We start from the raw sequence: 144,179 nt of genomic DNA on the forward strand, positions 1-144,179 counted from the left end.
GCAGAACTTTCACTTTTCGGAAAATTATGAAATTCAGTTAAACTCCCTAATTCAGAAAAATTCCGGAACTCGGGAAAAATCCGGAATTTAGAAAATTCCGGAATTAAGATAAACTCCGGATTTCGAAAAAATCCGGATTGCTCCGAATTCCGGAATGTTAACGAAATCAGAAATTTCTAAATTCCGGATTTTTCCGAATTCCGGAATTATTCCAAAATGGGAATTTTCTGAATTCCGGAATTTGTCAGGTTTTACCTTCGGGATTCCGGAATTGGCTATCCCTAGTTTATACACAACCTTTCAGAACACTAAGCTAGTAGCTGTCTACAAACAAACAAATAATGCAAAGCATTTTGTATCCTGCAATACGTCATGTATTAAAATCCGACAGCAGTTTCAGTATCTAATCAGAAATTGCATGTATCTAGTTACTGGAACCTGAGGTATGAAGAATTGTATTGTGTCTTATACAACCCTGCAAACCACTGAATATCTGAACGGCTTTCGTTAAATCCAAGTTGTTGTACTCAGTTACATCCATTTGTGTCTATATGATCGTGTTACTAAAGCTTATTATATGACAGCGTTAGTAAGTCTTTTTCTGCTCTCCTGTAAAGTTGGGATACGATCTACTATAGAATAAAGAACCAATTATCAACTTAACCAAGTTGTTGTATTACTACACATCTGCTTCGCTCTGTCAACTCTGGTCGATCTCGTTGACGTGACATATTTGCTTTTTTATACCCCTTTCCTCGTTTACTGAACTAAAGAGTAAGTATTCTGAAATATACCATTCCGCATGCCTCGTAGATAAATATTTCTGATGCCAATAGTTTCCGTTTTGTCCAAGGAATGTTCTTTTTCTTATTCCCAGCATGACCCTTTTATTACATTATATGAAGAGCATGTAGGTCTAAATACCTCATGTATTACATAGAATGTAGGTTTAACTCTTCCAGCAAAGAAGAAACATGTGATCATAGTATACAACCCACAGAAGTGATAGCTGGCAATACAGTGGTCGAAATCCCTAACGACACAGCGTAAGCAGTGCCCTCCCCTCTGGTCTAGTGGCTAGCACGTGCGACTTTGGTGTCTGGTGTCCCGTGTTCGATTCCCGGCGGGAGAGCATCTATGATTTTTAACTGTTCCTTATGTTTCTGTGTTCGTGTCTCTGTCGTTATAAGTTATTACAAAAAGCAAGTTAAACGAGTGAAGCAAGTAAAATTAGCAATAAGTAAGTTACTGAAACACGTTCGGTGAGTCAGTTAAAAGAAAAGTGGACAAAGCACTGACTTTTCACGCCGTCCATGCGAGTTCGAATCTATCTCGGCTTGGTTTTTTATCCATTTGAGAGAAAGTATTGTTTCTTTTCGCTACAGCTAATCACTCTTTTCGTATTTTTCGCTGTCGTTTACAGCTAAAGTAACTGACTATTCTTATTCTTTCTACGAATGATGGATCTTCTCTTTGGCTTCATGTCAAACATGCACACGTAATGAAAAGACGCTGTCGATAATAATAATAATTTACTTACCACTAATGTTGCTTACCTTTATTTGCAATGCAATGTGTTACTAAAAAGCAAATCAAATAACACTCCTCGCCATTCACGCTCCCGAACTCGAAATACATGATTTACAGTTCTCTGTGTTAGGGGAAAGCACATTTATTATATTATTCTTTCAAATAACACGTTTCACAAGTTACTTCATATCAAGATGTAATTTCATATCATCACTAACAATCATCTTGTTCCGATACGAAAATAACTCCCTCCTGCAAAAAAAAGCCTGACCGTATCGAAAGGGCGTGAACCTTCTTTATGCGATTAATCGGGTCCAATATTTCAATAAGTCCCTGCACACAAATATCTCAGTAAAAGAGGAAAAGTTATTCAAACTTTCTGAATACCTATTTATGGGCGAAATTTGGTTCCCTTGGAAGTTTTTAAGAGTTTGAAGGGCCGCCATGTTGAACATTTTCATCTGATTATTCTGGTTAACGAACTCATCAAGATATTTCAACAATTAATGTTTGTGCCAAGTTTCGTCTCAATCCGCTGAAAATTAGGGTGGTTATGTCATTCACAAATAGCGTTATATATATATATATATATATATATATATATATATATATATATATATATATATATATATATACAGATAGATAGATAAATAGACACACAGAGGGAGAGAGAATAGGTGTTTTGCTCCCTGCTCGCACCTGTGGTGCGTCAAAGCTAAACCGGGCCCCTTTGCAAAACGTATTGACCAGCCTAACCTAAACACAAACCTCTTAATTGCTAACGTAGAAACGTGGTCGGGAGGTGTAAAGCATGTAGAAATTGTATTTTTAATAACCATGAGTATGGATTCGAACACTCCACTTCCATGTTTTTCTTTTTACTTTTTGCAGCTACATCGGAACGTTCAATTTTTATTCTTTACTAATTGCAAATGGCGTTTACATTCAAAATATGAGGAATGTTGGTGGCATTTGTTCGGATATTCTCTTTCAAAATTAAGAAGAGAATAAAAGCAATACGCAAAGACAAAAAGTATTATCAGTACTAAACATTACCAATAATAATTGCTACGAAAGACTAAATACGACCTCTTTTACCATCTCTCATGAGCTGTATGTATTATTAACAATTTTTTTTAAAACGTTCTTGACGTGGATTCGAACTCGCGTCCTTTTCATTTGTAAGCGAGCACCTTAACCACTACACCAGGATCATGGCGTGGTGAACGTTTAGTTGTCGGCGTATTTGTTGTATTTGTATTTTATGTTCCCACTTCGACAATTTTTACTCTTTTTTCTAAGTTTAACAGCTGTTTCTGGCTTTCTCTTTCGGTGTCGCCCTTTATTTACACTATGCACTATTCGTATTCACAGCTTGTGCTCTTCTGCAATGTGTTATTCAGGTTAAACTTTTTTTTTTCCCCTCAGTAAACATATGATTGATTTAATTCTCATACTCTCCACGGATGGAGCGCAGGAATGCCAGACTCGAATAATAGGTGTACATTTACTTTCCTGACAGATAATACTTTTCTTCTCAATTTATGCTTTTCCCACTTCTTGGTTCCAATTAAGCACAACTACTATGTACTAATATCCAAAGTTGTATCCCACCTTCCATAAATTCGCCTTAAGTTATTTTCTTTTAGGCTGAAATCTTGAATCCTGCGAACTACGCGTTCGCGGAAAGCACCATTTGAAGAAGGCGTCGAACTCTAAAACGAATTTTGTGCCATCTATTGTTTGTGTGGCACCGGTGGAAATGCTACTGTTACAAGTGATGCTACTTTGGGGAAAATTTTTCGCGGCGCAGGGAGGTTTAGGAAATACTTCTTAGAAAGGGAAAATTAGAAATATAACAGACTCTTTATTCCTCACTAAACAACCTTTCCCGGCCTGCTACAGAATATCATTGCCAAATATGCCTTTCAAATGGGAACGGATCAACAAACAAAAGGAAGTCAACTGAACGTGTTGCTTATGAATTAAGTGGCATTATCACAGTAGAGGGAAATATTTTCCAGGGTGCTCCGCCTTGTCATAAACAGTATCCCCGCGGAGTCTAAGGGTCAATGACCACATGTAAGAGTTGAGTAAGGTCATTGTAAATGAAATGCACATTCTCGGAATTGAAGCGAATAGCTTTTGTTGTCCATTGAGGGGGTAAATACTAACAAAAGATGGTCGGTAAAAATGTTTATTATTATCTCTGAGCGAAATTCTAACTTAAGTTCCTAATACCAGTTACTCACTATCACTGCCACTACCTAATGACCACTCTGTTGATGTCTGTTAGTCCATTAATTATTCTTTAACATTTTCGTTTCTCAGTCGTTTTGTTTTAGTTTCCTGTTTTTTTTTCTGTGTGTTTTTTCTCGTTTTCTATTTATAATGATACATGCTTTTACTTTCCAATAATAGTCTTCCACGAAATAATAATAATTAACGATAAAAAATTAAGCAAGTATTTTATCTGAAAAGAAATCTACAAAACTCGAAAGAAAATGAGACGAGCGAAGGCTCTAAGAAAGTTTCTTTCGACTTCTGGGCAAAATTTCGAAAGTAATAATTATAGAAATGTCAAGCTTGGGGTGTTGTCAATACCAGTTATCGTTGTCGAAGCATTTGCAAGGTGGCAAATTTTTAAAACTAAGCTTATTTTACTTGATTGGAGCAATTTGATTGCTAAATTAAAATGGAATGAATACGTTCTCTTCGCTTCTGTGCCTGAGTTAAATTTAATGAATAGAAAAATTTCTTTCAACAAATTAGTTTTCAGGCAGTATATGCGCATGTTAAGTCAAAAGGGTAACTGTAATCGAAAGATCATTAGGATGTACAAAACACAATTTTTACTCAAAACTCTCTCTGTCAATTACAGCAGCGCTACTATAATAGTATAGCAATAATCAATCCATTCTTTCGTATTAAATTTAGATAGAGCGATATTTCTACACATTTGGTAATAGTTTTTATGGGATGATCTGATTTTCAAGTTCCACCACTGGGTCGATGACAAATTAAATATCGACTAAGGCACACGCTTTTGTGATTTGTTCTGTATTAAACAAGTTCATCTAAAATGAATAAAGAATAATTAGAAATGAACTATATCTCAAGAATGATTAAATGGGCTATCTTCGATGACCATTGAAAACTACATACTCAATGAAATGGATAGGAATGCAATAAGAGATCTTGTTAAATTGAAAGCCAGAAAAGTGTATTTATTACCTGAAATTTTCAGTAACAAAGAAAACGAAAAAAATTAAGCTAACTAGCATAATCGTATCACTAAAAAATACCATGTAAACATGGTCTTAATGAGGCATGAGGCTCTTTGTGGACATCAAACCTGTTTTAATGTTAGAGTTGAAGCTCATAAGCTTTGTTCTATTTCGAATTTTGTTTCAATTATACTTGTCAAAATACAAATAGGTACTATATATATCTTGGTTGTGTCTTGTGTTTGTCTAATAAAAAATGCTGTTAAAACAGGAACTTGGATCAAATTATTTTTAAACCTTACGTCCTACCTTGTGCCGGCTTGGCTAAAGGAGAATGATGAGAACTGAATGAAATGGTGGACTGAAGAAGGTGGGAGGAAACGGAACAACCCCGAGAAACACACGCACAAGGTGTTTGTGCAGCACAAAGCTCAGTGGACTTGAGCAGGGATCGAACCAGTGGAACTTAGTTCAATATTTATCCACAGCCAAACTAGATAAAATTTCACCATTTGTCGTTAATACTCACAGGGAGGCTACAGATGTTGGATAAATTTTGCTAATGTAACAATTATTTGAAGATTTCTTTTTTCATTAAAACTTTCTACTCTTTTATCATTTAGGTGGAAGCGTCTAAATATTGTTTGCTTACACTTAAAAAATGTCAAGGCCAGCCCTGTTTTCAGTAACCCATGTACTGAGTAACTGTAGGCTGTTACTATAAATACCTTCAAGCATTGAAATTAATCATACATTGTCTGGTCTTCATGAATAGTTGTGTGAGGTTACAAATTACATTTCCGAGTGAAAGGAAATCTTGCAAAATTACAGGAAATATTTCATCTGTCCTATGTGAATAACCATATATTTTTTTATACTATTTCTGACTAAACGCTTTGCTTTTTTTAAATCACTGAGTAGATCTCTCATATACATGAATAACCACATGCTTTTTCAAATGATCTGAACGAGCAAACGCTTTCCCACACTGACGGCAAGTATACGGTTTTTCACCTGTATGAGTACGCATATGCCTTACCAAATTTTCCTTTCTACCATACGATTTGCTACACTGAGAACAAGCATGAGGTCGCTCACCTGTATGAGTAAGTACGTGCCTATTCAAAAGAAATCCATTCGCAAACGTTTTGTCACAGTGCAAGCAAGCATGTGATCTGCTACCACTATGAGTAAGCGCGTGTCTCTGTAAACGAACATAACTATTAGATTCTTTGACACACTGCAAGCAAGTATGTGTTGTGTCACCTTCATGAGCAACCCCTGTAATATCATTGCAGGAAAAGGCACTGCCACTGTGTGGAATGTCATTTGTACGAGTGAGAATGTGTTTATCCAAGCTAGGTTTCCGAGTAACTTCCTTGCCATAATTGGCGAACAAATGTGACGAATTATTTGTATCCTTTGATATCTCTATTAAGGAGAGTGATTTTTCACTACGAGTGCTCAGACACGTATTATGATTTACATCAATATTTGTTGCAGTTAGTCTCTTTAAGCCGAAATTTCCACACAGTGTACTTCCACATCCATAAGGAGATAATGCATATGACCTGCAAAATTTCAGGTGTTGATTTGTATAAAACGGAAAATATGTGTTAGTCAAGTTAACAATAAACGTATTTTTACATAATGCTTCTCTTCCACTGCAATTGGTCTTATTTGTATGAATGACTAATATCTACAGGAGTTTATATACGCTGTATATAAGAAAAGGAATTAAATCATTTGCTCTTTCATGTAATTAAAAATTAGGGAAATTTTGCCATATTTGATTGGTAAGGATCAAAGAAGACATAAATATATAAAAATACAATATATGCTATTTGGTCTAGGAATTATTTCGTGCGGGTGGACAAGAGATGGCGCAACGAACGGAGCGTCCCACAGTTCCGTGTATCCACACATGTGTTGCAAACCCCTGTTATCGCGTATCGTTCGTAGTATAAGGCAGTGGATTAAAGCGTCAACAACACCAGTTTGTAGTTAAGTGAACATGGCGCAATTTGTGCCTGATAAAGTGTTTTTGCGGGGTGTCCTGCTGCATTACTTTAACATGCAGAAAAGTGCGACTGAAAGCCATCGTATTTTGGTGGAAGTGTATGGTGACCATGCTCTAGCTGAGCGAACGTGTCAGAAGTGGTTTGCACGGTTTAGAAGTGGTGATTTCGGCTTGGCAGACCAAGAGCGAGCTGGACAGCCAAAAAAATTTCAAGACGAAGAATTGACAGCATTGCTCGAGCAGGATTCGTGTCAAACGCAGGAACAACTTGCAGCAGCATTAGGCGTTGATCAAACAACAGTCTCCAAACGCTTGAAAGCCATGGGAATGATTCAAAAGATGTCACATTGGGTTCCACATGAATTGAAAGACAGAGACGTTGAAAGACGAAAAACCATTTGCGAATTGCTGCTTCAACGACACAGCAGGAAGGGGTTTCTGCATCGAATTATTACGGGTGATGAGAAGTTTCCATTACGAGAACCCTAAACGAAAAAAGGCCTGGGTGAAACCAGGTGAACCAGGTCCATCACAACCAAAACGAGATATTCACTGTGCAAAGGTTATGCTGTGCATATGGTGGGATATGAAAGGTGTGGTGCACTATGAGCTGCTGCAACCGGGTGAAACTATGAATGGAGAACGTTATCGACGACAATTAATGCGTTTGAAGCAAGCTCTGGCCAGAACACGACCAGAATGGGAGAACAGACATGATAAACTTATTGTTCAACATGATAACGCTCGCCCACATGTCGCAAAACCGGTCAAAACCTATTTAGAAAATGTCGGATGGGAAGTTTTACCCCACCCGCCGTATTCACCAGACGTTGCTCCTTCGGACTACTACTTGTTCGATTGCATGAACAACGATTTGATTGGACAGCGGTTTACTTCTTCAGAAGATATCGAAACATGGGTCTCTGACTGGATCGCTTCCAAGGATGAGGACTTCTTTCGCCACGGAATCCGTACATTGCCTGACAGATGGGCGAAAGTGGTGGCTAGCGATGGACAATATTTTTCTTAAGGTATTTATGTATTTTGTGTTTGTACTACAGCTTCAATGTGTGCGTACCAACCGCACGAATTAATTCATAGACCAAATAGAAAGACACAAACTTGATCCTCTTCGTCTCTAACTGTTTAGATTTTTACTAAATGTTCAAAGTTGATTAGGGATGAGAACAGCGAGGCTACTTATCCCTCATGATATGATAATTGCCGAAACAAGCTACACATAAAAAGTCACAAATTGAAAGAACAAAAAGCAATTAATAAATACACAAATAAAAGTTAAAACACAGATTGCGAAATCGACGAAAATATAGTAAATAAAAAATCGTAACAAGAAAAGAATAAATTGAGTACTCCTTAGTAAATTTTAACCCTTCCAAACAAACGTATAACGGTGCAAATACGGTCAATAAAGAGCTCTAGTGCTACAGATAAGTACATATATGATTAAAAAGATAGAAGCAGAGCATTACCTTTGAATTTCAGAACAATCTATTCCATGACCTTTCCTGTTACTTAATATTGAGTCAGATGATTCTGCAGATGTTATAGTCCTTTCAAATTTCATTTTTTTGTTGCTTTCACTTAAGCTTATTACATTATCCTCGACTTCAGGCTTACTTTTCATTACGCAAAGTACTTTTGAAGTCAAAGATGGAATGTTTTGATACATTATTTGATTTCCTTCTCCTATCATTGGCAATTTGAATTCTTTGTTATCCGTGAATCCAACACAATTTTCTTCAACTGGACTTTTCTCAACGGGTTTACTTTTTTCCGCTTGGTTGACAATTTCAGATAACAGAAATTAATTCGCATGTAAGTTTATATTCGTCTCCCATTATGATAATCGTAACTGCTATTTTTAACAACTCCTTAAATTGAATTCAACTCTCCAATTGGTACCTAGGCATGAAGGAAATGGTATTTGTCAATATGAAAGAGGTATTTCTCACAACAATCTAAGTAAAATTAATAATAGTAGATAAACATATCTTCAGGAAATATAAACTAAATAGAAAGTTTTATAGATACCATAAACGCTATTATGAAATTAATAATCAGAAGCCAGTATTAATTACTGCCTAATATTAATACAGTCTGATTCACACAAGACACACTGATTTAAGGTATATTTATTCGATCATTAATGACGTGCCATCAAATAATACCTATAAAAGAGTGTGGGATATTGTAATAACTACAGGAAATATTTAATTTCCTGGTTGCTATACACAAGAATGAGTTATCAGTCCTTTCATCCGTGCACAACATTGGGTTTCATGTTCGACGATGATTGTGTATTAGGCATTGTGTACGGTGATAACAGATGCAGGTTTCCTTTACCCATTGAACAAAGACCAACTTACGATGCAGGCCAAGGTTCCATACTTCACCACTGCAATTCATATAAACTACATAAATATTCACTGCCTTTAAAACTTAGGACTCCCTACCTCCTCATTCTGAACAGGTCCTGTGCACTCGTTCTACCTCGCAACGAGGTTAGAATACAAACTAAATACCGTCCCATCGGAGATTTAACCTAAGCCGGAGGGTTAAGCAGATGACGCTACTTCGACTCTTTAATGAAGTAAAACCAAACGAACCTGAACATACTCATGAGGATTTCTGAAGAACGTCGCTCTGTAACACTAGGAAATCATGCGTAATGGGACATCTGAAATGATAGCTAAATATAATTCCACAATCAAAACAATGTAAAATACAGAAAGAACAATGAACACCGGTGAATTATGGATAAGTTTAAACTGCTAAATTATTTACTAATATTTTTTGGAAAATTATCAGAAAAGTCACCTGTGGAAATATTCAACGATATTTCCGTAAAATATGGTTTTATGAGCGCATCACTCAGGATGAAGCAGAAATAGAATGGATTAACACTAAGAAAGGATGGGGGCTAAAACTCATAATACAAACTAAGGTTTCTTAAAGGCATCTTCCATAAAGGTTATGTTTTCCCTTGGTTAACAGTGGAACCTTTTGATTAAATAAACCTTTTCAAAGGGCATGTTCTTTACCACATAATGTTAGTGCAACTAAGTCACATTCTGATTAAACCTGTGGACAATATTTTCTGGAAGAAGGAAGTACAAATATATACACACACACACACAATATACAGGGTGTTAATGAACTATACTGACAAACTGTAAGAGGTGATTCCTTGCATCAAGTAAGAGAAAAAGTTCCTATGGAGCTATGGTGAAAAGTGCATTGTTTCAGAGCTAGAGCTGTCCAAATTCGCGAAAGACCCAACTTCAACAGGCGCTATTTCGAATTCCAGAAACAGTGGATGGTAGTCCTTATCAGCGTATAGGAAGTCTTAGATACGCAACTCAAAAATGCGTATTTCATTAATGTTCAATGGGTATACAGAGTATTCTATACAGGGCAAAATTCCCAGTAATGCCATCAAACGAATTTTGAGATATGCTCACTTTCTGATTGGTCCAAAGTAGGCAAATGATTAGCTTTCATAGCAGAGAACACAAAATCCTTCGGCGCGATGTCGGAAAAGTTAAGGATCGTCAGCAGCACGGTTTCTCGTACTCGGGCAAACACATGCTTCAATGTTTTCTTTCACGCTTATAAGTGAGGAAAATGTGAATACCGTGAAGAAACACATAGCATACTCATTATTCCGAACACAAAAAAGCACGAAGCTGCCCGTTCCTAACACTTTCAAATTCTCTCCGAAGTATATGGATGTCCATTGTTGTCAAAACTTACCTTCTGCCTAATTTGGACCCTCCTTGAAATCAGAGCATATCTGAAAACTCTATTGAGAACATATCTGATTTTTCACTTGGAGGGAATACCTTGTATACCTAATGAAAATTAATGAATTATGCACTTTTGGATTATGTATGCGCGCCTTCCTTTACGCTAATAAGAACCACCATCCACAATTGATGGAACTCCAAATAGGGCCTGTTGAAATTTGGCTTTTTCGCGATTTTGGACAGCCCTAGCTCTGAAGCTATGTACTTTTCGCCATAAGTCCGTATGAACTATTTCTCTTATTTTGATGCTAGGAACTACCTCTTACAGTTTGTCTGTATAGTTTATTAACACCCTGTATATATATATATATATATATATATATATATATGTGGGGGGGTGCTTGTTTAGTGTGTGTATGAAAACAATTCATTTAACTTTCAAAAAAATCATTTATAGTAACGTCAGAAACACTAGCCAGCAAATTTATTGACAGACAGAATAACTCCTTGCAAATTGCAATTATCCTGCAAACTGTTTTTGAAGATAGTATTTCTTGGTTTAAACCTACGGTTCATACTTCCTACCAAGAACTTACTGAATTCTGCCTGCAAATAAATATCTTAGACAATCTACGAAACTATAGCTGCCGGAAAAAGGTGTTAACTAGATAAGATTCGAAGTCTGGAAGATCATCCCTAATTGGTCGATGTAAGACGCAGCAGTGATCTTTCCGCAACTAAGACAAAGCAAGCAAGTTGCAAAAAGGAAGGAAAGGAAACAGATGCCATTATTTTAAAACTGTTACATAGCAAGTATGTATCTGTAAAGCATTCACATGCAACGTGGTGCACATTTATAGGCAACTTGCATTGTTAGTGTTGAATTATATTAGGCAATACTAATTAGTGACAATCGTTTTTAACAAATTTAATATTTTATGATTTTAGTGAACAGATTGTGCTAAAATTCTAAGAAAGAAGAAACTTAACACTATCTACTTACTACACTAATTTATAATTATTATACAGCTTGTGGCATTAAAGTTGTGTACTCTTTAACCAACCCTCGTATTTACAAGATGAATTCTTGGAATTAGCGCTTAACCAGTCGAAATTTGCAGAAGAGCGAAACCATGGAATTTTTTCACCCAGAAGGTGCCTCTCTTCTCAAGACATTTCAGCACCTCTCGCCGAATCGTATTTGGGAAAGTATTTGCTCGTCCCCTTACTCACATCTACGCAGTCTGCTGTCCAAAGTATTAATATGTTCAATTATCAGTTATTGATTAATATTTAATGAACTATTTAGTGTCTACGTATTAATCACTCAATTAACACACATTCAATTTCCTAATAGTGTTTAGTTGGCTAATATTTAATAATAAGGTGTAGTTTTATGGGAACTATATCCCAGTAACGTTTGAATCAATTTTCTCTCTTTGTACAAAACGTGAATATGAGAGAGGCGGGCAGTGCGTCGGTAGCACTAAAAGAGACCAGGAACATATGTAATGTTCTGTTAAGAAATATGTATCAGTGCTCAACGCAAACGACAATGTTTTTGTCTGTATTACAAAATGATAACGAAAAATAAGTTATTATATAAAATTATCGGCAAACATGTAAAATCCATAATTATTCATCATAATTTCTTCTACACTTTTTTAACTCGTCTAGTGTGAGAAAAAACTAAAGGCGACAACATTGATTGGAATAACACGTTGAAATGTGACAATTATACTAATTGTCTGGAAGTTAGAAAGCAGAAGTAAGTAGTAGAAATTCGGGATTTTTCACCATGGAACGATAGATGGATTATTTCTGCATTTTCGCATCATCGGTTTTATTTCGTTTTACTTACACGACGCAAATAGCGTAACGCGACCGTACTTCGTTTGGACATGGGACAGCGAGGGAAATACCCACATAATATATGATTATTGTGTAAAATTTAAGTGTTGTCTGTGAATGTGAAATAATAAATCGATATCTTTCATATCATCTTAATTTTTTTTTTATCAAGAGCAATGTAATATTAATTATCTAATTTAAATGCGTAGTGCCATGAATAAGTGTCGTAAGTGTTCCTTTGTTTGTTATTATAATGTGTTTGTACCGCGCCATGAGCAAAAACAATACAGGTAATGACTCGAAATGTTTGTGACGATTGCATGTTGATTCGTAGGCTGTGACGATAATGGAATACGGTACAACACCGCGCTTATGTCTTAGACAACCACTGCGTGTTTAGGATATTTTTATTATTGTAATTTTCCCCTTTTGGCTGCACGAGACATGTGTAGTACCCGAACTAATGCTATTTGGGATTTTTTGTTATTGAAACTTGAAATCCAGTCGCAATCGTACCGGGTGATCTCGTCAGCGACGGTGGGTACTTGGAGAAATACCCGAGTCTATTTAAATAATTTGACACCAAACCCGAACCAGTAGACTCATAGAATGGGGCCTGAACCAGGGACATATGGGAATTGAACACATCACACTCTTGGAATGGCCTATCCCGAACAGGGACAGACGGTAATCGAACTCCAATATTGTAATAAGCTGAATATAAATTCACTATTTGAAATATTTATCATTTATAAATGTTTATGTTTATAGACAGAATGTTAAACATATTTTGAATTGGTTCAGCAAGTGCCTAGTTTATATGTCGAAATTTGATATTATGACGCCTAAGTGAAAGTCAAACAAACCCAACATGGAATGAATACTCTATATTTCTAGCTATTACCGCATTAATCATACAAAACATGTCATAGTAAGAAGTTCAAATCATCATATCCGCTCAGTTTAAGAACTAATGTAAGACAAGGCAATATCAAACAATATCGTTTCTTGTTCCAAATAGTATGTTATTGCTTATTTTCTTAATGGCAACATACCAAGTTGATGCAAATTTACAGAGTTATATATGATATGCAGTAAAACAAGCATACGCTTTTTACCTATATTAGGCATGTTTGAACTAAAAGTTATGTATCGAGATCCGGCGAGGAGAATCAGAGCTATTCAATGAGACATCGAGTGAGGAATGTGAATAACACTGAGCATTACGCCTATTCGCAATCTGTGTGTGGATAAAAGACTATACACTGCACTAGTTTCATAATTTTAAAATTCATTATATAAAGTAAAAAAAAATATCAAGTGTCTTGCAACTGTTAGGCCAATAGATACGATAAGACATTGAAAAGTTTTGCAATGCAAATACAGATAAAGAAAACTAGTTTGAAATACTCTGCACTACATCAGATGATTTGTATGGTCACTCGAAAATCGATTTTTTAAAATGAAAGTTGCTATATAATTTAAATGTGTGTATTAAATGAGAACTTACGAACGCCTGCTCCCTACGGAGTATCCTACCTGACGACGGAGAAGCCCATGGTTGTATTCCTACTCGAAATCGGTTGGATAGCTTTCGTGATTTTCCGGTGGCCTTCTGGCACAAATTTGGATGTAGTTCACACAATAAACATATTAGCTTTCCAGAAGTTGATCTGAACCTAATAAAATGAAAGAAAAGTAACTACAAGCAATGTATACTAACGAAATCATATGTAATTAGGTAAATGTGTAAAACAACGGTGCCGGGCGTGTTAAAAGAAAAACACACCATACATTGCCAAATTTACAGGTAAAATTCCATATCTGCACAGAAATTTGTTTGGTGGAAGCTGCTGTACGTAGGGACATTTTGATATATTATGGAAGTAGAATTTATGTATCCTAATATTTGAATAAATGATTTTTAAGAGCAAGGGTTTATTCATCACTTGCACTGACCAGTAATTCGATAGTGCATTTAACGTAAAAATAATAACCTCATTTTCGATGGTCCAGTTTTGTCATAAGATACATTTTCTTGATGTACCAGGGGACAATGAAGATGTACCTAGGGACAGGCAAATACCTGGGTTTTTGTGACATACAAAATGTTTTTGAGGGAGTGATAATACTACTAAAATGCTAATGAATATGAATGTTTGGCAATATTTTTATTTTCATGTGATTTTTTAAATGTAAACAGAAGATAGTATCAGTTTCAAAATGCATTTTCTAATAACCTGAAAATTGTTAAATGGTTTTATAGAGCATGAATATTTCTTTATAAATGAATTTAAAAGTAACCAAACAATCTAACAATTTTTCCTTAAAACAACCAATACCTTACGTATCTCTAGACTTACAAGATCATCTCTTTTGTTTGAAATTGCGAAATATTTAAGGAAACAAAAAATTACGTTTCTCATGAATCCTCAACTTGCCTTTAACGTAAGTCGTAGCCATTCAAAGCAACAGGAGAAATGTACTTTTGAAGATGCCTTGAGGACGAACCGCTTAAAAATGTTGGAGGTGGCAATTTTAGGATGATGTCTTCCAATCTTAGGGAACAGACATTCGATTCTTCAAGAAATGTGAAATATTCTTGACCAATTGACTTTGCTTTGTTCAGATATTGCACGCAGAATTCTTCGGAATATTGCTTGTTGACTACCTTTCCTACATGGTATTTACTTGATTTCTTACTAGCCAGTTTGATTAAATGAAATCACCAACATTGATCTTTTGCATTTTGGCAGTCTTCAAGTTCTTTAGCTGTAATCACTTCTTCAACCATTGTCATATCATAATCATTTGAATCATCGTTGTGCATATTCATGATTGTCTCTTCTTCCTCCTCTTTCTGCTTATAGTGTATTCTATTTCGTGACTTGCTCAGTTTCTTCGAATCCTTATTTTCTGAGTTTCCTTTGGTTCTGCGCATCTTCCTTTGTTCTATTTCCAGTTTTTCTGTTGTATCTGTCAAAACTCGTGCTTTTCCAGTGAGACCTTTTCGACGTCTTCGTGACTTCCAGGTGCTCTGGTAGGAAGTGGTCGAATAGCACTTGGCGGAGTTGAAGACTGAGCCGGTGAAGAAGATTGATTAGCAGTAGCCCACACCGACGCTTGAGCTGATGTAGGAGTTTGCGCTGATGTGGAGGCTTGCATGGATGATAAAATGCTCCAGAAACTTCTTAAACATGTCTTGTTTGGACTATCCTGAAATATGTGCAGTACCAGTAGATCCAGAAAGTGCATTTCTTAGCATTGGTTGACTCGCAAAAATTGACACGCGGAAATACAAAAAGTGCTGAAATTGTATTGCCCGTAGCATTGATACAACAAATCATTGTTATGTTAGGGCATCTTTCTCCTGCAGTTGCAGCTCCTAGTTGTTTTTGTCCCAGTTTAGCACGAACACGTGGTGGGTTGTGAACAGTGGAAATCCTTGTCTCATCAAAATTGTCAATTTTAGATGGTGGAAATTTGTAACGCAATAGTACGTCTGAGTAAACAGAAAAGAACGAAGCAACATTTTCTTTCGTAAAAGATACAGACTGTGGAATGCTGGAGCATTCAGGCTTTTGCAAAGATATTTCATGCTCATACTTTTTCTAAATGCACGCAACCATCCGTCACCTGCAGATTTATTCTTTTCCCGTTCTTCAGGTTTCTTTTCTGTTCTGCTTAGCCCATAAGCGCACAACTTCTTTCAACCCCCTGTGTAGTTAATCCATATTGTAGACGTGCACTAAGTACAATGTATTCCACAAGCTACTTCTCTTCTGTTTCAGTGAAAACTAAACGGTAATCATAATTAGGCTTTTATTTATACTAATCCACGCCAGAATGCGGGTAGTTTTTCTTCAAGCCAGCGATGATACCTGCCAGCGCTGATTTTGAAACGTTATTCTTCCCGGCTTTTTTCGTATCGATAATTTGTTCTTTAGGACATCCTTCATAGCGTTCTCGACATCTGGTTGAGGATTGGAGCGCTTTCTGCCCCCTTACTTCGTGGCATATCTCTGAAAAGAGAAACAAAATAAATCACACTCGTATGTACCTAGGGACACTGTCCACAGGTACGTCGTCCCAACGTACATCTTCGCGCCTATTTTCTTTGTTAAGATAGTGCACCTCAAGCATTTACCAACTTTAATAAATAGTATAGACGCACACAAACCCTACTTTTATCATGCGTCTATAAAATTCTGAGGCAAACTGTAAGCAAAACAATAAAAAAAAATACTTCAAACTTACTGGATTTGCACTTTTGTAGGGAAAAAAACTGAGCATCTACACTGTACCACTACTTCCCAGTAACAGACTCGGCCACTCACTGTCACTTGTGGAACTTTGCTGGGAGGCAGTGTCGATAACCGCAAGCTACAGATTTTCACTGCAGAACAACAGAAAAAAACAGTATTGTCCCTAGGTACAGCAGCTTCCCCTATATGGAAGAAATTTCTGAAGGAGGAAGAACTAAGTACTAATAGATACGAATGTATTTCAGATTTACTGTCTAAATTTGTTAAAAATTCTATACGAAGATTAAAATAAGCGAGTGCATATGGAAGAAGATAATATTATGATACTATTTTCCAGCGGCGGTATATCCCTGCATTGTATAAAGAAGCTGAATACTATGTTCACAACGGAGCATTACTAGTGTGAAACCATGACAAGTGCAATTGAAGGGTAAGGGGAAAAAACAAGAAATATCCATGAATGTGTTTTATCGAGTTCTTTGTCCTATCTGTTTGTGACCCTTGGTACTATTTGACCGTATATGCCATGTATGCGTAAATGTAGAAATGTTCATTAAAAAGGGACAAAAGACTAGACTAACACAATTGTTTCTTACACGTTTTTCAATATTAAAACGCCGTTTTCTCGAATATGCAGTTTTGTGACATTCCTTGTTTTTTCCCCTTACCCTTCAATTGTAACTCGCATCATTTTCAAAATCCAATTGTTCCCAAGAGCTTACGCGTACCTACACAGTCGCTGACGCTCCGGCTGCCTTCGAACGCTTTTCTATCCTATTCCGTGAGATTGCATTTCTATTTGCATGAAGGATATCTTTAGTTACTGGGGGCTTGGCGCAGATTAGAATCGATTAGACACCATTCGTACTTTTTAGTGCCCACCTAGCAAAGGTTTGTGTTTTCTGCTCTGTAGTCTTGTTACACATTGGGAAGCCGTATATATAGGCAATTCGTCAAAGAAATTAGTGAAAGAATTACATTCTTTTTTTTTTTTAAAGGGTTAAATTCCAAAGTTGGGCGTCCGTTTCCCGCGAAATTTTTAAAATTTACAGGAAGGATATGGATAATTTTATCGTTTGTGTGCTTGATAATATATAAGAGTCTCGAAAAATCTGTTTATTTGTTACATATAAGCGGTTATATACATGGGACTATACGGCGAGCGGAGGGAACTACTTGGCGCAAGGTAACCGAACAGTTGCATTGTGGGAAAGAAAAGAGCATTTATGTTATCAACATGGCGAATGTGCAAGGGCAATGAACTAGCAGTTTTAACATTTGTGAAGCAATACGTTGATAGTGAACAAAATCTTTTAAAAGTTTGTGAAGAGCACGGATTAATGAACCTAATAACAAATTGCAGAAAGTGTGGAAAGGAGATAACAGCGACAAAAAAACGTGACGAAAGGGGACGTTCAACTTCGGAATAAGTGCCAAAAAAATTATTGAGTGGTGGGCATAAACTTGACCTGTACCAAGAACTTTTCGAAGAATAGGAAGACCTTCATGTTCCTGTAAGCACGGTGTCCATCAGCAGAATCGTAACATTTTATTTATATGGAACACAATTGATACGCACATCCTATAGGAGGCGGTAAAATTAATACCCACCTGCAAAACTTTGCCGTATTTCATTCTAATATTACATAACTAGAAATTAATTTTGACACATGAAATATAGCAATAATTTGCAGCTAGTTATCTACACAGAAATTATACAAAACACACACATTCCTTTCCTTTTTCGGGCAGGGAACACATATGTTCTTGTTTATCTCACACAATGAGAGGGTAATAGGTGTGAGAATGATCCATTTCACTTGCTTAAATAAATGGGAGTATGTTTAGTACAAGGGGTCCAGAAGCACGTAAAAAACACAAAATTTACAGGAGAAATGAATGATGCAAGTACTTAGACGTAACATAACGTAACCAAATCTAACCTAACCTAAACTTACCTATTATTATAGAAATAAGCGAAATTCTAACCTTTTTTGGGAAAATTATGCGGGACTGGCAAATCTTTAGTTTAGGCAAGGCAGTGACAGGAACTGATTGCATTAAGTACAAGGGCAATATTGTAGTAAATTAAAGTCCCCTTATTACTGCCTTTTTAAGGTCGTACATAGTCTATGAATAATCCCTAGCAACAGAAAGGAACCAACGACACCTGTGAATAATACTAACAGTGACGGGATATCACTGCCTTGCCCAAACTAAAGAGTTACCGACTCCTACACTAATTTAACTCAAACTAAACTAAACTAAGCTAACCTAACCTAAACTTACATAACCTATCCTAAACTTACCGAATGTGAACAATGTGTCTTTTTGCACTAAAATTCACACATGTGCCCCTCCCTAGAAAAAAAAAATCTTTCTTATTCACTTCACAGAAGACTCACGAAGAGTCAAAAAACTCTTAGGCCTCAACCATAGGGTCAAGTAGGCCAAATCACTAAAATTGTTTTGTGTAAAAGTTGATTCCGAATAGAAATTGATTAATTATGTGCAGTAAACTGCGAAAATTTGGCACGGACGACCCGAATTGCCTGATTCCGAATGAATAAATGTAATAATCAAATTGTCTGGTGTACACCCCACAAAGGAGGATTTGTGTAAAAAACGGGCAAAAGAAAAAGTCAAAACCAGGAAAAGGAATGTCAAAGTCGGGAGAGATGTTCAAACAGTGTGAGGCAGAAGGCCCAGGTGGACAGGGCAAAAGTAAGAGAAAAGTGGGAAGTGTAAAATGTTGGAAAAGAAAGTATAAGAGAAAGGGAATGTATGTACACTCATGTCCAAAATGATTGTCGCATATCTATAACTGTCTTTTTGTAAGAATATAATTTGATAATGATTTAGCATGGTACTTTTAATCAGGGACGGCGCCAGGAACGCTTGATGGGGTGGGCGGAAAGAGGCGGACCTACTTGCTGGGTGGGCGGACAACGAAAATGAGAACTGGGCAATGTAGACATTTTTTGACAATAATTAAATTTCAATTTTTATACTCTTTAGTTAACTAAGGCTCAGACCGAAATAGGGGAGAAACAAGGATGTGGAACATCTGTGTTGGCCTTATAGAAGGTGCCATTCCAGCATTCACCTGGTAAGACTGAAGAAATGCAGGACATAGGATAGGCTGCGGGAGTTCGTGGCAATATGCTCGACCTACCGAATTCCGCGTGGCACACACACTACCTCTACTTTCAGCTTTTTAAATAATAATAACGGTGTGTTCTGTGTAGTCGAAGAAGTTCAAGACTGCTTTAACTCCTCTCCCTCCAAGAATGCACATGAATGCATAGAAATAAAAGAAGGTTCAAACAACGCAGACTAACAGATAATACTCTACTTTTCGTTAATAACATAAAATACACAATAAGTAGGTAAAGTAAAACAAGGATAAAATAGGCTGCTGCAAACATTTTTATCTTTGAAGTATTTATTACAAGAAAGCAAGAGGCAAAAAATATAAATGAGTAACTTCAGAAGCAATGCTGTCGTCTTCGCTCTCTCCAACATCTAGTTCATTTTCACTTTCCTCGAAATCGAACACTTCAAATTGCGAATCCTGGTTGTCACATGTATTTGTATTTTTTGTCTTTTTCCCCATTGAAGAAGAAGGATTATCACTAACATCAACGGATTGAAAATCGCGCTTCTTTAAACACGAGAAAGACACTGAGCCTGAGAAGAAATCGCTAAATTTTTTCGATATGTTAGCTGAACAAGCACCGACCGCCAAGACTTCTGAACGCAACAGAGATCAACTCAACAATGCTATAATAAGGGTTTTTACAAATCTGTTTAATGCCACACGGGTAAGACATGTGGTACATTGCTGTAAACAATTGCAAGTTGGAACCCTCTTATAAGAAGCTATCGCGCCAACACAAAGCAAGGGCGCCGATTTCTCTGTAAATTTGGGGGGGGGGGGCATTCAGATGCAGAAGGCATGCATGAGGATTTTAAGATAAATTGAATTCAAATTATGTCAAATATTGTATATTCATAAATAAAATGCGGGGGCGCACATGGGCTTTGGGGGAGCCCGGGCCCCCTTGGGCCCCCAGGATCGGCGCCCTTGACACAAAGCACTACTGTCCTCCCTCTCTTACTCAAAATGAGACAATAGATAATACTGGCCAGCTCTGTCCATTATTTAGTTGGCTTTTTAGAAAGCACTTTTTTTTCCAGTGCAGCACATACAAACACTGGCGTTTCAATAGCACGATTGTGCGTGTGTGTTAAACTTCAATTCATTAATCACGACTTTTGGCATCCATTATATTACTACAAGTATCTGTCTTAAAATCATTGTCCATTGCAGAGTTAAACAGAGTCATAAAACCTACTACATTACAATCGAAAGTAATACCTATTGCTTGTGAAGTACAGGATGTCACCTTCAGTGCCGGATTTGCGTATAAGCTAAACAAGCTATAGCTCTATTGGGGGCCCCAAAAATTTTAAAGAAAAAGTGTCTGTAATGTCATTTCCAAATAATAAGAAAAAGCAAATAAGATAAAACGCACATACAACAACGGTGTTCTGTACTGTTATGTATTAAGCTCTCATGAAGCAAGTAATAGGGTCCTGTTTTCCAACGCGCCTGCAATGGGATTTCTGTTGCCCAGTCCCGCTTATAATGGAATCCTCGTTTCCCAGCTCCGCTTGTAATGGGGATTTTGTTTCAGAGCCCCATTTGTAATCGGGACCCTGTTTTCCAGCCATTACACTTAGCTACTTTAATAAGACTTCACAGCATAAGTGATACAGTATCTTGTATGCGGATAGAACTCTAGTGCTACCCTTTCTTGTACTATTTGGAATTCGACAAGAAATTGAGTCTGGTAACAATGGATGCTTAAGAAGAAGGCATAAAACGACAAGCTCGCGAAATAATAGTAAAATATAAAGGAATTACAGCCCTAAGCGGCAATAATCTTTACATCGCGAAATTATAGCTATTTTATTTCGCTGTACGTAAGTATGAAAAGTAGTTTGCAGAAGTATTTTCATAACTTTCAGAACTTGGCACTGATTTTCATAGTGATCTATAGAGTTGAGTTGATTTTGAGTTTAACGTCCCTTTCAGCAGCGAGGCTACATGAGACGGGACCTACTGATTAACGTGGAATCCAAACCACATGAGCTCCCACCGGGAATCGAACCCGGGTCTCCCACGCCAAAGGTGCGTACGCTAACCGCTTAGCCACGGAGGAGCTCATATAGTGATCTATAGAGTGCGATAATGGATCACTAAAGGCAGGGGCGGATCCAGGTGCGGAGAGGTCTACGATCCCAGTTCTTTGAGTGACAAAAATAATTGAAGCCGTTACTTACATATTTTTGAAAGTTTAGAGTAAACTCACGATATATCTATCATAATCTGGGTTTTAGTTGCCCCTTCTCCAGTTTAAACCTTCTAAGTTCGCCTCTGGTTCCAGCGAATTTGTGTCGTATTACACCTTGTGTAATCTTCGAGGGTTGCATTCCATTTTGAGTTACCCCAGTAACCTGACCTGGAAAAAGCTCACACGATTAGAGGCAGTAATGATATTTAGACCCTGGAGGCACCCTGGATGATATTTAGACTGTATTTACTTACACGGATCCCTGGAAACGTTTCAAACTTTACCAAACTGAATAGAAACAACTTGAAATGAGAAATAATGCGGTCTCCACATATTGTAGAAGCATGGCGTGGAGCGCGGATCATAGTTGGTACAAAAAGATCGGCAAGGGACTTTATTGGTACCAAATTAAACTACCGCTAATTTTACAAATTTTACAGTTTTTCTGCAATGTATTCAAAACAGTAAGTTAAGTTAACGAAATATACACGAAAACGTATTTACTTAATAGATATGTATTAGGTCCATAAATTACCATATAGCATATATTCAAACAGAAAAGGCGAAATTTTGTCGCTGAAAAAGAATGCTAGAAATAAATTGGCCCCATTATCTTCAATAGCTTAGGGCCCCATCAAACCGAAATCCGGCACTGGTCACCTTTATTCTTCTTCTGTTGCTGGGGTGTCATTTCAGACTTCGCTTGAGGGGGCAAGAACACCAACAACATAAGACTTTCACAGTTTGCACTAGTATATTAGTAGACAATCGATAAAGTATATGTATTCCTCAAAATCTTGCGGGGGCAATTGCACCCTCCTGTCCCCCTTTAATGACACCCCTGTTCTGTTGGGGTGGGCGGATGGGTGGGCGAGGCCATCCATCGGGTGGGCGGTTGCCCACCCCCGCCCACCCTTAGCGCCGTCCCTGCTTTTAATACTGATATTTTGTGTATAACCCAGAAATGTATATTTGTGGTAAATTTCATACAAAAATAATTATAAATACGAAAATTAAAACGAATAAAAGAAAATGTTGCTAAATGGACATAAAGTTTTATTTTCGTTTTATCGTTCTTATTTATTGCCCTTTTGACATGAAATTTTCTACACACATGTCTTTGACGATTATACACATGCAATTATTATAAGAAATACCGGGTGAATTCGTTATCAAATTATATTCTTACAACATATTTATAGACATGCGACAATAATTTTGGACATGAGTGTACGTGTAAAGGTAAAAGGAGTGTCAGTGTAGCGTAGGTATATAGAAAGGCCCACTAAACTCTCTTCTTCATAGAGCACCATTAAAGACGAGGCATTCTCCGCAACAGCCACTGTTGAACTCCCTTCTTTCTTATTCTTTAAACGTATGACTAATTTATGATATAATTACTACTAGGGCCGCGACTGTACTGTCAAGTCGGCCAAGTCACTAAAATTGTCTGTGTAAGTTTTGATTACGAATAGAAATTGATTCCAAATAATAACATTAAACTGCTCAAGGTTGGTACGGATGAACCGAATTGCCTGATTCCTAATAAATAGGCACTATAATCAGATACCGCCTTATGCAGAGTCGTTTTGACAAATGATTAGCGTCATGCTAAACTCCCGACTTCTGCAGGAAGCAAATGTAAGTCGAACGCTTTAGTATGGCACTAATCACACGTCAGAAGTACTCTGCATATGCCCCAGAGTCTTGTGTAGACTTGACACGGAGGGGTTTTGTATTAAGTGCATGCATTCAGTTATCGAAGTAAAAAAAAAGAAGAAGAAAGCAGAGGTGTATTTTTTATTACCATTTGAATACTCGACATACCGGCTATATAAATGTTAATATGCAGTGAGAGTATGTTCCTGGAAGATTGCATTTCTATTTGCATAAAGCATCTCTGTAGTTACAGGAGGCATGGAGAGACTTTGATCCCCCGCCATCTACTTTCTGAAAAATAAAAAAAAAATATCCTCTTGTCTTGTATTACAGTGAAGTATGAATGAAAATGCTGAAAAACCGAGTTTTTATTTTAACAATTTCCTTCGGAAAGACTCCCGAACCCCCCCACTCGACTGAGGGGTAACTGTGTGGAAGATTCGTCCAGGCACAGCAGAAAACCCCTAAATACGCCAATGCAAAAAGCACGAAATTTATATGTACTAAGGAAGAAGAAACACAGTCACACTTAAAAAGGAAAGAATTGAATATGTCACATCAAAATATAAAGAAGATATACTTCTTTGAAGACACCTCATTTTAAAAACAAAAGGTAATAAAAAGATAATTATAATGTCAATGTTGTCAACTTACAAATTATTTCTACATAAGAAATTACAGCCTTTTACCTGCAGAGCTATTTGTCAATTACTTTGTATAAAAATGGATTTATTAAAGGTATTTAGCATCTACTCTCCAGTGATGGTAAGTTTTGATTACTGAAAAACCAGAGTCGGTATGCCTTCATCACTGAAAAATCACAGGCGTTATGGCATACCACAGCATATCGCCTCACTTCGACCACTGCATGAAGGTAAAAGTTAGTCAGGAAAAGAAAATGTCAAAATCGGGAAAGAAGTTCAGACAGTGAATGAATGCGAAAGGCACATATGGACGGGACGAAAAGTTAAGTGTTGCATGAAAAAAGGAAAGAGAAATAAAAGAAGGAAATGTATATACGTGTAAATGTAAAAGGAAAATGTAAGTGTACAGGTAGTTCCACTCAACTCTCTTCCTCTTCTTCACCTATAGCATAAAAAGCATAAAACACTAAAACCGTTTAAAACTGTCTCCGCATCTGTCAAAATGAAGAACTACCTGGTGGAGACATCAGCTGACGTCACATACGTAATTAGCTCTGCTACTCAACTTAAGCTGCTCAGCTAATATAAATAAATCTTTTTCTCTATTATGGAGAATCAATCAAAAGTTTACAAAAACTGATTTTTCATTGGACATATTTATCCAAATTAATTTATAACTAAATTAATGCTATTCTTATGTGCAAAAATTTCATTCTCAAATTACATTTTAATATCATGCTTCCTATTGTTCCACTTCTTTTTGACAACAAATGATGATGAATATTGGAAAATCTTTTACTTACACGCCTCAATGTACAATTTATCAAAAAACACAGAAAACTGAACCATTCAAAGCAGTATGCATCTGTCAAAATGGAGAACTACCTGAAATGGAAACATCAGCTAACGTCACATAATTTGTTCTAGCACTCAAGTTATGCTGCTCAGTGCGCTGTTGGTAGAGATAGAAACAAGTAAAATTGAAGAATTGTGACGCTGAGGATTAAAAGTATTTAAATCCACTTGGTTATTTTTTTCTGGAGGAAGTAACAATACCTTTTAAAATTACGATTTGAATGAGGGTTTTTCGTGCTTTCGTTAACTAAATTTTTTACCCCTCACATATCAAAAGTAGTTGACGTTCGTAACGGTTTGGTGTTAACTACGATTAGGACGCAGGTCGATAAAACCTCCCTAGTTATGTAGGCATACTCTCATTGAAGAATACATGTTTTTCCCTGCGAGAAAAGAAGAAAATAAAGACAAAGAATTCCCATGTTCATTAAAAAATACCGAAAATTTCATTTCGAGGAGGGCCAAGTTTGAAAAGCTTTTGGGATTGCACACTCGAACCGCTTTCTTAAGCCTGGAAAGTATTCCATACCTACAGATCGCCATTTTGTGAATTTGAATTAATGCACACCTATTTCTCTTCAACATCTGGTGATTCAGATTTTATTATAGCAAACGATTATTCATCTAACAATTACCTTATCTTGTTGGACAGTAACAGATACTAGTAAGGTTGCATATAAATCTTATTTTAAAGATTGTCGTAAGGTTGATACCTCGGAAAGTGTATTTGCTATTTTTGAAAAAAAAAAAAAAAAAAACTCTTTTGCCTCATATCTTGTCAAGTAAACTTTCCTTTCGCGTCGTTTTATTGATAACTCAAGAGAGGAGCAAAATCTTTGGTCACGTTTGAGAAGGTACACTCGATCGTTGTCAAGTGATTTTAAATCCAAATAGTGAGAAAGATTGTACGTCAAGAAGTCAATCTCAAGAAGTGTACGTCATATTCCATAAAAAAATAATATTTTTGCGAAATATATCTTGGATCATATCTTTATATCCGGAGTAGTGATCCACACTACATCACAGTGCTAAATTCATTCCATATTCTTTACTGTCTTAAATCCTAAGCAAAGAAGCCAGGGAGAATATGAAAAACAGTATAGAAACCGCATGAGTTTTATATAAGTTCTCTGGAACTGACATAGGCGGCTGGCCCCCTCCCCAGAACAAAAGCTGGCTCTCCCCGATTTTTTTTTACTGGACGAAGATAATGTTATTAATTTACCTCAATTTACGCATAACAATTTCAGTGGTGCTAGCATTCGACATAGTTAATAGTGTCTATACTCATCCACCCATCGACTCTTTTTAAAATATGGACTGGTGCCTGTATGTAATAAAATCCCATGACCAAAATGATGGTGGGCAGTATAGCGACCTCTCGACTTGCTCTGTATGTGATTTTTTTATTTGATAGTTTCATTAATGCGAATTATTTTTGTATTGTTTCAAGCAATTATGACGTAATAATTTTTATTATTATTATTATATTTATAGTATAGTAATGTTTGAATACTTAAGATTCTCAGAGCAAATTAAGGTACACTAAAAAATAACAAAAACGAAAGAGAAAAAGCCGAATTCTGCAACTGCTAAACTCAAGTGATTGTTACCCACTCAAAAGTCTCTATTCAATATAGTTTGCTGGTTTTCCTTATTATTATTATTATTATTATTATTATTATTATTATTATTATTATTATTATTATTATTATTATTATTATTATTATACCTAACCCTAATATGAGTCTTTAAAGACAATATTATAGGTTCCCTTAGCTTTTCTACTTTCTGTTACATTCAGGCCCGGTGGCCCAGGTAGCTAGGTGGTGATCGCCGCCCAGACAGGAGCCAAATGAAAATTTTAATAAAGAGATATCAGGGGAAAGAGAAAAAATATGCATGTTTTATCCAGGCCCATGCTGGGATACTAATGAGGGCGGTGAACAAGTATACCAAAAGGGCGCCAATACAAACGAATATATATATTATGGGTGCCATTTTATATCAAAATCACCACCAAATTTGTTTAAGTGGTTAAATAGCTAATTTGTGGAAACCTCGAATCGAAATCCTCTTTAATAGAGAAAAACTTTTTTAGTTCCTATAACATATCTTTCAAATAAAAAGAAGCTAAATATATCAACAAACTAATATAGCTCTGTGGTCTATGGATACAGGAGGTTCAGTGCCACGGTTATAAAAGCTCTCCATTGATTTATATCTTTAGCCAACTGGACCCAGTTTCTACCTCTGCGAGAACCATTTTAATATTGTCCTCCTATCTTCGCCTCGGTATTCCTAATGGTGGTTTTCCTATTTGGATTTTCAGTTAGAACTTTGAAAGCGTTTCTAATTTCTTCCATTCTGGCTACATAATCTGCCCATCTGAGCCTCCTAGACTTGATGACCCTAAACATGTTTGGTAAATGTATAAATTATGCACTTCCTCGTTATGAAGTTTCCGCCACTTCCCATTCCCGTTCCTCTTGGACTCCGAATATTGGTCTAAGAATCTAGTTTTCAAATACTTTGTCTGCGATTTTCCCTCAGAGTCAGTGACCATGTTCGCAACCATACAGCACAACCGGCATGATTATCGTTTTATCTTTTAAGCTCCAAATTCCTCAATAGAATTCGCGACAACGAAAGATTTTTAACTGAATAACAACACGAAATCCCTGCTTTCAGTTGACATCAAATTTCTTAGTGATTGTGGCTTTGGTCTGTTAATAATTATCCTAACCCTAGATATTTGAAAGTATTCACTTGATCAAAAGTATTATTCGATATTTTAACCATCCATAAAATTCAGTATTACGATCCCGACAAACTTCCATGTATTTAGTTTTTTCTGCATTTACTTCTAAACCCATATCCCTGCAAGCTTAATTAAGATTTCTGCATTCCTTTCTATTGTTCTATCATCCCCCATTAAATTTACCTAATCAGCGTACGCCATAACCTGGTAAACACAATTCAGCTCTGGGACCTGATTGCTGTCTTTGATTTTCCGTAGTGTTCTCTAGAACAAAGTTAAATAATAATGGCAACAACGTATCTCCTTGTTTCAGGCCACTCTCAACGTGAAAGCTCGTGAACAAGAATTTCTCTCCTCGAACCTTACTTTGGGATTCATTTAAACATATCTTAATTAATCTACCTTTTTTGGTATTCCAAATTCTGTAAGCACGTTGTACAATGTTTCCCTCTCATCCGAGTATAAAGTCAATAATTGATTTGCCAGGATATTGTATTCCCATTTCTTTTGAAGTACTAGTCGAATAGTAAATATCTAGTCAATAGTTGATCGGTTTTACCTAAATCCGCTCTGATTATCTCCAATAATTTCATCTGCGTATGGAATCAATCTTGCTAATAGAATGTTTAAGAGGATTTATTGGATGTTGACAGAAGAGAAATGCCTCAATAATTATTACAGTCAATTTTTGTTACTTTTCTTCTGAACTGGAACAACGATTGATTGTTTTCACTCTTATTGTAATTCCTCCTTGTTCCAGATAAGGAGAATGATTTTTTGTATCTTGTTCTACAATATTTACCCTCCAGTTAAAATTAAGTCAACCAGAATTTCGTGTACACCCGGAGATGTGTGTTTCTTTAATTTTTAAATAGCGATTTCTGTTTCTGTCTGGTTAGGTTCTGGAATATACGGTTATGCTGTATACATTTCACTTTCTCCACGAACATTAGTTTTTGGCTATGTGTTAAGCAAATTTTCAAAGAAATCTTTGTATTCATTTAAGATACTATCCTGATCAGTGAGAACTGTTCCGTTGGCTTTCTTTAATATATAAGCACGAGGTTGATAGCCTTTCTTAAGTTCGTTGAGTCATTTATACATGTCCCGAATATTTTTGTTTTTACTGTTATCTTCAAGTTAATTAATTTTAGCTTTCAAAAGTCGCTTTTCTTTGTTCTAAAAGTTTTGGAAGTTTTCCGCCAAATGACAGTGACATTTTATGTAGTTATTTTGTTCGGATTTTGTAGCCAACGTTGTTTCTCCTGTTTTCTGTTGTCTGCTACTTTAGTGCATTCCTGGTTGAACCATGCTTTGTTCCTATCAGCGTGCCCCGATATTTCTTTTCCTGAAATTTTAATGTTATCTCTAATTTCAACCAAGTATAGAGCATATAGTACACTAATTTCAACCAATAAGAGCACTAGTGCACTCCGAATCTTCTAAAACAAGAATCTATTCGACACTTCAATCTAGCTCCCTACTCCTCTATTTTTTTTAAATTTAATCTCCCCGTTTTCAGATATTAAATATTTCCGTTATTCAACGATAGTCTCTCTCTTATTATCGCTGCTACCAGGTGTTAATCAGTATCACAATTAGCTCGTTTGAACGACCGAACATCAGTTGTGCTAGACTGTTTTCTTCTGTCTACTAAAACGTGATCAGTTTGTTTATGTATTTATTCATCTGATGAAGTCTAAGTATATTTATAAATGTCGCGATGTGGTAATTTTGTAATCTTCACGATAAGCTTTCTGGATTGTGCAATGTTCACGAGTCTAACACCATTGTCACAATTTATTCCCTATAATCGGTTTGAAAATACTCTCTCGTCCTACCTTCGCATTGAAACCACCTAACATAATTTTCATATGGTATTTCGGGAGATGATCAAATGTCCGTTCTATTCTTTCGTAAAAACTTCGTGTATCTTTTTTATCGTCATCCTTATTTTCTGTTGAGGTATGTGCATTTAAAAGAACAATGTTACACCACTGATCCTTAAGTGAAGTAAAAGGAAATCAATCATTAACAAATTTAACTCATGCCATTGCTTATATTATTCGTTTGTGAACGAAAAGTCCTGTACCTAGTTGGTAATTTTTAATTCGTTTCATGTAAAAGAATGTAAAATTTCCGACTTGACTCCTCCATTTCCTTCTCATCTAACTTCTTGATATCCCACTAGGTCCATCCTCTATTTCTAAACTCATTCGTTACAAATTTTAACTCGCCTGTCCTGAAGAGACTTCTTATATTCCATGTTCCAATTCTCATGTCGATTTTACTTTGCTGTGTTCGTGCCAAGTTATCAGTTCTGATCAGAGGATTCTGCGAATATACCTAAACAAGTCTTTTTAATATGATGAGTTTGTTAGCCCCGCACCAAAACCCCAAGCTGGAGGATCTCCCCTTGCCGTCTGTCCGCGACTGCTTCTTCAGTATATTCGCAGCTAAGCTCTGTATCTAGAGGTCTTCTCCTCGATCCACAACCTGAGGACGCGCCATGCCGTGGTGATAGGAATACCACATTTTACGGAAATTAATATAGCTATATTTTAGTAATATTATAGGTACTCATTAACCGAACACTACTTCAAAACACACAGGAACAATCAATATATCGATGCATATTAAGACTGCGAAAGCTTCGATGCCGTAAAAATCGTAAATTAGAGACTAGTGTCACTGTAATATTTCATGAATTCATCGTACGTTTGACTATCCGCACTATTCTTGATGTATCATATTTCTATTGTTTCGTTTTTTAGCTACATAACTTTATAACGTTTTTGTAAGTGATTATACTCTTTGTTCTCTGCCAATGGCAACTGTATGAATTTATAATACACAACTGAAATACAGAAGAATACATTTTGTGATATTTCGCAGGGTATCTTATGTAAAGGGCGCCTTGTATCCTCCACAGGTTCTTTATTAACAGTCACTATTTTAATTGATTATACAAAGCTGGCATACAGGATAACTTAAACCACTTATCTATAATGTGATGTTTCGTAGGGCGCTTTATGTAAAAGGCGGATTGTACTTTTCACGGGTTCTTTACCAATAGTAACTGTGTGTTTTATTGTACAAAACTGTGGTATACAGAAGAGTGAATAAAGTCGTTCATCTTTGATGTTTTGCAAGGGCGCCTAATGTAAAGGGCGCACTGCACTTTCCACGGGTTCTTTACCAATAAAATTGTAAGAATTTATTACTAAAAACTTGTATGATCTGTCAGAAAAGTAAATGTACACCTATTTTTCGAGTCTGGCATTCCTGCGCTCCATCCGTGGAGAGTATGAGAATTAAATCAATCAAATGTTTAGTGAGGGGCAAAAAGAAAAGCTTAATCTGAATAAGACATTGCAGAGGGGCACAAGCTGTGAATATGAATAGTGCATTGTGTAAATAAAGGACGACACCGAAAGAGAAAGCCAGAAACAGCTGTTAAACTTACAAAAAAAGAGTAAAAATTGTCGAAGTGGGAACATAAAACACAAACACAACAAATACGCCGACAACTAAACGATCACCATGCCATGTTCTTGGTGTAGTGGTTAAGGTGCTGGCTTACAAATGCAAAGGATGCAAGTTCGAATCCTCGGCAAGGACATTTTTAAAAATTTTTGTTAATAATACCTACAACTTATGAGAGATGGTAAAAGAGGTCGTATTTAGTTTTTCGTAGCAATTATTATTGGTAATGTTTAGTACTGATAACACTTTTTGTCTTTGCGTATTGCTTTTGTTCTTGTCTTCATTTCGAAAGAGAAGAATATCCGAACAAATGCCACCAAAATTCCTCATATTTTGAATGTAAACGCCATTTGCAATTAGTAGAGAATAAAAATTGAACGTTCCGAAGTAGCTGCAAAAAGTAAAAGGAAAAACATGGAAGTCGACCATACTCATGGTTATTAAAAAATACAATTTCTACATGCCTTACACCTCCCGACCACGTTTCTACGTTAGCAAGTAAGAGGCTTGTGTTTAGGTTAGGCTCGTCAATACGTTTTGCAAAGGGACCCGGTTTAGCTCTGACGCACCACAGGTGCGAGAAGGGAGAAAAACACTTTTTCTCTCTCCCTCTGTGTGTCTATTTATCTATCTATTTGTGTATATATATAACGCTATTTGTGAATGCCATAACCACCCTAATTTTCAGCGGATTGAGACGAAACTTGGCACAAACATTAATTGTTGAAATATCTTGATGAGTTCGTTAACCAGAATAATCAGATGAAAATGTTCAAAATGGTGGCCCTTCAAACTCTTAAAAAGTTCCAAGGGAACCAAATTTCGCCCATAAATAGGTATTCAGAAAGTTTGAATAAATTTTCCTCTTTTACTGAAATATTTGTGTGCAGAAACTTATTGAAATATTGGACCCGATTAATAGCCTAAAGAAGGTTCACGCCCTTTCGCTACGGTCAGGTTTTTTTTTTTTTTTTTTTGAGGAGGGGGTTATCTTCCTATTGGAACAAGATGATTGTTAGTGATGATATGAAATTACACATTGAAAGTGAAGTAACTTGTGTAACGTGTTATTTGAAAGAATAATATAATAAATGTGCATTCCTCTAACACAGAGAACTCGTGTATTTCGAGTTCGGGAGCCTGAATGGCGAGGAGTGTTATTTGATTTGCTTTTTAGTAACACATTGCATTGCAAATAAAGGTAGGCAACATTAGTGGTAAGTAAAACAATAATAATAATAATAATAATAATAATAATAATAATAATAATAATAATAATAATAATAATAATAATAATAATAATAATAATAATAATAATAGGTGTTGTTTGTGGCAAGGCAATATCTTCCTCAGTTCTTCAAACGTAATGATTGTAACGCCATATCTCCCTTACAAACAAAATATTAGCAATTTATATCGAGAGAACGGGAAACTGTAGAGCGATGGGACCAACGTTGGACAGTATGCACCCATAGTACTCAGAAAAATAAGCAATTTCAATGCAAAATGAACGAAGAGTCATTGTCATGGGTACTCATGGGGCCACGGCAGAGCCCTCTTTGGGCAAAATGTCGATAGCTTATATCGAGAAAACAGGAGGTGATACTGGGATGGGACCAACGTTGGACACCGTGGACCCGTAAGGCGCATCGAAAAAATTAGGGAGGCGGGCGCCAGCCAGCCTTACTTATTTCCACATAATAATATAAAATTATGTTGTCGAAACACACACACGAGTTAGCTACTAATATTTCATATTATTATTATTATTATTATTATTATTATTATTATTATCTACAGCGTCTTTTCATTACGTGAGCATGTTTGACATGAAACCAAAGAGAAAATCCATCCTGTAGCGAAAAGAAACAATACTTTCTCTCAAATGGATAAAATATCAAGCCGAGATTGATTCGAACTCGCATGAACGGCGCGAAAAGCCAGTGCTTTATCCACTATTTTTTAACTGACTCACCAAACGCGTTTCAGTAACTTACTTATTGTTAATTTTACTTGCTTCACTCGTTTAACTTGCTTTTTCTAATAACTTATAACGACAGGGACACGAACACAGAAACATCGAGAACAGTTAAAAATGATAGATGCTCTCCCGCCGAGAATCGAACCCAAGACTCCATACACCCAAGGCTCACGTGCTAGCCTCTAGACCAGCGGCGATGGTAACGCTCACTTCCTGTGTCGTTAGGGATTACGACCACTGTATTGCCAGCTATCACTTCTGTGGGTTGTATACTATGATCACATGTTTCTTCTTTGCTGGAAGAGTAAAACCTACATTATATGTAATACATGAGGTATTTAGACCTACATGCTCTTCATATAATGTAATAAAAGGGTCATGGTGTCGGATTTTAATACATGACGTATTGCAGAATACAACATGCTTTGCATTACATGTTTGTTTGTAGACAGCTACTAGCTTAGTGTTCTGAAAGGTTGTATATAAACTAGGGATAGCCCGTTCCGGAATTATTAGTTTTCGGACTCCCGAAAGTAAAGCCGGACAAATTCCGGAATTCGGAAAATTCCAATTTTGTAATAATTTCGGAATTCGGAAAAATCCGGAATTTAGAAATTTCTGATTTCGTTAACATTCCGGAATTCGGAAAATCCGGATTTTTTCGAAAGTCGGAGTTTTTCTCAATTCCGGAATTTTCTAAATTCCGGATTCTTTCCGAGTTCCGAAATTCTCCTGAATTCCGGAGTATAACTGAATTCCATAATTTTGCGAAATCCGGAAAGTGAAAGTTCCGCTTCCGAAAAATGAATTTATTTTGGTTAATATGAATCGTGGCGGAAATAAGTCTTTGACCAGGTAATGGCGACTGCTTTGAAAGAAATGGGGAGTATGAGAATTCAGTCTGTCATATTTGTAGTTTCGTGTGGAGAAAGAACGAACTTATGAACCAGTGGTTTAAGAAAACTCAAGTTATTAATGTAAACTTTGCCGACCTTCATAAAAGAAATACGAAAGACATTTTGAATCGAAAAATATAACATACAAGTTTGCAAGCGGAGACAAAGAAACCTAACGTAACCAGACTAAAGACGGATAGTTTACCGCGTAGCGATCGCGGTTCAGTGGTCAAGGTGCTTCTGCGAATGCACGTTGCAATTTTTTTTTCTTACTTTAGAATTTTTGATGGCGATTGATCAGCGATAACATACGTTTTATTATATTCAGATATTTGAATACTCGGATGTTTCAATACTTGAACTATCAAATCTTCAGGAATAATAATAGTAATAATAATAATTATTATTATCTCGTAGAAGATTAAAAGCTAGAAGCTAAATTATCGCTCAGGTCATACCATTACAAGTAGAAACGTGACATTTGGAAAGAATATTTCGGTTTGGTTTAATGTTGCTCACGAGAAGAGGAGTTTCTCATCTCGTTTCTAAAACAAATAAAATAACATGAGAATTAACATTTTACATTCGAGACGGGTCAGGGCTAAATCAAAATTTTCGTCTCTCTTTGGAGATGAGAATCGAGACGAGACGAAAAGTATCGTAAACATTTCCCGTCTTGTCTCGATTCTCGAAATAGTGTATGTCCATTCTTTAAGTAACAATTGCTCTGTAGACTGAATCTCATAGGCTATTTCGTTACATTGTATTTCAGAGCTCATTGAATTATGCTCTGTGTAGGTATTTTTGTAGCAAAGCTTTTATATTTACCTCTGCATATTCTAAAAATTAGTTTATTATATGCCTTACTGTCGCGTGATATTCAGTTATATTTATTACAGTTATTTTCCTCAAAACATACTTTCTACATGAAACTTCAATGAAAGGTTCTAGTTTAAAATGTTGGTAGTTGCAGAGGTGTGTCTTGAAGGTACGGAACCCTTTCCCCGAAATCTCTACTTTTAAGTAAGTTTTGCCAAATTTCAGGGCAAGTTTAAAACTATTATTATTATTATTATTATTATTATTATTATTATTATTATTATTATTATTATTATTATTATTATATCAACTCCATGTATAATCTTTAAAAGATATACGGTTTGTATCTGAATAGTAAAAGCTAATTGACTGTCGATCTCAGTCGTCTGGAAGTCTTCAGGAGGCAAGGATCGGTCACGTTCTGGGTTTGAGTTCCGAAGGGGCAAGTATTCGGGCTCGAGCAAAAAATTGTTAAAAGCTATAGGCTTCATCCAAACATATTCAAAACAGCTGGGACCGGGTTTGGGCTTCTCAACGGCTCGAGCGGCTCGGCTTACAGCTCATTCAATATCGAACCGAATCGAGAAGTGAGCCGAGCCAACAGCTCACCACACCGAGCCGATTTGAGCCATTGGCTTAGTTGAGCTGAGTCGAAACGTGCTGATGAACTAGTTTCAACTTAGCTGGCTCGAACCGGTTCACATGAGCCGAGTAGGTGACCCATCCCAACCGAGAAAGCTCAAGCCAGCGGCTCAATTAAGCTGAGTCGATGGCTTGTTCCAACTAAGCCGGCTCGGGTCATCGGCTCATCCCAACCGAGCCGACTCGAGCTGTTAGCTTAGTTGATACGAGCCGAACCGGTTGATATCACTACCCTAGTTGGTCTTCTGCTTGGGCTCAAGAATTCGACCGTGTAGATCTCAGCCTTGATTTTAAGAACTACAGTATATACTTATATTGGTGATTACGACATTTGAGGCTGTCTCGTAATAATACTAATAATAATAAACTCTTGTCTTCTCGTTATCTAGACGAGACGAGATACACTAAAATTGCCCCACGAGATGCACTAAAATTACGAGATGAGACGCACCTCTGTCGTGAGCAACACTAAAAGTATTCCACATTACTGCTTACATTTCTCATGGCTTTTGCTTTCCAGTCTGATCAGGCCAATATTTCAAAACGAGTTAAAACGAGCTGAACGAGCGAGAGAGCCATTATCAAACTCAACTCAACTCGAAACTCGACCTCGAAAACAGCGACTTGGCTCGGAACTCAATTCAAGAAAATTACCTTTGACTCGACTCAAATTGTACTCGAGTTGAATTGAATTTTGGCTCGACTTGTGCTCATTCCTATTCGTGTTTGTATTTTATGTTTCCACTTCAACAATGTCTACTCTTTTTTCTCCTTTTACCTGCTGTTTCTGGATTTCTCTTTCGGTGTCGTCCTTTATTTACACCGTGCACTATTCTTATTCCCAGCTTGTGACCCGCTTCAATGTCTTATTCAGTTTAGGCTTTTCTCCTTACATTGACTTCACATGTGATTGATTTAATTCTCACTTTCCGCGCACGACCGATGAAAATGTTATTATTATTATTATTATTATTATTATTATTATTATTATTATTATTATTATTATTATTATTATTATTATACTATTGAACTTGCACGGCGAAATTACTGTATAATACGATATCATTTCTGTAATTTTACTCCATTGTATGTTATTTAGTTTATTAATGGGCACTAAATTCTCTCCAGATCAACGAATAAATTAACTACGGCATGCACTTCGGTGGAAATATCATTACAATAAGATTATTGGTTCGTTCCAAACATGTTCATGTAATGATATTTCCACCAAAGTGCATGCCGTAGTTAATTTATTCGTTGATCTGGAGACAATTTAGTGCCCATTAATAAATTAAATAACATACAATGGAATAAAATTACTGAAATGATATCGTATTATACAGTAATTTCGCCGTGCAAGTTCAATAGTATAATAATAATAATAATAATAATAATAATAATAATAATAATAATAATAATAATAATAATAATAATAATAATAATAATAATAATAATAATAAAACATTTTCATCGGTCGTGCGCGGAAAGTGAGAATTAAATCAATCACATGTCAAGTCAATGTAAGGAGAAAAGCCTAAACTGAATAAGACATTGAAGCGGGTCACAAGCTGGGAATAACAATAGTGCATGGTGTTAATAAAGGACGACACCGACAGAGAAATCCAGAAACAATAGGTAAACGAAGAAAAAAAAGAGTAGAAATTGTTGAAGTGGAAACAAAATACAAATACGAATAGGCATAAGCAGGAGTCGAGCCAAAATTCGACTCGACTCGACTTCAATCCGAGTCGAGTCAAAGGTATTTTTGTTGAGTTGAGTTCCAAGCCAAGGCGCTGTTTTCGAGGTCGAGTTTCGAGTTGAGTCGAGTTTTATAATGGCTCTCTCGCTCGTTCAGCTCGTTTTGAAATATTGGCCTGATCAGACTGGAAAGCAAAAGCCATGAGAAATGTAGGCAGTAATGTGGGATACTTTTAGTGTTGCTCACGGCAAGGGTGCGTCTCCTCTCGTAATTTTGGTGCATTTCGTGGGGCAATTTTAGTGTATCTCGTCTCGTCTAGATAACGAGAAGACAAGAGTTTTTTTATTATTATTACGAGACAGCCTCAAATGTCGTAATCACTAATATAAGTATTTACTGTAGTTCTTAAAATTAAGGCTGAGACCTGCACGGTCGAATTCTTGAGCCCAAGCAGAAGACCAACTCGGGTAGTGATATCAACCGGCTCGGCTCGTATCAAATGAGCGAAGTTGTTGTATTACTATACATCTGCTTCCGCCCCTGTCAAATCTGGTCGATCTCGTTGACGCGACATATTTGCTTTTTTATACCCCTTTCTTCGTTTACTGAACAAAACAGTAACTATTCTGAAATTTACTACTGCGCATGCCTCGTAGATAAATATTACTGATGCTAATAGTTTCCGTTTTGTCCAAGCAATGTTCTTTTTCTTATTCCCAGCATGACCCTTTTATTACATTATATGAAGAGCATGTAGGTCTAAATACCTCATGTATTACATATAATGTAGGTTTTACTCTTCCAGCAGAGAAGAAACATGTGATCATAGAATACAACCCACAGAAGTGATAGCTGGCAAGTCAGTGGTCGTAATCCCTAACGACACAGGGAGAGAGGGGTGCCTTTCCCGCTGGTCTAGTCGCTAGCACGTGCGCCTTTGGTGTATGGAGTTCCGGGTTCGATTCCCGGCGGGAGAGCATCTATGATTTTTAGCTGTTCTCGATGTTTCTGTGTTCGTGTCCCTGTCGTTATAAGTTATTCGAAAAAGCAAGTTAAACGAGTGAAGCAAGTAAAATTAGCAATAAGTAAGTTACTGAAACACGTTCAGTGAGTCAGTTAAAAAAAAGTGGACAAAGCACTGGCTTTTCGCGCCGTCCATGCGAGTTCGAATCAATCTCGGCTTGATTTTTTATCCATTTGAGAGAAAATATTGCTTCTTTACGCTACAGGTAGTCCACTCTTTCCGTATTTTTCGCTGTCGTTCACAGTTAAAGTAACTGACTATTATTCTTTCTACGAATGATGGATCTTCTCTTTGGCTTCATGTCAAACACGCACACGTAATGAAAAGACGCTGTCGATAATAATAATAGTAATAATATGAAATATTAGTAGCTAACTCGTGTGTGTATTTCGACAACATAATTTTATATTATTATGTGGAAATAAGTAAGGCTGGCTGGCGCCCCCCCCTATTTTTTTCGATGCGCTTTATGGGTCCACGGTGTCCAAAGTTGGTCCCATCCCAGTATCCCCTCTCAATATAAGTTATTGACACTTTGGCTATAGAGGGCTCTGCCGTGGCTCCATGAGTACCCATGACAATGACTCTTCGTTCCTTTTGCATTGAAATCGCTTACTTTTCTGAGTACTATGAGTGCATACTGTCCAACGTTGCTCCCATCGCTCTACAGTTTCTCGTTCTCTCGATATAAATTGGTAATATTTTGTTTGTAAGGGAGATATGGCGTTACAATCATTACGTTTGAAGAAGAATTGATTAAGATATTACCTTGCCACAAACAACACCTATTATTATTATTATTATTATTATTATTATTATTATTATTATTATTATTATTATTATTATTATTATTATTATTATTATTATTTTACTTACCACTAATGTTGCCTACCTTTATTTGCAACGCAATGTGTTACTAAAAAGCAAATCAAATAACACGTTTCACAAGTTACTTCACTTTCAATGTCATCACTAACAATCATCTTGTTCCGATAGGAAAATAACCCCCTCCTGCAAAAAAAAAAAAAAAAAAAAAAAAAACTGACCGTAGCGAAAGGGCGTGAACCTTCTTTAGGCGATTAATCGAGTACAATATTTCAATAAGTTTCTGCATACAAATATTTCAGTAAAAGAGGAAATAACTTTCTGAATACCTATTTATGGGCGAAATTTGGTTCCCTTGGAACTTTTTAAGAGTTTAAAGGGCCACCATTTTGAACATTTTCATCTGATTATTCTGGTTAACGAACTCATCAAGATATTTCAACAATTAATGTTTGTGCCAAGTTTCGTCTCAATCCGCTGAAAATTAGGGTGGTTATGGAATTCACAAATAGCGTTATATATATATACAAATAGATAGATAAATAGACACACAGAGGGAGAGAGAAAAAGTGTTTTTCTCCCTTCTCGCACCTGTGGTGCGTCAGAGCTAAACCGGGCCCCTTTGCAAAACGTATTGACCAACCTAACCTAAACACAAACCTCTTACTTGCTAACGTAGAAACGTGGTCGGGAGGTGTAAGGCATGTAGAAATTGTATTTTTAATAACCATGAGTATGGTCCACTTCCATATTTTTCTTTTTACTTTTTGCAGCTACATCGGAACGTTCAATTTTTATTCTTCACTAATTGCAAATGGCGTTTACATTCAAAATATGAGGAATTTTGGTGGAATCTGTTCGGATATTCTTCTCTTTCGAAATGAAGAAAAGAATAAAAGCAATACGCAAAGACAAAAAGTATTATCAGTACTAAACATTACCAATAATAATTGCTACGAAAAACTAAATACGACCTCTTTTACCATCTCTCATGAGTTGTATGTATTATTAACAAAAATTTTTAAAATGTCCTCGCTTAAGATTCGAACTGGCGACCTTTGCATTTGTAAGCCAGCACCTTAACCACTACACCAAGATCATGGCATGGTGATCATTTAGTTGTCGGAGTATTTGTTGTATTTGTGTTTTATGTTCCCACTTCGACAATTTTTACTCTTTTTTTGTAAGTTTAACAGCTGTTTCTGGCTTTCTCTTTCGGTGTCGTCCTTTATTTACATTATGCACTATTCGTATTCACAGCTTGTGCCCCTCTGCAATGTCTTATTCAGATTAAGCTTTTCTTTTTGCCCCTCAGTAAACATTTGATTGATTTAATTCTCATACTCTCCACGGATGGAGCGCAGGAATGCCAGACTCGAAAAATAGGTGTACATTTACTTTCCTGACAGATCATACCTTTATTTATACTGTGATGCTTCGGAGGGCGCACCGGGACACGTCCCGATGTCCCGGTGGGCCAGCACGGGCCTGGTTTGTCATACCCTTCACCATCATACCCGTTGAGTGTCTGAGACGGCACTATATTACACTGACCATTTTGCTAACTTATGAGCTCACCTGCGGATTATCTAATCCTAATTGTTATATCCATTGTGTTCGGTCATTACTCGATGTCCCCCTAAAAGTTTCCAAATAGAGGTGCTAGATTAGGCTCTAAGGACGTTTCCGCAACAATGTCTGTATTGTCATGCGTTTTTAAAACATGACAGTGGGCCAAAGTTGACCGCAGTAACTATCCTCAATTCTCATTGTAATAGCAGAATCGGTGATTCTTCAGATATTCAACACATGCCACTATGAAACAATAAAGAAATAAAAGCCTATTATGTTTTGGAGAACGACCATATACCCTCCTCTCCTTCTCACTTTCTCTTATGTGGTAAACACATTAACAAGAGTACGTTACCTAGATCTTTATCATTAACGTTGTTTGGTTGGCACACTTGTTATGGATAAACAAATCCACTAGAAAAATATATTAGCATTGTTTACAGTTCACAATTGTAGGCATGGAAGTGAAGTTAATTGACTCCAATTCCTTGATGTGTGTTCAGCTTGAACGACCTATTTGTTCCAGGAATCCACTTAAGTCTCCATTTTTACCAAACTTCAAACAATGAAACAGTGCTTACGTCATGATAATTTTGTTGTATCTAGATCTTACCTGTATAAATCAGCATAATATATCCATAATCTAATTGAGTACGTAACATGAAATAATTGCAAAAATTAACAGATTATTCTGCACTGATCAAAGATAATGTCAAGTATAACTTCCTTTCTTATGATAGTTTAAACTACCTAACTTTTATCCCATTGTTGTACCTCAGTGCTGAGAACTAATTGTCATATTAAAACATCAAAATAACGATAGTAATCACTAGTTATTGGTTACGTAGTATATTGAAGTAAAATTGTAAATTCACTCAAATCGTTTGTTAACAAAAAATTATTATAAAAATGATACATATTTCATAGACAATGTTAAACTCGAGTACCGGGTGTATTTATTCTCCAATATTACGATAAAATTCTACATGGATCGGGGTACCCTAGATACACTAAAATACCTTTTGGAGGGAAGATACTACAAAACAGTTCTATCTTCTTTCTCATCCGTAGAGACGAGACGCAAAATTTATTTATCAGTGTTAGTTCTTCCGACAGTCTTCTCGTATGGGTTAACGTACAGGTTTAAGATAAAATGTTATATGTCTCTGTGGTGCAGGTTGCATTCCATGACAATTTCATTATTAATTGTTTAGACTCTTAAAGAGTGACCAACTTATGCCCCTATTCTTAATTGATCAACCGACGTCACGGGCTATCTAAACCAGAGACCTCCGCTATATTAAAATGTTCCCAAGCTAAAACACACTTTTCTGCATTTGATTCAGTCATTATGTTATGGAAACCACGTGAATGCAGTAAATAGGGCAAAATGTCTATCAAGAGGCCGAGTGTCCTACGAGCAAATGGTTGCTGTCCAATGACAGAATCTCATCCTCTACGTGCAAGTGCCATCTAATCAGACAAACTACCACAGAATCAAGAAAGTTCGTGCGGTTTTTACAACTGCCGCTATTTTTCATGGGCTAGTATTCATTTCTGGGGCCTGGGGTACCTGTAGGTGACAGTTTCTGAAAGCAGCGTCATTGGCACGTCAGCTAACTTAGATAAGAGGTCGCATTCGACAGTTCGAGATCAGTATTCCCAGTGAACCATGTCTGTGTCGGACGCAGTAATCAAACCTTGTTTACTGTATGAATTCAAGTTGGGCACAAATGGTGCGGAAGTAGCAAGAAAAATATGTGCAGCGTTTGAAGAAAATAAAATTAGTGAACGGACAGTTCAAAAGTGGTTTCAGACCTTTCCGACCGGTGATGAGACACTTGAAGACAAACCTCGATCGGGCAGACCAAAATCTCACGCTGTGGATCAACTCAAGGCAGCAATTGAAGAGAATTCAAGCCAAACATGTCAAGAACTTGCTCAAAGATTTGGGGTAAGCAATGAAACCATTCGTGTCCACTTGCATGAGCTTGGAAAATCGCGGAAAATGAGTTCCGCTAACGCTGGTCGAACTGGGTTCCTCACGTGCTGACTGCTGCGACCCGTCTCCAACGAGTGAACATTTGCTCTTCCTTGTTGACTAGGAACAACAACTGTCCAATTTTGGACCGCATTTTGACGTGTGATGTAAAGTCGGTAATGTACGATAACAAAAAACGCTCGTATCATTGTCTATCGTCAAATGGCTCCATGACTTCAAGTGCAAAACTTGCTCTTCATCAGCGGAAGGTGATGCTGTGTGTACGCAATACACAAATAGACAAATAAAATTAAATAGAGACAAACTGTAACTTTGTAACAGTCACTTGAACTAATGTTCTTCTGTAATGTGATCCTCCTTCGTATAATTATATTAATTTTACTCAGTGTAATGAAGAATTGTATACGTAGTTACATACAAAATTTCTAGTTAGGTATTAATCATTAGAGAGTGAATAACTTAATTTGACATTGGTTGTTTATATGACTATGTTGATGTAACTTAGTATAATATAGTAATTTACATTCCCTCTTTCTGTTTACGACTATACTGATCACGATCATTATTCAACAATATGTGAACATAACTGTTATGTACGCTCTTTCGCTTATTTGTGTTCTTCCAAAAGAAAGAAAAATCCTTGTAAACACCCAAGGAAATATATACTGTACTAGTTACTCAATATTGGTTTCTGGAAACGAGAAAAAAAACAGTTTGTTTAAGAATCACTCTTCACCTTTTTCGACAAAAGGACTGATAAAAGCTCTAACCTGCTGTAAAGTCTCTCTTCAGACAATACGTTTAGTCTAATATTTAAGAATTATTTATTTGAAGACCTATATAGTCTGAAAGTAATTGTCTTCAGCTGTGGAAGCTCTTAAAGCACAACATTGTATGCCTGCTGCTATGGTAGAAAACAATATTGTACTGAAACAAGCAAAGGGTTAACGTAAATCAGCGTTGGAGGCATGTAATCTGTCGTTAATAGCAGAAAAGATCTTACCATCCCATCATAACTTTCGTAAAACATATCTTTAACCCTTTCAAGTCACAATACTAACGAAGCAACCATTCCATTCCTAGCATAATAATGATTTAAGCTATTTAGACGGCAACTTTAGATACTTTCGCTTTTTAATTAATTAAAAAGGAGAATATGTTACGATGTCTGGTCTGCTAACCTTGGGAGCCATTTCTGATGCTTACCATCCCCAAGATGTTTCTTCATTTAGGGTACACACTATTCCAGAACCATTTCAAACCAGCTAGGTAATGAAGTTGTTCTTACTTGAAGGTCCTAAGAATTTTTATTTGGACCTGTCAGCTGGAAGGAATACACAAAGAAGATCCCTCCATACAGAAACATCCAATAAAAGTATCAAAATCATATAGGAAGGAACTCCTAACCCGAAAATCTTTGTAACCATGTCGTGTGGGGTTCCTAATAATGACTTCATATTATGTCGTAACATGATACGTAATAGTTTGATATTTAGTAGGGTGTATCGAAAAAAAATCGTTGTTTTCGAAATCGTGTTACCCTTAGTGGCCATATTTGACCTAATGTGTTTAATATAACATAAAAAATTTCGATATATCAGTTTTTTGAGATGCCGCCATTTGCTTGAAATTCGAAAAGAAAATGATGAAATCCTAGATTTTTGAAACAATTAGTGCAATATTTATTGCATTATAGAGTATTACACTTAGAAGAAATTGTTTTCCAAATAGTTCAAATATAATGAGAAAAGAAATTAAAAATCGTTAGCCATTGTTTATGAGGTGCCCACACCGCTTTGACATTGGGGGAAAATCGATAAATTTATAATGTTTGTTTGTGGCATTTGCCTTCCCTGCAACTCAATTGGCGAAAGAAATTGATTTGTCAGGCTCAAATCTAACAATCAGGTTGAGGTGAATTATCACATTTGAGTGTTGTGCTTTTGCAAGTTTGGTAACGTTGAATCGTGATACTCTTTTCTTACTTTATCCTTTTGTCTCTAATCCTCTTGGCTTTCTCCACGTATGTTTGTGAGTGAGCAATTCTTTTGCTTGTATCAACATGGAATTGAAGAATAAGACTCCATTACGGTCAGAGGACACAAAAAACATTATTCACGATCTTATTGGGTTTCCAGAGGAGTTTAGTTGTGTTCAACTGCCTACAATAGAACTGCTGAAACAACCCCTGTGGGAAAAGGGAAACAAAGAACAATTCCGGTTCTAGAAAAGATCCGCCAGCCTAGGACATTACTTACATAGTCGCTTCTTAAAAAAATGAAGTTCAGAAGAAGTCATCGATATGTGGAAAAGCTACTTTAAGTCGACAACGCATTTTTGCCTTAATTCTTCAATATCAACAGAAAGTTCGGCAGCTCCTAAAATCAGTGAAAAATCCAACCCTACCTGTGATGCTAAAATAGTACAATTTCACGAATTTGCCAGAGGAACCTTATTTGATATTGCTTGGTGTAAATGTGCTGATCCACTGATTCACTGTAAATGTGAAAAGGAAAGACGAATTCCAAAGTTAGAAGTGTCATTTCTTCTTGACCAAAGAACAAAAGGGAAAGTGACTATAGGAGGAATAGACAAAAGTAAATCAAAACGGCTTATGGAGCGGTATAAAAGAATCAAAGAACGTGGAAATGAACATTTAAAACAAGGTGGACAAACTTTAAAGGAGGACCAAGGAAATCTACATCAGGCGAGCTGGGTGAGAACTGCTAGTGGAATTTTGCGCATTTACATCCGAACGGAAAATCCGTCAAAAGAGTTCAAACGAGAATATCAGGGTTCTATTATCGTATGTCCCTGTTCGGGATAAGCCAATTTATGAGGGTATTTGGATTCGTTCCCTGTGGGTTACTGTTTGTGTAAACAGTTTTAATGGTATTGGGTTTGATCCCTGAACGTCCTTGTATTGATTCATGAAAGAAAACAGACTCTTGGACTAAATGATACCTACCCCAAGTAAACCTTAATCAACTGAGAACAAAACTGGAGAAATTCGGAATTCGAACCATGGACTTTTGGTATATACTGTGTTCGTGATTATTCCCTGTTTCCTCAGCTGAATCAGTGTGAGGTTACACAGTTCACGGTCAGAAGTTCGGGGAATCTTGATTGCGATATACATATTCTTACTCCATACATTCTGTGAAAGATAATACCACCCTGTTGCACTGCTGAAACTGTAAACATAACGAAACAAATAAATGAACAATACTTATCCTCTAACACAAAATATCATTGTGCAGCATGTACACCTTTACGTCACTTGCGTATCAATTCACACACACGAAATATATATTAAATACGTATATTTCAAGTTTTTCTTTTAGCACTTCAGATTATACAAACACTAAAATACTTTTCAAATATAGTAATGTGGCCCTGTATTACGCTGATGACCGAACACCGATATATCCGCGCACATATTTACAGTAACGGAAGTCGAATCATCGAAGACGTAGGCATAAACACTGTTCACTAGAAACGAGAAATTTAAGCACTGTTTGTTAAGGTATTTTGACTCTTAGCTGACACAGGTTACTTCATTACGTCATTGTTTAGAATTGATAGATAATTAAAACTTTGAAGCACTTTAACATTAAAAACTTCTTCTTAAACTGTTATCTTAGTTGCAGGATTAGTAACGAAGAGTTGCATTCAGATTCATTTTAGAAGATTTATTAAATGAATAAAACTGGAGTGGAGAGTAATGTACTCTATTCTCTCTCGTGGTTGATGTTCTACTCTCCGCGCCCAGTCCTTGCTATTCTCCTCTTGAACAATGCACGCTCATGAGTACATTATTGGAATGAAAGATAGTTCCCACATAACATTTAGTTTTTAGGTAACTGCTTCACTAATAAGAGATGATTGAGTACTTATTAGATTATTGAAAGCATATTAACCACATTTAAACAAATGATAATATTAATAATCCGTAATTAGTACAAAATATGCACATTGTTGCATACAGTCAGCTTCTGCCTTTTAGCCTCGCAATTCAGCTTTCGAAGGTGGGGAGAAGGATATTAAGCTGAATTGAATTCTTCATCCATGTTATGCCATATAAAGAGAGAAATGGGCGAGCAACCACACACACACATAGAAAGACTTATGAGCGAGAAGCTTCGCAGCTCCAATTCCAAAAATTTTGTCTCGGTGCGCACTGATTATAAGAACTCCTGTTCCGTATACGAGGGTTGATTAAAAGATATATAAGGATAACGTTATAGATTATGGTTTCTTACATAATATTTATTATCCTGAATGTTTATGCTTCTGTATGGTTCTATATTAAATGTGAAGCATCATGCAGACGAGGAGCTAAACATTTAAGGAAACTTATGTTATTTTCTAGATCTATGTATTCAAATACTAAATCAATAATAGATCTAGTGATAATATGAAATGCATGGCTTAGTGTTCCTTAGAATTTACTTCGGGCAATTACATTGGACATAGATGCGAACATAAGAAGGCTCGGTTGGATAAGAATTTTGAAAAGAAGAACATTATCATTATCTGTAAGTGTGAGAGTTTCAAAGTTCCTGAGGTCAAAACCTACGTTGATATGATAGACTGGTCTGAGCGTGTCTTCACGGGGCCACTACTACCACAACACCTAAGCGAAGATAAGCTGCAACATAACATAAAAGTTGCCACAGTTGAGAGTGAATAAGCAACGTGTTTTCCTTGCCACTCAATCAATATAGCGCATGAAAAAATTAGTGAGAGAAGAGACTAGTTCTGTGTGGGGTGCAGTTGTTCACCCTGGGGTTATTTTGGAAACTTCAAGAGTTCTGGAGTGGATACCACAGTTCACTAAAAAATCAGAATGCAAATTAAAAATTAGCAACTGAACGTACATATTAGACCAAATTTGAGAACTAATAATATAATCTGCAACAACAAAATTAAAGATAAGTCCAGGAGTGGTAGTGGGCGAAACTCGAACTACAGCCACCTCATAGTGCTGAGTTCTATGTATTTCCAATGTAATAAATTTATGTGGAAATGAGCTAAGTGCTGTAGGAACTACGATGTTGTATCTCAGCGAGTTTTCTGCAACTTTTAAAATATTATACGTTTTCCAAATGTATGAAAACTTGAATGCATTTCATTTTATTGATTTTGGAATCCATTGTGTCTGATACTTGACAGAAAAAGCACTAACATGTTTAAATATTTTTTCTAATATTTGTACAGAAATACGTCAATACACAAGATCACTGACTTTTCCCGCCACATTTCAGAAGAATACTGGGAACTCAGAAAATTGAAGCAGAGTCTTGAATTTTTTAACATTATATTGGGAGTATCTGGAGAACAATTATTACTACGAAAGTGGAACATAGTGTAAAGTTATATTTCATTTAGTGTCTTAAAAATTCTATGATTTGCTCATTTTTTAAAAATTTCAAGCCGATGGCGGCACCTCAAAAAATTTACGTATCAATTTGAATTTTTCTGTGTTTTATAAACCACACTTGGCCAACTAAGGGTAACACGATTTTGAAAAAAAGAAAAAACGTTTTCCGATACACCCTAATATTTAGGCGCTGATAAACAACGGCGCTACGCGCAAAGAATGCACATAACAGTTTGGTGGAATTGCCCTGTGTAAAAGCGGTACAAATCGAGCCACCCACATATATACAATATATATATACTCTAATCGTTCTAACCGTAAACACGTATATATTGTATGTTTGTTAAGGTGTTACTAGTTTTTTTCAATTTCTCAGTTTTTTAACCTCGTCCTCGAGGATGGTTCCATATCAGACCAGAACAGCACATAAAAAATGAAATTATTTGAGTGACATTGAGTAATGCCCGAAACGACTTGAAGTTCTGAATGCATTTACAGTGTGAGGTAAAGGAACCTTGAAACTTTTGAAAGACTAGAGGTATAGTAGATGGAGGACTCGAATGAAGGACTTCCCACACCAAAGGCTAAAGCATTAGAGAGTAAAGCACGCTGGGCTAAATATAAATGCAAGATGTTATAAAAATGGTACATCTAATTATGCAAAAATTTTATTTTGAAGATTAGTAGGGAAATTGTATTTTTAGACAATATGAGAAGCCACAAATTTCTCACCTTGGGTTAGATCCTAGACTTGTGTATTGTATGAATCGCACAAACAAAGAAAACAAGCAATGGAAGTTGAACTTCCATTGAATTTATATAAACTGTATAAACTTTCTTATGGAAGTGAAGGGAGAGGTAATTGAATCTCAAGGTAGACAGATATGCACATGGTATATTGAACTTTTGCATATTGTTCCTTCAGTTTAAATCAAGAAAATGCTTTATTTCTAAAAATCGTTTTGCTTTTGCCCCCTTTGGTTGAACATCTGCATATATTTTTTTATTGTCAAAAACATACGTTTGCACATACATTTTTTACAACGTATATAGTCAAAACTCTTCTTTGATATATATGTTGTCAGAAATGCGCGTGGATTACAAACGTGTTTTTGTAGAGAAATAACAACCTAATAGTAATTTCATCTAAATCACCTTTCAAAATGAATCTTTCGAAAAAGCGTAATAACATGTTCAGCTTCACAACGCTAAGATTGATTATGCGCGCATGGCATACATCAATTTATATTTTTGCTCAACAACTAACAGTTCTAGACATGAAATAGATTTGCGTGTCAAAATAATAAGCAACTAGTTGTAACACGTAATACGTAGGGAATTTTTAATATCAATGATGAAATCACTTTAAACGTGACACATATATAATTGTTTTGCTAGTCGTAAACAGTTGCATTCCTCTTTGTCCAATATTGTTAAAGTTATTTGGAATATATAGCAAGAAATAAGGTACTTCTGTGTGACAGTTAGTTGGGACTATGCAGTTTGAAATCCACTTTACATTTATATAGCAAATAAGAAACAAGTGTTCTGATACAAATTAAGAATATCTAGCTGGTTTTACCGTCAAAAAGTGGTGTATAGTTTGTATTTAAGTATGGCCTACCGCTCACTGGTAACACTTTTTCGGGCAACTATATTGTTGCTCTGGTTATATTGGTGAGTGTTATGGGAATCTGCTCACTGAGGCGGCGGCGACAGAGAAGTTGCCGAGGTGTCTCCAAGCAGGGCGACAGCAGGGCAACAGCTCGGCGACGGAACAGTTGAGTAACATCTAAAAATGCATTGAGTCTTTTGGGGGCGCGCTCACTGCGGCTACAGAAAAGTTGCCCAGATACCTCCAAACAGAGAGATAAAAAATAAATATTTTCTAAAAGGTTTTTCACATAACAGTTCGTTCCGTGTGTAGCATATGAAAAGAAGTATTCAGAATGGAAGCTAATACATTATGTCTTTAATTAGTGATGAACACAATGCAATATTAAGGAAACAGAAAAACACCCAGTGTTATTTAAACAACGTTTGGAAGAATATTAAGATATTAATTGAAAGAAAAAATGTTGGAGGAAATGTGTTTCACTATTGTAAGAAATTGGAATGATCTTTCCAGCCAAGAAAAATAACACAGATATTTAAACAAGACTCTATTGCATTTTAAAATGAAAATGAAATGAAACCTTGGAGTTTTATGTTCCACTTAGACCGGAAAGGCTAAAGGAGACGGTGATGATGAGAATGAATGAAATGGTAGGATAAAGATAGTGGGAGGAAATTGGGAAAACCCAACCACACGGTGCTTGTCCAGCACAAACCCCTCATAGCGCGATCTGTAATCGAACCAGATACCCTATGCATCAGAGATGGAGGCTTTGCCACCGAACCCTATTAGATTTTGAATCCGATATCGCAGTACAACTGAACGGGCCAATGTCATTAGGCGGTCTGATTATTATCAACGATAATTTTCCATGTAAATCAATCTAATACACACATAGTACATGTACACCTTAATGTCACTATTAGCCGTTCTTCAGGTATTACTGCTAGCATGGAGTTTGTGTTTACCTTTGTTATAGCTGGTGCTACTAGATACAACATTCATTCTGCAACGAACTTCGAGGGATAATTGCGTGTAAACGTTTTCCTTCGGGAATCTCTCACTGTATGTATAGGATGTACCCAGTATTTATATTTCTTCTTTTCTTCCTTCTTAAAGTCAGCGCACAAACAATAACACAAGTCCAACGTACTGTGTCAAATCCCGCCAAATTGTGATACCAATTGCCCATCGACTTTTCTGTTGTTGTCACAAGTGAGCGAGATTGTGGCAACAAAGATGTTTTATCGCCGTGAAGTTGCTGACTGTAGGCGACAGCGAAAAGATAGTTGTGCAACTATTTTGTTCGCCAGTAAGCAATAGACCTATGTCGAACAGCACGCGACTAGCAATAAATAAAATCTCTAGGACGATTCTCGGTTAATTACTTTCATCTCTTTAACTTTGTCACTAAGACTTGTTATTGTATCAAGTATCATCATTACAATTAAGAATCGTTGAAAGTGAATTCTAATATTACAAAAATAATTCGTTTACACTTCTTATAGTGGCAAAAGCAGAAAAGCAAAGGTTTGCAACTACTAACATCATGATAATTGCTTCTTCAGGAAACCTAATTCGCACCGAGACATGCATGAAGATTTCATAATTCGAAAGACAAAGACATAATTTATACGTAAAAGTGATGTCATGGGATTTTTGTTCCAATGAGACACATTGAAAATATAAACAACTTGCTAATCTTTTACTTGAAAGCTCCTAACCATTAGTCGTAATAGAATCACAATAAATCGATCGATTAAGTTAAAGATAATTTATTTTTAAAATTTAGCTATTCAAAATATAACTCTAATATAACAGTGTTAATGTGGGATTTTGGTAAAATATTTTCGGGTAGCTGGATAATATTTTTGCAAACTAAACTAGTTTATCATTCCTTGTGACCAAGGCTAGAATGTTCAATAATTCGTATTCCTATTTATATTGGTACATTCTTCTATGTGTGTCTCAAAATTATATTTTATCTCTTCAACAGCTGTTTCAGTTTCATTCACACTAGTCTTTGTGCTATTTTCATTCCTATTCGTTTGATGGGGAGAGTTAAACAGAAGACTGTCCTCAGAAAGAAATAAAAGCAGACATCTGATTTCACTTTTTTTGAAGCAGGTAATAAAAAAAATGATACCAAATCGTGTTAATCGTCTGGCGATTAATAGTTGTTTTCTTACGTACTGTAAAAGTGCCTTAAGAGAAACATATTTTTTTTTTTGTAAATTTTACTATCTTTTATTGCCTTCATCACATAAATTTCAACATCAAATTTTGTAGGTTACTAATCATATTGATTTTTAAGCGATATATCTTATAGCTATAAATTTTAGTTTTACCACTCCAATCTTGGGTCAACACAGTCACTTGTTGCAACGTTCATCAAAATCACAAGATGAAACTCTAAATTCGAAACTTGTACAGGAACTGCAAATTAAATAAATGTTTCTTTTTAAATGTTTCTCGACCTCGAAATCCTCCCGAAATTATTTTAAAGACAAACAATCTAATATCCAGTAATTTTCACAAGGGTAGCTCTTGCCACAGAACGGCATTGTCAATGACTTGTGACATATTACTTTCTCATAAAGCCACGTATTTATTTTTACAAATATTGTAAATTCTAGCATGCAGCACAAAATTTAAATCTACTGGAAAAGAAATCGAATAAATAATACTATAATCTAAGTAAAATGATACTGAAATGAAACATTTTATAACATTAAATATTAGTGCTACATAGTTACTGGAAACTAATATATTACGTGCATTGCGTTTAATGAGATTTCCAAATGCATTTTCTGTTCAATGGACTTTAACCAAGAAGCAAATTCCGTGTACAGACAACCAAGGCATATTTAAAATTTGAAAAAGTAATACGAGTAAGTAATATATTATAATAACTATAGTAGACAATTTATTCTGATGTAATAGAAACAATATTAAATTTTTATCAATATTAAACAAAATGTATTGATATTTTCTGAGGGATCTAATAATATACTAATCATTCCCTTGTTGAATGATCTCTGAATAAAAAAATGTTATTCATAACAATTTAGGAAATTAATAAAACAAACCAAGTTAAGGATTTTATTTATGAATTGTAAATCGCATAGTAGAGTGTTTGTATTCAATTATATAAAGTGGATTTGCAATATAACAAACTGAAAATATTAATTACATATTTATGTAACTTTCGTAACAAATTCACTGTTTTTAGTAGTAGTTCAAAAGACTTTAAATCTGGCTTTTAAAACAAAAATAAGTTTATGAATATAAGTATTAATTGGTTGCCACTAATTATTGCACGGAAATGTGCGTATAAAACGGAAAGCAATGAGTTTCAAATTTTATTAACACGAACAGAGAAATCATTTCCTTGTTGATAGGTATGTTCTGATAGCATCGTATATGCAAAAGGGGAATGCTTACCTGTTTCCGAGGAAAGCAACTGAAGTTGCAGCGAAGCTGAATTCCATAAATATCTCACGCAACTCAATGATTAACGACAACATATTCCCATAATGGGCAGCGCGCATTGATTTCGCTCCACCGTAATATCGTGTTTGTGACTTTGTTTAAAAGAAACGTATATTTCTGAGTGTGTCTAAGTTTTAAGTATAGAAAGTTGATGCTTTATATGGACTCCATATTGAAAGGGAAAATCAGGTTTCTTACGACCTATTCATGTATATATTATAAATTAGGTATTTTTCGGTTCTTTGCTAACTTAGATTAAATTGATTCTTAATTTTATCTCTTACAGATTACTTTGTCATCGAAATATAAGGAGTAATAAAAGTAAAATGATATTGCATTTATGGGAATACTTTAAACAAACATCATTCCACGGTGTTAAGTATTTAATTGCAAAGGGTGAAATAATATTTTGGAGGATCTTATTACTGATTTTGTTGATATTAGTATTGATTTTTGCTACCTGTGTGGTTATGGGCAGTTGGAACAGATTCCAGGAGCATCCAACTTTCACCTACAGCAAAATGATGGATCGCACGACTTTTAGCTACTTCCGTTCGCTAGCTGTGTTTATGTGCCCGATAGATGCTGCAGCTGATGAGGATTTTATAAAGTATTTTAGAAGGTAAGTAAAACACATTTTTGAAATTCTAGTTATTTGAAACCATAAGGAATATATCGTAGTGATTAAACAAAAACTACCAATACGAAATTGAATAGTATCAGCGAAACAACATCAAGCTAAGTTGCTTCACTGGACCGAGAGCAAAGAAAATGTACCAAAATTTAGATTTCCAAGTGCACGATATTGGCCTTATATAAAACTAAATCCATACGTAATAAACAAGGAAGAGCTTTCGAATAAGGATATAGGTTATAATATAATATACTTATTCATATGATGTAGGTTTCGATTAACTTTCGCAACATATAATAATTTGATACGAAAATATGCAAGACGTTAACATTCCATAACTGCACTTGACAAAAATGTATGAATATAACCATATATATAAATATATTTCGAAAACGTTTTACAAATATTTTCACATACATATAGATTTATTGTTACTATGCATTGTTATTGTTATTTTTTGCAGAAAATTTGCGAGAGAACCAAAGACAATGAGGAAGCATTATTTCCGAATTTTAAAGAACGTTGCAAATCTTAACGGAAGCAATATCTATAACTTAACAAAGTTTGAGAATTACAAAGATTTTCCATTTCCTCTTAGTGAATTGTATAATCAGGTATGATTATATTTATAACTACATTATAATATATCGTTTATGCCAAGTATAAATATAGTTGATGAAAACTATGGTTAAGTTCAAAAATGTCCTTAAGAAACAAACAGAAATTGGAATTATGGCTGTCCAAATACATTTACACTAACATAGAGAATGAAGCGTTCGTTTATACCACACATAAAGTTCGGAAGACAGTATCCCATGTTTAGGAACGTTTTGATGTCAGCAATCATATGATAAAATGTGGACGTCTAGTGCTATTTGAAAAGATAACACTTTGTACCAGGTTGGCAACACTGGCAACAGAACAACTCCAAATGTTTATTAGTTTTTCTCTATGTTAGTGTAAATCTATTTGCACAGGCATAATTCCGCTTGATTGTATTATTCGTATAATGATAAAAATTTCCATTCACTTTCCCGTACTGAGCTATTGGAGATATTCAACATTTGAACACCTTGTGTCTCGGAAAGGAAGCCCCTTTGGACCCATGTTTATAGGAACATTTTTACTTATTTGGATGTCCGCAATCCTTTTGGTATTGCTCCTGGTAGAGCTGTATGTTTCACTTGTATGAACCAAAAGTGAAATACGGTTTATAGGTACTTCTATATTTAAAAATATATGGTTGCATTTGAGAAATTCTTGACTTTTTCCGAGAGATTTTCTCCTTTTATCAAAGACGTACGTAACATGTGTCTAACCAAGACTCAAATCAAAAAATCCATCTCTGACACCTTTCACTCACTTGCTCGTTCACATTAACTGTTCTTCCTATTCTCGCTTATTCCATTCCAACCTTATACTTAGTTGAATTCACACCAGGAACTTTAAGGTAACGTAGTCACAATTGTTTTCAATATTAATGATCTCAATATTTGTATACTTACATGTTTCTACAATTTTCAACCGTTACATTTAATTAGGCAGTTGAATAAATTTTCTCTTAATCTTGCTATCTTGAAATATTCTTCTGATGCTTCTAATTTCTCCTTGTAAGCACTATTCTCTCCACATTCGAAATGTTAAAGGTAGTATCAAATAATAAAAAAAAGAGGACAATCCGATTGTACTCAAATTTTCCAGTGTTCGATTTTTCGAGAAATTTATCATTGTCGTTTCCAAGCAATATCTTAGTTATTACAAGTATTTGTATTATATAAACTCAGGACAACAATTTTACGATCTTGTCACGCACACCCTTACTAAATTTGATTAGCATATCATACGACTTATATATCTCTTACATTTCAGTTAAAAATAAAGCCTTTTAAACGGTTTAAAAGTTTTCTTAACTAGTTTTACTTGGTATCGTAATATTTGTTTCTGAACGCTGAGATACGTGATCAACAGTTCTTATAATAAAATCTTATTAACCACACTGACATTTATACAAGCATGTTCCGCATTTAGGAACGTTTCCGACTCATAATTTCTTTTACCACTATAGTTTACTACAAACGATTATAGTATGAATTTCATTCTACATTTATTTACTTTTTATCTTTGCCTACTGTTGCAACTCTTTTGTGTTCTGTTTGTTTAGTAAATATTAAAAATTGTATAATTAAACATTAAATTTCTCTATTTTCATCTGAACTTCCGTGCTTTATGGATTGTCTCACAATAGTCATAACCTGCGAATATTAATGGAAGTGGCTTAGTGGTGTTGTATTTACGTTATTGTATTAAATTTTCAGATGTTTCTAATGTTTATGTTCTATAATGTCTATGAAGTAACTGAATTTTCATATCAATTATCTTTTTGTATTTTACTTAAAGCAATTTAAGTATATGACGTCATAAATTGAAGTAACATATTAGCTAAGTATTAAAATTTTACTATTTGTTTTATATATAAAACTACAAAGGTTGCTCTATGAATTTAGTATTAGCTTTCTTTAAACATTTCATAATATAGAAGATTGTCTGTTTCTAAAATATTTCTAAAATCATTTGTTCCATACTGCGAAACAACAATCCTTTTCATCTTACGACATATAGCTACAGGTTATGTCTTCTTTTCGAATGACAGCTCTCAAAGGTATCTCTATCTTTGTTGCGTACCAAGCTATTTCTGTGGCTATCGCAAATAGTAAATATGACATTTTCCTCATACGAATGAGCTTGTGAGAGCACAGTAAATAAGGTTTCACTTAATGTCATATATATAAAAAGAAATTAAATTTGTTTTTCACTTTCTTAATAATGTGCCAATAACACATTTTACAGACTCGTCAGAACAAACAAAGGTACGCAATAGTTCACGGAAAGATGCGGAGATTTGACTCAGTTCACTTCACAGAAGTAGGGATGTGTTCTGCTTATAATAGTGCCTTTAATAGTTCTATCAGGTAAAGCAAATTTATAATTAATACACTTAACTCTTGCACCATAAATGTTGAATGATAGTACTTCAAATTTTATTAGTTCTTAACAAAATAAACTTGTAAACTATATATTTGCAGCATACCTCTTTTTCATTACACAAAGTTAATGTTTTCCAGCATTTATTACGCCACCATTGTATTTCTGATTAACTTCTAGCCCAAGTCATCTATTGCATTACTCTATTCCAATTTAATTTTGTGCTGGTTAATGATAAAGCAAAAATGGTTATACCGTTGGATTTATGGCAAAATTTGCTATTAATAAGGTGTCACTGTTAGGCGTTTTGTTTAAAACTTTTGTCTGATTCAAAATGGCGGATTTGAACATGGCCACCATCAAGGCAAGTCTTACCATAGACCTAATATTTATCCACCTGCTGTTTATTTAATTATTATCATTAACACAAAATTTACAAGGTGGGGTAAAGGACTAATACATATGCTGCAACAATATTTAATTTCTCTGTAACTTTTTACCAGTTGCGCGTAAATCAAAATTAACGTCACCATTGTTCTTCTGATTAAATTTGCGCCTTAAATCATATATCACATGACCCTATTCCTATTTTAAAAACTTAACCTTAATTTAAAATGGCGGATTTCAAGATGGCCGCCGTCAGGTATACCCTTACTATATGACTTTCCCCTAGTCCTAATATGTACCCATATATTTGTTATTCACCTTTTGTCGTTACAAGAGGTCTTACAGAGCTTTTACCTCCAATTGTATGTAGACTATTCTGCATTTCCATGTGATGTTCTGGTAGCTGTATCTCCTAAACCTCTGGATCTTCGCACCTACAACTTCACTGAAATACTGACCACATTTAGTACTACTTTCTCATATGTGCCTCAGTCAGCAACTCGATTCACCCAAACGTAAGGTTTACTTGTGAGACACAATAGCATTTTAGAAATTTCATATTACAATTCCAAAATCTTTGCTTAACATGTTACATTTATTTCTCAAACTAATATGAATTATGTATTTGCTATACAGATTTCTTAGGAGCTATCTAACTCATGTATGTTCACTTGTTTCCATCTCTTATTGATCGTTGTTGTGCTATTGGAAAAGATAAAAATGCTTCTTAAAGAAAAAGGTAAAATGAAAATAAATTTACCATTGGAAATGAGAAGAATTTCTCAACTAAGTAGCGGTAATTGGTATTGTGGTTTACGCTAGTGAGCGTTACGTTTACTTTATTTCTAAAATATATATTTCATCAATGAAAATTAGATAATACCCATTACCTAATTCATCTCTTTTCAAATTCTACGTATCTCAATCTAACAGGTGCACAAGCACTCAAACATCTACAAAAGTTTCATTCCACCAGCAACCAATCGTCTTACCCTAATACAGAGAATCTTTAAACATTAAACAAGTTCGTCTAATGTATATTACTACATTAGGAAGAGTTATTAGCAGTGCTTCAGATACAAACTAAATTCCTGTGTAGAAATAATGATATTGCAATTTTTGATGTTCAAGGTACTTACTGCTTTGGCGAATTAAATATGTTACGATAATTGTTTCACCAATGTTTCTTTCATTACTATTATATAAATTATTAGGTTTAGTAAGGATTATGTCCACCATTATGGATAACCACTGTTAATGTCCATGTGGAAACACACAAAAATAACTACTTACTTGTCACAAAGCGAACCTCTAAAGGACTGTTACTTTACTTACTCTTAAACAAAAGTAAGCGATGTATATCATGTTTGCATTTGGGTCGTTTAAAGAACGATCAAGGAGAGAGGAATCATCATATATAAATAAAGTGCATTCGTTACAAATATTACGAGTATTGTAAGAAATTCACTAAAATAAACGAGATAAAGCTGTAAATACCAATTTAACTTTTGAGTAGTAACTGTGGTTAACTCTAGAATGGTCGGGCTAAGTATGTGAGACACATGTAGTTAAATTTTATATAAAATTTCTTGCTTAACCGTAGCGGTTTGAGGTGTAACTTCGTATACCTTCCTGAAACATCCAATAAAAGACGCTGGTGTCACAAACCAGTTTGATTTATTGTTAGGTTGCTTTTAGTAGACCTCTGAACATCGTGTGGGTCTGCCAGACCCAGCCTGGCCGTTCAAGTAACATTTTTTTTTGCTATTGTCAAATATCTTAAGTTTACTGTTTTTATCGTGCCTACCTATTCGACACTTTTAAGTGTGTATATACGAACATTATTTCAATTGATATTTTGAGAAACTTTAGAACATAAAGGAACGTGAAACAGTTTTTTTGAGTGAAATTCATAGAATTTTATGTGATGATGATAGTGAACTGGATGACTCCGATGCAGATCCTGATTTTGATTTTTTTTAAACCATGATAGCTGCACATTGATGAAGGAATTGACTTAGTTAGCGATGAGAGGAAGTGATTTAGCATAATAACATATTACAACAAAAGCAAGGATGGTGTAGACGTTGTTGATGATATGTGTGGTGAATTCGGAGGCACAACAGGAACCAAGCGTTGGCTACTGTGTCTGTTTTCACATTTATAAACATTGCCGCACTGAATGGCTATCTCACTCTCAGGGCAAATCAAATAAAAGTGGCAAGACGGGATTATCTCATGAAGTTCGGGAAACATCTGCCAAGGCCCTACATGGTGCAGCGCGCAACGCATTTAAATCTCTCACGTTAAACTCGGCTCCTTGTAGCAAGATTTTCTGACATGCAGGTGGACAAACCAGCATCTCCGGAGACAGGAAAGAGAGGAAAATAGCCAAACTAAATGCTACTGCACAGTTTGTGAAGCACGGGTATGTTTTAGTCATGAGAAAATATTGTGTGATGAATGCTATGAAAACTAAAAATCTTTACCCCCTGACATTCAGTACATTTCAACATAGGTGGTGCCTTAGGTTATGGTAGATAAATTTATAAGTGTCCTTTACAATATTACTTATCTATAACAATATTTATGCAAATATTCCTTTTTTATATAATTTTCTATAAAAGCACATATAATTGTAATTCATACAATTACAAACACTTTTAAAAATTAAGCAAAAACACCAGTTTTGAGTTGATATGCTCCTTTTCTGCTCCAGATTTACTTATAATTACATAAAGATAGGTTTTTGTCTAGAAAAAGATCCTTTACAAATTAATTACGCAATTATAGTTTCCTGGGGCTCTCCGACCGAGTCCGATCGTTTATGAAACATTTTTCTGCCCGACCGTTGCAGGGTTAAATTATATATATTTTTTATAATTAGTCTCCTGGAGAGCCCCAGGAAACTATAATATATATATACATATATATATATATATATATATATATATATATATGTGTGTGTGTGTGTGTGTGTGTGTGTGTAAATGTATTATTATTATTTGATAACATGTAATAGTGCAAGTGCAACCACGATCGCTGAAGGGGTCAGACAAGAAAGGGCCAAGGAGATGTATGTGAATTATATAGAATTTACAGCCATGGGTATTAGGTCCCACCCCCATCTAGTTTCGGGCGCACTACTCTATAGATTGCTGATGATTGTTTGTTGCTCTTCGAAGCAAAGTTATAGATCACAATCTATTCTTTAAATTAGTAGGGACTTCGAGTGAAACAAAATAGCATTATTTTCTTTAATATTGGGTACATGGTATAAAATATGAGATTAATAATATGAAAGTTCTCCATTCGACATTGCCATCTCATCCAGGTACCGACAATTGACGTTAGCATTTTATTTTCAAATTCTGTCAATTTTCTTCCTTACGTCACAATAGGCAACCTTGTTTTGTAACCATATAGGACAATAAGCATAATTCTTCTAAATAATTTACCAAGTCAAAAGAACCGTGAATAAATAATAACAAGAATTTCATGCTTCCAGTGATCATTTAATTCCTTCGTTGATATACATTTTTGGTCTCGAATATAAGATACACTAAGATTCCGTAGTTATTCTTACTGGATGTGTCACAAGATTGATATCAAGTAGTAATAAAAGCTGTGTCAAAAATTTATTTAAAGTCATGAAGCAAATAATTAGTGAAGAGTTTGGCTCAATTATAAGACAGATTTAGCCAGTTTCGTGGAAGTAACGATGTTCATTAACGCATGTAGCCAATATTTTTTAAACACATCTTAGATTATTATATTGATATTGTTATTACTAAAATTTAAACAAGTGTGTCAAAAGCATGTGCTAAATAATATCCTCAGCCAGGAGGTGTCCCTTTTAAATACACCGCGTCGCGAATATTGGATTACACCGCCTAATATCTTATTTGCAGTGAAAACTTTCGTTCAGTTCTTGAGTGTTTGTACGTCTTTTTATTTTTAATTTAAATTTAAATTATATTGACTATTGTTTCAACATCAGAATTTAGTATTTATCCTGAGTAAAATCAGAGCATTCCGTCATTATTACAACTTTAGAATCGTAAAAATTTACGAACCTTTGCCTACAGTAAAATTTGCTGAGTAGACCGCACATTAACCCTCTCTTCCTCTAGGTAAACGTATTTATTAAAGCACTGTCTTAGGGGTCGGCTTAACAACATTCGGTATCTGGGTTCGATTTCCAATGAGTTAATTAAAGATTTCTTTTAACATTTGCAATATTGATAATTATGATGTATAATAAAATGAAAAATATTCAATTTTGTTCGGTCCTAGAGCCTTTACCGCTACATTCACTGGTGATATACCAGCAACATGTCTACAAAATGACGTCAGCGTATAAACCTTGACTTGTTCTCACTGGGAACGTAACGTGTTTAGTACATAAGGGACACCGTAGCATGTGTAAAAGATGTGACTGATTAAGAAACAAACGTCAAAGTTTCCTTGCAATTGTGGACTTGTTCATTTTTACTTCTTCTTCTTCTTCACAACTCTTACTGTTAAAATATTAATAATATATCAAACTTTCCGTCCCAGCAGCATTTATACTTTATTATATGTAAAAATTCCTTACCCTTTTTCAATAGCAAATTACTAAATGTTTTAAAACTAAATATCGGACAATTGTTTACGAAAAGGCCAAATAGATATGGAAATTTTAAATAAAGCTTGGAACGCAAATTTTCTCTTCCGTATGTGGTAAATTTCTATATTCGTAATAGTAACGATAAGAATGTTACCTATATCAATTAATTTTTCCAGTATTACATGGGTAATTGTTTACGAAATTCTTTGCTCCAGAAATATTGTATAAAATATAAAATTAGATTAGCATATAAATTTCTAATTACATGGCGAATTGAGTTAATTGTTGTCTAATTGCGCACTCAACTAAAAAGGAACATCTTCCAATTGTTTGGTTTCGATTTCAATGACTTTTTTTGGCTGATAGTGGACATGTATGTATTATTTGTGATGGCAGAAATTTTTGCCATGGTACATTTTTTCTATTTTTTTATAATTTTTAAAAATTGTGATGGCGTTATTATAGATTACTGCAGAAGTCCCTCACTACCCTTTGTAAACTGAGTGTTAATGAAAGAACAACAACGTAGATACATATAAGGCCTAGAGGGAAGTCGTATGGTAGGTATTTTCTTGACGGTAGCCATCTTGAAATCTGCCATTTCCAACGTCATTAAAACAGCAATGTACCTGATCGTTCTTTATATTACATGAAATTATATACGCTGTATAAACTGACAGTGGCGATCTGTGACACTCTCAAACAATACCTGAATTGTAGTATTGTAACATTAGAAACGTATGCATAAAAATACGCTTTCTTTTTTAAGGAATAATGCCTCTCGCACATGGTATTTTGATTAACTTACACCTGACAGCCCGTGCGGAGCGGTTCGCTGGTACAGTGTCATTTGCATACAAACTTGTGGTAGATTGCACACTTTGAGGGGTAAAAAATCACATGGCTTGCTAAAAATAAAGTCTGATATTGTAGGGAACTGAACAATAATGTAGCAATTGCTGATAAAGAAATGTGCAGCGATAAGTGTGGGGGAAAAGAGTGGGAGAAAAAAGTTTGCTAAAATAAAACTTTATATTATTTTCACCCCAATCAATGCTCGGTAAAACTGGGAAGTTATTGTTACAGATAAAAGGAAAAGATGCCGTTTCAATCTGCATAATAATAATAATAATAATAATAATAATAATGATAATAATAATAATAATAATAATAATAATAATAATAATAATAATAATAATAATAATAATAATAATAATAATAATAATAACAATAATAACAAAATATGTTGTTTGTGTGTGTCATTCCTCGGAGTACCAAGGCTGGCTCAAATTGACCCAACTACAATTTCTGCCATATTTTTGGGTATTTTGTGTTTATTTTATACATGAATTCTACTGAAATGGTTTTCGAAAGTGAAAATGGTTGTTAATGGAGGAATACCTACAATATTAACTCACTACAGCTATAACATTTGTTTATAAAAAATCATCTAGGTCAAATTGACCCAGTCTTGGTAATCGAAGGGTTAAATAGGAATAGGGTAATATGATTCATACTTTCGGGCTGCAATTTAATCAGGAATACAATGGTGAAGTTATTTTTAAGATACGCCTAATTGGGGAAAACTTACACGCATATTAACTGCTTATACTTACATGTGCGTAAGTCCCTTACCTCCGCTTCTAACCTACCTGTTAACCCCTAAAAGGAAACATGGGTGAAAATTCACCCAGATAAAAGTTATTTTTTTTTCTGCAGACTGGTAACACTGCGTTGACCTTTGTTCTTCCCGCTATGTTTCTCCCTTGGTAGTAGCTTTATGAACTTGGTGCAAACCTATTGATTTTGCTTCCTGTTTACGCTGTGTACGTAATTGTTGGGTGAATTTTCACCCATGTTTTCTTTCACGTGACTTTTTTCTGTGAGTTATTTGTTCACAAACATTTTATTTCGACTCGTTCAGACAAATCTATCCTTGAAAATGAAACGTGTGCTTGTTGATGGTAAACATATGACTGCTATGGAGGTGGAACAATATATTATGTATGCGTCTGATGCCGAAGAAAGTGATGAAGAAGACAATTATGAATTTGATGATGTGGGAAATGACATTACTGATTCAATAGGTGATACCGAAAGTGACTTTGTGCCAGATAGTGATTCTGAGGGAGAACATAGTGCTGAAGCAAGAAGTGTAATCTCAAAGAAGCCAGTTCACAGCAAACATGCGAAACGAAGCAGTTCTTCCATAAATGTACAATCTTGGTTTGAGTGCAAAGACGGAAATATTTTAATTCCGAAAAAATCTATACTCAAAGGAAAAAACGGACATGTTTGGTCAACAAACCATCCCAAGAAAGAACAAAACTCCGGCTAGAAATGTGACATGGACAGGACTTTCTGGACCACAGGGTGAAGCTAGAAAAGTGTAAAGTGTTGAGCAATGCTGGCGTTTATTTTTCGATGCGGACGTACTAAAAGACATTGTTCGTTACACCAACAAAGAAATGTCTGTTCAAAGATCAAACTACTCCTCCGAACAGAGGTATACAGGTGACATAACTCTGGAAGATTTAGAGGCTTACATAGGTTTACTCTACATTAGTGGAGCCCGAAAAGACAATCACATGTCCACAGAGTTTTTGTGGGGTGCATTAGACAGTGCAGTGTATCCAGCAATAATGAATGTCAAACGACTTAAGTTCATTTCAAACTGTCTACGCTTCGATGATAAGGAAACTAGACAAACTAGGAAATCTGATGATTCTTTCAGAAACATTCGAGCTTCGTGAAATATTTTTTTAACATTGTAAGGAATATTACAAGCCTTCCCTAGAATGCACGATTGATGAACAGCTTCTAGATTTTAGAGGCCGCTGCAAGTTCAGAATGTTTATTCCCAATAAACCAGAGAAGTATGGACTAAAGCTTGTATTCATGTGCGATGCACATTCAAAATATCTGGTATCAGGAATACCATATGTAGGAAAACAAACATACACAGGTTTACTTCCTTCCCGCTTCTAGAAGAAATGTTGGACCGGGGAATAACAATGATGGGAACACTGCGACGGAACAAACCAGATATCCCTGCAGAAGCAGTTCAAACTAAAGGGAGACCACCTAACACCACAATGTTTCTGTACGACTCACATAAGAAAGAACAATTAGTGTCTTTCTCACCCAAGAAAGGCAAGATAGTGTTAGTAGCTTCAACTTTGCACTACACAACAGATGTTACTGAAGTGACAGGGAAGCCAGAAGTTATCGAATTTTACAATGAAACTAAAGGTGGTGTCGATACGTTTGATCAATTGTGCAAGTACTACTCGTGTTGTAGACGTACACGGCGTTAACCAATGGCCGTATTTTACGGATTGCTAAACGCAGCAGGTATACATTCTTTCATTATCTGGTCATATGTCTTAGCAGCTCGAGGAAGGACAAACGTAAGCAGACTTCAATTTCTTCATGATTTGGGTCTACAGCTAGCAACCAGATTCATGAAACACAGACTGCAAATCAAGAATCTTCCAAGTACTCTTTGAATGAAGATTCAAGACATCCTGAATGAAACGGACAGTGTATCACCAGGAACATCTAAAGAATCAGAGGCGGAAACACGAAAGGAATCAGATGTGAAAAGTCCAAGACAGGGACGCTGTAAATTGTACACAAAGAGTGACAAGAAATATGCTGTGAAATGCACCTTATGCAAGAATGTTATTTGTGCAGAACATCGGGATGTTATTTGCAAAAAATGCACGCCTTAATCAGGATTTGTATATGTTTTCTTACCAGCTTCAAGGTGAACAGTAAACAAAATTCTCTGTTGATAAACATGAGCATTTTTCTACAAACCATTTTTTAAAACTTTTATACAGCTGTAAAATTTAATACCTCAGAAATATAACTATTAGTATTATTCAGTTTAAATATATTATATAAAAGTATATGTATTACTGTAGTATAAGTATTATACAAATATTTTTTAGATTTCTGTATTTAATTTTTCACTATATTTCTTGATTCTATTATTTTTAATTACTTCATAAATTCTCAAGCAAATACTTCAAAATATACAGCTATAATGTAAAATTTATAAATCATGGGTGAAAATTCACCCATGTTTCCTTTGGCGTGTGTAAAAAAGATGTTTCCCTTTAGGGGTTAATGATAATAAGTACGTAAAAGCTTCGGTAATACATATTATGCCTGAAAACATGTCATGCGGTAAGTGTAACTTTGACAGCAGCCATATTGAAATTCGCCATTTTGAATTAAAGTGAAGTTTTCACAAATGAAATCCATAGAATGTGACACATCACTTTAATAGCAAATTTTCCCAAAAAGCTAACGGTATACTTATTTTTTCTCTATAGTTAACCAGTATGAATTTAGAACTCTTTCTAATGTGCGCCAAACGTCCATTATTTGATCTTCTAAATTGTCAACATTCCTTATTTTCACTCCATGTTTTAGATTTCAACTGGCACTTTGCAATTGTGACTATGGCTCATATTTTCTAAATTTGTTACATTTTTTTAAGAGTTCGGATTTGTCATATCATGAATAGTGTTGGGATAAGCATATAGCAATCTTTTTGAATTTTGAAGAATTATTTATTTCAAACCAGAATACATGAGAAGCCTATGAACCTATGTGACTTAAAGAAATGAAAATGAAATTATAACAAATTGTTGTTATATGAACATAAAATTATCAGGAAATGTAGCCTACATGTTGCTAAACGACAAACAATAAACTATTTTTAATAAATTCAACTTTAAAGGGACAGCAGAAATGATAGATAATATCAAAGAGGTATAATATGACAGTTCTCAACATGCTGTTTGTACCACGAACATAATATGAACACTGGTAACTTGTTTATAAAGAGGCGTAAGTTAATCGAGTTCCTGATAAAAGTGATTATAAATCTTACTGATATGAACCTTCGACAACAATCGCTAGAAAACGAATGATATTTTTGCCTGACTATCTAAGAAAATTGCCATAGAAAAAAATAAATAAATAATAAAGACATAAATGTAAAACAAAACCAAAGGCGATTGATTTACTCAACAATCATATTTCGTTTTTCTTTTTGAAGTGAATTTTCATTTGATTTCTCATCTCATCTACTATCTATTACAAGCTAGGTCTTCGGTATTAACTGAATGCAAAGTTGGAGATGTTTCGTTGTGATTTTTAATTCATATCAGTAAACGAGGTTTTGAAGTGCAGATATAGGAAATAAATAATTACATTGCAAGTCTTCAAAATTGAGAAAGATTGCTGGATGCCTGTCCCAACACTATTCATGATATGACAAATCCGAACTCTTAAAAAATGTAACAAATTTACAGAACACGAGCCATGGTAACAATTGCAAAGTGCCAGTTGGAATCTTAAAACAGGGGGTGAAAATTAGGAGTGTTGCCAATTTGAAAAATCAAGTAATGGACGTTTGGTGCACATTAGAAAGAGTCCTAAATTCATACTGGTTAACTATAGAGAGAAAATAAGCATACCATTGGCTATTAAAGTGATGTGTCACATTTTATGGATTTCATTTGTCAAAAATTCACTTTAATTCAAAATAGTGGATTTCAAGATGGCTGCTGTCAAGGTTACACTTACCGCATGACTTGCCTTCAGACATAATATGTATTAACGAAGCTTTTACGTACTTATTATCATTAATAGGCGGGATAGAGGCGGAGATAAGGGACTTACGCACATGTAAGTATAAGCAATTAATATGCCTGAACTTTTCCCCAAATAGGCGTATCTTAAAATTCACTTCACCATTGTCTTCCTGATTAAATTTTAGCCCGAAATTATGTATCATATTACCCTATTCCCATTTAAAAAACTTGACCTTAAATCAAAATAACGGATTTCAAGACGGCTACCGTCAATGTAATACCTACCATACCATTTAGGTATTACCATACGACTTCCCATAGATCTTATATGTATCTACATCGTTGTTCTTTCATTAGCACTCCGTTTGCAAAGGGAAGTAATGGACTTCTGAAGTTATCTCTTAACCACACCAGACTTCTTAAATATTATAAATAAATAGAAAGCATGCACCATGGCAAAAATTTCTGTCATCTCAAATAATACATACATGTCCCCTTTCAGAAAAAAAAATCATTGAAATCCGAGCCGGACAATTGGGTGATGCCCCTTGTAAGTGTCACTGAGTATTCTACAGATTTTTAAACAGATTGAAAGTATTTGGTACAAGTGAACAAAAATGAAACATAGCCAATAGACGCAAATGTTACTCGTTAAGTATTAAATTTGTAATTTACTTGCGTAACAACTATTGCGATTTTAATTATTTTATCTTATGTTAATGTTTAGAAAATAACTAAAAACAAACGTCCGAGAGAGAGTTTCGAACTGTTGATCTTAATTTTTAACAAGATAGTTCGCGAAGAGTTTGTGTCTCAGCACCCTCGGCTATCGTCGAGTCAAATTCCTCTCGCAGCTAGTGTCTATATAAAGGACGGAGGGAAAATGTAATTCCTGTTTTACATATGTTTGTACAGGAATTGATACATTTAGGCTCGCATTTTTGACTTTGTCTCTGAAAGGTTTCTAGCTTGTTCTCAACAGATATGTATCTGGAATTAATATGGAATAATAATTTCACAAAACAATTTTTGTTTACCAATTTTGAGTTATTCTGTACATATAACCTTTCTTTTTTATCGTCACTAATTTAAAACCAAAATCTCACAATAATGAACAAATTGTTATACGTTCATAAAATCACTGCTTTATGTTTCTTCCTTATGAGATAAAATACATTGTACATTTTAATGTTATCATTAAGCCTAACTATATGTCATATTTGCTTCGTAAATTCTTATTTACAATTTTAGTACAAGTTCTGAAATAAAAGTATTTAACGTCTATGTGGTTTTATTTTGTTAACTAATTAAAGATGCTGTAGGTCATATTTCACTTAGATATCATCAGTAGAAACAAAAATAACAACCAATTGTCTTTAAATCTACAATATCACGTTCTTGTATCTAACAGTTTAATTAAGTATTCACATTTTGCGAATTATTTTTTTTGAATATATCAGATTTCGTCTTATAATTCCATCGGTTGGGAACCCATACACAATTTTGTACTAGATATGGCAGTGGAATAATACATACTAAGAAAAATAGTAAAACATGGTAATTGAAATTTTAAAATGAGTTAAGTTATATACTATACAGTTTTTTAGTGTATAATAGTCTTCTGTACATCGTACTATTCCCTTTCTTTCTTTCACAAGATGTAAGTGCATATACAGTTTGTATTTACGATAGAAAAAGTCACATAGTCTTTCCAACAATACATACACTCCAGCAGTTACATTCCCAACTGTTACTAGAGACGTCTTAAAATCCTTCTGCTGTAATTTATAGACGTAGTTATTTTGAGTCTTTTGTAGCTTAACTCTTGTTTTTTTTCAGTGATACGAGTGTGGGTGTATATGGAACGAAATATACTATGATGATAAGCATTATTATTGTTGAACCTCCAATAACAAATTCAAAGGTATGATTTTATAACACTGAACTACATAAGATGCATTCTTATAGGACTTTTAATGTATAATTAGAATTTGTGTAAATCATCGAAATATTATTAAATTCTGTAAGATTTTACTATAAGATCTATTAACATTTATATATTATTCACCTGACAATAAATACAATTAATGATGTGCATAGTTTTACTTAATAAACATATTATGTAATATATGGGAATATAACTTTTAAGATTGAAAATAATTATATCATACAACAATACTAAATTTTTCACCTTACTCTGAGGTGCATCTAGCAATAGTTTTTTTTTTCAAAATTTATATTTTGCTGTATGATAACCATAGAAGTTTGGTAACTTTTGTTTCTTGTTTAAAGGATAATATAAATGAAATAAGGATAATATAATTCGATTTCTACGTTTTCCGTTAGCGTTAACAAAAAGAAGTTATGCTCGTGTACACCTACCTATACATATAAAATATTGCTGCAATATTTATTTAAATGCTCAAGTGTGTAATGGCAATGATCTAATTGTGCAGCATTTTTTATTTAATCTTATTTTACATGGCGAAATAAAGGCTATTTTACATGTCTCCCATTTAACCATACAATGATCATGATTAATACCATAATATTAATATTATGGAACATAAAATAATAGTAATCCAATATGTATGAAATATAAAACATAAATAATTACACACATAAAAGTATGACATCACATACACACATAGATGGCTGCAAATAACACATAATATATTCACATACATTTAATAAGTATTGATTGACGAATAGAGGCTCTGTTCAGCCGACTTCTTAAATAGATTTATTCATTTAGATGTCTTGTCTTCGATTGAAGGTCATTTCATGCATGGATAGTGGATGCAAAGAACGCATTCGAGTAAAATTTTGACGAATGTAGTGGTAGGAAAAGGCGTGTATTTACACCTGATTTTAAATTTGATCCTGGTGAGCATTTAGTGGTTGAAAACTTTGCAATAGTTAAAAAGCTGTTCAAATTGCAAGGCCTTAAAGAGAAGAGTGAGTCGATTCAAATGTCGTCTATCGACAAGTTTCAAAAGTTCCAGCTTTCTCTAGTATGGTGTTAAATGATATGATCGTTTGAGATTATAAACAAACAGTGTAAAGGCATTTTAGATATGTTGAAAGGTACGCTATTTCTTCATTTAATAAATCAATAAGTCTGATATCACTATATCCCAACATTCAAGGTGAGGGAGTGTTAAAGCTTTTATAAATACTATCTTTGTTTCAGTGGATAGAATTTTCTTAAATCTAGTGAGGGAATGCAATGACCAGAACGCTTTTTTACAGACAGTGTTAATTTAAAGTTTCTACTCAAAAAATTTGATTTATTGTTACCCCGTGATTTATAACAGTTTAAGCAAGTGAAATAATTGTTTAATTTATCTGTAATGTTGGTATATTCGAACGGTGCATTTGTACAAGTTGCTAAGGGAACACAAATGTACCTCAATTTAAGTGGCTTTATGGTTAGCGAGTAGACAAGATAGTTCAGTTCAAGCGCACTTCTCTGCCCTCATTGACGATATCACCCTTATTTCGTGGTTGCCTATCACTAAGGATAAAACTTCTAGCGCACCCATCACTGGCCAATATTATTTACCATAGCGTCGCCGCTTGCACATCGCTAATATCATTGCTGGACAACATTTATTAAATACACTATTGACACTATTTAACATCTTTATTAAATACGCAATTGATATCGTTAACCCCAAAAAATATATTTCTTAATACTCTCTATTAAATACACCAGGGAAAAATATTTTATAAGGGAAAACTTAGTATATATTTTATGCTGAAATTCATTAAAGTACATAAGCTCCCACACAGTTTTTGTTTCAATCAAATCGGTTCGCAGATGGCTGATTGATGAGAAGATGAAATTTTAGAATGCAGTTGTTTAAATATATATATTCAGGGGCTGTACAACAAAAAATCTAAAACGTTTGCAAAAGTGTGCAAATCATACCTAGTATGATGTGAGGCCTCCTTGAACCAAAACAGCGTGGAATGGACGTATACAGCTCCTGAATCGTGGTATGCGGAATTTAGTATCATTGTTCCTCTAAAACATGCTCCTCGATGCTGGTGGAGGGTGATGAGACCGAACACGCCTTTCTAACTCAGACCACAATGGTTCAATGATGTTCAGATCTGGTGACTGTGGGACCCAGGGGAGGTGTGATAGCTCCTGGTCATGCTTCTCAAACCATGCTTTCACCGTTTTTGCAGCGTGACAGGGTGCCAAATCATCTTGATAATTGCCATCACCATCAGGGAACAATATTTGGGCCATGGGTAGAACCTGGTCCCTCAAAATGGTCTCATACGCCTTAGCATTCATCATTCCATGCAGGGCTATGATGGGACCTGCAGAAAACACGATATAACTGCCCATACCGTAACAGAACCACCCCCATGCTTTACAGTTGGGAGGAGATAGTCTGTATTATAGGCCTGCGACAGTATTCTCCATACGTAAACACGACCGGTTGTTGCAAACAAGGTGAAGGTCACCGTATCACATTACGTGTTTCACATTACGTGTTTCCACTTCTCATGAGTCAACGCATTGTGGTCCTTGTATCACTGGAGACGCCTCTTCGCATTTACTGCTGTGACCAGGGGTTTGGTCCTGCCATGAATTTTCATTTTATGAAGTTCCCGTCGCACTGTTCTCGATGAAAACGGGTTATATAGGCCGGAATTGAGTTCAGAAGAAATTGTCATTGAAGTGGTCTTCTTTTTAGCTGCTACAGTCCGTTTCAACGCCCTCCAGTCCCTATTTGAGAGCATTGTCTTTCGACCACTGTTATGCTTTGCATACGTCGTTTGCCCATGAATTGTGTATGCCCTCGTGACATTGGACATAGTACCCTTCGATGCCCCCACAATGTTCGCCACTGTTTCCACTGAAGCTGCAACCAACAATCCTATCTCTTTGAAAGTCTGTCAGGTGGCCCATTTTACCGCACAACTTTCACACCACGGCACTCACAGGTGAACTGGTTACTGCTGACAGAAGAGGAAGGTACACATGGCACATTGAAAACAAAAAATAATCGGCAACCGCAACACGTGTTGTACAGTGGAGGATCAAACTTAAGTGTCCTGTATGAAGTGCTTTCGATTGTTTTGTCCAACCGCTGTATATATATATATATATATATATATATATATATATATATATATATATATATATATATATATATATATATTCTCTCATGTATTGTCTGTCAAACAAATAAATGCAAGGTTTCTGCAGGATAGTATCTTCCCCTTGCTCCTATGAAGATAAAATACTACACATTACCCAATTTCATTTCGCCAGTAGCTTCCTATTTGCTGATCAGTTAAAACAGTATTCATGGGCTTCGTGGCGAAAAATATATTTGCTTTTTCGTGCGTTGTACGAAAAACACAAAAAGAGTGAACGAATTAAAAGCAATGAAACAAGCAAAAATACAATGCGATGTACGGTGCTTGGACTCTTTCGATAAATCATTCAATGTAGAACGTTCATTACAAGCAGGTTTTGATGGCATAATCGGTAACACCGTTGGATAAGTTCACGGGGTCCTCAGATGAATTCCCCCTGTAGACTTACGTTTTATTTCTTTACAACAATAGAAGTTATTTAAAATTATTCACTCATCCGAAAAAAGGAAATTCTTTAGAAACGCATCATTTCACTTCTGTATTCGCATTATCGCGAATAAATATGATAATTTCTTCCAGTTCAAACCGTACACAATAAGTTAGTGAATAATGTTTACGGTCTTTTCATAAACAATGTCCAGTGTGTTGTTGTCAGTGGAACTCTACACTGTAGACCTTAAAGTCGCACGTTTCTGAGGAAAACAGTGTCAATTTATTATTATTATTATTATTATTATTATTATTATTATTATTATTATTATTATTATTATTATTAAAATGACAAAAGCAGGAAAGAAAAGATATATTATCGAAGCTATTGATAAGAACGGAAGAGATATACTTTATATCAGATTCCTTTTAGGTTTGAACATAAACTTAATAATATTTCTACACTTATGCATTGAGAGATAAAATTTTTATTTTACGAGAACAAGAAATGGAGTATGAATATTTGTTAGCTTGTAGCAGTAATGAATTTTGTTTCGCCCTTATTCTAGATAGGTTGAGTTGATTTTAAGCTTAACGTCCTTTCAGCAGCAAATCTTTGTGAGACGGGACCTACTGATTAACGTGGAATCCCAACCACATGATCTCCTGCCGGGAATCCAACCCGGGCGTTTCTAGGTAGGAAAGTGAGGTGATACCTTGAATAGAATCGTTCTTCTGACTAGAGTTGTAAGTTCGATTACTATTTGTAATTTGTGTTATTCCTTTAATACTTTATCAACGTTGCATGTAGCGTTAAAGTTAATAATAACTTACTGGCGACATCAGGCGTAAAATTGGAAGACGGAGTTAGTTGCGTAAATTCGCACACAAATCGAGATAATGTGCGTATGTCTCAATGTGCGCATATCTCTGGTCTAGGAATCCTCGCTCGTAGAGTATTCGATAGGAGGATAGTCTGAGAATCTTGTAGTCCACGAATATATTACCATACACGCAGAACCACTATTATCTCTTGAACAGAGGTAGAAATGGCAAAAAATAAATGGATATTCATGAAGTTTACAGCTAACAAGTAAGACCGAACCAAAGTATGGGTAATTACGTGATTTGTTTAAAGAAAAATAAAATGGGGGGAAAGTTATTTTGTTTGTCTCTAGGAGCGGAGTATAATTGAAAAAAAAAATAAACTACACTTCTGTCCAGACCTTACTTCGCATGTCTTTCAAAATTACATAAATAGAAATAACTCCCTTTCTTATGATAGAAAATATTAAATGTCTTCTTCCAAATATGCAGAAAAAGAAATCCAATATTTTCAAACAAAAAAATCTAAAAAAAATAAGAAATAAGAAAGTCATAACTAATAAGAGAAATCTCCGATCACATCGTACAATTCTAAGTTCCGTTTCCTAAGCGTGGCAAACGTGCGGCGAAATTCACAGATAGAGAGAACTTTATGTTTTATTAGAAATACAACGTAAATATTTCATAACATTAGTTACTAAACTGTAATGAAACATTACTCAAATATAACATTTACTCCGAATAGTTTCTCCAAGTAATTTGTAGAAATTGGACAGAAACTATGAACATAAACTATTAGTTGTCAATAAGTGTAGTAGCAATAGTTCTAAACCCAAATAGTATATTCTCATTTAGCTTTATGAAGATAATAAACATTTTACAAAAATAATGATCTTTAAGCTGTATTGCATGCAGGGGCGGATGAAAGAGGCGATTGCCAACTCCCCAGGAGACGGAACTTTCTTATTTTATATATAAAGAAAACAAATCCCAGAGTATGGAGCGATTAAAGTAGTATTACAACCCGCCAGCCCACAACTCAGTCTTGCATCCGCCCCTGATCGCATATATGTTTTAGTAAATCAATAAGAAGTAAAAAATACATATTCTGTATAATTTAATCACCTTGACTCGATAGCTGATTGCGAGGGTGAAGATAATAAATACTACTACAAACTGTTACAAATCGAGGGGCCGCAGTGGCCCAGTGGAAGCCGGTGTGTGCAGCTGAGCAGCCTCAGTTGTTAGACTGACATTCGTGAAGTTTTCGAGGCCCTCTGCAAGGGAGGAATTTTAACTTTCATCAAGGTTTCTGTGTTCATGTCCCTGTCGATTGTAGTAGACCTGAAATGTGATTGAAATGGAAAATTAGTCAGGAAGTTTAAAAAGTGGTAGAGAATTCACATCTGGTGCATAGAGTGCCTGGTTCGATCCCAGCTAGCACCAAGTAAACTTTGTGTTGGACACAGCGTATGTGTCTGTGGGTTTTCTCGGGATTCTCGTGTTTTTTCCGCTTTCTTAATTTCTCCATTTCATTCATTTCTCATAACCACCACCACCTTTACCCTATTCTGCATAACTACGGGACGTAAAACATATTGAGTTTTCTTTCTTCTTTTGATACAGGTAAATGAACGTAAGTAAAGTACTGTAAATAATTGTGAATAGAATTTTGTACCCTCAGATAAAATACTAGCTTTCACCCCTTCTCGTTGGTCTAGGGAGTTGCCCGTGTGCTTTAGGTGTATGCGGTTCCGGGCTCTATTCCTGCTAGAACACAAAAATTACCTTTTCATTTACTCTTACTAATTGTCTATCATTTTTAACCTAAAGAGTATAAAGGTGAAACATTAAACTAAATAATTCCATTTAAAAATTGTCCTGTGATTTCATATTCTCAAAACTCAATTGTTGCGATCGTGTTAAATACTACCATATGTATACTATTGGCTTGTCGCAGCTGATCCGAACTTGAATGTGGTCTTTTTGTGGTTGTTCATAGATTCAAGAATTGTTTGTGTTAATTATTAGGCTATCACTACTGCTGTGGAGAAATGTCTTTGCTTTAGGCAGTTACCTGCATGACATGTCTAACCACTAACTTGTAGCTCGTGCCTACGTGTTCTTTGTTGTGCTTAACACAGCAGTCTTAATACGAATGAAGCAATCTTTTCGTTTCTGCATGAAGTATATAACACAAATCAAGTATAGTTGAATGTATTTAGAAACGATAAAGTTTTCTCACGTCATTCACTACAGACAACTTCTATTATCCAGTTTTGATTGCTGGCAGAAGCTAATGCTTTATACTGAAAATTGGCATTCAATGCACAAAGGAATAAGGTTCACGTTTAGTATGAGACCTCCAAACTGTCCTTTGCATAAGTATCTAAAAACTTATAGAACACTTTTCACCCGTCCGTCCGTCAACAGGAGTAGTAATGGCCTGACTGAGGCAAATTTGGAATGTGACCCCAACATTTGTGACGTCATAGGTCAAAGATCAATGATCTTGGCCCCGGCGTCAATGATAAAGGGGTACTTAGGACAACCCCTTATGGATTTTGGCAGGAATACCTTGGCCCAACCCCTAAATTTTGGCAGGGATATCTAGGACAAACCCCTTAAATTTTAGAAATTGCCAAATCTAAAAATTTGGTATGGTAGTCTAGGACCATGGTGTGTCCTTCTATCAGTACTGGGGTCTATCTCGTTCCCTTTCATGGGTAAAAAATTGCCAAAAGGACAAATTTCTGGCCTTTTTGACCTAATGTATCCCCTTTGATGAGGTGTAATTACCCTATGTATTGATATAGATGTATAGAGGTCCATTCCCTTTCATAAGACATGGGTATAGTAACGCAGCCGTTTAAATTTTTGGGAGGAGTACCTTGGACCACCACTTAAATTTTGGAAATTAACCAAATTAAACATTAGCTTATAAGAGTATAGGACCCTAATATAGATCACTATCAATTTGTTTCGTCCACCTCGTTCTCGTTCATGGGTAAAAACTTGCCAAAAAACTTAGGAGGGGTGACCTAATTTATCCCCTTTGATTAGGTTTAAGTTCCCAATATGTTGATATATACATATACAAGGGGTTCATTCCTTTTCATAAGACATTGGTATATTAATGCATACCTTTAAATTTTTGGGAACGGGCCCTTGGCCTACCCGTTCATTTTGGAAATTGCCCAATTTAAACATTTGGTATAATAGTATAGGACCCTGATATAGATTACTATAAATTTGGATCGTCCACCTCGTTCCGTTTTAGGGGTACAAAATTGCCAAAATATAAACGTGAGCAATACGTTCTAACACTTGCTGTCTTGGCCCATTTTATCGCATTTGATGAGGTCCTATTACCTTATATGGTTATATGGTTATGTATAGGAGTCAATTACCTATCACAAGACATAGGTACATTGATGCACCACTTTAAAAATTTGGGAGTGGTACCTACGCTCACCCACTCAATTTTAGAAATTGTTTAATATAAGGATTTGGTATAATGGTGTACGACTGTAATATGTACAACTATAAATTTTGATACTCCACCTTGTTTCCTTTCATGGGTAAAGAACTACCAAAAATCAAATTTCGGAATTTGTTGATCCATTTTATTCCTTTTGAATGAGGTCTATTCACCTTATGTGATGATGTGGGCATATACAGGGGTCTATTCTATATTTTAAGATATAGGCACATCGATAGTTCCAGCTTAAAATTTTGGTAGATGTACATTTGCCCACACTTAAACCTTGAAAATTGTTCAATTTAAAACTTTGATATAATAATATAGGGCTCTAACATGTATCGCTAGTTATAAACTTCGATGATCCATCTTGTTCCCTTGTACGGTTAAAAAAATAATAAAACTTAGCACGACCATGTGTTCTGCTATTGACCAATTTTTTCTCCTTAATGAGGGCATTATTATTTTATATGAACATATGAATATGTTTAGAAGTCTACTTACAATGAACCTTTCGTCTTAAAATTTGGTAAAGGTACATTGGCTCAACCCCTAAATTTTAGAAATGCCCAATTTGGCATAATAGTACTGGGCCCTAACAAATACCATTTAAATGTCGTTCTCTTTCATCGGTAAAAATTGTGAAGAAATGTAAATGAATCTTTTGATAAGGATGAATGTGTACAGCAATTCATTTCCTTTATACTTTGATGATCATTTTTTAAAATCTGTTGGGTACATAGGACAATAATTTAAATTTGGGAATTAGCAAATAACAAAATTCGGGAAACATTCTCTAGAACCCTTCGAAAAATGTTGGTGTCCCTCTTATGACCAAATATTGAAATTTCGAAGGAAATTGAACTATTTTATCTTTTTGGTACGGATTTATCATTGAATGAGTACAACATTTATTACTTTCTTCATCAGACACAGGTGTATTTGTGTACCAATCTTAAATGTTAGGAGGGGTACATTTCTTATTGCCATATGAATAATTGGTAATTGTTCTTAAAATTGGGTGGTATCTCATTCTTTGGGTAAATCGTTGTCAAAGTTATTGACCTATGATGGGATTAGGTATCCAGGACATTGGTACATTTAAATTTTGTAGGATAATTTGAGAATTGTCAAAATGAACTTACGTCATTGGTTTTGATTATTCCCGCCTATGGGCCAAATATAAACGTAATCAATACGATGCACCACGCGATTGTCCTTGTTGAGGTAGTGTACAGGGATTCATTTCCTTTGTTGTGGTAGTTCTTAAGTTTGAGTACACTTCTAGAAAACAGTTGGTTCTGTTAAGGTAAACAATTGACAGACATTATTGACCTTATTGAACATATAATGATATGGTTAATTTTAAGACAGGTATATCGAGATAGGTACGTAGGACCATTCTTTAAATTTGAGAATTGTGATAAACAGAATTTTAGCATAAGGCGCGAAATTTGAAACAATACTTTGATCTTTAGTCACAGCTCATAGTCTAAGATCATTGGTGGTGGTTGATTTGCCCTTGAGCTTTAGAAATCTGAGAGCTAACCTTATTGAATCTTATGACTTAGAGTCTAAAGGCAGTACATGCTACAACATTAGTTTGAAATTTTCTTCTTTGAAGTTTTTTCGTTTCCAAATTTTTAGATTGAAAATGTTTTGTTTGAAATTTTTGTTTAAATTTATTCGTTTAAAAATTTTTTGATGTTTTTTTTTTTAATTTTTGTTTGGAAAATTTTGGTTTGAAATTTTTTGTATGTGTACGCATCGGTAAAGAACCAATTTGTAACTGTTTAGAAGAAAACATCTGGCAACATTGCTTATCATGATGCAATAGTACACGTCAGAACATGAGTGTTAAACTTGAAATGAAAAAAACGCAAATCATCGAAATGTATCATTTTATTACACTGCACTGGTTAATCACATACATCCATACCAGATAAAGGATCTGGATATTGTCGATACAATGTATTTAGAACTTCTTGCACTACTTTATCTTTAGCGTATACTTTTTATTCCAACTGAAGTCTGTTAAGGTCTATTGCAGTGTTAATTGCTGCAACTCAATTTCCATTTGATCACAAATAAACTGTTTATCAAAACAGATATGCACCCACGAACGACTTTGACAACCATCACACCATCTAGGTACATGTTGTACAATATGCATGACAAATTTCTGGAAATAGTACTTTTCATGAATATACTTGTTTTGTTGCACACTTCCACTGCATTATTTACACACTGGAATACATTGACTAATTTGGTCCATTCCGATTGCGTTAGATACACGATGTTGCGGGCTTCATGCAGTCGAGGACTGTACGCAGCACCACTTCATGATTTGAGCATAATGATTTGATTACGGTCACATTTAGCTCATCATGAGAATAATCGATCACTTGGTCGATACGTGTACATAATATTTGCCATTTTTCAAAGTTCAGTTGTGCATCAAATTGTTCCACTTTGCCCAATCTAATCACAGGTTTAGATGTAGCACAGATACAAATCATCACAGGTTTGGTGTTAAATATATTTATTGGACAAGAGCTTTCGGAGTGGAATTCTGTATCGTTAGAAGTAAACATCTTCCCTCCTGAACCGTACTTGCTCGAATGATTTCAGGAACTGACAGGAAATTTGCTGACTTTTGCATTGATGATTGCATAGAACTATTGTTGACGTCATTGGAAACAAATGTGCTAACTCTTGAATTCCTGAATTCATCACGCTTGCTGACGTCATGCTGACCAACTAAATTCACTGATCCGGCTGTGCAGTAAATTCAAATTGATGACTCCGTCCAACGAGTCTTTTATAGCATAAAGATACAGATCCAGAGTTTAAGAAATGTAATAATCCTTCTTGTTTAGACGCTTCCATGGCTAAATATCTTGCCGGTAAAAAATATCATTATCATTTTAAAGCTTCAATATGATTCTAAACCAAACTTTGTAGGAATCACTTGGCTAGATAAAATTCTGTAAGGTATATTCTGTTGTAAATCGGTAATCTTGATAAATGATTTCATCACATCACGTGAGTTTAGAAACTGCAGACAAGTAGCCATGATAACGTTATCATGAATAATATTTGGTACGATGATGCAAAACTGATAACTTTCCATTACCATATTCTGACGTGTACTATTGCACCATGATAAATAATGTTGCCAGATGTTTTTGTTCTACAGTTACGAAACGGTTCTATACCGATGAGTTCACAAACCTAAAAAAATTTCGAGCCAAAATTTTCCAACAAAAATTTCAAACAAAAAATTATAAATTTTTAAACAAAAAATTTAAACAAAATTTCAAACAAAAAAATTTCAACAAAAATGTTTGAACTAAAAATTTTGAAACAAAAAAATCAAACAAAAAATTTCCAAACAAAAATTTTACGTTTCAGGTTAACCGGTAAAGTTTGTCGGGTTTTCAACTATTCGATTAGCAAATAAACGGTTTTGATCATAGCGAGTGCAAAATGTTGAACGAAAATGTTCTAACCAAGATTTTTAAAGAGTAATCGATAAATGTTAAACAAAACTTAAAACTGAATGCAGCAAAGATTTGCAAATCATCAACCAATCAGATTGCGTGAAAGAAAGTGATCAACCAGTCAGATTGTGCGAAAGATAGTGATCATCCAATCAAATTCGTCAATAATAACTTTGCCAGTGTCAAATTACATCACCTTGTGACTTAATTTCAGTGTTATACCATGTATTGCTTTTAGACTACGAGTCATAAGATGCAATAAGGCTAGCTATCAGATCTCTAAAGCTCAAGGTCAAATCGATCACCACCAATGATCTTAGACTACGAGTTGTGAATAAATTCAAATTATTGGTACAAATTTCGCGCCTCATGCTAAAATTCTGTTTATCACAATTCCCAAATTTAAAGAATGATCCTACGTACCTCTCTCGATATACCTAAGTCTTAGAATTAACCATATCATTATATGGTCAATAAGGTCAATAATGTCAGTCAATTGTTTACCTTAGCAGAACCAACTGTTTTCTAGAAATGTGTCCACAACAAAGGAAATGAATTACTGTACACTACCTCAACAAGGACAATCGCGTGGTGCATCGTATTGATTACGTTTATATTTGGCCCATAGGCGGAATAATCAAAACCAATGACGTAATTTCATTTTGACAATTCTCAAATTATGCTACAAAATTTAAATGTACCAAAGTCCTGGACTCCTAATCCCATCATAGGTCAATAACTGACCATGTGATCATACTAATATTTGACAATGATTTACCCAAAGAATGGGATACCACAGAATTTTAAGAACAATTACCAATTATTGATATGACAATAAGAAATGTATTCCTCCTAAAATTTAAGATTGGTACACAAATACACCTGTGTCTGATGAAGAAAGTAATAAATGTTGTACTCATTCAATGATAAATCCGTACCAAAAAGATAAAATAGTTCAATTTCCTTCGAAATTTCAATATTTGGTCATAAGAGGGACACCAACATTTTTCGAAGGGTTCTAGAGAATGTTTCCCGAATTTTGTTATTTGCTAATTCCCAAATTTAAATTATTGTCCTATGTACCCAACAGATTTTAAAAAATGATCATCAAAGTATAAAGGAAATGAATTGCTGTACACATTCATCCTTATCAAAGGATTCATTTACATTTCTTCACAATTTTTACCGATGAAAGAGAACGACATTTAAATGGTATTTGTTAGGGCCCAGTACTATTATGCCAAATTGGGCATTTCTAAAATTTAGGGGTTGAGCCAATGTACCTTTACCAAATTTTAAGACGAAAGGTTCATTGTAAGTAGACTCCTAAACATATTCATATGTTCATATAAAATAATAATGCCCTCATTAAGGAGAAAAAAATGGGTCAATAGCAGAACACATGGTCGTGCTAAGTTTTATTATTTTTTTAACCGTACAAGGGAACAAGATGGATCATCGAAGTTTATAACTAGCGATACATGTTAGAGCCCTATATTATTATATCAAAGTTTTAAATTAAACAATTTTCAAGGTTTAAGTGTGGGCAAATGTACATCTACCAAAATTTTAAGCTGGAACTATCGATGTGCCTATATCTTAAAATATAGAATAGACCCCTGTATATGCCCACATCATCACATAAGGTGAATAGACCTCATTCAAAAGGAATAAAATGGATCAACAAATTCCGAAATTTGATTTTTGGTAGTTCTTTACCCATGAAAAGAAACGAGGTGGAGTATCCAAATTTATAGTTGTACATATTACAGTCGTACACCATTACACCAAATCCTTATATTAAACAATTTCTAAAATTGAGTGGGTGAGCGTAGGTACCACTCCCAAATTTTTAAAGTGGTGCACCAATGTACCTATGTCTTGTGATAGGTAATTGACTCCTATACATAACCATATAACCATATAAGGTAATAGGACCTCATCAAATGGGATAAAATGGGGCAAGAAAGCAAGTGTTAGATCGTATTGCTCACGTTTATATTTTGGCAATTTTGTACCCCTAAAACGGAACGAGGTGGACGATCCAAATTTATAGTAATCCATATCAGGATCCTATACTATTATACCAAATGTTTAAATTGGGCAATTTCCAAATGAACGGGTAGGCCAAGGGCCCCTTCCCAAAAATTTAAAGGTATGCATTAATATACCAATGTCTTATGAAAAGGAATGAACCCCTGTATATGTATATATCAACATATTGGGAACTTAAACCTAATCAAAGGGGATAAATTAGGTCACCCCTCCTAAGTTTTTGGCAAGTTTTTACCCATGAACGAGAACGAGGTGGACGAAACAAATTGATAGTGATCTATATTAGGGTCCTATACTCTTATAAGCTAATGTTTAATTTGGTTAATTTCCAAAATTTAAGTGGTGGTCCAAGGTACTCCTCCCAAAAATTTAAACGGCTGCGTTACTATACCCATGTCTTATGAAAGGGAATGGACCTCTATACATCTATATCAATACATAGGGTAATTACACCTCATCAAAGGGGATACATTAGGTCAAAAAGGCCAGAAATTTGTCCTTTTGGCAATTTTTTACCCATGAAAGGGAACGAGATAGACCCCAGTACTGATAGAAGGACACACCATGGTCCTAGGCTACCATACCAAATTTTTAGATTTGGCAATTTCTAAAATTTAAGGGGTTTGTCCTAGATATCCCTGCCAAAATTTAGGGGTTGGGCCACGGTATTCCTGCCAAAATCCATAAGGGGTTGTCCTAAGTACCCCTTTATCATTGACGCCGGGGCCAAGATCATTGATCTTTGACCTATGACGTCACAAATGTTGGGGTCACAGTCCAAATTTGCCTCAGTCAGGCCATTACTACTCCTGTTGACGGACGGACGGGTGAAAAGTGTTCTATAAGTTTTTAGATACTTATGCAAAGCACAGTTTGGAAGTCTCATACTAAACGTGAACCTTATTCCTTTGTGCATTGAATGCCAATTTTCAGTATAAAGCATTAGCTTCTGCCAGCAATCAAAACTGGATAATAGAAGTTGTCTGTAGTGAAAGACGTGAGGAAACTTTATCGTTTCTAAATACATTCACCTATACTTGATTTGTGTTATATACTTCATGCAGAAACGAAAAGATTGCTTCATTCGTATTAAGACTGTTGTGTTAAGCACAACAAAGAACACGTAGGCACGAGCTACAAGTTAGTGGTTAGACGTGTCATGCAGGTAACTGCCTAAAGCAAAGACATTTCTCCACAGCAGTAGTGATAGCCTAATAATTAACAAAAACAATTCTTGAATCTATGAACAACCACAAAAAGACCACATTCAAGTTCGGATCAGCTGCGACAAGCCAATAGTATACATATGGTAGTATTTAACACGATCGCAACAATTGAGTTTTGAGAATATGAAATCAAAGGACAATTTTTAAATGGAATTATTTAGTTTAATGTTTCACCTTTATACTCTTTAGGTTAAAAATGATAGACAATTAATAAGAGTAAATGAAAAGGTAATTTTTGTGTTCTAGCAGGAATAGAGCCCGGAACCGCATACACCTAAAGCACACGGGCAACTCCCTAGACCAACGAGAAGGGTTGAAAGCTAGTATTTTATCTGAGGGTACAAAATTCTATTCACAATTATTTACAGTACTTTACTTACGTTCATTTACCTGTATCAAAAGAAGAAAGAAAACTCAATATGTTTTACGTCCCGTAGTTATGCAGAATAGGGTAAAGGTGGTGGTGGTTATGAGAAATGAATGAAATGGAGAAATTAAGAAAGCGGAAAAAACACGAGAATCCCGAGAAAACCCACAGACACATACGCTGTGTCCAACACAAAGTTTACTTGGTGCTAGCTGGGATCGAACCAGGCACTCTATGCACCAGATGTGAATTCTCTACCACTTTTTAAACTTCCTGACTAATTCTCCATTTCAATCACATTTCAGGTCTACTCGAATCGACAGGGACATGAACACAGAAACCTCGATGAAAGTTAAAATTCCTCCCTTGCAGAGGGTCTCGAAAACTTCACGAATGTCAGTCTAACAACTCAGGCTGCTCAGCTGCACACACCGGCTTCCACTGGGCCACTGCGGCCCCTCGCTTTGTAACAGTTTGTAGTAGTATTTATTATCTTCACTCTCGCAATCAGCTATCGAGTTAAGGTGATTAAATTATACAGAATATGTATATTATTTATTTACTAAAACATATATGCGATAAGGGCGGATCCAAGACTGAGTTTGGGGGGGGGGCGGTGGGTTGGAATACTGCTAGTTACATCTAACTTTAATCGCTCCAAACTCTGGGATGCTTTTTCTTTATATATAAAATAAGAAAATTCCTTCTTCTGTGTTCTGTTGAATTGCCCCTATCGGCCCCTGCATCCGCCGCTGTATGCGATACAGCTAAAAGATCATTATTTTTGTAAAATGTTTATTATATTCATTTTGGGTTTAGAATTACCGCTACTACACTTTTAATTGACAACTAATAGTTTATATTCATAATTGCTGTCCATTTTCTAAAAATTACTTGGATAAACTATTCGGAGTAAATGTTATATTTTAGTAATGTTTCATTAAAATTTAGTCATAATTATGTTAATTACCATTTCAAACCTCTAAAAGTTTCTCATTCCGGTTAGAACAATGATTAGAAATGAAGTTTCCTCTTTTTATAAGATTCTTGATAATTGAAATACTTTATTTAAAGGATGTAATTCTGGATTATTGGGAAATATTCAAATAAACTAGAATGCGGACGATAATACTAAACAACATTTTTAGAACAAAACAATGCTGTTTAAGAAATTGATAGAATCAAGATTTTCTAAAGAAAAAAGTCAACGTAGGATATGGGATTCGAATAGAAGGTCGTGGAAAGAAACGAAACTCTTCAGGAGCGCACGCTAACCGCATACTCTATGAAGGCATGTTAAGGTTTGCTATCTTGGTAGACGCAAATTTTGAAAATCAATACCACAAACTTCCTGATCGCTTTGCATATTTTGTACTCTTTGGTGGACTGTTTTCCTTCATTATTCTCTCTTTATTGAAATACCTTACACTATCACGGTGTTGCCAAAAAGTGTTATAAATACCCAAATGTTTTCATGATGGTTATTTTGATCCCTTCTAAGTTTCATTATGATATCTTCATAAATAAAGATTATAGCAATTTTCTGATAAACTGTGTATACTGTATATGCACATTTTAAAATAGAAAATCCTTAATAAAATATGTACTATTTGATCAATTGTCAACATTCAAAGACTGAGAGGGATCGTATTGTTTCGACCGATTTTCTGGTATGAACAAGAAATTGCATAAAATGAAGAAGAAATGTCACACATTTAAAATTTTTCTGTGTTACACTATTCGAAAATAAAAAAAATATATCATTAACTACATACAGTTCTAGGACATTTCTAAAGAATAAGATTTTTCGATTTCTCAAAACTTTACCCATAAAAATCCCGAAATTTTTCATTCCGTATAACTGTTATTTATTGAGCTGGAATAAAAATTCAATCTCCATTGAATAAAGGATTGAGCTAAGATTTCTCTCGTTTTACTAACATCAAAATTTAGTATAACATCTAATTAAGATATTGACAAAATTCAAAAGTTATTCAACAAAGGCTTCCTTAATGCATTACTGGTTCCATATTGATGAGGATTGTTTTTATGATATTATAACAATAAAGAAATTAGTTCCAAAATTTATGTATATATGTTTAGATGATAATTACAATTCCGGATACTGATAGTGAAATCTCCTGCTTATCTCGTTCTCTATAGGAAATTGCGACTTCTCAAATTCAGTGCATTGGTCATAGTTTAAAGAAAATAAGCAGCCTTTCACCTCAAACACGATTTCAGTATATTCCTGAACGTTTCTGATGATTATATTAAAATTGTTGAAAAGAATAAATTTCTCCTGATTCTCCATACTAACACATCTCACTTCTTTCAAGCTACCTTTTTATGAATTTCATTTTTGTTGCTAATAGTCTCGAATTTCGTTAAGTATATCGTTAATTCTATTAATAATACCCTTTATATTTTCATCTGTCAATTCACCATTCATTAACCTAATTACATTAATGCTCTTAATAAATACGCACCGTATAGAGGATCATCACACATAGAACTACTAAATTAAAGTTTTAATGGAAAAAGGCTCTTATTAAGGTAAATAACAAAGAAGAAAAATGTTTCTTGTATTCAATTGCCCCTGCATTTCATCCTGTTGAGAAAGATCCACAACGACTATAAAAATACAAGCATGTTTTACAGACTTGGAAGAAAAATCAAAAGAAATTGAGTGCCCTGTAAACTAACTGACATCCCAAAAATTGAAAGAAGACTCGTTATATTCATTACCATTTATACATACAACGAAAAATATATCCTGTACATTTTATATCATATTCAAATCAAAAAAGACACTCATATGTATCTATTATATGTAAAAGAAGAAATTAAAGCACACTATTGTTGAATTAAAAACTTAAGTAGATTGGTTAGTAGTCAAATAAATAAATTGGGAGCTCGAAAATAATTATGTGATAGATTCTCTGTTATACTTTTACTCACAAGATGCATTACATAAACATAAGAGAGATTGTACTACTCACGAAGCTGTTAAAATAGAAATGCCAGCAGAAGATACATATGTTGAATGTCTTAACTACCAATATGCGATGAAAATGCCATTTGTAATTTATGCTGATTTCGAATGTTTACTGCATATGGGGTTGGGTTGTAAAGAATGCTATCCGGAAAACAAATCATATACGAAAAAAAAATATCAAGTACATAAACCATCTGGGTTCTCTTACTATATTGAAAACGGTGATGAAAGTAAAATAGATCCAGTTGTTTATAGAGGTAATAATGGTGCTGAAAAGTTCATAAAAGTGTTAAAGGAAGAAGCCAAACAAATATCGAACATATATAGCCAAAATAACGAATTACCCTTAACACGTGAACAGATAAAAAGGTTAAACGAATCTGATTACTACTCTTACTATAAAGTAACATATACTCCTGAGAATCATAAAGGTAAACTTCACGATAGCTGCAATATGTAATAATTGTAATTTAAAAGTTAAAGTACCTAAGTTTGTGAAAGTGATTATACATAACTTGACAGAGTATGACTCCCTCTTGTTTATAAAAGAGCCAGGATGGAATAAAGAACAAATAGATTTAATACCTAAGAACAAACTACGATACTTATAATTCAGTATAAAGATTGGAACTATCAAATTAAACTTTACTGATTCATTTAAATTTATGCATGTATTTAGAGAAATTATCATCAAACCTAACAACAGAGCAAATGACTCTCACATAACACTTCTATCCTGATGATGAACAATTCAAACTTGTGATAAGAAATGATGTTTATTCATATGATTATGTTAGTGACTGGAATAAAATTAGACATAGAAAGTTACCACCAAATTAAGAATACTTCAACAAGCTTACAAACACATATATTTGTGATGAGGATAATAAGCATGCAGAGAAAGTATGGGAAATATTTACAGTTAGTAATCTCTGACAATGATATGACCTAGATCTAAAACCTGATGTACTGTTATTGGCATATGTGAGAATTTTAGAGAAACATGTCTTAAGCTTATGGTCTTGAACCAGCATGGTATTGTGAGCACCAGATTTAACTTGTGATGCTACGTTAAATGTGACGAATATAAAACTAAAGTTATTAACAGATTATGTCATGGTCTTGATGATAGAGAAAGGAATAAGAGGTGGAATTAGTCAATGTTCCAAATTATATATAAAAGAAACAATAAGTATATGGAAGGTTACGATGATAATAAGAAGATTCATGTACTTAGATGCCAATTATCTCTGCCGATGAGCTATGAATCGATATCTACATATAAGGGATTTAGATGATTAAGTGGGTAAGAAGTGAAAGAAATAGCTTTTACAATTATATCTGATAATTCCGATACTGGATATATATTAGAAGTAGATCTTGAGTATCCAAAACAATTACATGACTATGACAAGGACTACCCATTAGCTGCTCAACATATTGGCCCACCAAGTCCAAAACAATCAAAGCTATTAACAACCCTATATGATAAAGAAATGATATGTAATTTACTATTGAAACCTAAAACAATGTCTATTACTTTGATTGAAATTAAAGAAAATACATCGTGTAATAGAGTTTGAGCAATCAGATTGGTTAAAGTATTATATAGATTTGAACACACAGATGAGAACTAAAGCAACAAATGATTTTGAGAAAGACTTCTATAAGGTCATAAATAATAGTGTATTCGGGAAGAGAATGGAAAATATTACAAAGAGGTATAAGCAGACCCGTATCCACGGGGACTAGAGTGGGCCGGGCAACACCTACATTTTTACTGGCTCCTCTAAAATTTTCATGGTAGACTAGCAAATGAATTATAATATGTTTATATATTATAATATGCTTGGATCGGGCCCCCATAGCTTCTACCGCCCTCCTACACTTTTGGGCTGGTTATTGGCCTGAGTGTAAGAATATAACAATAGAATGTGGCCCAGCAAAAGTAAAAAAATAATTGCTAAACCAAATTTTAAAGATAGAATTGTTTATACACATAAACTATGTGCGATAATAATGAATAACACCAAATTGATTTTCAATAAACTTCTATACGTTGGAATGAGTATCTTAGAGGTATCAGAGTATGTAATGTGTGACTTCTATTATAATGTGATAAAACCGAAATATCAAGGCAAAATCGAAATATGATACACAGATACGGATGGTTATATTTACTATTTTCAAGGACAAGATGTATACTAGGATATGAAAATCTGTATAGATAACTTCGACACAAGTGATTACCCTCAGGATAGCAGATACAAGATACCACAGATAAATAAAAAATACTTGGTAAGATGAAGGATGAGGTTAAAGGCACCATTTTAGAAGATTTATTAGGTTTAAGAAGATGTACTCTATAAATGACTTGAAAATGATTTGTGGGTAGAAATAAATCGAAGCACAATAAGTACATTGATTTAAAAATAAACAAAGAAATAATATTAAATATTTAATTCTGTATATCATAATATACCATTAGCTTGGGAATAAAGTAAAAAGACGCATAAAACTAAATGAAGGAATTGCAACAATATATCTTGCCTTAAATAAGTATAGCCTAAATAATTCATTTTAGAGTACATTCAAATTAAACTATTATTCCGAAAAGGTGTACCATAAATGAAGTTGTGTAATGTAATAAACAGACAAAACAACAGTAAATACCACTCTTTCCTTATAACTCTTTTGTGCTGTCTTAAGAGAATTTCCGCGGCATTACACTATACTTCGATACCAATAATGGTCGAGAACAGTACAGTTAATTTCTCAATTAATAGTAGGCTTCAGAAACTTAATAACGGTATTTTCCAATATGTTACATTACGCAAGATTTTCGAAATAATAGCAGGTTTAACAAGGCCAATACATTATTTATTAAAATCAATGCCACTACACAAAATCCTCCAATTGCCTATTTTTAAAGTTCTTTTAGGGTTCTAAAGTTCTAAGATTGCCTGGTTTCATACGTTGCAATTTACATTAGGAACAGTATAAAATATGGGGTATAGCTGGATTATGAGGCCAGGTGTATATGTTTGGCAATCACATTGGTATTAAGTAAGAACGCTTGAAAAATGATCAATAGACACGTATGCTTAGGAACCTCTTAGGGAGAACTTTGTAGCGTATGGGATGACAACCTTAATATCAATCTCGAAAAGCCTAAAATGTATAAACGTAAGCGTTCATAGGAGAGGCTAGGTTTAGAATTTATTATATACATCTTGTGTATGCCGTGTTCTACACATTTGCTTCACAGACAAAAGCATGAGATCTTGATTAATGGATTTATAACGTAAATGGATATACAAAGGGATTGAAGATTTTAAAGCAGCGAATATACCTTGATTGTATTCTGAAACAGATCCATGTAAAAGTTGGTATTTACTATACTTTAAATTAACCATGTTTTTAATAAAGGTTCATGTAGAGAAGAAAAAATTTCAAAAGTAAAATTATTAGTTCGGTAAGTGCGAGCAAGAAACTAGAGTAATTGAAATTAACTTTAGAATATTAGAACATAGTTCATACATTGCAGCGTTCCTATAATATATTTTATCTAGTGCCGTACAAACACAAATTGATTAATATATTTATGTATTATTAGAATTGACCTTTTAGGTAAATTAAATACCCGATTCAGGAGTTTCCTTATTCAATTCTCGCGTACTTTCAGCTACCAAGATTCAAACATGTATTTATATCGTTAGTTTCTGATAGTTTAGTAATACTTTTATAGAGAATTCGGCGATATAAATGTAATTATATGAAGTAACACAGTATTTTCAAAGCTCACTTAGAATTGCTGACAAATATATATATATATATATATATATATATATATATATATATATATATATGTGTGTGTGTGTGTGTGTGTGTGTGTTATAATAAATGAATCAACTAGTAATAGGACAATTTGTTTTCAGATTTATCTCAGCAACAAGTATGAATATCCAGGAAGGACGAAAACCTACGCATTATATCAAAAGGCAGCACATGAAAGTTTTACGACAATTTACTTTGTGTATTCATTTAAAATTGTCAGTACGAAAGCACTGAAGGACTTAACAATTAGCCAAAGGAAATGTATCTTCAGATATGAAAAGAAATTGGAAATTAATACATTTTACTCATACGAGTCGTGCAGAAGACAATGTAAATACAGGAAGGCTGTTAATGTATGCAAATGTATTTTGGCAGGATTTTATAATCCAGGTACACACAATTTCCATTGCTTTGGTACATAAAGTAGTAACGTAGGCTAGGAATATATTGAAGCATGAAAAATGTTAGAAAATATAATACAAACTTAATAATCTGATTACAACGCCGTTGCTTGTTTTGTCCTATTATGTCCCTGTATTTAATAATGCGTGCACTTATAAATAGTGCTGGAAAACAAATGGAAAAATCTTTGTTTATTTAATATACTTGCAAAACAATATCAAAATACCATGTGAAAAAATAATATCGTTACTTATTGCAACCAAACTAAGAACTAGTTTCAACATACACATTGTTTAAGGCACACTAATACAAGGAAATGTACGGAGAGGAATGTCAGATTAAAATAAGACAAATTGTGTTTTGGCAAATAGAAAAGAGCAGCAGTTCGAGTTCAGATTAAAGTGTTCAATGGGACTCTCAAGTAAAGTAGGAGACCCTCTTATTAAAAAGAAACAGAGAATGACACACTATCTTCAGCAAAATATTGATATGGTAATGTTACTACAAACAAGTATCAGAATTACGTGTACAGTATGTGAAGAATTTCTGTTCGTCCTGTATTATATTTTCTTCACTTAACTAAACCGGAAGTAGCAATAGGTTTCTAACAGCACTACTTTAGTAGATAGTAGAGTAGAGATATAATTATAGGGATGGTAAAGGTTATTAAAATTTTTTGATACTTCCTTACATAAAGTAGTCATGTATTCGTGAGACTAGATTGTACTATAACGTGCTATAGGGATAAGACAATCCCGTCTTCGAATGAGGCAGTATAATATTGGAATGCCCATAATAGGAAAATATAAAGATTAGTTAACAAAATGTTGTCTTAAAACCACTTATATTTAAATATTTTGATGAAATTGAATATTGCACTTTCATCGAGGCAGGTGAAAAATAACTTACCACGTAGGGTGTAATGCTAAAAACGGATGTAAGCTTTCAAGTAATTAGCTTTCTTCGTGAATGCAAAAAGATATCAGGATGATTACCAGAAATGAAAATAATGTTCACTAGAAATCCCGGAAACATTGTATGGTAAGAGATATAGATGCAGAACTGCGTCTACATAGCGTCTAGTCATAAAAAATCAAATAAAGAAAGCGCTTTTAGAAGTGACGAAAACAGAAAATAAAGTGTATTATAATGTAGTGTAATGTACTGCGAACGTAATTGAAACTTGTAACCGAGTACTAATACATATAAGAACGTCGACAAATGTTATGTTTAATAAGAACGACGAAAGCTAACATGAGGTAAGTAACGGAAGTGTGTTAGGTAAATTATTTTAAAACTATCCCTTCTTTTCGAATGTTGAGTGACATAAATGAATGAAACGAATAGGAATAGTGTGATGATAAGTGTCAACATTAGTATCTCGTAAATTAATTAGTAGATTAGGAGAGGTTCTGATAGCGTTCAATAATTCACTAACGTAGTAAGGGGTGGCGGATAACAGTACCGGTTCTTCTTCAACGGCAGAATTTAGTACGTTCGAGAGGGCGTCGTGATTCCTAAGGTGTACTAAGAAAAATGTAACAAAAATGCCAGACACGTTTACAAACGAACAATACATACATTGTTTTCGCTTATGTTTATTCTATAAAATGACGGGTGTCAAAGAGTCTCAAGATTAGCTAAGGCTATATCCCAGAGTGTCAAACTAGAAAGTTTTTATAAATGTGTTAGTAGCTTGTTATGGTTACTACGGGCGCACATTCCCCCCTCCCAATATTTTTGACGAGTGCTGAAGGACCCAGCTAATTATACAAAGTTATACAGCGCAAAGTATTCCCATAACTACAATGTTAAAGTGAGATCGCATAGGCTTTTATGACATTTAAAATCATGAAAACTTACATCTAAAATATTACAATGGAATCCTACACAAAATATATTTATTACATCTTAATCTCCAGTTTATAAGCTTTCATTTCACACTTGAATCGTAAAAATTCGTTAATAATTAGTTTTAAAAATTCAGTGAGAAGGAATATAACAAATGTAGCATTTACTGGAATAGGTGATCTGTCACTGATTCATTTGAACGATTCCAGTACCAGCACAGGACCGTCCAATCCGATTCTTTTTCCTTCTCCTCACACCAACTTACATATATACATTAGCCTCTTCCTTCAACCCAACTTCTAGCTAGCAGTCGAGAGGGCGCTGTATATCAATGACGTATTCTCCTCCAGGGAGACTACATCATACATGACGTCATTGAATCCGTGACGAAATATCTCTCGAGTCTCTTTCTCTCTTTCCTCCTCATCAGCACTGTGATAAGCTAAATGATATGCAACACCATCTATTGAATAAGTGAGTAACTGTTTGAATATTGTCACCTAACCGGCAAATTTAGCTAAAACATCAATGTTCAAAAAAGAAATAATGTCAGTGTTGCCAACCCACTTACCAATTATAGTTTTTACCCAAAATGTTTTAAGAGGATAGTTTTACCCCTCCATAGTTATAATGTTCTAACTCATCAAATAAAAAAGTTGGCAAATTTCAGAAAAAAATTACGAGTTGGCACACTGCAAAAAATAAAAGTTCAGATATTTGAAAAATAAAAAAAACTAGCATAATCTACATAAAATTCTAAGACTTTTTTAAAGAATAACATTTTCCCGAAAATTCAAAAATAAACCCCATAAAAATTCCCAAAAATTTGAATTAGTTATAACTTCGTCAAATATTAACCGATTTTCGAAATTCAAACGGCAATCAATAGAGAAATAAATTTACTATCTACCAAATGTCTTGCAGGTTGCATAACTCTAAGAATATAATTATAAAAAACTCAAATAAATCCGTTATTTATACATGTATCTTTAAAATTCAAACGACATTATGTTCTGTATACCCAAAGGTATTAGTTTTTAAAGTAATGAAACCATAAAAGCATTTATACACTTAGAACATACTTAAAATTACAAGTTCGGATATTGATAATGAAACCATAAAAACACTTATACACTTAGAACATACTTAAAATTACAAGTTCGGATACTGATAATGGAATCTTCTGCTAACTTCGTTCATATTCTAATCAGTTTTGTTCATTTTTGGATTCATTTCTAAAGTAAAACTGATGTATTTTATAACCATTATCTAAATCTTTCAAACCTTCGTACTTAACAACCAACTTATATTTTTTCATATCTTTCAACACTTCCTCAGTTTCATCATTATATCTTTGTGGTAATAACGTCTTATATTTCTCATCTAAATGTACTAAAACTCGTTGGCCATAACGTTCTGTTTGAATCAATTTCCATAATGTTATCTCGTACGCTTTATCTTTTTCTAACTCATCTATGCAAAGGAATCTCAATGCTTTAACGTCATTTTTTTATTCAAATAATTAGCCATAGCTTATTTGTTATAAAGAAAATGTTCGTTTTATGAGAAATTCATAAAAGCACTTCTCATTTAAAATTCATAAAACCACTTCTCATTTGAAATTTACATACAGAACTCAACAGTTGGATAATTATCTTTTAGACCAGTGTATTTGATTTTATTCCATCCTTAACGATCTCATCAATCATTTTATCTGTTAAGTGTTTTGTAAATCTAGGTGGAAGAAAGACCTTAAACTCCTCACACCCAACTAAAATGCTCTCTCCATTTTTACAATCTTATATTATGTACATAATTGTAATTCTCTTAACCCAATAACTTGTTTTTGCTCAAGACTTCCAAGTTTATTTAAAAGTTCAATGTGACTCGCCATCGTATTTATTATACAGAAAATTAATGAACACTCTTCAACTTTTATCTTCACCAAAATATTTTAATCATTTTTTGCTAATTTCGTTTATGGAAAAACCTCCATAAACACCACAAAAATACATTTAATTATCTAAATCTCTTCTACTACTTTCTCATTCTTAGGATCATATGTAAAGTTCTTTTGTCCAATTAAAATCGCATAGCATATAGTATTAGCAGCTACAGTTTCTGCAAAGTCTACTACAATATTTATGTTTGTCCTCTCAATTACCGATACATTCTTACTTTTACTACAATTAATCACATACATTGGTCTATTATCTATAAACTCTTTAGGATCATAGTACATTTCGGTATTGCCACATGTTATTCTCTTAAATGCAGTATAATCTTCGTACATCTTAAAATAATCCCTGTTAGCAATATCTAAGTTTCTTGATTCTTTTAGAAATACCTCATTCCTCCCATTCTTAAGATAGATATTCTTTACCTTACAATGATCAAACTTACTTGCATCTGCTGTTTGTTTACCACTTCTATCAGTTTGGAACATTACAACTACGAAATCGGGCATATCAAATTGTCTAGAATTAAATTGAGTAGTAACATCAAACTCCAAGAAAGATCCTAAAACAGTCTTTTGAACACATTGATAAGTATGGAATGAAAACTTAATTTTAGGTTCTTTAAGAATATTCAACATTAACTGGTTTTCATAATTAGATTCGTATTCAACAATAGGCATTCTTATCTCCATACTTTTTATTGTTATTTTTCCATCACGAGGAGCTGTTGCACCTGCTTCTGTTCCAGCCCATTTGTACAAGACATCGTTATTGTTATTAGGTTTTGTAAATGTTATTCTCAATCCACCTTTCCACATAACCTCTTTATAATCACTTAAAAAGCCTGGAAGTAATCTTAATGGGTACAAAACGCTAAAGTCCTTTCGTAGACCAAGTTTATCATCTGTTTCAAATCCTGCTTGTTTTAGATATTCAACTTCTGGTTTGGAAATCTTTAATGTTCCAATAGCTGTAGATGTTATTACTGGTAGTTCAGTCTTATCTATAACAACTCCATGCTTTCTAACCTCAATTAGAGAAAAGAAGAATGATAAGAAGTTATCTACAAGTTTTATAGTATCATTTGCCCCAAATGTGCCTCCAACTGATGCACCAACAACTTCAAAAGTCATATGACAATCTGCTTTGTGTGGATGTATGAACCCATCCCCACATCGAAATCAAACTCAATATCTTTGTTAGCTTCATTCAAATTATTAAATGTTCTTGTGTTAGCTTTAAAACTCTGTAACTCGTAACTCTCAATACTATTCATTTATTATAAAGAAAATCTTGAAACAACGCTTTTATGGGATATACCCATAAAAGAATCTATATATATAAAAGAGAACGTACAAAATTTTGTCCGCTCATCACGCTAATACGGCTGAACCAATTTCTTTCATTTTTGGGGGGTTATTAGGATTTGGACCCTAGATGGTTTTTATCATATCACTTTAATTTTTAATTACCAGTGTCTTGAGATAATTGACCATTCAAGTGTCCATAACGTACAAATCCTTTGTTATTAGTTCATCATAGGTAAAAATAAACGTATTTATATGCAACCCGCATGACCGTGTCACTCGGCGGGTTAACATAAATGACAGGCGATATACAGCGGAAAATAGCTTGAACCTTCTGTTTAAAATTTTTTAATTGATTTGCTTATTTTTACAGACACTTTTACAATATGCCAGCACCGGGATGACCGCAGCGAAGCGGGGCGGGTTAACATAAATGACAGGCGATATAATGTTAAGATTTACTGCAATCTTCTATGGTTTTTATCATATCACTTGAAAGCGAAAAAGTAAAAATTATCTAAGTAACAAAGTTTATTGCGTTCCGGGGTGACCGCAGCGAAGCGGGGTGAACGCTGCTAGTCATACATAATAACATTTAAAAACTTATAATCCCCATCCTAACTTAACCTTAGCATTCATAGCAGTACCAACCCCAAAAGCAGCTAATCGTTCACCAATTGATGCGTCACTACTAAATGCTCTATTCCATGCTTTAGTTTCTAGTTCCTTATCTGCAATATGTCTTGACTCTGTATCTTTATGGTCTGTGTAGTATATATCGTGTTCTTTACAAGCCACATCTAATGGGTTAATACCTTTATCACCTCTTTCTAATCTTTCTTGTAGCTTAGTTCCCGGAACACAATACGAAAATTCTGCAATATGTAATTCAAATGGGAGTTTATTAATTAAATCATTTACTAATCCTTTTCCAAGCTTCTCATCATTCCAGAATCGTGGTGGTAACGTATTTAAGATCTTAATCAAATAACCTATACCTTTCGGATCATTAGGAATAAATTGTGAAAGCTTATTATTAATCATACTCACTATACCTACTTTCTCATTATAAAAGTTATTATTACTAGCCTTTCCTCTCCATCTATAACTATTAACCGATCAATTAACTTTTTAACATCATTCATCCATATATATTCTTTAGGTATCTCTGTATATTGTTTAATTCCTTCACCAGTCCTTTTAGGAGTTGGAGGTAAATTTGGCTTAATATAAGCATCCCAAATAGGCTTGATAATATTAATGTACTTAGAACCTCTGTTGGATGCTACTTTTTTATCTTGATTATATTTTTGGAAGGCAGCATCTGATTCTATTATTATTTCCTTATACTGTTCAAAATCGTCATCGTCATAATCTTCAATGGTAATCATCGTTAACAATTCCCATAGACCTTCTGTTCCTTTATAAGTTTTACCATTAATTATGAAATCATCACCACTCACTTAAACTTCAGAATTTCCTATCTTATTTATTATCTTCCATCTTCTTCAACATCTCTTATTCCAAATACACTATCATTTCTTTTACTATAATATTTCGTTGCAATCTTACCAAATGATTGTGCTGTTGTTAAAGGTTCTACTCCTTCAACTTTGTCTTTAATTTGTTTTCCCATTTGTTTTATTTCTCCTGTTATAGGTGTATGACTACTACTTGGAGGACTATAATAAGTTATCTTTTTAGGTGTTTCTAGTAGACTAGGATCTATTGATACCGTCTTATGTACAACTGGAACAAGTTCAGTTATTAGATTTTTATTTTGTTCTGCTACTTCTTTGATCTCACTTCCTAGATTTTGAATAGCATTAATTACAGGTTGTCCTTGCGTCTTAAATTTTTCGTATATACCTCCTCTTTCTTTCTTCCATGATTTGAAGCCCTTTATCAAGAACTCCTTTAACTTGATATTCTTATTAATTTTTTTGCCATCCATTTATTATATAGAAAACGAACAAACGTGAATAAACGTCAATAAACGTCAAAAAACGTCAATAAAAGTCGATAAACGTCAATAAACGTCAAACGTTAAAACGTCAATAAAAGTGAAAAATGTCAATAAACGCCAATAGACGTCAAACGTTAAAACAAACAAACGTGAAAAACATAAAATGTTTAAGAAGTGTTTTATTTTGCTCCTATACTTACCATTGTTTACCTTCCTTGTCATATCAATTACTGTAAAGCCATAATCTTCTTGCCAACATTTTGAACATATCTCTTTAAATTTATCATAAGAGATATCTCCTCCAACAAACTCGTTATACACATGTTTAAGATTAGTATCATCTCGTCTTAATATGCATAGGAAGTTAACGTTATCTCTTATAAGCTGTTTCGGTACTTTTGAATATGTCTGTGCAAGATAGAAACAGTCTAAATGTCTATGTCTACCTCTTGTAAAGTAATTTCTAACAGTATCTTGATTCTCCAAAATGTAAACATCAAACACAACTACAGAGTATTTTTTAAATTCATCAATAGGTACAATACAATCATTACTGCTTAAGAACGTTGCTATTTGTTTATTGAACTTTAGTTCTGTCTTTTCAAATCGATCTTCTAATTGCTCATACTTTGGCTGATTCATGCTTTTAGAATATATGTAGAAGTAATTATTGTTTAACCAACCTGGCTGTAATAAGAAGTTAAATAGCAAAAACGTCTTACCACAACCAGATGGACCCACAATAAGACATCGAATTTCATCAGGTATAAGCTCTCCATTTCTTTTCTTAACTGCTGTTTCTTTTATCATCTCTTTTACATACCAATTAATAGTTTTCTTACTCATTTATTATAGAGAAAATCGTCCAGTCCCTCTTTGCTAACATCTTTTATGATCTTATATCTTTAAGTTGTTCTCTAATCTTATGCAACGTATCTTTTATGTATTCTTCATCCATTTCACCATTTAATGTTATTATCATCTCTAACTGTTCTTTAAATGAATTAATACAAGTGACAATGGTTTTATATTAATCTTTTCTTTTGATTATGTTTAACTTAGAAGACAAACCTGTTATTATAGCACTTCCAGTCGCAAGAGATGTTGTTAATATTGAGTAAATTGTTACAGGTATACAAATATTAATAAACCCAGTTGTTGGAGAAAGTATAACCGACAACGTAATCAAAGTGTAGTATGCATATTTAACAATTTGTAGTTTTCTCTTTTTCTTCTTTAAAGTGTATTCTAACTTTTGAATGATATCTTCTATTAACTTGATTACTTTCTCTCTTGGAATATCTCTAGGTAAATCAAACTCATTCATTTATTATATAATAAATGGCTAAGGTATTTAAGTTAACGTGTGATACTTCTGTTTAAAAAAGAAACTCCATTACGAATTAGACAACAGTAGCAACTATTTAAGTATAGGACTAGTTGGGTTTTACAGTACATATCTAACTCCAAACATAACAACAGAAAAAAGCAGTTTCTGATATGGTGATAGACAAGTTTTTATACCAGAAGGGCAATATAATTTAAAATCACTCAATGAGTATTTAAAATCTCAATCCATCAACATAACATTATCAGAAGATCATTTAAGAAATAGAGTTAAAATAGAAACTGATAGTAATGATGTTACAATTGGGGGTATAGGTACTGTCCTCAGGTTTAATGTTCTTGAAGTTTTAGAAAAAAACAAAACACATATTGGAAGTAAGTTGCCAAAGTTTCATCCGCTCGATACAATTAATGTTCACTGTAATATAGCAGATGGTATGTTTGTTAAAGATACGGAATATACACATAGAGAAACAGGAATAAATAGCATCATTTAAAATAGATGCCGAGTTTAAACATAGTATTACTTATGAGCCTACTTATCCATTATTTTTCCCTATATCTAAAGACAAGGTTGATAATTTTGAGATAAGGATAACAGATGAGAATGATTCCTTAATTAATTTTGGTGGACCTACAACAACTGTCCTTTTACAAACTAAGATTTTCTCTTAAATAAATAGGAAGATGTGTTCTATTAAAGGTTGTATGTTTAGTGTTCCTTAAACAAACTAAAGGATTTAAATATTATCATGTATTAACAAAGAAACAACTTAGCGATAAATCTAAGAAAATTAAAGAAGGTAAGGGAATGGATTTAACTTTAACTACTAAACAAATGAAAAATATTAAGAAAGAGCATATGGGTGGTTTTATTTTTACAATTCCGGCCATTCTAGCAGCTTTAGGGACAGTTGGCTCATTAGCAGGTGGTGCAGCAGCGATTACTAAAACTGTACTTGAGGCTAAGAAGAATAAACAAGAACTTGAAGAACAAAAAGGCACAATATGGCTATGGAAGAAAAGCAGGGAGCAAGTAAACTAAAGAAGTCAAAAAACTAAAACCATTGACCAACTTCGATATAGAGAGGTTGGTTAAAGAATTAAAGATAAAACGATTCAGAGGTGTATTTATGAGTGACGAACTTCCACAAAAACCCTATGTAAATGAGTGTGGTATAGTTAACCTCGATAAATCAGAAAACATTGGTACTCATTGAATATGCTATTGGAAAGATAACAACATAAAGTACGTATTTGATTCTTATGGTGGTGTTCCTCCTAAACAACTAGTACAATATCTTCGTACTGAAAACTTATTTTACAATGACGAACGAATATAAGACTTTAATTCAGTTCTATGTGGTCATCATTGTGTTAAGGTTTTAAATCTTCTAAATCAAGGGTATTCTTTTAGTGATGTTATGTATATGATTAAAAATGATTAAATATTATGAAGTTTAAGTACTTTTATTGTTTATGTCCATAAAAGTTTTGTTTTAAGATAAATATGGAAGCTATACTCAATAGATTTTTAGATTATTTTGAGAAGCATGAGGATGAACTAGATGCACTAGTTAAATATAAATTTAATTGGTATTTTCGGGATGTTAGTAAGATAGACTTAAAAGATAAAAACAACGTATATAATGTTACTGGTTTATGGAAAATGTTAATACCTAATTTTTTGTATACGGAAGAAGAGTTGGCAAAGTTTTATCCAATAATTACCTTAAAGGACTTGTTGTCAAATTATAACTCCGGACCATTAAAATGCAGTAATTGTGGTAGTAAGTCATTAACAAAAGGTAGGAGTACATACATTTGTGATGATTGTTCTGTAGCGAATGGTTTTGTTTACAGTATTAATGAAGGAATGAGAGCTGCTTGTGTGAGAAAACCATGGTATGATACTACAAAAAGATTTAAGTTACAGTTATCTCGTTTGCAAACTTTACAGAATAGAATTATTCCCGAAGATGCGTTCAAGGTGTTAAATGATGAATTTAGAGATAAGCCAAAAGATTTAATATCAACAAAAGATGTTCTAGAAGTTCTAAAGAAAAACAAATACACAAAATATTATGATGTCTATTTAATACAATATCACGTTACCGATCAAAAACCATTAAACTTACGACATATGGAAGAAACACTTATAAACGAGTTTGAAAACTTACACGAGACCTTTATAGAACTGTATCCAAAAAGAGTATTGTTTATTAACTTAAAATGAGTATTGTACTATCTGTTTAAAAAGCATGATGTTCATGTTGATATTGATTTTAAACACTCACCTAAACAAATAGAGATGTTAAAGAAATGTTTTGAAAAATTAAGATGGGCAATTTTTGTATAATAAATGAGTATGGATATATTTGGTAATGTTAAAGATAGAAAAGGTGATGTTGATATTAAGCAAGAAAAATTAAAATTGTTGGAGAATTTAAATAATGTTGTTAGCGTAAGTCAAGTTAGATCAATAGAAGCTCAATTAGAGAACGATAGAAAACGATTTGAAGACACATTAGAAACGTTACAAGATACATACATAAAGAAAGAAGATTTTCAAAACATTAGGATGGATACTACTAAATTGATTATGCAGAAAGAAACTATACCTTTATTATATCGATTGAGAACTAAGAATGTTAAAGACCCAATCTTTAGAATATTCAATCTTTCTAATGGTTACAAATGTCTCTATAATGGAAAAATAATGCACATAAAATTAAGTGTGGAGAAATACTTTCTAGAGATATATTTAGGTGATACTTTAATTGAAAATTTACCTTTTAGCTTTAACAAGAATGATATAATTACAATTAATCCATATAAAAATTCAGCTATCGAAGAATGTCAATTATTGTTTGTTGTAATGTACACCTTGTCTCAAAAAGGTTGAGCGCATTCTTTATTGGTGTTTTGAGGCAAAAATTTTCAAAGTCCAACTTCGGGTATCTTCGGGAAGTAGTAAACCAGGTTCGAACCTCCAAGCCAGCCTTTGCAATCGGGAAAAAGTTTGCAGATGTGTTTTTCTTCTTTTAAATATAATAAGAGTTGTTACCAAGTGTACAAAAAAGCAACATTGATTGAAATATTTAATGCTACAATATTTCGAAACTTTGTATTAATGTCAGCTCATGTTTGTTTGTCATTTAGCTCCCCATACGTAATGGGACATTTAGATATGTAAACGAATCTTTCCATATGTAAAAGAATGCTCAAAGTTAAGACATAAAACATAATTATCGCCTGAGTACTAAAATAATAGTCAAAGTAGAACAAAAACAGCGTTTCTAGTGGGTATGAATGTCATAATTTTCTTGATAACCATTATACATCGCTAAAAGTACCTTAGCAGAAGTCCTTGTATTAGCTCACTGGTAAGCTGTCGGGTTTCAAATCATAAGGTTGTGAGTTCGAATCTCATCTGGGTCAATGCTCTTTTAAAAATTATATTTTCCGCAATGCATGAAAAATTATATAAAATAATGACATTAAATACATCAGTTGTATATATATGACATAATCATTGCAGAATGTAGTAATTATTATGTTTAAAATATAACATCTGAAATAGGTAGGTGTTCACAGTAGGTCTGTATTATATATATGAGAATGTTAAATACAAGTTAAGAAACTCGTTCACTAGCAATAAATAAACCATGTAGTGTATATATTTGCAGCTATTTGTCATACAGATGTAACTTCTCAATATTCTCAATACAGCATGTCATATATATTCGTGAAATACAGTATATTCCTACGGATATAGAAAGTGTGTAAACAGAGTATCCAAAGTCGGATCCTGCTTCAAGACACATAGCTTTTCCCGATCCCCTTAACGTCACGGGAAGAAACATAAATTCTCTTTAGAACGGAATATCGTTATTTAGAGTCTCATTCAAATACGTTGAATATGCTTTTGTATATTCATTTCTCTCTCTCTCTCTCTCTCTCTCTCTCTCTCTCTCTCCCTCTCTTTTGCTTTGTTTATGTGTTGCGGAATATCCCAAGTTGAATACAACATTTGCAAAGTATATGACCATCAGTGTCATGGAATACCGGAAATTGAAAGTCGTGTTTCTTCAGGTTGGATTTGCGTGTTCATGTTAGCTCACTGGTAGAGTACGGGCTTGTTAATGAGGTCCTCTTGAGTTCAAAGCCTGCAGATTTTTTTTTTATTAGTAGAATTGAACAGAAATCGGATTCAAGGAGTGGTTTACTTCTAGAAATATTTTCAGAAGCGTTTAGGTAGCCTTGAAAAGGACTGTTTTCGGGAGTTAAGGCGGGGACATTAACATTGTGTCCAATACCCTTCTGAATTTATTGCACGCCCCATCCTTCTGGGCATGGAATCTATTAAATGGGTGACAAATTTATCTCCTTCCCCTACCTCCAGCTATGCTTCGGAAACAAGATGCCACAGGTCATCCTGGGTTCTTGGTGGATCTGCCTCAGGCCAACTATCCCTTAGAGTACGCTTCACTTCTGCCCACATATTTTCCATGAGATTGAGGTCTGCTCCACGAGGCGGCCAGTCAATTAAATCAATCTCAGGCTGCCCTGCGAACCATTCCTGAACCACACGGAAAGTATGTATTGGCGACTGGTATTGCTGGAACTGAATTACACCATCAGGCGGAAATACTCATACAGATGGCACCATGATATTACTCATAATAGGCTATCTAAGTACTGAGCACTGTCCAGGTGTCCTTCAATTCTGTGAAGCTGTTCTGCTCCGCGCCTGAAAATCCAACCCCAACGTGAAATAGATACATGGCCACTGCGATTTCAAGCAGCAACACATCCAGGGCTATATCGGGTGCCTCTCGGGCGATACACAAAACGGCGTCCCTCATTTGATGTTGTGAATATGGATTCATCTGAGAAAACTACGTTTTCCCAATTGCGACCCACATTCGCCTGTGCAAACGCGAGACGGTAAATGTTGTGGTCGTCTGAGAGTTTTTCCTTCACGGCAGCAACACAGCCACGTAACCCAGCATGACGAAGCCTTCGCAGAGCTGTATGCTTACTACCAGGAAAGAGAGAAGCTTCCCTTAGCTGTCTAGACGTCCGTAGTGGGTCTAACCGGGCTTCGTTTACTAATCTCGCATCTTCGGCTTCAGTTGACACATGCGGACAACCAGAAGATCGTAAATTACCAGTTTGACGTGTAGGACCATATTTCCAAATCTATCACCTTCCTGTAGATGCCGGGACACCTACTCGCCTGCTAGCTGCAGTTGCAGAATAGCCTTCCAACTCCCATAAAGTAATTACTGCTGTACGTCTATCCATAGTTACCAATGTTCTGAGCTGTGAGCAGGAAGGAATAGGTAAAAGCTAGTACCTGACGTGTGGTTGGTTAATCGCACGCCACGCCTATTGTGGGGAACGACTTGGTCAACGGCTCGCGAAAGAAATCTGAAAATGGTGCGCCGTAATAATAATATTAAAAACAGTTTTTAAAAAGGGGTATTAATACATACGAAAAGCTGTTTAAAGAATGAATTTTTATACTGACTTTACACGTATAAAAACATATACCATATACCAAACAGATTGAGCGATATGATGATCGCTGTATTGAGACGAACACTTTCGAAGTCCAACTTCGGGTATCTTCTGAAAACAGTAAACTAAAGCTGCTGGTTCGAACCTCCAAGCGAACCTTAGCAATTGGGAAAAAATGTACAGATATGTTTTTCTTTCTGTTATATACAATAAGACATGTTGAAATGGTATTAAGTGTAGAAAAAAAGTAAAGTTGATTGAAATAGTTAATGATACAATATTTCGAAACTATATATTCACACTCTCGTTTCGTCATTGTGATTTCCATACGAAAAAAATAATTTACGTATGAGCTCAGTTATATTTCAGAAGCAGCTTCCGAAAAGCGGTCATGTTAGCTCAGTGGTACACCCCCGAGCGTTTAAATCGTGAGTTCGATACCCGTTCAGGTGAGATTCTTTTATGATATTCTACTTTCCTCAATGCATGAAAATTATGTAAAATAGTTACATTACAATTCATCAGCTGTATATATCAGTTGAATATATATATTCATATCATTTCACGACATAAGCAATTCTTATCTTTAAAATATAACATTTGAGGTATTGACAGAACGTCGGTATGTTATATGTGAATATTAAATACAAATTAAGAAAATCGTGTAATAGCAATAAATAAGTTATGTAATGCATTTATTTGCAGCTATTTTCATACGCAGGTAACTTCTCAATATTCGCATTACAGCATTTAGGTAGAGAATATCGAAAATCGGATCGTGGTTCAAGACAAAAAACTAGCTAGCCCCAAACTGTCACGTAAGAAATTCACGAATCGCAAAAGTAAAGTGAAGAGATTGAGAGCGGTAATACCTTAATCGCTCTCTCTCAACTCTCTCTTATCTGCATTTATATACATAAAAGTGTATGTATGTATGTTCGAACATAACTCATGTATGCCTAGAGCAGGGTTTTTCAACCTGGGAGTCGTGGCCCCTAGGGGATCGCGAAGATAAGCGGAAGAGATAAATATAGTTAGAATCTAATACCGAAAATTATTTTGAATTTTGTTCTGATAGGCATACTTTTATTTTTTATACATACTGTAAAGAACAATAAAAAATAAGTCTACTGAACATTGTCAAAGGGTGCAGAGTTGTTTAAAAATGAATTTAAATGAAAGACTATGATATGATACTAATGAGAACTGTATATAGAAATACTAGAAAAATACACATGGAACAAAACCTGCACATTGAAATACAATTAAAATTGAAAACTAATGAGATACCTAAGCATGGTGTAATTTCACTAGTGCAGCAATGCCCGGTTCAATCTTCGTGACGAACATTATGAAGCCATTCTCAACTGATAAGCGATTTCTTGTCTTTGTTTTAATGTTTACCATGAAAAAAAACTTTCGCACAAGTACGATGTAGCAAATGGAATTATTACTTTTAAAGCAGCAGATACCAGGCCAGGATATTCTTCTCTTCTCATCAGGCAGAACTTGTCCAAGTCTTCGTTACAGAAAACCAGTTGCAAAGACTTGTAGCATGATCATTCTATTATTTGGTCAAGAAGTTGTGGGCTTAGATCAGATACGTTAATGGCCTCTTCAATGAAGGAGTTTAACATCCATCTTGAACCAGCACCTTCGTCGTTGGGAATATAGATATTACAGTTACTGTATCCACTGTCAATGCCGGGCGCCGAAAAAGGGGGCACAAATTTCGGAGGAAGTGTGTTACTCATGTTAGGAAAGTAGGGATGCACGCGAGACAAGACGAGACGAGAAATGGAAAAGTTTCGTCTCGTCTCGCAACCTCAAACGTTGGTCTCGTCTCGCGTAAGGTCTCGTCTCGCAAATGTGAAGTCTCGTCTCGCGTCTCGCATAAAATTTTGAGTCTCATCTCGCGTCTCGCGCGAGACTTTCTCGCATGGTCTCGCAGTTTCACATATATTCTAGGTCAAAATTTTGCAATGTGTTATTCTATGGCTGTTAATGAATGATGATGTGATATTCTGTCCGAAGGCAGGTATTTGAGCTAAAAGTCCCTTGGCAAGGTGAATGGTGGTTTCCATTGCTTTCCATGGGATGAATGTTCATAACATCCTAAGGAGACGGAACCTAGAGTTCAACATGGTATTCGAACTTGTGTCCCCTCCGCTCCAAATTAAAAGAAAAGTTGTGCTGGAATTTGATCGCTGGACCATTAATTTTCGTCAAATTAATAGCATAATTTACAGCAAAACCAGCACAAATTGCTGTTGGATCCAACATTGTTTTCCAGCTTAGAGGTGTCCAGCAATATTTGGCTCTTCTAAAATATCGTCGCTACTATCAACATTTACACGTTTTGGTCGTTTCCTTGAAGGGTGATTTTCCAGTACAAAGAGGTTTTTATACCACCAAAAGCGCTTGTACACAACAAAAGAACGCCTCACAACACAATACGGCCCAATTGTTTTGGTTCGTTCGCGCTTGTAGCAATGTTGGATTATCGCATTTTATCAACTTTCGCTTTCAACTTATACTGCCAGATCTAGAAAATAAAATTACTGACAGATATAGGGCCATTCCTACCATCTCCCACGAAACCTATATGGAAATCCTGCCAAACCAGTATTTGAATTAAACTTCCGAACTAGAGGGGGATGTTTTTGATAAATATATAGAAAGAAAATACTTATTCCATGTAAAAATATCATGTTATTTCTGCGAGCCGGTCCGGGGATAAACTTTGATGAGAGGGGATTTCCCCGCCATCCCCCAACATTAATCGCTAGTAGTAATGTGGAAAAGACAGAAACAACAGAAATATCATATTTCGCAGCAATAGGGAGTCTTATTCACTTTTCAGACCAAAAATAGAAGTTCATGTATTCGTGCGCGCCCGCGTGTATGTGTTTGTGTCGCAAAATAAAGTCCTAAATCGATGCTGTAATAAATTTCCAATTTACAAAGCTTTTCTTTTTTAGAAACTAAAGAAGGCTTTAATTCTGAAAATTAACCTTGATTAATAATAAATCTCATAAAATGTCTATTGCCCCAATCACTTTTTTGTTCCTGGAGGCATTAACGCTCAACTTAGAAAACTCAATAAATGTAAAATTACTAAATATACAATTAAATGTAATTCATAAATGTTGCGAGACTGCGAGAAGTCTCGCGAGACTTAACCGAGTCTCGTCTAGCGTCTCGTCTCGCATGGTTTAGTCTCGTCTCGCATAAAATTTTCACTCTTGTCTCGTGTCTCGTATCGCAAATGCAAGACGAAACGCGAGACGAGACGAGACGTCTCGCGTGCATCCCTATAGGAAAGTGCATGTGCACATGTATAAAATAGAAGGAAAAACGTAATAAAATGTGCTCAAAATCAAGGAAAGCCAGGGTTTACTTTTGAAAATTTTATTGAGCTTCGTGCCAACCATGGTGGCGCTTCGCAGCTTGTCTGTCGACCTCACTCATATGTACGGAGACATCGTCGTATACTTTCGCCCCGAGCGCTGATTTTCCATGCCACGGCACTGTTCACTATAAACAAGAAATGGATTCTACTATTATAGAAATAGGTATGTTAAAAATCCCACACAAGCTTATTATAAAACACAAATTATAGAAGGGTCGCTGGCAAGAGGATGTGATAAAAGGGGATCGTGATAGGAATTAGATTGAGAACCACTGGCCTAGAGTAATTCTAACCAAATTTCTTATAGTCTGAAAAAGAATGCTGTCGGGTTACCTATGGTGAATGGGAGGGGGATACATAGAAAATGAAAGAAAATGATCGATATTAGTGTCGAATTCATAGTTGTCGGGGTCGCTTAGATAAATAGTGTGACTTTCGATTTCGCTTAACTCCGATTAAGCTCTCATTAGTAGAGATGGGCACGAGCGACTTTCCTTTGAAACTTGACTCGACTCGAAGCAGATATCTTTGAGGTCTACTCTAGGACTCGGCGCGAAAAATATCCTCCAACTCGACTCGGATTAGAGTCGAGTCAAACTAAAACGAGCCAAATCCTGTGTGTAGTCCTACCTAGACAATACATAGACATTATATTCTATTATCGATTATACTACTATTACTAAAAATATTATTATTATTATTATTATTATTATTATTATTATTATTATTATTATTATTATTATTATTATTATTACAACACCGTGTATAAATATAAACGATAGATGGTAAGTAAAGGAATACTAAAAACTAGTTGACTGCCGACGTCGGTAGTCATGACGTCTACAAAGCAAAGACATCGTTCATTACCCTAAGCTGTAAGCGTCGGTGGACTACAGATGGTCAACTATTGACCTCTCGCCAAAAATTGGTGGCCCCGCAGCGACAATCCGCGGTGGCCCCAGTTCCGTTTTGAAAACTTTACTACCAGCGGCAGAGACGCGATGAAACGCCAACGAACCACAAAATTACTCTCCCAAAATATGTTAAAATGCCTATATGTGTGATTTGTTTAAATTTAGGTGAGTCAAAAAAACAAAAAACAAATACCCCGGGGTGGACGCGAACTATCAATATTACGATTACTAGGCACGTGTTCTTCTGATTTCCCAACGGAAACGATCATAAAAAGCTTGCTTGTTGATGGATAAATCATTGACGTCTTAATTTAGCCAATCAGACAAACCCCTACATCTCGAGTTCTAGGAGGTGATACCGTGAACCGTTTCAGATTTATTGCTTTCTGGTGGGGTACTATCTATGTGCAAAATTTGAGCATAATAGCCGACATGCATCTTCGGTGCCTCTTATCTTTAGTACAATTTTAACCAGAGATGGTGTGGGTCAATGAAAATTTGATCCACGACTCACCATGATCCAGTATCACCCACCACCAAAATGACCCATTGGCCCACTCTGACCCATCATCCATCGTGATCCATTCTGACCCACCACCAACTATGAAACACTGTGAACCATTGCGACCACTCCGACCCACCAACACCCATCGACATCAACTCTGACCCATGATCCACGTACCCTTCTCCGTTGACTAAAGAGGCTACACTTGTAATAAAACAAGACTGTGAAATTATCACTTATCGGAGTTTGAATTTCTACCGTCAATGGCTCAAGCACCTCTCTGTTACAATACTGGTGGATCTGACCTTTACGATATATAGTGGCATAGTGTTTCTCAACTTCCGAATTAAAATGAATTTAAATTTATCATATATAATTAATTCTTTGTTGCCTTACAGACACATTTCAGTAGAAAATAGGATGAAATTTGAAAGTCTCAAATCAAGTAAAAGTAGACCAACGTAAAAAAAGAAAGAAAAACTAATTTTCTATATCATTAAGCACCTGAAGTGCCACTCTTTATCTAATCCACCTCGAAAATTATGGATTCGACACTAATGTCGGTCTTTATATATATATATATATATATATATATATATATATATATATATATATATATATATATATATATATATATATATAATTTTGATGTCAGCCCCTTTCATTTCTCCTAGGAGAGCAAAGGATACTGCCACCGTTAGGACTAAATTTGGTCTTAAATCACATTAAAATTTCTACCAATTAATTTAGCGACCAGTGTTGCATTTAAAAGCTCGGCGGCCCTACGCACTTTTGCTCTCGGCGCCCCCAATAACTACATATTTCTCCGTCCCTTCATCCCTAACTTAAAAATAAAACTTAATTCGAATATGCTTAGTTAGTGAATTTATTACATTTAAATACCACTCACTACATGCTACAGCTAGAACTACGTAACAAAAATAACAAATGTGAAACGTGTTCTGAATTATTTTTAGATTTCTTACGATATTATTATAATATTAGAACAGTAAAAGAGGATTGTTCATGAAATAGTATATTTGCTCTTGATTTTTAACTTTTTCATACGGAAAAAATTAAAATATTATTCAAGTTTTAAACTGTGCATTCTGCAAATATATTGCCCTCTAGGCAATGGGACTAATGTGAAATGTGGGCTAATGTGGACTAATGGGAAATGCGGCACTGTTAGCGGCGCAGAAAACTTACGATTCGATTCTAATATCGGTTGATTTTGATATTTTTATGTCGCTACGTAACCACCCTTGGTGCTAATGGGAGCTTAATTGGACTTGAATTGAAAGTAGAACTATTCACCTAAGCGACCACGAAGCTATGGATTCGATACTACTATCGACCCGTTTCTAGCATTTTTGATATGTATCCCGACAGTACTCTTTTCCAGACTGTAAGAAATATAGTTATAATTGAGCTAGATATATCAGAATTATGTTGAAACACACACATAAATCCACTTTTATATTCTGTATAAATAGAGAGTGAGCGAGCGAGCGAGAGAGAGCGACTAAAGGCATCACCACTTCCACATTGCAAAAGCATATATCAGGAATTGAATTGAAAATCTATGTAAAGACTTTCTGCTGTGGCGTGCTTCATAAGGACAATTCCAGTCTGCTCACGTGACCTTTGGGGTTCATGAATTTCTTGCGAGCGTTGCGACTTTGGATTCTCTGTTTAAACCCTCGGTTTATGCATCGAATAAGTTTTCAAGAACATAAATGACATGCTGTATTATGAATGTCGAGAATTATCTTCTATATGACAAATAGCTGCAAATAAATACACTACATGATTTATTTATTGCTATTGAACGAGTTTCTTAACTTGTATTTAACATTCTCATATATATATAATACAGATCTACTGTGAACACGTACCTATTTCAGATGGTATATTTTAAACATAATAATTATTACATTCTGCAATGATTATGTTATATATATACAACTGATGTATTTAATGTCATTATTTTATATAATTTTTCATGCATTGCGGAAAATATAATTTTTAAAAGAGCATTGACCCAGATGAGATTCGAACTCACAACCTTATGATTTGAAACCCGACAGCTTACCACTGAGCTAACACAAGGACTTCTGCTAAGGTACTTTTAGCGATGTATAATGGTTATCAAGAAAATTATGACGTATGGAGAGCTAAATGACAAACAAACATGAGCTGACATTAATACATAGTTTCGAAATATTGTGTCATTAAGTATTTCAATCAATGTTGCTTTTTTTCAACACTTGATAACAAGTCTTATTATATTTAAAAGAAGAAAAACACATCTGCAAACTTTTTCCCGATTGCAAAGGCTGGCTTGGAGGTTCGAACCTGGTTTACTATTTCCCGAAGATACCCGAAGTTGGACTTTGAAAATTTTTGCCTCAAAACACCAATAAAGAATGCGCTCAACCTTTTTGAGACAAGGTGTACATAGAAACAGAACTTTCCTACAGACGTTTGCTATATAATAAATATGGTTATTTTTGGTAACATTAAAAGTATAAAAGAAGAATCTAGAGAAGTTCTTACATCCTGGGTTGATTTTAAGAACAGAAGATTGGTTAATGTATCTAATGCTATTGATAAACAAGATGTTGTAACATTAGAACAGCTTGAATCAGTGAAAGAAGAGTTTAATTTATTTACACGAAAAGAAATTGTTGAATTTCCATGTTGATTGGCAAAAGATGATCTTGGGAAACCAGCCTTTTTTGTATATAATTTAGCTGCTGCCTACAAATTTCTTTATAGAGGTAGGTTAATGCATATAGAATCGAGTCTTAATAAACATCTTATAGACTTATATTTAAATGACGCTTTAGTTGAAAGTTTTCCATTACACTTTAATATGTATGTACAGTTAACAATTAGACCATCTAAAGATTCTGAATTGAAAGAAGGTAAATTATTATTGCTTATTATGTATATAGAAATAGAAGATGAAGGTGAAAACGATTCAGGTGATGATGATGATAATGTTAAAAGTATAGTATTAGGTAGTAATAAATTTTAATTTTTTTATTGATTTTCTATACAATAAATAATGATGATGTATTGTGTTAAATGTAAGAAATGAACAGATACAAAGAAAGATACCATTAGAATTGAACGAACAAAGAATGGAAGATATCTAAAGAAAGGTATTTGTTCTGTATGCGGTGTTACTAAATCTCGTTTCGTTAAAAAGAATGATTGACTATATGATGGTAAAGGTGTTAGAGAAGACATTATAGAAGAAATTCACAAACCATCTAGAAAAAACTTTGACAGATTAAGTGTAGTTATAAAAGGTATCGATGATCTTTGGCAAGCTGATCTTGTAGAAGTGGATAGTGCAGTATTAAAAGGTGTTTCCAAATTAAATAAAGTCTAATGTAAGTATCTGCTAACGATTATAGATGTGTTTTCGAAATATGCGTTTGCTGTTCCTGTTAAAGATAAGAGTGGTAAAAATGTTACAGAAGCATTCGAATCCATATTAAGAACGAGAAAACCTAGTAACTTACAAACTGATCAAGGCAAAGAGTTTTACAATAAAGAGTTTAAGGAGTTCATGGAGGAAAATAAGATTAATCATTACTCAACCTATAGTGGTAAGAAAGCTTCTGTTGTTGAGAGATTTAATAGAACACTTAAACAAAACATGTGAAAAAGGTTCACAACACAAGGAAATTATAAATGGATAGAGATATTACCAACGTTGGTTAGTGAGTATAATAATAGAGTACATAGAACAATTGGTTTAAAGCCTATAGAAGTTAACAAGAAGAATGAGCGAACAATATTGGAGAAAGTGTACCAAAAAGAATATAAGCGTGTTAAACCCAAATTCAAATTAGGCGATTATGTTCGTATAATTAAATCGAAAGGGTTATTTGAGAAAGGATATACACCTAATTGGACAACAGAAATATTTGTTATTAGTGAAGTTATTCCATGTTATTCACCTACGTATAGAATTAAAGATTTAGAAGAAGAAGATGTGCAAGGTAGATTTTACGAACCAGAACTATTAAAGACGAAACTTAAAGATGAATACTTGGTAGAAATGGTTTTGAGAAAGAAAGGTGACAAAGTATACGTTAAATGGCTAGGATTTGATGATTCGCACAATAGTTGGATAGATAAAAGTAATGTTGTAGTGTAAATATAAATGTTGTCTTTTATGGAATAATAACCATAAAAGGCAAATACAGGTTAATTCAGTGCTACTAAGCTATGTCAGTATCGTGATGCTCCGGCAAAAATAATAAGAAAAAATAAAGATTTTCTATATAATAAATATGAGTACTATGGATAGTTCTCTTAGTTTAAACGATATTTGCTATGAACAGATTAAAGATAACTATTGGTATGGTATTTTCGGTGATTTCAAATTGATTATAGATAAGAGTACAGGATATTTCAATGCTACTAAGTTGTGTCAGAGTGATGGTAAGAGGTTTGATAACTGGTTAGAAAATAAACAATCAAAAGAGTTATTAGATTACTACAACAAACTTCGAAGTTCCCGGTATTCTAGGAATTTCAGAAACTCATCTTACACAGTAAAACTAGCTGGTAACGAAAATAAACAATCTAATCTCAGGAACATATATGTATAAAAAGATATTTCTCGCTATTGCTTTATGAGTATCACAAGACTTCTATGACAAATGCTATGATATTATCGAAGACTATTTCGTTTTTAATTTTAAACAAATTCAAGAAGACCACGAAGAGTTGCAAAGAAAAGTAGAAGAAATAGAACAAACAATGGAAAGATTAAATATTCAAAACGAGGGCTCAAAAGAAATTGCAGCCCCATATAAGGTGATGTTTGAAAAGATAATTGTCTAATCATATATAAGAAGAACAAACCTAATGATCCTTTCCCTTATTATGCTATCAGATGTCAAAAGAGAAGTCTATAGAAGCCTCTTAATGAAACAGAATAAAAATATCCGAATCATGTAATAATATACGAAAAATTTTGAGATCCTAACAGTATTAAGATATTAAACCTAATGCAGCAAGAACTAGATATTCGTAAAGGTAAGGGTAATGAGTTTTGGACATCACTATCGGAAGAAGAATTGATTAACAGTATAGATTGCTTGTATGATCAGCATCTAATAATTAAGGTTATGACTTTTATGATATAATAATTAAGGCTACAACTTTAATGATATAATAACCATAAAAGGTAATTAGTAAACATTAAACAAACCATCTGTTGTAACATCGAATGCTAAATTCAATATAATACCTAAATCGGAATTATTACGGTATTTTCTTATTATAACTCTCCAATCTACATAATGTCTAAATAAATATATAAACTCTACAGAAAGGTCTTGATAAATTGAAATGTTATGCCAATGAACTTTCTCTTTGAACTCTGCAATAAATCCTTCTGTTAAATTTTGAAACATTGAAATTATTTCCCAATCTACTTTGTCAGCGTAATCTCTTATAAGGTTTTCTCGTATATCTGCATGTTCTCGTATAAAGGCTTCAGAGAGTTTGCTTCCATAAGATATAGCATCAAAATCAACTTTGTCCATAAACTCAATAATAAATTCTTCAGATAGGTTTTGATTATACGATACTTCTCTGCAATGAACTCTATCTGCAAATTCTCTTATAAAGTTTTCTGATAAGTCTTTGCTTTCCGAAATAATCTCCCAATCAACTTTATCAGCTAATTCTCTTATAAACTCTTCTGATAACTTTTTTCATGAACATATTTCACTCAAATTAACTTTCTCCTGATATTTGCGTATGAAATCTTTTGTAATGTGATCATAATTATATTCCTCTTCATAATCATCATAACCTATAGATAACCATTGTTCATCAGTCAGTGAATCTAATATCTCATCAGACAAGTTCATAACGTTTGTATAGAGAATGTTTTGTATAAGAAATGGAGTTCTTTTCTTTAGTGGCTTTCTTGAACAAATGACCTAACATACCTATGGAGATGCTAAAATTTATTTTGTCTTCATCATTATAACTTCCAATATCTAAATGTTTACATACACAATCAAATATAGGTTTGTAAGATAATATTTCCTTAGCACTAGTCATATTGACCTGTTCGTTTTTATTCTTAGATTTTTTAAATTTATCTCATTTTTGTTGGTTTTCTATATAATAAATATGGAAGCACATTTTGATTTATTACATGATAGATTTAAACCAATTCATCATGATCTTAAACTCTTAGCAGCACTACTAGAGAAGCAAATACTGTTAAAGGAAAAATAATTATTAATAATGCAACAAAAAACACTTGAGTTGGGTAGTGATGATGAATATAAATATGGTAGTGATGATTATGATGATCAGTAAGTTTACAAAAATGATTTAATTTTAATATGTGTATATGTAACTTTGATGGGATATTCCCATGAAAGTCGTGTTCTAATACAACGCGTAATATGTAGACAATGGCAGGAGTGTACAGTATTAACTGTTGTATTAGGATATATGGAAGTAAAAATAGTACAAAAATGATTAGGAATAATCCGGCGAAGATAAAAATTGACTTATAGTAAGATTTTCTATATATTAAAAGATGAGTAATTATTTACTGTAATAGAGTTAAAACGACAATGTAAAGAAAAGGGAATCAAAAGATATTCCCGATTAAGAAAAGCAGAACTGATAGACCTTCTTAAACAATATGATGATGAACAAAGCAGAAAACAAATTAGAAATATATTCCCATTTAAACAATAAGTAATTGAAGAACCAAGAATCAAAGTTAAATCAATACCAGTTGATGTAAAGCTCAAAGAAACGGCAATGAAATCAACATTAGAAACCTGGAAATTTTCAACAGATTACAAACCACAAGATCCACATGAACAATATATTACTGCAACATCTAAAGCTATATTAAACAGATTACAAATTAGCTTAAGTAAACATAGTTCATTGAAAGCTAATCTTTATATAAGTTGTACACCTTGTCTCAAAAAGGTTGAGCGCATTCTTTATTGGTGTTTTGAGGCAAAAATTTTCTAAGTCCAGCTTCGGGTATCTTCGGGAAATAGTAAGCCAGGTTCGAACCTCCAAGCCAGCCTTTGCAATCGGGAAAAAGTTTGCAGATGTGTTTTTCTTCTTTTAAATATAATAAGACTTGTTACCAAGTGTTTAAAAAAGCAACATTGATTGAAATACTTAATGATACAATATTTCGAAACCTTTTATTAATATGAGCACATGCTTGTTTCTCATTTAGCTCTCTACACGTAATGGAACATTTAAATACGTTAAAGAATCTTTCCATATGTAAAAGAATGCTCAAAATTAAGAAATAGAACATAATTATCGCCTGAGTACTAAAATAAAAGTCAAAGTAAAACAGAAACAGTGTTTGTAATGGATATGAATGTCATAGTTATCTTGAGATCCGTTATACATCGCTAGAAGCTTATTTTTAGAAGTCCTTGTGTTAGCTCATTGGTAAGCTGTCGGATTTCAAATCATAAGGTTGTGGGTTCGAATCCCATCTGGGTCAATACTTTTTTTAAAATTATATTTTCCGCAATGCATGAAAAATTATATAAAATAATTACATTAAAATACATAAGTTGTTTATATATAACATAATCATTGCAGAACATAGTAATTATTATGTTTAAAATATAACATCTGAGATAATTTTCACAGTAGGTCGGTATTATATATGAGGATGTAAATACAAGTTAGAAACTCGTTCAATAGCAATAAATAAATCATGTAGTGTATTTATTTGCAGCTATTTGTCATATAGAGAGTAATTCTAAACATTCATAATACAGAATGTCAGTTATGTTCTTGAAAACTTATTCGATGCATAAACAGAGGGTATAAACAGAGAATCCAAAGTCGGAACACTCGCAAAAAAATTCATGAACCCCAAAGGTCACGTGAGCAGACTGGAATTGTCCTTATGAAGCATGCCACAGCTGAAAGTTTTTACATAGATTTTCAATTCAATTCCTGATATATGCTTTTGCAATATGGAAGTGGTGATGCCTTGAGTCGCCCTCTCTCGCTCGCTCGCTCACTCTCTATTTATACAGAATATAAAAGTGGATTTATGTGTGTATTTCAACATAATTCTGATATATCTAGAGCAATTTTAACTATATTTCTTACAGTCTGGAAAAAGTTTACTGTCGGGATACACATCAAAAATGCTAGAAACGGGTCGATATTAGTATCGAATCCATAGTTTCGTGGTCGCTTAGGTGAATAGCTCTACTTTCAATTCAAGTCCAATTAAGCTCCCATTAGCACCCAGGGTGGTTACGTAGCGACATAAAGAAATCGAAATCAACCGATATTAGAATTGATCGTAAGTTTTCAGCGCCGCTAACAGTGCCGCATTTCCCATTAGTCCACATTAGTCCCATTGCCTAGAGGGCAACATTAAAACTTGAATAATATTATAATTTTTTTCCGTATGAAAAAGTTAAAAATCATGAGCAAATATACTATTTCACGAACAATCCTCTTTTACTATTCTAATATGTTTAATAATAGCGTAAGAAATGTAATAGTAATTCAGAATATGTTTCACAGTTGTTATTTTTTGTTACATAGTTCTAGCTGTAGCATGTAGTGAGTGGAATTTAACTGTAATAAATTCACTAATTAACCATATTCGAGTTAAGTTTTATTTTTAAGTTCGGAATGAAGAGGCGGAGAAATATGTAGTTATTGGGGCACCGAGCTTTTCTACATTTTACTTTCAAGATCTCCATTTTTCTTTTGTCATTTGTTCCTAATAAAAAAAAGTTCAGTCACTTTTGGATTGTCATAGGATAGTAGGAATTGGATTTTGGGATGCAGCCTGTGAGATTCTAGAGGAGCTAACTGCTTGAAAAAATATTTTTGAATCATCTGTAACATATGAAATAAGGATATGTATCATAAAAAATTGAAAGTAACTATGTCTGCGTAATCATCACGGTCAAATTTCAAAGTCAATTGAATTGACGTTTGGTATATAATCAGGCTCCAATCCCAACTGGGAAGTTATCATACGCGTGTCACTTTCATTATAATACATATCCTTAGGGCGAGTAGAAGTCCGAATTTTTGCGAAAAATTTAGTATCTCACAAGCCGTTCAACTGAGAGCTGAAATTCAGCATATAACTCTTTATTAAAAATAAAGAGAATATGCCCTGGCATTTTTTAAAATTGTCTTTTATGAGCGGGGACGGGGGTGCATTTTCTATATATTGGAAATTGGTAGTGGGTTGATTTGTAAAAATAATCGAAAACGATTGATATTAGTTGAGAAAAAAATTGAGTAATGCAAACTAAAGTTCTTTTTGAATTTTATACCCACTACTTTCTATTTATAATTGCTGAAGCTGGTGTTTAATATATGGAGCGTTCCGAGCATAAGGCAATCAAGCCATAAAGTTAGAGAAAAATTGCCAAAAAATTTGTATTCTAAACTTAATTACATGGGCATTTTCAATTAGTACGGCATGCTTAATTATATAGAAAATTAGTTTCTCTCTCTCTCTCTCTCTTTTTTTTACGTTGGTCTACTTTTTCTTGATTCGAAACTTTTAAATTTCATCCTATTTTCTACTGAAATGTGTCTGTAAGGCAACAAAGAAATAAATATGATAAATTTAAATTCATTTTAATTCGGAAGATGAGAAACACTTTGCCATTATATATCGTAAAGGTCAGACCCACCAGTATTGTAACAGAGAGGTGCTTGAGCCAATGACGGTAGAAATTCAAACTCTGATAAGTGATAATTTCACAGTCTTGTTTTATTACAAGTGTAATCTCTTTAGTCAATGGAGAGGAGGACGTGGGTCATCGGTCAGAGTTGATGTCGATGGGTTTTGGTGGGTCGGAGTGGTCGCAATGGTTCAGAGTGGTTCATAGTTGGTGGTGGATCAGAGCGGATCACGATGGTTGATGGGTCAGAGTGGCCCAATGGGTCATTTGGGTGGTGGGTGATAGAGAGTCATGGTGGGTCGTATATCAAATTTTCATTGACCCACACCATCTGTGGTTAAAATTGTACTAAAGATAAGAGGCACCGAAGATGCATGTCGGCTATTATGCTCAAATTTTGCGCATGGATAGTACCCCACCAGAAAGCAATAAATCTGAAACGGTTCACGGTATCACCTCCTAGAACTCGAGATGTAGGGGTTTGTCTGATTGGCTAAATTAAGACGTCAATGATTTATCCTTCAACAACCAAGCTTTTTATGATCGTTTCCGTGGGGAAGTCAGAACACGTGCCTAGTAATCGTAATATTGATAGTTCGCGTCCACCCCGGGGTATTTGTTTTCTGTTTTTTAGATTCACCTAAATATAAACAAATCACACATATAGGCATTTTAACATATTTTGGGAGAGTAATTTTGTGGTTCGTTGGCGTTTCATCGCGTCTCTGCCGCTGGTAGTAGAGTTTTCAAAATGGAACTTGGGCCATCACGGATCGTCGCTGCGGGGCCACCAATTTCTGGCGAGAGGTTAAGACCAGGCTAGTCGAGAGAGCGTTACCCCCCAGAGCGAACGCGGCCTAGGTGGCTATACGGTAATTTTAATTTCACCAGAGTTGTAAATCATACTATAAGCCAGTCAGGGTTTCCAGGTCTTTTCTTTTCACTTCCCGCGCCAGAAGTGTAGAATGAGAATGAACTGCTTCAGTTGGTTTCTTTGAGAATAATCTGTGTATTAATTTGTATAAAATCCATATTAATCTGTGTATCTGTATAAAAAGGATGTGTATGTATGTTAGGAATGGCATAGAGACGAGATGAAACTCAATACACTCTCGGTCTCGTCTCGAGTCGAAAAACATCGTATTAGTCTCGGTCTCGTTTCCATCAATATATGGAGCTCCTTCGTGACTAAGCGGTAAGCGTATGTGTCTTTGGCGTGGTAGACCTGGATTCGATTCTAGGCAGAAGGTTATGTGCTTAGGGTAGGGTCATCAAATCATCAACTAGAAAAAACGGGACAACTTTTTACTTTTGGATAGGTTGCTCCCCTAAATATATATTTTGGCTCTCCCTTCTCTATTTCTCTCTCTCTCTCTCTCTATCTCTCTGTATCTCTCACAAAAAAGGCAAATTTACACTTTTTTCGTTTTAAAACCTATTGAAAAGGTTGTGGAATTAATTAAATAACAAGTAACTATCAGCAACTACCAAAAAACAAATTTTGAAAACATTATCTCTTCCAAGCGACAGAATAGTTTCAAAATATCCATGTTGCCCACCAACCTATGGTTGAGGTGAACAAGAAGACTGAAACACTCATCAATATGTCAACAACAAAATCTGTCACTGGCAGAATTTATAACAAACTACTCTCAACTTCCAACTCCCTTTATTTTCTTTTTCTTACTTTTAAACATTATTTCACTTAGAACTAGTTTTCTTTTTACTTTCAGTTTTATTGTTCGATACTTTGTTCCCCTTTCGTAAATGACAGTATATTGCATCTTAGTTAAATCACGGAAAAACTGTACTGTTCTGATGACAGCGCCTCAGTCTTCCACCCCCCAAAACAGAGAATAAAAACAGTTTGTTTTTCATAAGACTTTCAGCCCATTGCACTGTCGTCTGCGCAGTGGGAGTCTTGAGGGGAGGCCTAGGAGGGAAAACAGTGCAACCACCACATCCAATATCGCAAACGTCGTAATGACGTTGCTCAGTAATTAGACATATTCCAATATAATTACATAGATTAGAAAATAATAATATAAATTAGGAAATTTTAGATTGGAAAGTTTTTTGTACCCAGTGTACGTAAATACGGGACATTTTGGCGTCCCGGGAAAATTTTTCGGGACACCGGGAATGGTTGTGAACGGATGGCCACCCTAGGTTAGGGTCCCACGTTGAGCTGTAGTTCACGTCTGATGTAGCCTCGCTGATATAGTCGAAAGAGACGGAGCAAGAGGCATTTTTTCTAAGATATCCTCTGTATCGAAAACAAATATTAGACCCCAATCAATAAATTCCAACATTTACACTACTTTATACTTTACTAGCTATGCACGTGCCTTTGGAGAATGGGGTTCCGGATTCGAATCCTGTGGGAGATCATTGAAAAGTTTCAGCGCATAAAGGTTGTTTAGATTCCACCTTAAACTGTAGGTTCACATCTTGTATAGCTTCGGTGCTGAAAGGACCGCTAAATTCCAAGCCACCAAGTATAAAATTTACATCATGATATTTTTAACCAATTCTCTGGTTTAATCTTTTATTATTTTTTCTTCTCATGATTTAGGCTAATTCTGAAACTCCTACTCTCTACCAATTTTAGCACCTTATTTTCAGTTTCAGAACAAAGTTGATAAAACACGAGCAGTTGCAGTTAAAATAAATAAATAAAATAAAATTACATATCTTTCCTAGGAATATTTCGAAGCTGCATGGAAACTGAAAAATTATGTGTTTGTTTTACAAAACTAAATTTCGAAATAATTTGGCAACGTAGTTTTTCGGTCATTTCAAAGACTGGAAAGAGAATAAGATGTATTGAATCCCAATTTAAAATTATGGTCTTTGCTGTTTAAAACATTTTCGATATACCTAAGTACCAAACTATTAGAGGTGGCATTTTCCGCCGTTCTCTTGTGCACACATCTATGGCTTAGACCATCTAAGGGCAATTGTTCCATCATCTAACATATCCACCCCATAAAATGCCGCATAGCCGGCCCTCGCCCTTTCGGGCAGTTGCGCCTTAAGGTTTGGTATATATTAGGATATTGGAAGTTGGCACAACTGTAACAAAGTATTTATTATTATTATTATTATTATTATTATTATTATTATTATTATTATTATTATTATTATTATTATTATTATTATTATTATTATTATTATTATTCATAGTGAACATACAATTTAGCTCGATGTAGCTCTACTTAACGTATTAAATGAAATCATAAAATAAGAATATTCTTCCTTCTTCATTCTGAGAATTCTGTTCCATTCCCTCCTAGTCTGGAACAAATATCGCAGCTACTTCTCTCTACATTTTTATTTTTAAGTCACGATTCATGTAGTTCGTATCTCTTAAATTATATAGGCATGGCCTATTTTGTATTCCGATTATAAACGCCTCTGCGTTAAACACACTAACCATGATTGGAGATGTACACAGGACACGGTTTCAAACACAACTGAAAATTTCTCTTTGTGATTACACTTGTGGTTATCTGTTTGGGGATGGAGTTCGAGCCTCGGAGATAGGGGCTCAAATTCAAGTTATTTCGTTGTTTCATCTTTTGCCTAAAGCCAAATATTTTGCTTATAGATTACCATGGCACCAGCTAACTGTCAATCAAGTGTATCACGAGAAATCACCGTGTTACATAGATTTTTCTGTGATTAGCTATTTTTCGGAATTTCCTTCTATTTTTGTGAATTTTCTGTTGTTATACACACACATACTTTATAATAGCACAGGGGCCGCTGTGGCTCAGTGGTAGAGCGTTCACCTCTGGTGCTAGGGGTCTCGGGTTCAAACCCTGCTCCCGCCAAGTGAACTTTGTGGTTGACAAACAGGGTGTGCGTGATTTTTCTCGGGGTTCTCCCGTTTCCTCCCACTTTCTTCAGTGCACCATTTTCATTCATTACTCATTATCACCGTCTCCTTTAGTCTAACCGGCATAACCGTGGGACGTAAAACTCAAAATTTCATTTCCTTTTCATTTTTTATAATAGCACAGTTCCATCCTCTGCACAAAGCGTCTTCCAAGCAGCTGTTTCTTGCTACAATCCCCTTGCCTGGCAACACGTCTTTCCTTTCTGTCCTTCCTTTAGAAATCTTTTAAACAGCAGGCGGTCTATTGTTCCTACCTGCACCAAATACGCTCGAGCCGACGTTTTTTCAGTGATTTTATTGCTTTCTCGTTCACGTTTAGCCGCTCAGATTTAAATACATGGTCAGCGTATTTCAAGCATACGCAGGAGCAATAAATGCGCTTTGCGATCGCTTCAAATAGCCGGGGTGTAATAGTTGACCATCTGTAGTCCACCGACGCTTACAGCTTAGGGTAATGAACGATGTCCTTGCCTTGTAGACTTCATGACTACCGACGTCGGCAGTCAACTAGCTTTTAGTATTCCTTTACTAACTGTTCATGTTTGTACACGGTGTTGTCATAATAATAATAATAATAATAATAATAATAATAATAATAATAATTATTATTATTATTATTATTATTATTATTATTATTATTATTATTATTATTATTATTATTATTATTATTTGTAGTAACAGTAGTATAATTGATGATAGAATAATTATTGTCTATGTATTGTCTAGGTAGGACTACACACAGGATTTGGCTCGTTTTGGTTCGACTTGACTCTAATCAGAGTCGAGTTGGAAGATATTTTTCGCGCCGAGTCCAAGAGTAGATCTCAAAGATGACTGTTTCGAGTCGAGTCGAGTTTCAAAGAAAAGTCGTTCGTGCCCATCCCTACTAATGAGAGCTTAATCGGAGTTGAGCGAAATTGAAAGTCTCACTATTTATCTAAGCGACTCCGAAAACTATGAATCTAATATCGATCATTTTCTAGCAATCTTTTATATGTATCCCCCTCCCATTCACCATAGGTAACCCGACAGCACTCTTTTTGAAACTATAAGAAATGTGGTTAAAATTACTCTAAGCCAGTGGTTCTCAATCTAATTCCTATCACGATCCCCTTTTATCACACGCTCTTGCCAGCGACCCTTTTATAATTTGTTTTATAATAAGCTTGTGTGGGATTTTTAACATACCTATTTCTATAATAGTAGAATCCATTTTTTTGTTTATAGTGAACAGTGCCATGAAAAATCATTGCCCGGGGCGAGAGTATAGTACGATGTCACCGTATATATGAGTGACGTCGACAGACTAGCTACGAAGCGCCACCATGGTTGGCACGAAGCTCAATAACATTTTCAAAATAAACCCTACCTTTTCTTAATTTTGAGCACATTTTATTACGTTTTTCCTTCTATTTTACACATGTGCACATGCACTTTCCTAACTTGAGTAACACACTTCCTCTGAAATGTGTGGCCCCTCTTTTCGGTGCCCGGCACTGACAGTGGATACAGTAACTGTAATATCTATATTCCCAACGACGAAGGTGCTGGTTCAAGATGGATGTTAAACTCCTTCATTGAAGAGGCCATTAACGTATCCGATCTAAGCCCACAACTTCTTGACCAAATAATAGAATGATCATGCGACAAGTCTTTGCAACTGGTTTTCTGTAACGAAGACTTGGACAAGTTCTGCCTGATGAGGAGAGAAGAATATCCTGGTCTGGTGATTGCTGCTTTAAAAGTAATAATTCAATTTGCTATATCGTACTTGTGCGAAAGTGTGTTTTTTTTATGGTAAACATTAAAACAAAGATAAGAAATCGCTTATCAGTTGAAGATGGCTTGATAATGTTCGTCATGAAGATTGAACCGGGCATTGCTGCACTAGTGAAATTACACCATGCTTTGGTATCTCATTAGGTTTTAATTTTAATTGTATTTCAATGTGCAGGTTTTGTTTCATGTGTATTTTTCTAGTATTTCTATATACAGTTCTCATTAGTTTTATATCATACGTCTTTGATTTCGTCATGCTGGGTTACGTGGCCGTGTTGCTGCCGTGAAGTAAAAACTCTCAGACGACCACAACATTTACCGTCTCGCGTTTGCACAGGCGAATGTGGGTCTCAATTGGGAAAACGTAGTTTTCTCAGATGAATCCATATTCACAACATCAAAGGAGGGACGCCGTTTTGTGTATCGTCCGAGAGGCACCCGATATGACCATGGATATGTGGCTGCTTGCAATCGCAGTGGCCATGTATCTATTTTATGTTGGGGTTGGATTTCCAGTCGCGGAGCAGGACAGCTTCATAGAATTGAAGGACATCTGGACAATGCTCAGTACTTAGACATTATCAGTAATATCATGGTGCCATCTGTACGAGTATTTCAGCCTGATGGTGTAATTCAGTTCCAGCAATACCAGTCGCCAATACATACTTCCCGTGTGGTTCAGGAATGGTTCCCAGGGCAAACTGAGATTGATTTAATCCACTGGCCGCCTCGTGGAGCAGACCTCAATCTCATGGAAAATATGTGGGCAGAAGTGAAGCGTACTCTAAGGGAAAGTTGGCCTGAGGCAGATCCACCAAGAACTCAAGATGACCTGTGGCATCTTGTTTCCGAAGCATGGCTGCAGGTAGGGGAAGGAGATAGATTTGTCACCCATGTAATAGATTCCATGCCCAGAAGAATGGAGCGTGTAATAAATTCAGAAGGGTCTTGGACACAATATTAATGTCCCCGCCTTAACTCCCGAAAACAACCCTTTTCAGGACTACCTAAACGCTTCTGAAAATATTTCTAGAAGTAAACCACTCCTTGTATCCGATTTCTGTGCAATCCTACTAACAAAAGAATGATAATTAGCTGTAGGCTTTGAACTCAAGATCTCTTCAGTGGCAAGTCCGTACTCTACCAGTGAACTAACATGAACACACAAACCCAACCTGAAGAAACACGACTTTCAATTTCTGGTATTCGATGACAATGATGCTCATATACTTTGCAAACGTTGTATTAAACTTGGGATATTCCGCAACACACACACACACATAAACAAAGCGAAAGAGAGTGAGAGAGAGAGAGAGATGAATACACAAAAGCATATTTAACGTATTCGAATGAGACTCTAAGTAACGACATTCCTTTCTAAAGAGAATTTGTGTTTCTTCCAGTGACGTTAAGGGGATCGGGAAAAGTTATGTGTCTTGAAGCAGGATACGACTTTGGATACTCTGTTTATATACTTTCTATATCCGTAGGAATATACTGTATTTCACGAATATAAATAACATACTGTAATGACAATATTGAGAAGTTAAATCTGTATGACAAATAGCTGCAAATAAATACACTACATAACTTATTTATTGCTATTAAACGATATTCCTAACTTGTATTTAACATTCTCATATATAATACCGACCTACTGTGAAAATTATCTTAGATGTTATATTTTAAACATAATAATTACTATGTTCTGCAATGATTAGGTTATATATAAACAACTTATGTATTTTAATGTAATTATTTTATATAATTTTTCATGCATTGCGGAAAATATAATTTTAAAAAATGTATTGACCCAGATGGGATTCGAACTCACAACCTTATATTTTGAAATCCGACAGCTTACCAATGAGCTAACACAGGACTTACAGAAATAAGCTTCTAGCGATGTATAATGAATCTCAAGATAATTATGACATTCATATCTATTACAAACGCTGTTTCTGTTTTACTTTGACTTTTATTTTAGTACTCAGGCAATAAGTATGTTCTATTTCTTAATTTTGAGCATTCTTTTACACATGGAAAGATTCTTTAACGTATTTAAATGTTCCATTACGTATACAGAGCTAAATGGCAAACAAGCATGTGCTCACATTAATAAAAGGTTTCGAAATATTGTATCTTTAAGTATTTCAATCAATGTTGATTTTTTAAACACTTGGTAACAAGTCTTATTATATTTAAAAGAAGAAAAACACATCTGCAAACTTTTTCCCGAATGCAAAGGCTGGCTTGGAGGTTCGAACCTGGCTTAATTTTTCCCGAAGATACCCGAAGCTGTACTTAGAAAATTTTTGCCTCAAAACACCAATAAAGAATGCGCTCAACCTTTTTGAGTCAAGGTGTACATATAAGAAAGGTGAAGAAACTCAAAACTTCTATTTTTACACTGAAAACCAAGAAATATATCAATCAAGTAATTTAAAAGAAATAACTAAGATGAAACAAAGATTAAGAACAAGAATGGATGAGTTCCAAGCTAGAAGTTCTGGCTGGGCTCTTATAAACATTAACTTTTTACAACTAGCAATCGTCAAGTATTCACCATATAGAGGATCAACATATATAGATCTACCTGATAAAATTAAAAAGAAACAAGCAGTCATAAATGTAAAGAACGAAGATGAAAAATCTTTCTTATATTCAATCGCTTCTGCATTACATCCTGTTGAAAAAGATCCACAACGACCGCCGAAGTATAAGCATGTTGTCATAGACTTAGAAAAGAAATTAAAAGGCATCAATTATCCTGTAAAACTAAGTGACATCTCAAAAGCTGAAAAATTACTTAATATTTCTATAAATGTCTATGCATATGATAAAGACTATTCAATTTTTATACTATATCATTCAGAAAACAAAAAATAAAATCATATCAATTTATTATATATAAAAGAACAAAATGAAGACCAAGTTAAAACACATTATTGTTGGATTAAAGACCTAAGTAGATTAGTTAGTACTCAAATAACAAAAAACAGAGCTCGAAAATGTTTATGCGATAGATGTTTGTTATACTTTTACTCCCAAGACGCTTTAAATAAACATGAGCAAGATTGTTCGTTAAATGAGCCAGTAAAAATAATAATGCCTGAAAAAGATAAATACGTTGAATTTAAAAACTACCAATACACAATGAAAATGTCATTTGTGATTTATTCTGATTTTGAATGTTTGTTACATAAAGTTATGGGTTGTGAAGAATGTTATCCAGATAACGAGCCATATCAGCAACGTAGAAATATCAGCAACATAAGCCATCTGGATTTTGTTATTATGTAGTAAAAAGCAATGGAAAGTAAAACCGATCCTGTTTTGTATAGAGGTAAAAACGCTGCTAAGAAATTTATAAGACTGTTAACAAAAGAAGCCAAACACATATCGAACATATACAAACAAAATAACGAATTACTATTAACAAAATGTCAGAGAAAAGAGTTCAATGATTCTAAATGTTGTTATTACTGTAAGCAAGAGTATACTAAAGCAAATCATAAAGTTAAGCATTATGATCATATAACAGGGGAATTTATAGCACCACTATGTAATAACTGCAATTTAAAAGTTAAAGTACCAAAGTTTGTACCAGTGATCATACATAACTTGATAGGATATGACTCACTTGTTTATAAAAGAGCTTGGATGTAATAAAGAAGAAATAGATCTAATACCCAATAACGAAGAAAGATACATATCATTCAGTAAAAGGTTGGAACTATTAAATTGAAATTTCTAGATTCATTTAGATTTATGGCTTGTAGTTTAGACAAATTGTCATCGAATTTGAAACGTGAACAAATGATACATACCCAACACTTTTATCCTAATCAAGAACAGTTTCAACTTGTAATAAGAAAAGGTGTTTACCCATATGATTATGTTAACAATTGGGATAGGTTTAGAGAAAGAAAATTACCGCTAAAGGAAGCATTCTTCAACAAGCTTATGAACACACATATAAGTGATGAAGATTATGAATATGCAAAGAAAGTATGGGAAACGTTTAACCTTAAGAATCTCGGACAATACCATGATTTATATTTGAAAACAGATGTATTATTGTTAGCAGATGTGTTTGAGAACTTTAGAGAAACATGTTTTAAACCTTATGATCTTAATCCTGCTTGGTATATGACGGCACCAGGTTTAGCTTGGGGTGCAATGTTAAAGATGACAAATATAGAATTAGAATTGTTGTGGGATTATGATATGGTATTGATGGTAGAGAAAGGTATAAGAGGTGGGATTAGTCAATGCTCAAAAAGATATGTAAAAGCAAACAATAAGTATATGGAAAATTATGATAAGAATAAAGAAGATTCTTACCTAATGTATCTAGATGCCAATAACTTGTATGGGTGGGCGATGAGTCAATATCTACCGTATAAGGGATTTAGATGGTTAAGCGAAGATGAGATTGAAGAAATAGATTTTACAAGTATAAGTGATAATTCTGATACTGGTTACATATTAGAAGTTGATGTTGAATATCCTAAAGAATTACATGACTATCACAAAGACAACCCATTAGCTCCTCAAAATATATGTCCGCCTGGTTAGAAACAATCGAAGCTATTAACAACCCTATATAACAAAGAAAAATATGTAATTCACTATCGAAACCTAAAACAGTGTCTTTCACTTGGATTAAAACTTAACAAGATACATCGAGTAATAGAGTTCGAACAATCAGATTGGTTAAATAAATATATTGATTTAAACACACAAATGGGAACGAAAGCAACAAATGATTTTGAAAAAGACTTTTATAAGCTCATGAATAATTCAGTATTTGGGAAGACTATGGAGAATATTAGAAAGAGAGTTAATATTAAACTTGTAAGTGATTAGAAAAATTACGAGAAGCTTGTAGCAAAACCGAGTTATAAAAGTACTACAGTTTTTACGGAAAATTTAGTAGCAGTTCACATGAACAAGATTAAAGTGCAATTTAACAAACCGATTTATGTTGGTATGTCAATTCTAGATTTTTCAAAATATTTAATGTACGATTTCCATTATAATGTGATGAAACCAAAATATCAAGACAAAATAGAAGTATATTATACAGATACCGATAGTTATATATACCATATCCAAACAGAAGATGTGTACGAGGACATGAAAAATTATATTGATTACTTCGACACGAGTGATTACTCTAAAGATAACAAATACAAGATACCACAAATCAATAAGAAAATACTTGGTAAGATGAAGGATGAAATTAAAGGTACAATCATAGAAGAGTTTGTGGGTTTAAGAAGTAGGATGTCCAGTATAAAAGCACCTCAAATAGATTTAACAGATAAAGACTTTAAAGGTAATTTCGATAAAGAAAAGTGTTGTAAGAAAGCTAAAGGTGTTAAGAAGAGTTTCGTGTATAAAGAACTTACATTTAACGAATATAAGGACTGTTTGATTAGCCAAGGAGAATATTATAAGAAGATGAATTTGATTAGAAGTTGTAAGCATGATTTGTACAGTACAGAAATAAATAAGTTAGCTTTAAGTTGTGTGGATGATAAGAGATGTGTTTTAAAGAATGGGATCAATACCCTACCATGAGGTCATTATAAGATAGAAATGAAATAAAATATATGCAATTCATTTATATAATAAATGCCTAAGCAAAACATAATAAAATTAGACTACTTTCGATATTATTGTACAACATGTAAATCAATTGCAACGCAAACTAAAAAAGAATGTACAAGTGTCTTCTGTAGCTTTGGTAGATGTAGTAGATGTGAAGATTATGGATATGAATATATTTGTAAATGCGTAGAATAATTTAGTTGTAGTTTTAGTTTTAGTTAGATGTAAGTTTGTATGATTTTAAATGTCATAAAAGCCTATTCAATCTCACTTTAACATTGTAGTTATGGGCTGTATTCAATTTCACTTTGCGCTGTATAACTTTGTATAATTAGCTGGGTCCTTCTGCACTCGTCAAAAATATTGGGAGGGGGGAAAGTTCGCTCGTAGTAACCATAACAAGCTACTTGTGTTTCGTTTCTTACGTAAAAGGGGTTCATTTACAAGTGTGATGATGTTATCAGATTGCAGTTTGATCCAGTGATCTGAAGTACACATAGGTATAGAACGAAGCCCAATTACGAGTACAAAAATAATTGTGTCACATCTCCACGTTCCATAGTGTTGTTTTTTTTCTTATAACAGAGAGTTGATTATTTCTATTCTATTTACAGTTGAGTCGAAGTTTAGTCGAGACGGTATCGGTAATACCCCTAACACTCATCGTTGATCCAAGAATAGCTCACGTTCCACTGTCGTAAACAATTTCCAATAACATTTCTGTGTTAACCGCGTGAAGTATTGATAAGTGAGATGTTAACTTGTTGTATAATTCTTGCAGAACTACTGACGTAAGTCCGTTATCTACACTTCTTAGTAATTGACCTATCGCCGCATATAGAAAATGCACCATTAGCTACAAGAAAATGCGTGAGTATAAAGCATTATTACCTGGCAAACGAATAATTGTAAATTTGAGTAGACCATATAAATCCCGTCAAGCACAAAATGTGGATTTCGCTGGAGACTCTTGTTCACCAGCTGCACGATCAGCTATTCACACATCGTAGGATTTGTTGCATAATGAAGATTACAAGGGATGAACTTATCGCATGCATCAACAATGCCTGTGTTTGCATCGAAGACAACTGAGATGAATGAAAACGTTCCACACAAAATACCCTGAAAAGAGTTTATAAATGTATTAAGATTGAGAGTATCTTTGAACATATGTTATGAGAGTTTGATACGTCAAGGGAAAGTAGACCATTCGAGACTATTTCTGATTCTTATAAAATTCAGTGCTCTGAATATCGTAGTTCCTGCTAACGAAATATACACTTATTCATTTCAAAAGATAGCATTCCTTATAAATTTTAACAACAATCATTTTTTTCATTCACTTTACCTGCCTTAGAATATTATTTTTCGAGATACACGGAAATATCTCGGAAACGGTTGAACATAATTAAACTGGACAAAACCTCAAATAGGAAATACCATGATTCAAATGCAATGGTGATGTTCCAGTGCCCACCAGGCCCGCTATTCAATGGGGCGCGGGATCCAACTTTAAAATTTTAAACGGAAACTTGGAGCGAGTTACACCTCGTTCTATAGATCTTTAAAAACTAGAAAGCGATGTGGCAAAAGATTTTTCATATCGGTCACCATATTCAAAATAGCCGCCACTATATGTTACATGTTTCAGATAAATGTTCAGTAGCACTAACATGAAAACGGTTGTATATAAATGAACCAAACAAAAATTCAAATAGGAAAGTCATGAGGCAAATTGAATGATGTCGCGGTTTCCCCCAGGGTCAACAGTGAGTCCAGGCCCAACTTAAAAATTTTAAACGAAAATACGGGCCAAGTGATACCCCGTTCGATACATCTTCATTCACTAAGCAGCCTTGTGGCAAGAGATCGTTGATATATGTCACCGTTTTCAAAATGGCCACCAAGACATAGTGCCTGTATCAGATAAAACGTCCCGTACCACTAATATGAAAATGCTGGAAGATAATAACGAATAAACAGAATACAATCCCTATAGGGAATGAAAGAGAGTATTTTTCATTCGAAGGCTCGAACATGTTACAACAGAGTAGAAGATGATTAGAGTATAAGTGCCAAAACTTAAAGGAGGAAGTCTAATTCCTAGAAAAATATCCTTCCAACGTCCTCCGCACGTGGGTGAAGCGGGACGGGAAGGAACAGTGAAATTGCAAATGAGAACCTTAGTTTTTGCAAATTGTATGTACACAACAAAATTATCTAAAATCTGATTTTGTAACAGATAGATCTCTGTAATGAAAGATGTAGGTAATATTCTTCTTAAATGGTACCTTCCATTTAGATTGCAGGCAATGGTTTGTGCCAAAATTAATTAACTGAAATGCGAAACCAATTTGTGGGACGATGCGATTTTAAAGCAACGTGTACAACGTTGGTTTTGCTCAACAGTCATCTCCACAAAATTGATTCACTACAGTACGTACCAGTCACTTGAACACCCAAGTGTTTCAAACAAACCATACTTATTGCAACTAAAAGTCTGATTCTCATTTGAGATTTTACCATACGTTCCCGCTTCACCTACTTACGGAGGAAGGACGGAAAGATAATTTTCTAAGAATTAGATTTCTTCTTTAGCATTATGTCACGTACATTTTAATAATCTTTTTTCCGTTGGATTATTCTCGAGGCGTGGAATCATAAATACCGTTTGTGATTTCCAATAGAAGTTTTATCCTGTTCATTTATCTCAAACCATTTTCATATTAGTGATACTGGACGTTTTATCTGATACAGGCATAATGTCTTGGCGCCATTTTGAATACGGTGACTGATATAAAAAATATTTTTTCACAACTGTGTTTATTGTTTGAAGATCAGTCGAACGAGGTATCACTCACCCCATGTTTCCGCTTGAAATGTTAAAGTTGGGCCCTGGGACCCCATGAAGGGCGGCAATGGGGCACTGCGACAACACTATTCGATATGCATCCATGCCTTTTCTATTTATGCTTTTGTCTGATTGATTCATGTTCAATCGTTTTCATGTTAGCTCTACTGGACTTTTATCTGATACAGGTAACATATCTTGGAGGCTATTTTGAATATGGCGACCGATTGAAAATTCTTTTGGCTTTTAAGGTTTCCATGAAGCTAGAATGGAAGAAAGTAGAAACGCTTTCAAAGTCTTGACTAGAAGACCAATCGGAAAACGACGAGTAGGAAGACCTAGGTGCAGATGGGAGGACAATATTAAGATGGATCTCGCAGAAACTGGAATACAAAATAGAAACTGGATGCAGTTAGCTAAGAATAGAAGTCAGTGGAGAGGCTTTGTGAACGCAGCATTGAACCTCCGGGTTCCATAGACCATAGAGTTAGTGAGTTAGTTAGTCTTTAAAGTTTTTAAGATCTATCGAGTGATGTATCACTCGCCCCGTGTTTTTGTTTAAAATTTAAAAGTTGGCCCCAGGGCCAACTTTAAGAGCGGTAGTGTGGGTCATTGCAACATTTGTGTTCGATTTGCTCATGGTATTTCCTATTTGAGTTCTTATTTAGTTCATTTATGTTTAACCGTTTTCGAGATATTTCCGTGGAAAGATTGAAATGGGCCACCGTATATATATATAGGGAAAGAAAAAAATATAATTTTGAAAATGTGTATTAGATTACTATCCAATACTCCATGAAAAACATCACTTATTTTTCTTTGTACTGCCTTGTAGCATGTACAGGAAGGGCAACTAGCAGCCTAGTAAAATACCTTTCTGTAGGGAGGAATTCAAGATTATTAACAACCTGTGGCTCGCAAAGAGTTGAAAATCGGACATTTGTTAATTTGAACATTTTGCTTCAAATCTGTCGTACTACTTATTGCTATCTCTTAACGATCCCACTCTATAACGATAAGTGTTACAATAAAAATATTTATTAGTTTGTGCTACTTCCGGTTTTAATAGGAATATTTCAGTAAAGACAAAATGGATGTTTTTTTTTTTTACACAAAACGATTTGTTTCTATTTGTTAGTGTTTTCACTTTATAGTAATAAATGCTAAAAAGGAAGTTCTTAAATTCAACAGCTCTTTTTTGAACAGCGAAGGTGCTAAATAATTTTGAAACACTAAGTCGATTCTATAAAACAACTTCGTGCTGTCTGTAGATTTACTTCAATATAAAATTAATAATGAGGCAGGAAGAAGTACTTCAGTTCTACTCTTTCCAGCTCTAGCAGATATATAGATGGAAATGAAAGTTAATGTTAAGCCTGGAAATCGTTTGCCTTAATCTGCTTGTCTTAGAATGTTATCGTTTGCGTAACATAATAGTTAACGTTAAATCTGAAAGTTAAGTGGATCCTTAGGATGCTTATTCGAATGCACATAACTGCTTCTCGCTGTCTTGTTGCTTTCGGTCCATAACGATCAACGTTGAAATGTAAAGTGATTGCTTTTTAAACTTTCGAATACAGTATAGAAATTAGGTAGAAATATAGTTTATTTTTGACGTCTAATTACAAAGTTTTTAAAGGAAATCGCTTCTCATTCTCTATTAGAGGTTTTGTTCTAATGAAAATCAACTTTTCAACTAGAAGTGATTGATTTCTGACGTTTAAGGTTTTATTAGATGCTGCGTAATAGATGAGATTATACATATTTATGGTATACTAAAGGATTGCGCATGTAGAAACGGTTTTTGCTATTTACTATTATTATGGTCTTATGCAAATCAATATTGAAATCGAAAGTTATAATAAATTTCAACCATTTGTGGATGTAGTATAAAGTAAGGAATTTGATACAAAGTATTATTGGAACACTTAACGTTTACAAAAGATTTGCTATTATTTATTACAGGTTTTACATTTAAAGAAATCGAAGTAAAAACAGAAAATTTTTAGCTTATTCCTAGTCAGTTTTGAATAACCGGTGCAAAAAAGAATGCGATTCCTAAGTTTTTAACATCCACATTTTAAGAAAATAATTTTATTGTTGGTTAAATAGTTCCTGGGATTTGTTGTCTCTCCTCAGACGGCAGGAGAGATAGAATTACGATACGAAAGTAAATATGTAAAGGAACTCTGATAAATACAGCTCGTTGAAAAGCTGACAAATCATTTTCAAATTTTGGCGCTGCGCCTGGGGCACCTTCACACAGTAGAAAAATAGGAAAATTATAATGCAAAATATGTTATTTTATAAATGTTACATTGTGGTATGAAAAGATAAGAAATTATTGGTTACAGAACAGATTTTACTAAAGCCAGTAAAATAAAGTGTATAAATTTAGTGACAGAGAAGAGGGCAGAGACATATAAATAAATTTAAACAACGAGTTATCGATCCATACAGACAGAGCAAGTGAAGAATGTTACAAGATGAGACGTGAGAACATATTACGAAGAGTAGGCATATTAGGAAATACACAAGGAGGTAAGGTTTATGGAAACAAGGTGGAAAGAAAGGCAGATTAAGTCGGCAGAAGGAAACAAATATAGGAAACCAGTTGATCAAAGTAGTGAGAGATAGGAATGCCGTCTTAGAAGATGGGAAGAAGTTGGTAAGGGTTGCTATGAGAATAGTGATAAACATTGTGGCTTAGTTGTTGAAGTAAAAAATAAAGTACGCTTTAATGTTACGAAATGTAATATTTTCAGGATCAGTTTGAAAAAGGTATATCTGGTATTTGTAATGGTAAATGAAGACGAATATTGAGATGTTCTATGATGAATGAGTGGTAGAGCAGTGAACAGAATATTGCTTTGTGGTTAGTTTGCCACGTTTTACTACAACCACTATAATACTCGAAAACTTCTATATTCAACAACGTTATTTAAAAGAGAGTTAGGAGAAACTACAGTGTTCTTGTTTTTTTCTTCTTTATTTATGATTTTCAGTTTATTAGGACAAACACGACCGAAAGTCTTAGACCAAGTCAAGCATTTTATTTATTTGAATACTTCAGGACCCAGTGCAGCTGAGTAGTGTAGTAACTAGCTTAGGACAATGTAGGGCATCAAACAGAGTGAGTTATATTACTAGAATATTCCAGAGACAAGTTAACCCTACAAGAGAAGTGTTTAGAAATGGAAAACTCCTTTTCCTTTTACCACCGACGAGTGTGATATTTAGTAGAAATATTCAATGGTACAGTGCAACTTACCAAAGCATTATTCAGGTTACCAACGCTCCACGTCGGAATGCTATTGGTCAAGATAATGGTTTTTAGATTAGAATACTATGCAGTCCACTGCATCCTACCAGGGTATTTTTAGGTAATGAGAAGTCCGTAGTCCAGAGCCGTTGACTAAATTTCGTAACGTTGGACAAGTTCAATTCCAGAGCAGACTGATGCTAAGGTGCTAGCTCCTCTTCCATTTGACAGCCACATTCGGATTCCTCGTTGAATCTTCGGGGCCAGTCTTTTGATGAATTTCTCTGTCTTTATAGCTTTCATGATAACATACAATTACCAAATTATTATTATTCTTAGAATCAAAATAAGAAAACTTTATTTCCAATACTTAATCCACAAAAGATGTGCTAGAATCATTTGATCCAGAGAACAAATATATTCCAAGGAAATTCTGTCATATATCCACTAACTAACTAACTAACTAACTCTATGGCCTATGGAACCCGGAGGTTCAATGCCGCGTTCACAAAAGCTCTCCACTGACTTCTATCCTTAGCTAACTGCATCCAGTTTCTACTTTGTATTCCTATCTCTGCGAGATCCATCTTAATATTATCCTCCCATCTGCGCCTAGGTCTTCCTAATGGTCGTTTTCCTATGGGTCTTCCAGTCAAGACTTTGTAAGCGTTTCTACTTTCTTCCATTCTAGCTACATGGCCTGCCCACCTAAGCCTCCTAGACTTGACGGCCCTAACAATGTTGGGTAAACCGTATAAACTATGTAGTTCCTCGTTATGAACTGTCATATATCCACACATTTAAAATATACAATAAACCATAAGCTATGTTTTAGTTCAAATAAATATTAGGAACTGCTTCAAAAATAGTGTTTTGACATTTACTTTTGCAATTATGTGCACAATTATTTACAGACATCGAGTACATCAAAAAATGATGTATGCTTGATAATTCGCAAATTTGAATGCTAGGGCATCACATGTACAGATCTTTGAGATAGGTATAATGTGATACATCTGTCCTCTTGAAAACAGTGGACTCATAACCATCCCTAAAGCACATGAAGGGCATTACTTAGTTTATAACTTAGGAAAACATTTTCCAAACACGAATGTCGTATAATATTTTATCTATATAAGTTAACGAGATTGATCACTCTAACACACAGAAGTGCATGCCAAGGCCTTAGTTATGAGTTTCCGCAATTTCTAAAAGTTAAGGAGAAGACTACTAACTAATCTTGAATGTTAAGGAGTTTGAACAACGCACCTATTTCAACACTAGAAAAGTTGTCCAAGGTACCAATAGGCTAGTTCCTAGACCGAGCTACTTGTAACTGTTTTGCTTACAGTTGGTACAACGGGCTTATCAAATAATCTCTAATAGAAGGTTGCACACGTCAATGTCACACATAGGATGAACTAACATATACAAGAAGTGAATACTGAATAGCTCGGAGAATCAGTGGAACGTCGTTGTTTTAGCACAGGTTATGTGTTCTCTAAATCAATAGTTACTTCAGGTTTTCGATTTTCTTAACTTCAAAATCCATACAAATGCAATCCATTACATGCACAATTAAGATAAGAGCGGAACGCACTTCAGAGCTCAACATAATTAGTCAACATAATTAAATAATTTAATTTTGAATATTTTATTTCATTGTGCAACACAAACTGTTACAAAGGGTATAATCTTAATCAAAATTGTATTTTATAGAACTATAATTTAATAAAAAAATTCTAATGTTTCTCATTTGTGCTTTAATCTAAGTACAGTGATTGGAAACTTAGGTATGAAGGGTGGTTAAAGAATATCATTCATCTTGTGGGTTATATTATAGTAGATGAAGTAATATAATTACCAACTGTATTAATTAATGTTATTAAACTAGCAGAGAAGAGAAAACAGGCAAAATTACGCTGGCTACAAAATCCGAATGAAATAACTACACAAAACTTCGCAGAAATCAGGCGGGAAACTTCCAAAACTTGTAGAACAAAGAAACGCAATTTTTTGAAAGCTAAAATTAAGGAACTTGAAGATAATAGTAAAACTAAAAACATTCGTGGCATGTATAAGGGGATCAGCGAATTTAAGAAAGGCTATCAACCTCGTGCTTCTGTATTAAAGAAAGCTGACGGTACAGTTCTCCCTGATACGGATACCATCTTAAATAAATGGAAAGATTTCTTTGACGATTTGCTGAAAACGCAACCAAAAACTAATGTGCGTGGAGAAAAAGAGATACACACCGCAGAACCGTATATTCCAGAACCCAACCGAATAGAAGTAGAAATCGCTATTGAGAAATTAAAGCAACACAAATCTCCGGGTGTAAAAGGAATTCTGGCTGAGTTAATTTTACCTGGAGGCTAAAAATTGTGGAACAAGATACACAAACTCATGCTCCTTATCAACAACAAGATAAATTCCCACAAAAGTGGAAAGAATCAATCATTGTTCCAATCCACAAGAAAGGCGACAAAACTGGCTGTAATAATTATGGAGTCATCTCTCTTCTGTCAACATCTTATAAAATCCTTTCAAACATTCTATTAGCAAGTTTGACCCCATACGCAGATGAAATTATTGGAGATTATCAGTGCGTATTTAGACGAAATCGATCAACTATCGACGAAATATTTATTTTTCGCCAAATACTTGAAAAGAAGTGGGAATACAATACCCCGGTACATCAACTATTTATTGATTTTAGAAAGGCGTACGACTCGGTTAGGAGAGAAGCATTATACAACGTTCTTACAGAACTTGGAATACCGAGAAAGCTAATTAGATTAACTAAGGTATGTTTAAATTAATCCCAAAGTAAAGTCTGGGTAGGAAAATTTTTGTCCACGAGATTTGACGTCCGAAATGGCCTGAAACAAGGAGATGCGTTGTCGCCATTATTATTTAAGTTTGTTCTGGAATACGCTATAAGGAAAATCAAAGATAGCAACCAGGGTCTAGAGTTGAACAGCATTCACCAGGTTATGGCATATGCTGATGTTGTAAATTTAATAGGGGATGATAGGAGACAATAAAAAGAAATGCAGAGATCTTATTAAACGCTTGCAGGGACATGGGTTTAGAAGTAAATGCAGAGAAAACTAAATACATGGAAGTGCGTCCGGACCATAATACGGCAAATTGTGGATGCGTTAAAATATTAAATAATACTTTTGATAAAGTGGATACTTTAAAATATCTAGGATCAATATTAACAGACGAAAATCATATTCACGAAAAGATTAAATGTCGACTAAAAGCAGGGAATTCGTGTTACTATTCGGTTTAAAATCTCTTGTCGTCGCGAATTCTGTCGAGAAATTTGAAACTTAAAATATACAAATCGATAATCATGTCTGTTGTTCTGTATGGTTGCGAAACATGGTCGCTTACTCTGAGGAAAGAGCATAGACTGAAAGTATTTGATAACAAGATCCTTAGACGAATATTCGGACCCAAGAGGAACGGGAATGTGGAATGGCGAAAACTTTATAACGAGGAACTACTTAATTTATACGGTTTACCCAACTTTGTTAGGGTCGTCAAGTCTAGGAGGCTTAGGTGGGCAGGTCATGTAGCTAGAATGGAAGAAAGTAGAAACGCTTTCAAAGTCTTGACTGGAAGACCAATCGGAAAATGACCATTAGGAAGACCTAGGCACAGATGGGAGGACAATATTATGATGGATCTCGCAGAGATAGGAATACAAAGTACAAACTGGATCTAATTGATTAAGGATAGAAGTCAGTGGAAAGCTTTTGTGAACGCAGCATTAAAGCTCCGGGTTCCATTGGCCATAGAATTAGTTAGTTAGTTTATTAATTAATGGACAATTTTTCGTAGTATATATATATATATATATATATATATATATATATATATATATATATATATATATATATATATATATATATATACAGGGTGCGGCACGTAAATTGAACACATAAAATGAAATGTAATGTATTGAATATGATTAACTACAACACATAAATGAAATGTCATGTATTGAATATGACTACTCACCTTCACAGCACCCTTCACAGCAGGTGTTGAAAGTGTCCTCCGCCCACTTCAACACACATGTGAGCACGATTGAGGAGATTCATATATACCCTTGTCAGTTCTTGTATTGTAATGCTATTGGTGACATCCTAGATCCTTGTCTTGAGTTCTTCAATTGTGTGTGGATTTGTTTCGTATACTCTTCCCTTTAACAGTCCCCATAAGTAAAAGTCACTCGTGGACAAGTCTGGTGACCGAGGAGGCCACAAGCCTTTGCTGATTGTCCTCTCTGGTGTAAACATCTCATGCACAAGGGACAATGATGCAGCTGATGTGTGGCATGTTGCACCGTCCTGCTGAAAGTAACATAACTGACGCTCCTCTTCGCTCAAGTGTGTATAAAACTCCTCCAGGATTCCCATATACACACACTGTCGTCTCAAAGAATATGGGCCCAATAACGCGTGTGGCGGAAATGGCACACCAAACGCCAATCTTCTCATCATGGAAGGGTACCTGGTGGATTGCGTGTGGATTTTCTGTCGACCAATACCGGTTGTTTTGGGAATTTACGTACCCAGACAGGTGGAACCACGCCTCGTCACTCATGATGAGCATTAGTGGATCCAAGAAACCACTGGCAACATTGCTCAACAGCCATGAACAGAAATGTACCCTCTTCTGCAGGTCAGGCTCCTTCAGTTCTTGTACAACACTTATCCGGTACGGTTTTAACTTCAGTCCCCTTAAAAGACGTCTGCAACTTCTCTCACTCACATGAACCTGTTGACTCAATCTCCTGGTTGACTTTCGAGGACTTCTTGTCATTATCTCCTCCACCTGTATCTTTAATTCAGGTGTGCAGACAGATGGTCGTCTGTTCCTGGGAGCATTTTGAACTGATCCTGTACACTGCCATTTTTCAATCAATTCCTGAATGGTGCTTTTTGCTGGCACAGAACGTCCTGGAAATTTCTCCCGAAACAAATTCTTTGTTTTCACAAAATATCCAGTGAGAATAAACCCTTCAACAATGGCAACACGCTCGGGTATCGAATACGGCATTATCACACACTGACACTCTCCTGGCTTAACACAACGAGGCCTTTTTCTCAACTGGTTTCGATAAGTTTCACTGGCAGTGGCTGCACGTGACTGCTGCAGGTCACGTAAGTCGACCCGAACTCGACACGCCATCTCTTGGTAGGAAGGTAGATTATTTAAGTGTTGCCAAAAACACAATATACCAGAATATTACGACGGGCCGGTTTCACGTGCCGCACCCTGTATATTTGATAAGTTTACTTAATAAATACATCCTACAAGTGCACACGAGAACTTCATGAATGGTTAAACGTTTCTATGATTTACTGCTTCTACTACATAATAATAACGTTTTATGTTCAATGTCCCAATGATAAATACACACCTATTTGATTCAATTTGCTCTGGTGATAAAATGAGAAGAAGTTAATTTAAAATTTTGGAGGAAAGACGATGGCAGAAAGCTTTATTTATGGTGTTTCGAAATGTAAATATTTAAAAATTTTTTGGTTTCATAAGTTTGCTAATGCAATTATGGTTTTCCTTAACTCAAATATTCCCTGTTGCTAGCTGCTTGTTATAAAGACATGCACTTACGACAAAATATGATAAATTCGTTCAATTGAACTAATAGCTAATACACATCAGAGTCAGTATATGTTATACATGAGAACGACATTTGCTTATATTACTGTAACGTAATCCGTTTTAAGTTACCAGTATTGTACCTTCAACACTAGACCTGGAACAAACATAATTTTCGTCTGAAAAGTTGAAATAAAAAAATTGATTTTTTTAAAAAATGTGATCTTATAACTACTCATTCTTGACATCTTAATATATAGCCAGTTGGTTGTCTTACCTTTTGTTGCCGTTTTATATAAACTGATGGTAGAAAGTTTTATGGTACGAGATTTTAGGATAGGAAGGCTTCAGTTTAAAAGTTTGTTAATATCATATTTGTGATTTTGGTCAGTAAAATTGGCAAACTCATTATTTCTTGTCTCTTTAATTCTACTATGCAAACTAAACGTTATCTTGTAGGCAGAATATGAATACTAGATGTCTACGAAGGAAATGTTAGTAACTAACCGAAACTGCATACAAGCTTTATTGATGAACTAAATATATTTTCTTAAAGTATACCTTGTAGGGTAATAAAAATCGTCGGAAAATATAGAGTAAATCGAGCAAGAACCCCAACACTTTTGCACACCTCAGTATAACACAAAATTAAAACAAAAAAATTCATGAACTATGCTTTATATTACGACAAGTAAAGGCATATTGTATAATTTCTTAGAATAAAAAGAGAATATATCAACATTGGTTATTACTTGAACAGAAACACTTAATTGCCT

At 34.6% G+C, this 144,179-nt stretch overlaps 2 protein-coding genes across 10 annotated transcripts; one reads left to right on the forward strand and one right to left on the reverse strand.

The window, feature by feature from the left end:
• Positions 1–2,953: 2,953 nt before the first annotated feature.
• LOC145676119 (uncharacterized) lies at positions 2,954–23,542 on the reverse strand. 9 transcript variants are annotated; one of them, XM_081747015.1, is made up of 5 exons: positions 23,312–23,383; positions 18,970–19,021; positions 13,935–14,074; positions 8,268–8,700; positions 2,956–6,328 (listed from the first exon to the last, which is right to left on the reverse strand). In XM_081747015.1, the coding sequence occupies exons 4-5, from the start codon at positions 8,489–8,491 to the stop codon at positions 5,668–5,670; spliced, it is 885 nt and encodes a 294-aa protein (XP_081603141.1). In that variant the 5' UTR covers positions 8,492–8,700; positions 13,935–14,074; positions 18,970–19,021; positions 23,312–23,383; the 3' UTR covers positions 2,956–5,667. The 9 variants fall into 9 exon arrangements, with proteins under 9 accessions (XP_081603145.1, XP_081603147.1, XP_081603146.1 ...); XM_081747016.1 differs by lacking the exons at positions 18,970–19,021; positions 23,312–23,383 and adding an exon at positions 22,010–22,847; XM_081747014.1 differs by lacking the exon at positions 23,312–23,383 and having other exon boundaries at positions 18,970–20,553.
• Positions 17,577–69,627, forward strand: LOC145676120 (uncharacterized). The gene is made up of 5 exons (XM_081747024.1): positions 17,577–18,174; positions 53,662–53,997; positions 54,473–54,623; positions 56,857–56,978; positions 69,439–69,627. The coding sequence occupies exons 1-5, from the start codon at positions 18,167–18,169 to the stop codon at positions 69,527–69,529; spliced, it is 708 nt and encodes a 235-aa protein (XP_081603150.1). The 5' UTR covers positions 17,577–18,166; the 3' UTR covers positions 69,530–69,627.
• Positions 69,628–144,179: the final 74,552 nt, after the last annotated feature.

Source organism: Thermobia domestica, chromosome 18 (genome assembly GCF_964235325.1).
Source record: "Thermobia domestica chromosome 18, izTheDome1.hap1.1, whole genome shotgun sequence".
NCBI classification, from domain to species: Eukaryota; Metazoa; Arthropoda; class Insecta; order Zygentoma; family Lepismatidae; genus Thermobia; species Thermobia domestica.

Excerpts from the sequence above, each read along its gene's own strand:
- LOC145676119 (XM_081747015.1), bottom strand. The coding sequence starts at position 8,491 with ATGATAGGAGAAGGAAATCAAATAATGTATCAAAACATTCCATCTTTG. Across the intron at positions 6,329-8,267 it reads GATTGTTCTGAAATTCAAAG|GTCATATGCATTATCTCCTT; the intron begins GTAATGCTCTGC and ends GAAATTTTGCAG.
- LOC145676120 (XM_081747024.1), top strand. Across the intron at positions 53,998-54,472 it reads TTTATAAAGTATTTTAGAAG|AAAATTTGCGAGAGAACCAA; the intron begins GTAAGTAAAACA and ends TATTTTTTGCAG. Across the intron at positions 56,979-69,438 it reads GCCTTTAATAGTTCTATCAG|TGATACGAGTGTGGGTGTAT; the intron begins GTAAAGCAAATT and ends GTTTTTTTTCAG.